Below are 115,488 nucleotides of genomic sequence, written 5' to 3' on the forward strand. Positions count from 1 at the left end.
TCTGGAAGCCACTTGTTAGCAACTCACGAACTTCCTAAAATTTTCCCGAGTGGCTCCTTCGGATTTTCTCTGGCCCTCATTATGCGACTGAAAGGCTGAGCAGGGTTAGGAAGCGAGCCCAGGATACCTGCAGAACCGTCCCCAGGAGTTTCTCGGAGTATCAACTCCGCTATTTACAGAACCCGAATTTAAAGAGCACTGTACAGAAACGGCCGCTTTTGGGGGGTACCACTTTAACGAGTAGGGTTTGCTCTCCTCATCAGGGGGCAATCAGATACTTATGAAGCGAACGTAAATTTCTCCCGTTTTAACACGACAGCGACATTTGGTGAAGCTCCTTGACAGTTCTTAAAGAAAAACACTGAGGGCTCTTTCAAGTAGCCGGGAAGGGGATGGCTCGAAATTTAGTGCTAGTAGTTAACATGTTTTAGAGTCCTTAGATTCCCCGTGCTGAAAGGTACCTAAGAAAATTATGTTACTCTCTTCGAGCGCTTTAATCATTCATCGATAAAGCAAATATCGAATGGCGCTCCGCAGTATATCGCAACCCGGTGAATTGTGCCTAGGCACTCTGTACCGAAGACCCTTGAACCTATGCAAGATCTACGCTTAAGTGGCGGGAATACCACTTTAAATGAAGTTTAGAGATCGAGCCAACAATAATAGCAACAACAACAATAATAATAACGGTATTTAAGTGCTTACTGTGTGCCAATTGCTGTTCTAAGCGCTGGGGTAGAGACAAGGTAATCAGGTTGTCCCAGGTGTGGCTCACACTGGAAATGATGATGATTGATGGCATTTGTTAAGCGCTTACTATGTGCCAAGCGCTAAGCACTGTTCTAAGTACTGTGTACAGAGCGCTGCACCAAGCGCTTGGAAGGTACAATTCAGCAACAAACAGAGACAATCCCTACCCAACAACGGGCTCACATGTAGTCAGTCCCCTTATTGAGCACTGTTCTAACTGTTGAGCACTAAAGCAAATTAATTCCTCGTTAGCAGGGGAAACACGTCTCTTTCCATTTTTAGGGTTTCCTCCTTCTCCACAACCAGGAAGAGGGTGAAGGTGGAGCCTTCGAGTTTCCCGAGCGACTCTCCCTCGTTCTCTCACCAACCCGGCACACTTTCTGCTTTGATGAAGGACGGCTCTCCTGCCCTCGTTCTCTTTCTCCCTCCCTCCCTGTCTCCCTCCCCTTTTCTCTGAGTAGTGATGCTGTCCTAAACAAGTGATGCTGAAAGAGAGGGGAAGGGGACAGAGGAGCTGCTGCTGCTGCTCCAGCGCTTGCAGGGCAGCAGCTCCTCACTTCATCTTTGGTGCCCAGCTCGGCCGGAGCTGCCTGGAGCAGCTGCAGGGGTTGCAGCAACTGCTGATGCAGCGGTTGCAGCAGCAACTGGAGCAGTTGCAGCGGTTGCAGCAGCAACTGGAGCAGTTGCAGGGGTTGCAGCAGCTGGAGCAGGGGTTGTAAAGCAGCAGTTGTAAGGGTTGCAGCAGCTGGAGCAGGTGCAGCAGCATCAGCAGGGGTTGCAGCAGCAGCGTGGAGGCGAGGCCGGAGCGGGGGCGTGTTGCATGGTGCGGTGGGAGCGGTGCAGGCGGCGGCTCAGTCAATCAATCGTATTTATTGAGCGCTTACTGTGTGCAGAGCACTGTACTAAGCGCTTCAAGGCCCGGCTTTGGATCTGCTCCCCCTTCGGACGTTGGCGTCCCTGGCTCCCCGCCCCTCCTCCCCGGCCGCCCGGGAGGGACCCAGGAGTCCGGCCCAGCCCGCGGCCATGTCCACCAAGGTCACCAAGTCAAAGGAGCAGGGCAGGGTGACCTTCCCCACGCAGGAGGAAGAGGAGGAAGAAGAAGAGGAGGAGGACGAGGAGGAGCAGCAGCAACGTCCGCGGCGGGGATGGAGGGGCGTGAACGGGGGGCTGGAGCCGGCGGGGCACCGGGGCCGAGCTGTGAAGACCCACCGCCCGCACCCGTACGACTACTATCCGCCCCCTTTCCCTCCGGCCACCAGCATGTGAGTACCGAGGTGGGCCTCCCCTCCTCCACGCCGCCCTCCGGGGCCACGCCTGCAAGCGGACCCGAGGGCAGAGAGGTTGCGAGGGGCCCCTGCTGCCACCCAGGTTGGGGGGGATGTTCTCCTCTGCCCTCGCCCAGCCCCTCCTGTGCCCGCAGGACCGGACGGCCAATCAGTCCATCGATCGTATTTATTGAGCGCTTACTGTGTGCAGAGCACTGGACTAAGCGCTTGGGAAGTACAAGTCGGCAACACATAGAGACAGTCCCTACCCAACAGCGGGCTCACAGTCTAGGGCCCTGTCCACCGGGGAGCCTTGCTGGGGTCACCGAGGGCCCTCCGGAGCGAAAGCCCCCATGCCAGACCAACCCACCCACCCAGATACTCCGTCCCCACCCCGCTCTTCCCTCTGCAATCAATCAGTGGTGTTTATTGAGCGCCAACGCGGTGTAGAGCACTGTAGGATTTTTTTAAATTAATTATAATGGCATTTATTAAGCGCTTACTATGTGCATAGCACTGTACTAAGCCATGAATCTCTGGATCTCTGGAGTTACGCGAGGTCCGGACAAGAGGGATAGCCAGGCGTCAGGGCAGGACTCCTGGCTCAGACACAGGCCCCCAGAAACCCACTCTGCCCCTCCCCGAGACCCCCACCCATCCATCCTGGATCAGGGGAAAGCCAAGCCCACATCCTCATCCCCGGAGAACAACCCACAACTCCACAAGCGCACACCCACAACAGTCCCGTCCGGGCACCCCCAGAAGCACCCAAAAACCTGCCCCCCGTACCCCTCCGCCTCCCATTGGGAACGCATCCCTTGCTCTGCACACAGTGAGCGCTCAATAAATACGATTGGATGTGTGAATGGCACTTCCCCGGGGGAAAGGGGCAGAGGGCCTTGGCGTCTATTTTGAGACCAGCTTCTTTATCTACTTTCGGGGGCAATCAGTCAATCGTATTTATTGAGCGCTTACTGTGTGCAGAGCACTGTACTAAGCGCTTGGGAAGTCCAAGTTGGCAACATATAGAGACAGTCCCTACCCAACAGTGGGCTCACAGGCTAAAAGGGGGAGACGGAGAACCAAACCAAACATACTAACAAAATAAAATAAATAGAATAGATATGTACAAGTAAAATAAATAAATAGAGTAATAAATATGTACAAACATATATACAGGTGCTGAATATATATACAGGGCAAGGTGCTGTCTACCTCCTAGAAGCAGCCGGAGATGCTTGAGGGGGAGGAGGGGCTGGAAAAACAACTTTTCGTCATTTTTCGGGTCATTTCTTGCATTTGCCCCGGTTCCAGGAGGAGAAAGGGGCCCGGGAAGGCCCTCCCTTTCCCTCTGGGATTTTGGGGCGTGCGAACTGAGATTGCCTTGGAGCGGAGAGGCCGGGGCCGCAGCGCCCCCTGGTGGCCCCAATCCTCCCCTACAGCCTCCCGCCCGCCCAGCGCCCAGGTCAACCAGCCTTAGGCGGCGGCGAAGCCGCCCGGATTTCCATTCATTCAGTCGTATTTATTGAGCGCTTACTGTGTGCAGAGCACTGTACGAAGTGCTTTGGAAGTACAAATAGGCAACATATAGAGACGGTCCCTACCCAACAACTGGCTGAGAGCTCACCTCCTCCAGGAGGCCTTCCCAGACTGAGCCCCTTCCTTCCTCTCCCCCTCGTCCCCCTCTCCATCCCCCATCTTACCTCCTTCCCTTCCCCACAGCACCTGTATATATGTATATATGTTTGTACATATTTATTACTCTTTATTTATTTATTTATTTATACATATCTATTCTATTTATTTTATTTTGTTAGTATGTTTGGTGTTGTTCTCTGTCTCCCCCTTTTAGACTGTGAGCCCACTGTTGGGTAGGGACTGTCTCTATATGTTGCCAATTTGTACTTCCCAAGCGCTTAGTACAGTGCTCTGCACATAGTAAGCGCTCAGTAAATACGATTGATGATGATGATGGCTTACAGTCTAGAAGGGGGAGACAGACAACAAAACAGGTACACAGGTGTCAATACCATCAGAATAAGTAGAATTATAGCTATATACACATCATTAATAGGGTAATAAATATCTACAAATAAAATAGAGTAATAAATATGTACAAATATATACAAGTGCTGTGGGGAGGGGAAGGGGGAGGAGACCCCTAAAACCGTCAGGCTTGTAGGGACATACCGAATCAATCAATCGTATTTATTGAGCGCTTACAGTGTGCAGAGCACTGTACTAAGCGCTTGGGAAGTACAAGTTGGCAACGTACCGAAACCCATTGCAAGTAGGGCAGGTTGGTTTACAGTTTCTTACAGAGAAGCAGCGTGGCTCAGTGGAAAGAGCACGGGCTTTGGAGTCAGAGGTCATGGGTTCTAATCCCGGCTCCACCAACTGTCAGCTGTGTGATTTCGGGCAAGTCACTTCACTTCTCTGGGCCTCAGTTCCCTCATCTGTAAAATGGGGATTAAAACTGTGAGCCCCCCGGGGGACAACCTGATCACCTCATCACCTCCCCAGCACTTAGAACAGTGCTTTGCACATAGTAAGCACTTAATAAATACCATCATTATTATTATAGGTAATGCGTGTAATCCCTAAAATGAACTGCCAGCATCTAGTCCTGCATTGATCGATGGCAAGTCAACCTCCACTAAGGGTTAGGCTGATCATGGGAAATTAAAGGGGGCATCAGTTTTGCTTAACTCTGATCCCTTCAGAGTATCGTCAGCCTCGGTTCCTTTTCGTCTTTGCTCAGTTTTCTGTTTATACCAATGAATTCACTTTCTATGGATTTGGATTTGATTCTTTAAACACTAAATCCTTCTTATATATGGCTGACCACCCTTAAAATTCTACTCCTAGAAACTAGGTTGTGGCAATTGCAGAACTCTGGGGCAGTTTCTATCACTGCACTAGCATTGCCTGCAAACCGGTATACCCAGTATATAGACGATCATTTTAATTTGTACTGTTTGCTTAAATGTACAATTTCATTTGTGAACTCTTGGACTACAAAATTGGGGAGCAAATCCAATTTTGCCATCTTAATGTAGAAAAGAAAGAGAAAGCAGTAGGGAACATACATTTGGATAGCATCTCTCATGCTATCCCGCTTTGCTAATGGCAGGGGCTTCGCCATTCCTTCCTTCATCCCTGGTGTTTGGATTCTTATGGAGCAGAGTATGACAGCTGTTAAATAGCACAGGCAAATGGAGTGGCTTCAGGGTTGAACTGGAGAAGGCTAATCTAATCCACTGAATTTGGGAGAGATTGTAATTGAACGAATAATGTGATTATTCATGTGGAATTTGGCTAGGATTTGGGGACTAGCATCCTGCTCTTATGAGAAATGTTTTAGCCTTTTAAGTGACCACTCATGGACAACATCGCCTTAGGCACAATTCTGACATTTTGGCACAGTGTAGTGCAGGACTGGTGCAGGACTGACTCAGAGGACAGGGTGCCACAACCCCTTGTCCTTTGAAGGTCTACAGTTCTACTGCTGAATCAACCCAGGCCCTTTTTTTGCCCAGTGTTGACCGATTCAGACCAGTGGGCTTCGATTCATCCGGAAGTTTCATTTACATTTTATTTATAAAAATTATTTAGAAGTGATTCCCAGAAGTGGAGGGAATAAACCCAGTAACGGATTGGAGGCAATTGCCCACAGGAGAGTTTGATGACTTCCTCTCCGAGGGCCAATCTGAACTGGTTATGTGGTAGAACCTAGAGCTGGAACCTAGAAGGATCTCAAAAGCTTTATCCTGCTGAGACCCCGTAACAGGCCCCATTACTTTCAAAGGGGTTTTATCTCAAGATTTGATTCTAGGGGCTCTACAAGGGGCATTTCACTGCCACTGCAAGAGGACAGTTGGAGGCAAAGTTACACCTGGCCCCCCCAGTACCCACAGGTGACCAATTGGGGTCTGTTGAGGGATGGTGTTTTCACCCCCAAACCCTTCCCAAAATCTACCTGTGAGACTAGCCAGTCTGTAGTGTTGCTCTCCCAACAGTTCACTGTTATGTCACAGTGCTTGAGACTGTACTTCATCATGTGAAAATGATGAGAAGCAGTGTGGTCTAGTGGATAGAGGACCTGGGTTCTAATCCCAGCTCTGCCACTTGTCTCCTGTGTGACCCTGGGCAAGTCACTTTACTTCTCTGTGCCTCCAGTACTTCACCTGTAAAACAGGGATGAAGACTGAGCCCCATATGGGAGAGGGGCTATGTCCAACCTGATTAGCTTGGATCTACCCCAGTGCTTAGAACAGTGCCTGGCACAAAGTAAGTGCTTAACAAATACCATAAATCTTTTTTTTCCACCTGGGCTTGCGCCAACCAGCCCCTTTAAGTTCCCAATAGAGTCAGGTATCTCGGTGTCATCTATTTTCCTCATATGTCTGGCGCAGTGTAGCTGTGCAGCCGTGAGCATTGCTTCATTGCTGGTGAACTGTATGCACTTCAAGAACTCGTTGTGGGCAGGGAATGTGTCTGTTTATTGTTGTAGTGTACTCCCAAGTGCTTAATACAGTGCTCTGTTCACAGTAAATGCTCAGTAAATAGGACTGACTCCTGATTCAGGCCAGGTTTGCAGACCCGCAGTTGCCTAGGAAAAGTAAACCCAGAAACAAAAATCTTCTTTTGCTTGAACTGTTACTAATAGATTAGGTCCGAGGAGTTGTTTTTGTTTGGATTTTAAAAGAATGAGCAGCTAATTAAAGAGATGAACATGTGACTTTTCTATACTGATTTTCTCAATACATTTAGCATGTCAAGAGCTAGAACATTTCTATATTGTTTGGATGAGTAGGACACAAGTAGAAGGGGTGAAAGCAAAAGCCAGAGGATTTAGGAATATCCTTGCCACAGTGATTCCACTCAGGATGGGTGACTCAATTATTTATGATTTATGGTATATTTTGTGATCAATCATATAATTGACCCCTGAACTCAATATCATTAATTAGACTGAGGCACCAATACAGCTATTAGACCTGTTTAAAATCATTTTTTTGTTTGCTCTGCACAAAGTAAACGCTCACTAATCATTACAGATTGACTTAATTAAACTCGATGATCGCAACTGGGAACTTCTGAAATGTTACCTATTTCCCCAGGAGGAACGCTTTTCTTCTATCAGTTTGCATCCGGGGCTGATGGTGCAGGGTCCGGGAGGTTGTTTAACAGTGTAAATTCCACATTTAAATCTCCCTTTCAACACTGTGCAGGCACTGCCAACATTTTCCCGCCCCCACCGATGGGGAGTGGGACTCCAAAGAGCTGTCACTCTGCCGGACAGTAGGGAGCAAGGAGATGCCCATGATTTAAACTGAATCATGTCAATCCCACCCTCCCCTTCCTGCCTACCTAGGGCAAGTGTCTATCAAATTCCTTCAATATGAGGCCGTGAGCTATTATTCCAAATCTCCCCAACCCAGACTTGGCTCTTTCTGCCTGCTGAGTCTCCCAAAAAATTTGATACTAAATCAGAGCCATGTGATTGTGATAGGTGGTCCATCTAAACTGAACAGTTGTGTGGGATAAAAACGGAATTCCACTTGGAGAAGCATCGTGGTGCAGTGGAAGGAGTGTGGGCTTGGGAGTCTGAAGGTCATGGGTTCTAATCCCAGTTTTGCCACTTGTCAGCTATGTGACCTTGGGCCAGTCACCTCATTTCTCCATGTCTCAGTTTCCTCATCTCTTACACAGGGATTGAGACTTTGAGCCCCATGTGGGACAGGGACTGTGTCCAACCCGATTTGCTTGTAAGTGCTTGACACATACCACAATTATTATCATTGTTATTACATGAAAAATGTTTAAACTTTTTATTTCTGATTGCTAATTTTCACACAAACTACACTATTTTTTTTTCAGAAAATCAGAATTTTCTTTGCAATCTAACTGGAAAGCTGACATTTTTGCTGAACTCGTATACAGATAGTGAATAAAATAGACAAAAGTTAAATAAAAACTGCTAGTAATGCCACAATCCATGAGTTAGTCATGGGACTTAAGAGTACTTCAGGACTTCAATTTACTGTGTCTTTTTGTTATCTAAATATATTCAGATTGAGAGTTTTAACAGGCATTTCTTAAAAGTACCATCTTGGCCAAGAAAATCAACAGTATTTATTTAATTACTACTACTACTACTACTACTACTACTACTACTACTACTACTACTACTACTAAATAAATTATTTATTTAATTTGTACTATGTAAAAATGACTTTTGCAAAAAGTAAATTGTTTAAACATTTATAGTGGTTTTATGGCGCTTTAATACAATTTTGTAGTAATAAAAAACCCCACAATAGCACTTTTTTCTTACAATCCCAAAATATGCCTAATTATCTCAAAGTGCTATCCAAGCAAAACACTTTTGTTCTCACTAAAAATTTAGTACATACTCAGTTTTATAGAGAAGCCTGATATTGGGGAGGTTGAATGTATTTTCTTGGTAACACAATTCACTGCTGAAGGAGTCAAGACTTGATTCCAGAATTTTGGACCCTTAAACCACTGTTCGCACATATAGGGCATAAAAATTTTACAAATCTACATTTCAGTCTGGCAAATTCACAGGGCTCAGGAAAATCTAGAAATAATGCTATTATTCACAAGTCTGAAGTTTCACAGGTAACAGCTGGACACCCTCATTTACTGAGCCCCCCCATTTTTTCCCCTCCTCCTCCTCCTCCTCCCCTCCCCATCGCCCCCCCACCTCCCTCTGCCCTACCCCCTTCCCCTCCCCACAGCACTTGTATGTACTTGCACATAGTTATTACTATATTTTATTTGTACATATTTACCATATTTTATTAATGATATGTATATAGCTATAATTCTATTTATTCTGATGGTATTGACACCCATCCACTTGTTTTGGGTTTTTTTGGTCTGTTTCCCCCCTTCTAGACTGTGAGCCCGTTGTTGGGTAGGGGCCGTCTCTATATGTTGCAGATATGTACTTCCCAAGCACTTAGTACAGTGCTTTGCACACAAGCGCTCAATAAACACGATTGAATGAATAAATGAATGAATTTACATGTAAGTAGCATACCTCCAATAGGCCAGGTCTGCACAAGCAAAGTAATGGGTTGAGCATACGCCAGTGAATCTGAGCCAGATAACTAGTTAGTCCAAATTTGGGTTCCAAGAGACATTTTATGGGAGTTACCAACTTTTGCTTTGCTTTTAGCCCATCTGTGAGTCCACCCAGTGTCAACAGGTCTCATGGCCAGTGAAACTGCAGACTTACTACTTGTAATATTATTTCCACATGAGCCTAGATACATCTAAATTGACCTAACATGGCGCACTGTTAGCTCTACGAAGTGTAGGCGCCAAAATTTCATTGACTAATACATTATTTGAGTAAATACGGCCATAGTGGGTGCTTAAGAGAAGCAGCAGGGCTCTGTGGAGAGAGCACAGGCTTAGGAGTCAGAGGTCATGGGTTCTAATCCCGGTTCCACCACTTGTCAGCTGTGTGACTTTGGGCAAGTCACTTAACTTCTCTGAGCCTCAGGTACCTCATCTGTAAAATAGGGATTAAGACTGTGAGCCCCACATGGGATGACCTGATCACCTTGTATCCCCCCAGCGCTTAGAACAGTGCTTCGCACATAGTAAGCGCTTAACTAATGCCATTATTATTATTATTCTGTATTTGCCTTCATTATCTTGGAGCATACGCCTTTCAGTTTCAGTATTCAATGTGTACTAGCCCAGGTCTTAACAGAAAAGTTAAATAAGGTTTTTGTTCAAAGCTTTATGTTTTATAGATTCTTTCCTGATTATCAAAGATGGTATATGTCGAAAGAAGCCAAGATTAAGACTTGAAGCACAGTTTGAATTTTTTTTAAGCCAAACAAGAGAACTGGCCTGTTTATTGCTTCTATCCACGATTAGCAACCCTAAGACTCACAGAGGTTTGAAGAACAGCAAGAAAAAAAAGCGGAAATACTAAAAGAGAGAGAAGTTAACCATTGATGCACAGTCAAAATAGTCTCAAATCCTTCTTCATTGTTTTGCTGTGCTCGGGGGTGATTTACTCTACAGATGACAAGCTAAGATAGGTACACAAAACCCACTCCTTTTCATTGAAAGTGTCTTTTTAATAAAGAAGTTATTTCACGGAAATACATTCTTGCGTATATGTACTGGAAAGCTGCAAAGACTTTATGATTAATAGTAAGAAAATTCCCGTTTCTAAATAAACAGATTGTAAGTTTGTTGTGGGCAGGGAACATCATCATCATCATCATCAATCGTATTTATTGAGCGCTTACTATGTGCAGAGCACTGTACTAAGCGCTTGGGAAGTACAAATTGGCAACATATAGAGACAGTCCCTACCCAACAGTGGGCTCACAGTCTAAAAGGGGGAGACAGAGAAAAAAACCAAACATAATAACAAAATAAAATAGAATAGATATGTACAAGTAAAATAAATAAATAAATAAATAGAGTAATAAATACGTACAAACATATATACATATATACAGGTGCTGTGGGGAAGAGAAGGAGGTAAGATGGGGGGATGGAGGGGGGACGAGGGGGAGAGGAAGGAACGGGCTCAGTCTGGGAAGGCCTCCTGGAGGAGGTGAGCTCTCAGTAGGGCCTTGAAGGGAGGAAGAGAGCTAGCTTGGCGGATCCCTATGCAGCAGACAAATGGCAGCAAACCTTGTGACTCCCAGGCCCGTGCCCTATCAATCAATCAATCAATCAATCGTATTTATTGAGCGCTTACTGTGTGCAGAGCACTGTACTAAGCGCTTGGGAAGTACAAGTTGGCAACATATAGAGACGGTCCCTACCCAACAGTGGGCTCACAGTCTAAAAGGGGGAGACAGAGAACAAAACCAAACATACTAACAAAATAAAATAAATAGAATAGATATGTACAAGTAACATAAATAAATAAATAAATAAGTAGAGTAATAAATATGTCCAAACATATATACATATATACAGGTGCTGTGGGGAAGAGAAGGAGGTAAGATGGGGGGATGGAGAGGGGGACGAGGCAGAGAGCAAGGAAGGGGCTCAGTCTGGGAAGGCCTCCTGGAGGAGGCGAGCTCTCAGTAGGGCCTTGAAGGGAGGAAGAGAGCTAGCTTGGCGGGTCCCTATGCAGCAGACAAATGGCAGCAAACCTTCTGACTCCCAGGCCCGTACCCTAACCCTATGCAGCAGACAAATGGCAGCAAACCTTGTGACTACTAGGCCCGTGCCCTATCAATCAATCAATCGTATTTATTGAGCGCTTACTATGTGCAGAGCACTGTACTAAGCGCTTGGGAACTACAAGTCGGCAGCATATAGAGACAGTCCCTACCCAACAGTGGGCTCACAGTCTAAAAGGGAGAGGCAGAGAACAAAACCAAACATACTAACAAAATTAAATAAATAGAAAAGATATGTACAAGTAAAATAAATAAATAAATAAATAGAGTAATAAATATGTACAAACATATATACATATATACAGGTGCTGTGGGGAAGAGAAGAAGGTAAGATGGGGGGATGGAGATGGGGATGAGGGGGAGTAGAAGGAAGGGGCTCAGTCTGGGAAAGCCTCCTGGAGGAGGTAGGCTCTCAGTAGGGCCTTGAAGGGAGGAAGAGAGCTAGCTTGGCGGATCCCTATGCAGCAGACAAATGGCAGCAAAGCTCGTGACTCCCAGGCCCGTGCCCTAACCCTATGCAGCAGACAAATGGCAGCAAACCTTCTGACTCCCAGGCCAGTACCCTATCAATCAATCAATCAATCGTATTTATTAAGCGCTTACTGTGTGCAGAGCACTGTACTAAGCGCTTGGGAAGTAAAAGTTGGCAGCATATACAGACAGTCCCTACCCAACAGTGGGCTCACAGTCTAAAAGGGAGAGGCAGAGAACAAAACCAAACATACTAACAAAATAAAATAAATAGAATAGATATGTACAAGTAAAATAAATAAATAAATAAATAAATAAATAAATAAATAAATAAATAAATAAATAAATGGAGTAATATGTACAAAAATATATACATATATACAGGTGCTGTGGGGAAGAGAAGGAGGTAAGATGGGGGGATAGAGATGGGGACGAGGGGGAGAGGAAGGAAGGGGCTCAGTCTGGGAAGGCCTCCTAGAAGAGGTGAGCTCTCAGTAGGGCCTTGAAGGGAGGAAGGGAGCTACGCCTTGGCGGATCCCTATGCAGCAGACAAATGGCAGCAAAGCTTGTGACTCCCAGGCCCGTGCCCTAACCCTATGCAGCAGACAAATGGCAGCAAAGCTCGTGACTCCCAGGCCCGTGCCCTATCAATCAATCAATCAATCAATCATATTTCTTAAATGCTTACTGTGTGCAGAGTACTGTACTAAGTGCTTGGGAAGTCCATGTTGGCAGCATATAGAGAGAGTCCCTACCCAACAGTGGGCTCACAGTCTAAAAGGGGGAAACAGAGAACAAAACCAAACTTACTAACAAAATAAAATAAATAGAATAGATATGTACAAGTTAAATAAATAAATAAATAGAGTAATAAATATGTACAAACATATATACATATATACAGGTGCTGTGGGGAAGAGAAGGAGGTAAGATGGGGGGATGGAGAGGGGGACGAGAGGGAGAGGAATGAAGGGGCTCAGTCTGGGAAGGCCACCTGGAGGAAGTGAGCTCTCAGCAGGGCCTTGAAGGGAGAAAGAGAGCTAGCTTGGCGGATCCCTATGCAGCAGACAAATGGCAGCAAAGCTTGTGACTCCCAGGCCCGTGCCCTAACCCTATGCAGCAGACAAATGGCAGCAAAACTTGTGACTCCCAGGCCCGTGCCCTATCAATCAATCGTATTTATTGAGCGCTTACTGTGTGCAGAGCACTGTACTAAGCGCTTGGGAAGTCCAAGTTGGCAACATATAGAGACAGTCCCTACCCAACAGTGGGCTCACAGTCTAAGAGGGGGAGACAGAGAACAAAACCAAACACACTAACAAAATAAAATAAATAGAATAGATATGTACAAGTAAAATAAATAAATAAATAAATAGAGTAATAAATATGTAAAAACTTATATACATATATACAGGTGCTGTGGGGAAGAGAAGGAGGTAAGATGGGGGGATGGAGAGGGGGACGAGGGGGAGAGGAAGGAAGGGGTTCAGTCTGGGAAGGCCTCCTGGAGGAGGTGAGCTCTCAGTAGGGCCTTGAGGGTGGAAGAGAGCTAGCTTGGCGGATCCCTATGCAGCAGACAAATGGCAACAAACCTTCTGACTCCCAGGCCCGTACCCTATCAATCAATCAATCAATCGTATTTATTGAGCGCTTACTGTATGCAGAGCACTGTACTAAGCCCTTGGGAAGTACAAGTTGGCAACATATAGAGACAGTCCTTACCCAACAGTGGGCTCACAGTCTAAAAGGGGGAGACAGAGAACAAAACCAAACATACTAACAAAATAAAATAAATAGAATAGATATGTACAAGTAAAATAAATCAATAGAGTAATAAATATGTACAAACATATATACATATATACAGGTGCTGTGGGGAAGAGAAGGAGGTAAGATGGGGGGATGGAGAGGAGGACGAGGGGGAGAGGAAGGAAGGGACTCAGTCTGGGAAGGCCTCCTGGAGGAGGTGAGCTCTCAGTAGGGCCTTGAAGGGAGGAAGAGAGCTAGTTTGGCGGATCCCTATGCAGCAGACAAATGGCAGCAAAGCTTGTGACTCCCAGGCCCGTGCCCTAACCCTATGCAGCAGACAAATGGCAGAAACCTTGTGACTCCCAGGCCCGTGCCCTATCAATCAATCAATCAATCAATCGTATTTATTGAACGCTTCCTGTGTGCAGAGCACTGTACTAAGCGCTTGGAAAGTACAAGTCGGCAACATATAGAGACAGTCCCTACCCAACAGTGGGCTCACAGTCTAAAAGGGGGAGGCAGAGAACAAAAGCAAACACACTAACAAAAATAAAATAATAGAATAGATATGTACAAGGAAAATAAATAAATAAATAAAGAGTAATAAATATGTACAAACATACATACATATATACAGGTGCTGTGGGGAAGAGAAGGAGGTAAGATGGGGGGATGGAGAGGGGAATTAGGGGGAGAGGAAGGAAGGGGCTCAGTCTTGGAAGGCCTCCTGGAGGAGGTGAGCTCTCAGTAGGGCCTTGAAGGGAGGAAGAGAGCTAGCTTGGCGGATCTCTATGCAGCAGACAAATGGCAGCAAACCTTGTGACTCCCAGGCCCATACCCTAACCCTATGCGCAGACAAATGGCAGCAAAGCTTGTGACTCCCAGGCCCGTGCCCTATCAATCAATCAATCAATCAATCATATTTATTGAGCGCTTACTGTGTGCAGAGCACTGTACTAAGCCCTTGGGAAGTACAAGTTGGCAACATATAGAGACAGTCCCTACCCAACAGTGGGCTCACAGTCTAAAAGGGAGAGACAGAGAACAAAACCAAATATACTAACCAAATAAAATAAATAGAATAGATATGTACAAGGAAAATAAATAAATAAATAAATGGAGTAATAAATATGTACAAACATATATACATATCTACAGGTGCTGTGGGGAAGAGAAGGAGGTAAGATGGGGGATGGAGACGGCGAGGGAGAGAGGAAGGAAGGGGCTCAGTCTGGGAAGGCCTCCTGGAGGAGGTGAGCTCTCAGTAGGGCCTTGAAAGGAGGAAGAGAGCTAGCTTGGCGGATCCCTATGCAGCAGACAAATGGCAGCAAACCTTGTGACTCCCAGGCCCGTGCCCTATCAATCAATCAATCGTATTTATTGAGCGCTTACTGTGTGCAGAGCACTGTACTAAGCGCTTGGGAAGTACAAGGTGGCAACATATAGAGACAGTCCCTACCCAACAGTGGGCTCACAGTCTAAAAGGGGGAGACAGAGAACAAAACCAAACATACTAACAAAATAAAATAAATAGAACAGATATGTACAAGTAAAATAAATAAATAAATAGAGTAATAAATATGTACAAACATATATACATATATACAGGTGCTGTGGGGAAGGGAAGGAGGTAAGATGGGGGGATGGAGAGGGGGACGAGGGGGAGAGGAAGGAAGGGCCTCAGTCTGGGAAGGCCTCCTGGAGGAGGTGAGCTCTCAGTAGGGCCTTGAAGGGAGGAAGAGAGCTAGCTTGGCGGATCCCTATGCAGCAGACAAATAGCAGCAAAACTTGTGACTCCTAGGCCCGTGCCCTAATCCTATGCAGCAGACAAATGGCAGCAAAGCCTGTGACTCCCAGGCCCGTGCCCTATCAATCAATCAATCATATTTATTGAGCGCTTACTGTGTGCAGAGCACTGTACTAAGCACTTGGGAAGTACAAGTTGGCAACATATAGAGACAGTCCCTACCCAACAGTGGGCTCACAGTCTAAAAGGGGGAGACAGAGAAGAAAACCAAACATACTAACAAAATAAAATAAATAGAATAGATATGTACAAGTAAAATAAATAAATAAATAAATAAATACAGTAATAAGTATGTACAAACATATATACATATCTACAGGTGCTGTGGGGAAGAAGAGGCGGTAAGATGGGGGGATGGAGAGGGGGATGAGGCGGAGAGCAATGAAGGGGCCCAGTCCGGGAAGGCCTCCTGGAGGAGGCGAGCTCTCAGTAGGGCCTTGAAGGGAGGAAGAGTGCTAGCTTGGCGGATCCTTATGCAGCAGACAAATGGCGGCAAACCTTGTGACTCCCAGGCCTGTGCCCTAACCCTATGCAGCAGACAAATGGCAGCAAAGCTTGTGACTCCCAGGCCCTTGCCCTAACAATCATTCAATCAATCAATCGTATTTATTGAGCGCTTACTGTATGCAGAGCACTGTACTAAGCGCTTGGGAAGTACAAGTTGGCAACATATAGATACAGTCCCTACCCAACAGTGGGCTCACAGTCTAAAAGGGGGAGACAAAGAACAAAACCAAACATACTAACAAAATAAAATAAATAGAATAGATATGTACAAGTAATAAATAAATAAGTAAATAGAGTAATATATATGTACAAACATATATACATATATACAGGTGCTGTGGGAAAGAGAAGGAGGTAAGATGGGTGGATGGAGACGGGGATGAGGCGGAGAGGAAGGAACGGGCTCAGTCTGGGAAGGCCTCCTGGAGGAGGTGAGCTCTCAGTAGGGCCTTGAGGGAGGAAGAGAGCTAGCTTGGCGGATCCCTATGCAGCAGACAAATGGCGGCAAACCTTGTGACTCCCAGGCCCGTACCCTAACCCTATGCAGCGGTCAAATGGCAGCAAAGCTTGTGACTCCCAGGCCCGTGCCCTATCAATCAATCAATCAATCAATCATATTTATTGAGCGCTTACTGTGTGCAGAGCACTGTACTAAGCGCTTGGGAAGTACAAGTCGGCAACATATAGAGACAGTCCCTACCCAACAGTGGGCTCACAGTCTAAAAGGGGGAGGCAGAGAACAAAACCAAATATACTAACAAAATAAAATAAATAGAATAGATATGTACAAGTAAAATAAATAAATGAATGGAGTAATAAATATGTACAAATATATACATATATACAGGTGCTGCGGGGAAGAGAAGGAGGTAGATGGGGGGATGGAGAGGAGGACGAGGGGGAGAGGAAGGCAGGGGCTCAGTCTGGGAAGGCCTCCAGGAGGAGGTGAGCTATCCGTAGGGCCTTGAAGGGAGGAAGAGAGCTAGCTTGGCGGATCCCTATGCAGCAGACAAATGGCAGCAAAGATTGTGACTCCCAGGCCCGTGCCCTATCAATCAATCAATCAATCGTATTTATTGAGCGCTTACTGTGTGCACAGCACTGTACTAAGCACTTGGGACGTACAAGTTGGCAACATATACAGACAGTCCCTACCCAACAGCGGGCTCACAGTCTAAAAGGGGGAGACAGAGAACAAAACCAAGCATACTAACAAAATAAAATAAATAGAATAGATATGTACGAGTAAAATAAATGAATAAATAAATAGAGTAATAAATATGTACAAACATATGTACATATATACAGGTGCTGCGGGGAAGAGAAGGAGGTAAGATCGGGGGATGGAGAGGGGGTTGAGGGGGAGAGGAAGGAAGGGGCTTAGTCTGGGAAGGCCTCCTGGAGGAGGTGAGCTCTCAGTAAGGCCTTGAGGGAGGAAGAGAGCTAGCTTGGCAGATCCCTATGCAGCAGACAAATGGCAGCAAAGCTTGTGACTCCCAGGCCTGTGCCCTAACCCTATGCAGCAGATAAATGGCAGCAAAGCTTGTGACTCCCAGGCCCGTGCCCTAACCCCATGCAGCAGACAAATGGCAGCAAACCTTCTGACTCCCAGGCCCGAACCCTATCAATCAATCAATCAATCGTATTTATTGAGCACTTACTGTGTGCACAGCACTGTACTAAGCGCTTGGGAAGTACAAGTTGGCAACATATAGAGACAGTCCCTACCCAACAGTGGGCTCACAGTCTAAAAGGGGGAGACAAAGAACAAAACCAAACATACTAACAAAATAAAATAAATAGAATAGATATGTATAAGGAATAAATAAATAAGTAAATAGAGTAATATATATGTACAAACATATATACATATATACAGGTGCTGTGGGGAAGAGAAGGAGGTAAGATGGGTGGATGGTGACGGGGATGAGGCGGAGAGGAAGGAACGGGCTCAGTCTGGGAAGGCCTCCTGGAGGAGGTGAGCTCTCAGTAGGGCCTTGAGGGAGGAAGAGAGCTAGCTTGGCGGATCCCTATGCAGCAAAGAAATGGCAGCAAAGCTTGTGACTCCCAGGCCCGTGCCCTAACCCTATGCAGCAGACAAATGGCAGAAACCTTGTGAATCCCAGGCCCGTGCCCTATCAATCAGTCAATCAATCAATCGTATTAATTGAGCGCTTACCGTGTACAGAGCACTGTACTAAGCGCTTGGGAAGTACAAGTCGGCAACATACAGAGACAGTCCCTACCCAACAGTGGGCTCACTGTCTAAAAGGGGGAGGCAGAGAACAAAACCAAACATACTAACAAAATAAAATGAATTGAATAGATATGTACAAGTAAAATAAATAAATAAATAAATAGAGTAATAAATATGTACAAAGATATATACATATATACAGGTGCTTTTGGGAAGAGGAGGAGGTAAGATGGGGGATGGAGAGGGGGATGAGGGTGAGAAGAAAGAAGGGGCTCAGTCTGGGAAGGCCTCCTGAAGGAAGTGAGCTCTCAGTAGGGCCTTGAAGGGAGGAAGAGAGCTAGCTTGGCGGATCCCCATGCAGCAGACAAATGGCAGCAAACCTTGTGACTCCCAGGCCCGTGCCCTAACCCCATGCAACAGACAAATGGCAGCAAAGCTTGTGACTCCCAGGCCCGTGCCCTATCAATCAATCAATCGTATTTATTGAGCGCTTACTGTGTGCGGAGCACTGTACTAAGCGCTTGGGAAGTACGTCGGCAACGTATAGAGACAGTCCCTACCCAACAGTGGGCTCACAATCTAAAAGGGGGAGACAGAGAACAAAACCAAACATACTAACAAAATAAAATAAATAGAATAGATATGTACAAGTAATAGATAAATAAATAAATAGAGTAATAAATATGTACAAACATATATACATATATACAGGTGCTGTGGGGAAGGGAAGGAGGTAAGATGGGTGGATGGAGAGGGGTACAAGGGGGAGAGGAAGGAAGGGGTTCAGTCTGGGAAGGCCTCCTGGAGGAGGTGAGCTCTCAGTAGGGCCTTTAAGGGAGGAAGAGAGCTAGCTTGGTGGATCCCTATGCAGCAGGCAAATGGCAGCAAAGCTTGTGACTCCCAGGCCCGTGCCCTAACCCCATGCAGCAGACAAATGGCAGCAAAGCTTGTGACTCCCAGGCCCATGCCCTATCAATCAATCAATCAATCAATCGTATTTATTGAGCGCTTACTCTGTGCAGAGCACTGTACTAAGCGCTTGGGAAGTACAGAGTACTGTACTAAGTGCTTGGGAGGGCACAACAATAGAACAGACACATTCCCTGCCCACAACAAGCTTATAGTCTAGAGGGAGAGACAGGCATTAATATAAATATATAAATTACAGATATGTACATAAGTGCTGTGGGGTTGGGGGGGATGAATAAAGGGAGCAAGTCAGGGTGACACAGAAGGGCGAGGGAGAAAAGGAGAGGAGGGCTTAGGGAAGGCCTCTTGGAGGAGATGTGAAGATTTTGAAGGTGGTGAGAGCAAGTGTCTGTCCGAGATGAAGAGGGAGGGCGTTCCAGGCCAGAGCCAGGATGAGGGCAAGAGGTTGGTGGTGAGGTAGATGAGACTGAATTACAGCAAGTAGGTTGGCATTAGATGTGCGAAGTGCGCGGGCTGGGTTGTAGTAGGAAAGGTCCTTTCTTGTTTTAATCCTGGGCCTTCTCTTATAAGGCTGTAAGAATTATTTTTCCTATTATTACCTATTATTATTACCTATTATTCATAGGTTGCTGAACCATCAATGCTGGCACGCTGGCTTATTCCTCACAAAAAGGTTAACAGAATTAAATCTGGGATGATTAGATTCTTGTCGTCATTAAGAATATCGGCTTCCTTTTGACCAGGCTAGATAGACACTTAAGCAATGAATGTTCGTACTGGGCCGGTACTTTGAAGAATTTAAAGGTTAGGGGTAAGATTACCTTCTCATTTGCTGTGAATTCTGCTTTCACCACAATTGCAGAAGAGAAACAAGTGGGTGAAATGGTTCTTTAATCTAAAGCTATTCAGTCACTGCTAACAGAAACTTGTATTCTAAGGACAAAAGAGTTCCCCAGCTCTGATTTTAAGTAATCTGATTTACGTTCAGGTTTAACTGGAAGAGCCAAAGCCGGGCCAAACAGAGACGGAGAGGAGATAATTGACAGTGAGTCGTGAGGTACTGCAGGTTTCTGTGATGTGTGCACCATATGTGCGCGCGCGTGTGTGTGTGTGTGTGTGTGTGTGTGTGTGTGTGTAAGGAGTGCAGAAAAGGGCAGAGAGAAGAAGGGGTTCAAGGAACAGGGGAGGGAGGAAAGTATTTGTTGAGGAAATGATAACCGTAATGTTCTACAGCTGCTTTTTTGATTTTGCTCTTCAGGTCTGGCGAGGGAAGCCCAACTTTGAGGCGTATGACAGTGATGAGGGAGAAGGGAAGGCGGCAAGCTGTCCGGGGCCCGGCTTTCATGTTCAATGACCGGGGCACAAGCCTCACCGCTGAGGAAGAGCGCTTTCTGGATGCCGCCGAGTACGGGAACATCCCCGTGGTGCGCAAAATGCTAGAGGAGTCGACCACGCTAAACGTCAACTGTGTCGATTACATGGGCCAGAATGCCCTGCAGCTCGCTGTGGGGAATGAGCACTTGGAGGTGACAGAGCTTCTGCTAAAGAAAGAGAACTTGGCCCGGATTGGTGATGCCCTGCTGTTGGCCATCAGCAAAGGGTATGTCAGGATAGTGGAAGCGATCTTGAACCATCCTGGCTTTGCGGCAAGCAAGCGCCTCACGCTGAGCCCCAGTGAGCAAGAGCTTCAGGACGACGATTTTTATTCTTACGATGAGGACGGCACCCGTTTTTCCCCGGACATCACGCCCATCATCTTAGCTGCCCACTGTCAGAAGTACGAAGTGGTGCATATGTTATTAATGAAAGGGGCAAGGATAGAGAGACCTCATGACTATTTCTGCAAATGCAATGACTGCACTGAAAAACAAAAGCACGATTCCTTTAGTCACTCTCGGTCGAGGATAAATGCCTACAAAGGATTGGCCAGTCCTGCCTACTTGTCTTTGTCCAGCGAAGACCCTGTTCTCACAGCCCTGGAGCTCAGTAATGAACTCGCAAAACTGGCTAACATAGAAAAAGAATTCAAGGTAAGATTTCCATTCTCTTGCCTTTGATTGGAGCTCCACTTGGGGCTCAGAATAATCTCTGGGGCTTTGCTCCTTGGCTGGCAACTGCCTTGATCATTCTATTTCTTTGACCCTCGAGGCTTTGAATTTTCAGGGGATATGCCATGGTTTTGTTCCCTGTTGGAGGGGAGAAGGAAGTCTCTACATTCTGTAGTGTAGACCGAAGGAGCACTGCCCTAGCCTTTCATTTCTGGAAGACCAGGTGTTTATACGTATGCAGGTCTGCCCAGGACCCTTAAGAGCTCCGTGTTTTGCTTTGAGCTAGGTAATTATCTTTTGGAAGAAAGAATAAACATTTAGGTGATGTCTACTCTCATTGTGCATTAAACATCTTGTGACCTTTTGGTTTCCTTGTGCCCTTATTCTGCCTCTGTATAATTCTGGAAACTAATTATTCATTCAATCATATTTATTGAGCGCTTACTGTGTGCAGAGCACTGTACTAAGCGCTTGATTAGTTGATGCCACCCACCCCAAAGTGGCAGCTTTACCCCTCACATACCACTATGTTCAGGCTTTTCTGAATCACTTCAGGATGCTTTGGAGATAAAAATGCAGGGTCAGAGAGTATTCATTACAGTAGTTAATAATGCAAAAGAGTGCCTATTATTCAAATTCATCAGCAGAAAATTGAAACAGCGCCATTGAGGGCTAGAGTCACTCAGAAATGAAAGAACGGCAGACTGGTTTGTTCGCCCAGATTTTTTCATTCTAATTAAGGTTACTGTCTATGGGCAAAATGTCAGGATCGAGCAGGAAAATTATTCATTGTTCTTAGAATTAGACGTTAATAACTTCATTTTCATTTCTAGGCACTTGTTTTGATCCTACTGTGCTTTGGGTGGCCCTTGTCACAAAATTAAATGGAAATTTGGTGGTAATGTGGAAAACCAGCTTGTTTGCATTCAGAATGGATGGGACCCCTCTCCTTTTGGCCCCCATGAAGATTCTTATGGTTGTACAGCTAATCGATTCCCTTTTTAATGTGAACTTGCTTTGGTATCACACCACACATTAATTATGTTTGATCGCCAAATTCTACATTAGACTACAGTCAAGTCTACACATTTACCACAGACACGCAGATACCACAGACACGAAAACCCCTTTAAATGGTAAGAAAACTGAGAGAAGAAGAACGCACAGCTCAAAGTCACCAAATATTTCTCTTCTAAGGTATCTTGTGCAGAATGCACATGACCTTAAATCGGATATTTCGCATGCCACATTTTATGAGCATATGCCAAAGCACTTGAAGACAGTTGCTTTATTAACTGACCTTAGATTAAGATTCTGTCACTTAAAAATAGATTAGGACTAAAGTAATTATAGAACTAGGAATCATTCTGTAGTGGTACATAATTATTCTGTGGAATCCTAGAATCTCGCAGGGTCAATGCTTGGTCCATTTTTTTGTTATCTTTTTTAAAAAAGATGTATTAGAGGTAGATAAAAGTGTATGTCAATTGGCAAAGTCCAACTAGGGTTCCTCCTACACAAATGAAGACAAAATGGGACTATATACTGTGATTAGGGAGACTGAGAAAAAGACAGAAATAGATAAAATCAAACATCTGGAGAATAACTTCAGTTCTCATCCTTACGGGGAGACAGGGTAGAATAAAACCGTGGAGGTTGCCTTCTGTGGACTGGTGGTGGGGATGGAATGGGGAGAGAGTTTGCTCCTCCACTCTGTCCACTCTATTTGTACACTGAATATTGTTTGGGAACAGGAAGGCCCTAGCAGCATGCTGGGCTATTTGGGCACAGGCTGGGGGATGATGGGGTAGGGCAACTCCTTCATACTGGTAGCAGTTCAGCTACCTCCAGAGGGGAAAATGAAAAACATTTCTACCCTGTTGCTGCCCAAAGGGTTACCCATTATGCCAGACAGGCAGGCTAAGGTGATGATGTCTTTGGCTGGTCCAGTGCTGGGCACCCCAGCTCCTCCTTGAGCTGTACCTGTCAGGCTGTGGACCAAACCCCGGGGGCGCAGAACGCTACGGGAGACTTGCAGGGTGCTAGCACTGCTGGGGGACGTGGGCTGGAGGTAGTGCTGCCGGATTGCACTCCGTGGTATTCCTCGAGCAGTCCAGTTCAAGGTCAAGTTGCCCTTCAGCCAACACCTTGCCATCTACCCAGGTATCCAAGGCCATTGCCAACCCTCCGCCCTGAGCCCAGTTTGGGGGTGAAGGAGGCGGTGGTGGCCTGCCCTCTCACTTCCTTCTCCCTTTTATGTGCTGCAGGAACGGAGGCCGCTGCAGTAAACCTGCACTCCCTACAACCACCACTCCGGACCTGAGCCAAACATTTCCCTGTCTGGTCTGTGAAGTCTGGTGCAGCCATGACAGGCAAAGCTGACATGGTCATTCTGGCTCTCGTTTTCTTGCCAGGACTCTGGTTCCGGTGAATTCCAGTTTATTTCCACCCCTGCCTACCTTCTTGACTGTGTTCTGTGCATTGTGACCCACAGAACTGAATTTCTAGGGTATATGGCAACATAAGTCCCTAATCCCCTTGACATTTTGGGAACCTGCCGGAGTGCTTATAACCTGGAGCAGAACTCTACCCAAACTTGTCTGCACCTCTGGTGGACTGCAAATCCAAGGGCCTCAGGGTACAGAGGTCCCCTTTCAGTGAGCTCTTGAACCCCAAGCCTTCTCTGACTGGAGAATCAAGAAGGATGCAGCAGAAGGCTGATCCCCACTCACCAGCTTCCAAGCCTACGTTGCAGTGCTCCCAGGAGCCACACAGGACAGGATCAGTTTAGCGGCCGTGTTTAATGAGTGTAAATGAAACCTCAAATCTAAATTTCCTCACTTGTATTCTCTTCGAAGGCCAACCCTAACTTGCTGTATTTTGCTTTGATAGCAGGGTACTTATAAAAACTGTAAAAGAAAAGTGATTTTAAAATTGAGAACAGATTGCTCTCAGAACCTGATATATTAATTTAATAGGATGATCATGATATGTAAATTGGCCAGGGCTGGAGAAAGGCAGGGGAAAGAAACGGGGACCCGCACTAATCAGAGAAACTGCAGAAATGTAGAGTCACTCTGGCTCCTCAGGAGATGAGTTGCTGTTTCACTACCTAGCCCAAGCCTGGAGATTCCTGCCAGAGAGTGATGCTACATTAGGCCTTGGAGAAGAAGCATTTCTCTGCCTTTGCCCCCCCGCAGTCTGCCCTGGTTTCTGTCAGGACTGCCCAGCTCACTCAACTCCCAGCGGCTCTGCCTCTTTACGAGAAGCTTATCCCCTAGACTGTAAACTCGGTTTTGGGCAGGGATTGTGACTGGTTATTGTTGCACTGTACTCTCTGAAGCACTTAGCTCAGTGCTCTGCACCCATTAAGTGCTCAGTAAATACGATTGAATTGAATGAACCCCAGGTCCCTTTCTTGGTTGGATGGCATGGAGCTGGATGCCAGATTCACCTAGCGCAAACCTGAATTTGTGACACTGGGAATTTAAGACATCATGACATCATGATATCAACACCCTGGGGCTGGTGTTAAGCTCCAGCTTACTGTGGTGGCATCAGAATTAGTAATTGCCACCTGTCTTTGGAGCTAAAACTGATGCAGGAGTGAAAACACTTTTCGAATCACCTTTCACCTGAGAAATCTCCAACTGCTTATCGAATATTAACCATTATGGCACCCTGTTTTGGGGGGCTAGTGTTAATATTCTTTCACAGATGGAGAAGCCTCAGGAAGAGGAGCAAGCCAAAATACAGAGAAGTGGCTTGTACAGGAAAAGACTGGAGGGAGAAGGGCTACATAGAAAACTAAAGACTCCATTTTTTTCCAACCTAACCAAATCACATTCCTTCAAAGCAAAAACAAGATCATTTACTTCATAAATTATTGTCTCTAGCTGCCTGCCTGCCTTTGATTGCCAGCTGAATTATCTTTCCTCTCCCATTTCCCCTCTATTTCACTTTTTTCCCTTCTCTTTTTATTAATTGTATTCGTTAAGCCCTTACTTTGTGCCAGGTACTGTACTGTCACCAGTGACCTCCTGCTTGCCAAATCCAATGGCTCCTACTCTATCCAAATCCTCCTCGACCTCTCAGCTGCCTTCGACACTGTGGACCACCCCCTTCTCCTCAGCACGCTATCCAACCGTGGCTTCAAAGACTCTGTCCTCTCCTGGTTCTCCTCTTATCTCTCCAGCCATTCATTCTCAGTCTCTTTTGCGGGCTCCTCCTCCCCCTCCCATCCCCTTACTGTAGGGGTTCCTAAAGGGTCAGTTATTGGTCCCCTTCTGTTCTCGATCTACACTCACTCCCTTGGTGAACTCATTTGCTCCCATGGCTTCAACTATCATCTCTACACTGATGACACCCAAATCTACATCTCTGCCCCTGCTCTCTCTCCCTTCCTTCAGGCTCCGTCTCCTCCTGCCTTTGAGACATCTCCATCTGGACGTCTTCCCACCATCTAAAACTCAATATGTCCAAGACTGAACTCCTTATCTTCCCTCCCAAACCCTGCCCCCTCCCTGACTTTCCCATCACTGATGACGGCACTACCATCCTTCCCGTCTCACAAGCCCACAACCTTGGTGTCATCCTCGACTCCGCTCTCTCGTTCACCCCACACATCCAATCCGTCACCAAAACCTGCCGGTCTCACCTCCGCAACATCGCCAAGATCCGCCTTTTCCTCTCCATCCAAACTGCTACCCTGCTGGTTCAATCTCTCATCCTATCCCGACTGGATTATTGCATTAGCCTCCTGTCTGATCTCCCATCCTCCTGTCTCTCCCCACTTCAATCTGTACTTCACGCTGCTGCCCAGATCATCTTTGTGCAGAAATGCTCTGGGCATGTTACTCTGCTCCTCAGAAATCCCCAGTGGCTACTAAGCAACCTACGCATCAGGCAAAAACTCCTCACTCTCGGCTTCAAGGCTGTCCATCACCTTGCCCCCTCCTACCTCACCTCCCTTCTTTCCTTCTACAGCCCAGCCTGCACCCTCCGCTCCTCTGCCGCTAACCTCACTGTGCCTTGTTCTTGGCCTTCTCGCCATTGACCCCCGGCCCACGTCCTCCCCCTGGCCTGGAATGCCCTCTCTCCGCACATCTGCCAAGCTAGCTCTCTTCCTCCCTTCAAAGCCCTACTGAGAGCTCACCTCCTCCAGGAGGCCTTCCCAGAGTGAGCCCCCTCCTTCCTCTCCCCCTCCTCCCCCCCCCATCCCCTCTGCCTTACCTCCTTCCCCTCCCCAAAGCACCTGTATATATGTTTGTACATATTTACTATTCTATTTATTTTATTTTGTTAATATGTTTTGTTTTGTTATCTGTCTCCCCCTTCTTGACTATAAGCCCGCTGTTGGGTAGGGACTGTCTCTATATGTTGCCAACTTGTACTTCCCAAGCGCTTAGTACAGTGCTCTGCACACAGTAAGCGCTCAATAAATACGATTGAATGAATGAATGAACAGAGAAGCAACATGGCTTAGTGGAAAGAGCATAGGCTTGGGAGTCAGAGGTTGTGGGTTTGAATCCTGGCTCCAACCACTTGCCAGCTGTGTGACTTTGGGCAAGTCACTTAACTTCTCTTTGCCTCAGTTACCTCATCTGTAAAATGGGGATTAAGACTGTGAGCCCCATGTGGGACAACCTGATTACCTTGTATCCCCTCCAGCGCTTAGAACAGTGCTTGGCACATAGTAAATGCTTAACAAATACCATTATTATTATTATTATATCTCACAATCTGCTAGGGCCATTGTGTCTTGCTCTACACGCTGGGTGGGAGATCACCTGACTCAGAGTGCTAAAAGCAGCAGATTGGAAATCTGTGATTTGACCCTGGGCAAATCACTTAATTTCTCTGTGCCGCAGTTACCCTATCTGTAAAATGGGGAAGAAATGCTTGTTCTCCCTTCCTCTTAGACTGTGAATGCCATGTAAATGGACACAGAGACTGTGTCCAATCTGATTATCTTGTATCCACCTCAGTACCTATACAGTGCTTGGAACATAGTAAGTGCTTTAAAAATATCACAATTATTATTAGTAATGTTAGCTAAAACTTGTAATTAAAGTTAATAAACAGAGAGCCAGGGGATCTGAGTTGTATTGAATTACTTTTTTAGTGTTGGGATTGGTTCTTCATTACACTCCTTTTTGTTTTGTTTTATCCATCACCTATTGACCTCAAACAGGGCTGTGGAGTTGGGGAGGTAATCCTCAGAATCAATAGATACTTACAATCAAGGGTCAGTAAAGGTATATATAAAGTAAGAGAGTGTGTGTGTGTGTTGTGTATTAAGACATTAAATCGAATGATAACACTATAGGAAAGAAGAAAGAGAGCTGAACAAATAAGTGACCCTGTTTATGCAGTGTAAAATTCAAATGATCATCCTTTGCCACTGAGATATAGTTGAAGCTTTGGCACTTTCTCATGTATCTCTATAGTTTTTTGAATTTTTAAGCCCTTCAATAAATGAAGCTGTAGTTGTCTCTTTTTTGAATTTCTAAACCAAGCAATAAATGAAAGTGTAGTTACCCCCACTCTGGCTGTCTCCTGCACTTGAGCTCCTCATCTTTCTTCCCAGTCTACTTTCAAATAGTTAATCCCTAGGCTCAAGACCCAAAGGCCTTAGTAGTAGTAACATTTCTTTATATTTCCACCTTTCCTTCCTTGTTTAGAAAAACACACATCACTTGTTGGGGGCTGAGCATTTCCCAAATGCATAATTTTAAAACTGTGCACTGAGTTTGGAGCTGAACTGATATCACACCGATCTCATCTCTCTCGTCGATGACCCCGTCCCCCAAGTCCTGCCTTTGGCCTGGAACTTCCTTCCCCGTCATATCTGATACACAATCACTCTCCCCATCTTCAAAGCCTTATTAAAGGCACATCTCCTCCAAGATGCCTTCCCTGATTAAGCTCTCATTTCCTCTTCTCCCATTCCCTTCTGTGTCCCCCTTGCATGTGAATTTGCACCCTTTATTCGTCCCCATTCTTAGCATTTACGTACATATCCGTAATTCATTTATTTATATTACTGTCTGTCTCCTCTTCCAGACTGTGGGCAGGGAATGTGTCTACCAAGTCTGTTATACTCTCCCAAGAACTTAGTAGTAAATGTTTTGCACATAGTTAACTGCTTAATAAACACCACTGATAAATTGATTGGACAACTGTAGAATTTTCCTTTACATATGTTCTATAAATATTGGAATGAATTTGAAATGGCTGAACCACATTTTACTGAATTTTCCCCAAATAATAACTGTATTAAGAAAGATCATGAGAAAATGTCAAACTGGAAGATTGATTTTTTTCCAGAAAATCTAAGGGCCTGAAGAGAGAACTTGAATTTGAAAGGGAAATATCTTCTTAATCATAAAATAAGTCTGCTACTAGGTATTGTTGTAATATAATATTTCATTAGTATTTGAGTAGAAAGTGAAAGATTAACTCTCTAACATTCTGCATAGAAACCCAGAGGCTCAACTTTTAACAACTTTGTTGGCTTCCCAGTATTATAGGGAAAAGGATAATATTCATCTTCTCTTTGTACAAATCTATGATATCTGATTCTCAATTCACTAATGCATGGGCTTCCTTCTTATAATTTTCTTCCCTCTTAGTCTATTACAGTGAATTCCGTATTTTATAGCACACGACAAAGGAGATTTCTTATATAACTGCAGCAATGCATGGTTCTGATTTTCGGGAGCCAGAAAATGCTGATCTCTTTTCCCTGAATTTATAGAACATGGCTAATGCACTGAACTAGGGGCTCATCACACTGTCATTCTCCTGTCTTACCACGTTACATTCTCATCTGGTTAGCTCTCAGAATTGACTTGACCTTTAGGGAAGGACTGGAGGTTTGCCACCCACACTTTGACAGTAAGGGCTCAAGTTGCAGGGAGCTAAACTCAGTGTGGGGAGCCCAGCAGGAAGAAGGGTAAAAAAGGACTGGATCACTTATCCTAACCCATGGTCGCAGGCACTAATTAAATATGCAGATGAAATCAAAGATTCACAGAATATTTTTAGCCAGACCTCAGGGTGTTATTTCCAGTGTCCTAGAAAAAAGTGCTCTCAGGTATTGATTTCCTCAGCCCTTGTAGATTCAGTAATTCATGCATTCATTTGCACTTCTTATCATAAACTGTTGTACAACCTCTTAGTCTTCCACCCTAGAAGTGGTTTCCTTTTATCTACAAGATAACTGCTACTGGTTTCTACAAAGTTCCTAAGGGATCCTAGTGAAAGATACATGCCATCATTTATTACACTTTTATTAGCATGTGTGGCCAACAACTCTAATATAATTTATGCTTCCTGTGGTAATACTGTAAACTAGCTGGTTGGGCAAAGCTAAAAGCTGAGGTTAATATTCATCTTCCCCGACTAAATTGAAGGCAGGGATCATGTCTACTAACACTACTGTACTCTCCCAAACACTTAGCTCAGTGCTCTGCACATAGGAAGTGCTCAGTAAATACCATGGACTGATTGACTGATGTTTGAAAACATCTCCCTTTTAGAATGACTACCGAAAGCTCTCTATGCAATGCAAGGACTTTGTGGTTGGGGTGCTGGATCTCTGTCGGGACTCAGAAGAGGTTGAGGCCATCTTGAATGGAGATGTGGACGCTGTTGAGCCCATGGATATTCAGAGACATAGAGCTTCACTAAGTCGTGTTAAGCTAGCCATCAAGTATGAAGTCAAAAAGGTAAGTGGGCAAGCTACTCTTTCGGCCTGTCCCACATGTGATTGTAGCTTAGGTTCCATGCTGCGAGCATCAGTGAATAAAAAAAATGTTAAATGCTATTGATAAGTAATTTTTTTCCCTTTATCTACAGGATATAGCTGCTGTGGAGGTATTTTTGTAGTCATGTATTACCATCTTCTAATCCAAGGGTGGGCTAACTATGGCCCGTGGGCCATCAGAACTTTTGAGCAGGCTCTCAAGCTCCATTGCAGGAGGGGAAGGTGGGTGAAGGAGGAGTATAGCCTGAGGCTGGTCTACATGGGGGGGTCCCGAGGACTCGGGTCTCCCCTTCTCTGCCCCACAACCACTGTGCCACTGACCACCTTGGTAAGGGGGGTTTGAAAAGCAGGAGTATGACTCCTTTTCTTTTGAGAACACCTGATGTGCCATCCAATGACTATACACAGATTTTCCCACCCCTCTTCCAATCTCGGGGAAAGATAGCAATTCCACGGAATCATATTTTCATATTGCCTCAAAAAAACTTACAGTGTAACTAGATATAGTTATACTTTATTACTTAGTGCTTTATGATGTTTAGTGCTAATCTAGGGGCAAGAAGACAAAGCCATTTTAATGGAATATAGAAACAGGTTGGAAGTCCCTCTATGATTTCATCCATTTAAGCTAGCAAGCCACACACATATTTTCCCTTCAGCACTAGGAGTCGGGGCGAACTGATTTTATTTGTCGCTGGTTCTTTATCATTTGTTTTGAAGGTGTCACCTCAGCACCGATAGCTCATCTGCAAATATGTTCCTGTTAACTTAATGGCCCTGCAAAGAGAATGTCTTCCTGCATGGCTGATTCTGTGTCTTGTTTAAATAAATCAATGTAAGTCCTTTGGTTGAAGTGCAGTTCATAATGATTTTCCTGTCAGTCAGCCAGCTTTGTTCAAGCATATGCTTTGGTAGCTGACGAAGCCTTAGTGACATTAGAAGAATTTCTTATTTTTGTTTCATTTCATCGTATGGAAGTATTATGTGTTAAATATGAGTGCTCTTTATTTGGAATTCTGTCTTTCTGTAGAAAGAAATTAAACTGGACAGTCTATTGAATTCTTTAAAAAAATAGTTTTGAAATGAACCAAACAGGCAACTTTTTGGCAGGTAATGCTGGTTTTTTTTTTTTTCAAAAAGTGCAATTCAAGGAGAAATAATAGTAATGCTTGTTTACATACAGTCACTGGAAAGTACTAAGCAAAAATCAGGTCCAAAGTGCAATCTCATTAATTCCTACAGCATCTTTGCAAGAGTCAAGTGTCTCAAACTTGACCCTGCAGTTATAGTTGAATATACATTTCCTAGAGTGCAAGAACCATGAAATGTGGATAAATTCTGTAGAATATCTAGTTGGTATATTCTAGACTCTCTCAAAATATAACAACAAAATAGATAGTAGGCATATGGAATTTGTTATCGGAGGAAGTTGTGCAGGCCAAAAATAGCAGTAGGTTCACTAAGGGCTTGGATAAATTCATGAAAGAGCAGCCGGTACTGAGTTGGGGGAATGAAAAATCGGTATATTATAAAGTTAGGCATATTACATGGCACATAGGTATAGTTAGGTTTCCATACCCCCACTTCCTTTTCCAGATTCTACATCATAATCCATGTCAAGGAGGGTAACTTTTGCAAGTTCATTCCAAACACATTCTTGCTACTTTTGGGGAACAGAACCCTGGGTTGAATGGTACACTATTGAATTGTAAATTCCATGAGAACAGGAATTGTGTTTTTTGGCTTCCTATTACACACTCCCAAGTACTGAGTACAGCATGCTTCACACAGTAGGCACTCAGTAGTTACTATTCATTTACTGGGTTGATCCAGGAGTCACATTTCTCGTGCTCTTAAACAATAGCCATTTCTTTTTTTCCAAATGAGGTGGTCCATGGGAAATTTAGAAAGCTGTAAAGTGTTTTCTTTGAGTGAATGCAATTCAACTAAGTTTTCCTTGTTGGCCCAGGTGATTGTTCATCTGCTAATAGGACTCCTTTGCCTCTGGGTCAGTGCATGAATCCAGGGAACCCTAAAATTAATAGACAGGTAGGGGTCCTATTTTACCTCTGCCTATATATGAACTAAGATAAGGTTTCAGCCTGGCTTCTGAGAATCAGATAGCCTACTTATGTACATATCTGTCATTTAGCGTTTGTCTCCTCCTCTAAACACTAACCTATTTGGGGGCAGGGAATGTGTCTCCCAACTCTGTTGTATTGTACTCTCCCAAGCACTTAGTACAGTGCTCTGCCCACAGAAAGTGCTAAATAAATACCATTCATTGATTGATTGACTTTCAGAAGTCAACATTAATATTATTTTTCAAAAATCAAGGGTAAGAATTAGAGCTTAGTAGGGTTAAACTTCCTCTTCACTCCAAATAGAGTTGAGTGTTGTTTCTTGTATTGTTATTTTTAGCTAAGGAGAATATTTAAATCCCTAACAATATTTTACTACACTTCAAGTAGACAGGAGGAAAAATGTGCACATAGGGTGTAAACTGGCTTGTAAACTGGGAATACCTTCTTTTGGAGATGGGACTACTGAGGGACCAAACTGGATGGGGAATCCAAAGGTATAGTTAGGTTTCCATGCCCCCACTTCCTTTCCCAGATTCTGCTTTTCAGAAGATCTGAGATTTCATTCCTCAGTTTTAATAGTAGTTGTACTCTGAAATGCTACTTATATGTTCATCTCCTTCTGAGGCTCGTGGTCCAAAGCATCACCTATTTGTCTTCTGGCAGAAGGAACCATTCACTCTTAGTGCCGCAGCAGTCAGTACCATATAAGTAGATAGATCCTTCAAGGTTTAGATTTGCTTTGCTTTCATCACAAGCATTCATTTGTAAAACGGGGAAAATCAGAAAACAAGGTTATTCATTACTTTTAGTGCTTTCCATTTGTTTCCCAATGTAGTCAAGAAATTCCATCAAAATCTTATCTAACTGGCTGTGCCGTGTATAGCAGCAGGAGTACCAATTTTTCATTTTTTTTTAATGGCATTTATTAAGCGCTTACTATGTGCAAAGCACTGTTCTAAGTGCTGGAAAGGTTACAAGGTGATCAGGTTGTCCCACGTGGGGCTCACAGTCTTAATCCCCATTTTACAGATGAGGGAACTGAGGCCCAGAGAAGTTAAGTAACTTGCCCAAAGTCACACAGTTGACAACTGGCGGAGCCGGGATTTGAACCCATGACCTCTAACTCCAAAGCCCGGACTCTTTCCACTGTGCCACGCTGCTTCCCATTTTGAGCCTGTGAGTGAATTTGGGTTGGGATTTTAGGGGTAGAGGGGGTAAAGAAAGGGAGAAACAGGGGGAGAGGGAAAAGTCAGGAGGAGGAAAAGAGAATGAGGAGAAGAAGGAGAAGGAAGAGGAGGAATAGAGGGAAAGGAGAGGATGAAAGGAAAACGAGAGCAGGGAGAGGAAGGTAAGAGGACATTTTTACTCTAATCGATTCCTTTGCACAGGTTCTCAAGCAGACTGCCGCCATCAGCAGGCATTGCATGGCTCCCAATCCCGAAGCTGCTCTTTCTTCTTGTCCCAGTCCCTGAGGGCAAGCGTGTTCTGTCCATCTGTTGCCACCATCAGCAAGCACTGCGTAGCACCCGGTCCTGGGACCTGAGAGGACTCAATCATCCTCTTTGGGTTGAGGGGTCAGGATGGAGGTCGCTCTTGCCCACAGTGTCTGTAGGGGCGAGTTGCTCACTTCTCTGTCTGATGCGCTGACCACCCACAATGGTTCCAGCTCAGTAGACCTTCCCTCACGGCTGCTGCTGCTGCTGCTGATAATGGCTGAAGGGGACGATGCACTGGGAAGGTAAGGGGATGGCTCACCTCCAAGGGTGCTGGGGCAAGGGTGAGATCAGCCTCTACCCTGGTCCTGCAGCCCGTGAGGACAATGGGAACCCCATAGGTCCCCGGCCCAGGGATCAAGTCCTGCCAATATAGGGCAAAGAGTAGAGTGCAGGGCAAGGAGAGAAGCAGCCTGGCTTAGTGGATAGAGCACGGATCTAGGAGTCAGTAGGACCTGGGTTCTGATTATGGCTTTGCCACCTGTCTGCTCTGTGACCTTAGGCAAGTCATTTAACTTCTCTGGGACTCAGTTACCTCATTTGTAAAATGGGGATTAAGACTGTGAGCCCCATGTGGGACAGGGACTATGTCCAGCCTGATTAACTTGTATCTACCCCAGCGCTTAGAACAGTGCCTGGCATAGAGTAAGTTCTTAACCAGTTACATAATTATTATTATTATTAGTAGTAGTCATAATAATAATAATAACTGCCAACAGGGCTCCAAATCCATTCCCTTTTTGGCACCATGGGGCAGGGAAGGCTAGCTACTGCTACTTATCCTGCCCCAAAAGCTGTGGGGGTAATACTAATGTGTCACTCTGGGGTACTAAGCTCATAGGGGTACTTAATAATAATAATAATGATGGCATTTATTAAGCGCTTACTATGTGCAAAGCACTGTTCTAAGCGCTGGGGAGGTTACAAGGGGATCAGGTTGTCCCACGGGGGGCTCACAGTCTTAATCCTCATTTTACAGATGAGAGAACTGAGGCCCAGAGAAGTGAAGTGACTTGCCCAAAGTCACACAGCTGACAATTGGCGGAGCTAGGATTTGAACCCATGACCTCTGACTCCAAAGCCCGGGCTCTTTCCACTGAGCCACGCTGCTTCTCCAGCGTACTTGCATACAGCGTACTTAGGGTACTTGCCCTAAGTAGAGCAGTACAGTGGATTTGGGGAGTGAAATCTAATGCCCTGAGAGTGAACCTCTTGTTAGAAGTCAACTATGAACAACTGAAAAATCTACCTGAGAGATTATTGTTTGTCTCTCTGAAAATTCCACAACTTCACGTGAATTTTGTTATTACATGAGTTGTTTTTTGAAAATGTTTGAAATCTGAATAACGTTTTGTGGGGAGAAAGTAGGATAGTGATATGAGGTAACTGGTGCCATCTGGTGGGGGCATTCCAATCTCATTACTTTATGGTTAAAAAAAAATTAAGATATAAATGAAGAAGGAAATTGCCCCAATTATATCGCATCTGAGAGATGAAATTTATGTATATTGAAAGACATAAACTAATGTTTTAAGGGTCTACAGTCTTCTGTATAACATATAAGAGCCCGGGCTTTGGAGTCAGAGGTCATGGGTTCAAATCCCGGCTCCGCCACATGTCTGCTGTGTGACCTTGGGCAAGTCACTTCACTTCTCTGAGCTTCAGTTACCTCACCTGTAAAATGGGGATTAAGACCATGAGCCCCCCGTGGGACAACCTGATCACTTTGTAGCCCCCCCAGCACTTAGAACAGTGCTTTGCACATAGTAAGCTCTTAACAAATGCCAACATTATTATTATTATTATTATTATCATTATTATTATTATTATTATTATTATTATACACACGGTTGTGGACATACACACAAAGGTATGATCACAAGAAAGAAGTTTTGGCCCAGCTAGATAAAAACTGACATTTTCCCACCATTTAATTTTGGTGAAACATCCCGAGAATAAAAGTCTGATGTTTCTGTCTCCATCTCCTAAGCACTTAGTATAGTGCTTTGCACACAGTAAGCGCTCAATAAATAGAATTGAATGAATCTCCTCTCACTCTTTCGAAGCCAGCAGGAAAGTTCTCGATAGATAACCTGGGTACTTGGTGAATTCTCTACTGTTGCAGGCTCTATATGCTCATCTGCAGTATCACTTTTGAGCCACTAATAACAGCAACACCAGAGTTGAAAAGCCTTCCCTAATTTAAATGACGATAACTCTCCAACATTCCCTGAAGCATCGGTTCCTGAAGGTGCCAGGAAATTTGGTATTTGATAGTCCCAGTCCCAGCTACCTATGTAAAGGGAAATACTGAAGCTAAGGTTCGTGATTATGGTTCTTCATGAAATAGGAACTGCAGGGAAAGGTTACAAAGGAGGAGTCGGATTTGGGGGACAAAGCCAACAGTAGGTACAGGTTTGATGACCGCATGCTAAATAAACTGACATCAGGGTAAGGAAATTGCATAAGGAGCTATGTAGACACGAACCTTGATATCTAGATAGATTTTGGTAAAGCTAATCCAATTTTTTGATCACTCTGTTTGAGTAATCAATACATATCCGTATCTGTCCTAAGATCACTCACTGGCTACTCAGTTCACATGCTTTGGAAAGAGAGAGAAAATCACCATTTGGGAGAATAAAATAAATTGGGACACAGCATTGCCTAGTGGATAGAGCTTAGCCCTGGGAGTCAAAAGGACCTAAGTTCTCATTCCACCTCTGCCACTTGTCTGCTGTGTGATCTTGGACAAATCACTTAATTTCTCTGTGTCTCAATTACCTCACCTGTAAAATGGGGATTAAGATTCTGAGCTTTATGTGGGACATGGATTGTGTCCAACCTGATTAGCTTGTGTCTACCCCGTCCACTGCCTTGCACATAGTAAGTGCTTCATAAATGCCATAAAAAACAACCCAGAAAACAAACAAAAACCAAATCTCTTGCCAGTATGACAGGTTAACCTGACAGCAATATCTCTGTCAGTGAATAATGGTAGTTGACTGAGGAGCTCTAACAGAGTGTGAAATATTTATTTAGTATGCTATTTTCTTTTGGTTAAATGGGAGAATAATTTCTGTCACATTTTGACCACAAATACTCTTCTAGTCAGTCTAAATTGTGATGATTATATTGTATGCGTCAGATATTCCTGAAACTATTCCTTGGAGACAAAGCTCGTTCTCCTATTTTAATACTAATAGTGGGCTTTAATATATCAGTAGTAACCAAATACGTTTTGTGTGTATTCTCACATCACATATCAGCCTTGCAAATATCTGAAAAAAAAAAAACCAGTTACCAACCCACCAAAACTATTTTCCAGTACTCCCGCTCTTCTCCGAATGGTCACCAAAAGAAAAATGAATGAAATTTACATTTTCTCTATTACAATGTATCACAATATTGTATACAGCACATAAGATTTTAAATTGCAAGAAGATTTTTGAGAAAAGTGATGGAGGCTTTGGAGAGGGGAAGGAGGTAGCATTAATAAGTGTGGGTAGGGGAAGAGGATATTTTACAGGTCGCTTGTAATTTCTGTACAGTGAATGATATTGACAACCATTTTCAAGGCTGAAAGTTAGGAGTTGGGAAGCATAGTAGTAGAGGAACAGGGAGGAGGAATTATGGAAGCCGAAGATCAGGAGTCATTTTGTGGTCATTATAGTTTATGCCTCCACTCTCATCTTATCTAACCCTAAAACACTAGACATCAAGTGAAAAGGTACAAAAGGGAAGACAACAAGTATTAACTAGAAATTTCCCAAGCCTGGATTCATTAAGGAAATTATTTGTAAATAAAGATTCCTAGGGTACATAGGCACACAAAGTGCTTGTGATCTGAGACAATAGAGCTCTAGCTTGCCTTTCCTTCTATTGCCTGCAGTTTGTGGCTCACCCCAACTGTCAACAGCAGTTGTTGACCATCTGGTACGAGAATCTCTCAGGATTACGGGAACAGACTATAGCCATCAAGTGTCTGGTTGTGCTGGTTGTGGCCTTGGGGCTCCCACTTCTTGCCATTGGCTATTGGATTGCACCATGTAGCAGGGTAAGGACTTTAATTTGCTACTTTCACACTGTGCTGTGTGTGCTCATTTCAGATTGTCGCCTTGGGGTCGGAAGAGCTGCCTGCTCTAAATTGACATTCTTCCCCAATTTCCATGCCACATTTCAGTTGACTCACGGACCGAGATTCTGTTTTGATTTGTGGATAGATACTGGGAGACACAATACTACTGAGTTGGGTGAACCTTTGGTCTGAGTCAGTAATAGCATTCTTCCAACTGAAGATACTCTTCCCTGAATAGTGAGAAAATTTTACTGTTTTGAATCCTCTAGGCAGCAGTAACCTACATTTTCCAGAATAATATCTTTGAAAGGGAAACTGTAATGTTCTACTGAGAAGCGGCATGGCTCAGTGGAAAGAGCACGGGCTTGGGAGTCAGAGGTCATGGGTTCAAATCCCAGCTCCGCCACTTGTCTGCTGTGTGACCTTGGGCAAGCCACTTAACTTCCCTGGGCCTCAGTGACCTCATCTATCAAATGGGGATTAAGACTGTGAGCCCCAAGTGGGACAACCTGATTACCTTGTATCCCCCCCAGCGCTTAGAACAGTGCCTGGCACATAGTAAGCACTTAACGAATGCTATTATAGAGAAGCAGTGTGGCTCAGTGGAAAGAGCGCAAGCTTGGGAGTCAGAGGTCATGGGTTCGAATCCCGCCTCCCCCACATGTCTGCTATGTGATGTTGGGCAAGTCACTTCACTTCTCTGTGCCTCAGTTCCCTCATCTGTAAAATGGGGATTAAGACTGTGAGCCCCATATGGGACAACCTCATCTCCTTGTGTTCCCCCCAGCGCTTAGAACAGTGCTTTGCACATAGTAAGCGCTTAACAAATACCAACATTATTATTATTATTATTAATACAATCACTGAAATTTGGGACCATTTTACATCCTACCACAGAGTGTTACTTCCAAATGATGGTGTTTCTAAAAGTGGCAATTGGAAGGTTCAGCAGGTATTTTGAAGAATGTGATGCAACTATCCTATTCAGCTGCATACTTTTTATTCCAAGCTCTCTAAAGCTATGCATTTCTATTTCTATTTTTCCCTCTTACAGCTAGGAAAAATTCTCCGAAGCCCATTTATGAAATTTGTGGCCCACGCTGCCTCATTCATTATTTTCCTGTGCCTGCTTGTGTTCAATGCCTCTGACAGGTTTGAAGGCATCACAACGCTCCCTAACATCACTGTTATTGATTACCCTAAGCAAATATTCAGGGTGAAAACAACCCAGTTCACTTGGACTGAAATGCTGATCATGGTGTGGGTTCTTGGTAAGTAAGATATCCCTTCCCTCCACTTTAACTCCTCATTCTGCCTTACACAATCTGAGAGTATATTTTATTTCATATAGATTTCTATTTATAAAGTATTATGACTTTCTTTTCAATAAATACCTGGTTTATTAAATTACCTTATAAGGTAAAGATTTTTCCCTACTTTGCATGATCCAAAATGAAAAATTATTGGGATTTTTCTCAGTGTTCTGTATTAGATCATTGTCATTTTCAGTAATTTTTAAAAAAGTTAACAGCAGTATTTACTGAGTGGCTGCTCTGTGCAGAGGACTGTTCTAGGCCTGTGGAGACTTACAGGGAAGAATTACATGTGGTCTTGCTAACCAGGGGCTTATAACCTTTGAGTGGAGAATACAGGACCTGCAAATTAGTAGATAAATAATAAGTAATAAAGCATAAAAGGCAAATGACAAGGATAGAGGGCATAAAAGAAATGTAAGTATATAAATAACAAAAATAAATATGAATACCTAAATGACAAGAGGGCTTAGAATACATTTAGGGTCCATTCAGTTAATTTGGGAATTATTAATAGAGGAGAGGGATTAAAGTAGAAAGTTGGAAAGGCTGTCTATGCACTTGGATCTATGACTTTGGATATTTGATATCCACCCCACCCCCAACCCCACAGCACTTATGTACATATCTTTAAATTATATATTATAAATTATGTATTTATATTAATGTATGTCTCCTCCTCTAGACTGTAAACTCATTATGAGTAGGGAATGTGCCTGCCATCTCGGTTGTCCTGTACTCTCCCAAACCTGTAGTCCAGTGCTGTGCATATAGTAAGAACTTAACAAATACTGATGATTATGATGATGATGATGCTCACCATGTGCCAGGCACTGTACTAAGTATTAAATACTATCTGACCATTAGCTGGACTTAATGGAGTCTCTTTGAGCTTCCCCATTTCTCCTCTTCACAACACCCAAGAACTCAGATCAAGCCTACTGCTTTTTCGTGCTCCTGCCACTAACCAAAAAACATCTGTAGATGTCCAGATAATCAAGAGCTTTGGAAGAGCTCCGGAAGAGCTGGAGAGCTCCTGCTGCTTTCTGGGCATTGGCAATTTCTCGGCTAGTTCCATGGTGCTGACAGATACTCGATAACCTGAAATGAACCAAAAGGCCTCTCTTCAGTCCACAAACTTGTTGGCAAGGCAGAGGAAATAAAGGAGACCCTAGAATTTCAGAAGGCATGGTAGGGGGGCCCCCAAGAGTCCTGAACCGAGAAGCAACAGGACAGAAAGAAAAGAAGTGGGAGCTGTGATGTAGGGGAAAAAAAGCGGAGAGAGAAGAAAACAAAATAAGCAACAGAGAAGGAGGTGAGGAACTGCAGCCATGAGGAGAGGTGAGAAAGGAGGGGAGAAGCAGGTTCAGATACAGGAAAAAGTAGTGAGATGTGGTGACAGACAATCAGTGTGGCCAGGCAGAAAGGATCAGTGGGAGGTTGGGGATGGACAGCAAAGGGTAGAGAGTTAAGGACAGGCTTAGGTTAGTGAGAGGTGGGAAGAGATAGAGAAAGCTCATTTGTCCCCATCCACCATAACAACAGCTAGCCGAGGTAGAGAAGCAGCATGGCCTAGTGGAAAGAGCCCAGGCCTGAGAGTCAGAGGACTTGGATTTTAATCCCAGCTCTACCATGTACCTGCCGTGTGACCTGGGGCAAGTCATTTAACTTCTCTGTGCCTCAGTTCTCTCATCTGCATACCTGTTCTCCTTCCTACTTAGACTGTAAGCCCCATGTGGGACCTGATTTTCTTGAACCTACCCCAGAGCTTCGTACAGAGATTGGCACATAGTAAGCACTTTATTATTATTATTATTATTACTAGTAATTATTATATAATAATAATGACATGAGAACAGGTAGCTGAGGGAGTGAGGAGAATTGCCTTGGAGTGGGAAGAGGTTGGACAGAAAGTGGGAGATGTAAAAGATATAAAGTGGGGAAAGACACTGGCAATGTGAAAAGGGGCAGACACAGCAGTTAGTACAATGCCTGGCACATAGTAAGTGCTTAACAAATATCATAATTACTACTCTTATGACTAGGCTCTCGCTGTTTGCTGAATAGTCAGTATCTGATCTTTGAGATTCGATGATTCAGATCCTTTAGATAACCATTTGATAGATTATCAGTGCTTAGAACAGTGCTTTGCACATAGTAAGCGCTTAATAAATGCTATTATTATTATTATTATTTATACTATAAATGCTAATGATTTATTAGTATTAGTGATTTAAACATCCCCATTTAAAAAAAAATTCCCTTGAAAAAGATGGGGACACTTTAAAGTTTTAGTTTTGACCCCAAATTGCAAATAGTCAACTTCTCAGTAAAATTCTCTGTTTTGGATCTTCCCATAGCATCATATGATTTCTAATCCAAGGGTGTCATTCCAGGAATAATCAGTGATTTTTCTTGATTTAAAAGAAGAGTCACATGGTTCTCCAAGGCCTAGATAGGAATTCTGTTTGATTACTGAATTTCTCCATTCAGTCATGTGTCCAAACTATTGGATTGGAACAACAAGGCAGTTGTGAATAGCGTAACACCTCGTGGAGAAGCAGCAGCAGGGGATCATGTAGAGAAGGGAATGTGAAGCTGGAATGACAGCCCTGCTCCCGCCTCTCCACATCCTTACACGAGGACTTTTCTGCCAGTGGGTATAACCCTTTGCCCTTCCATTGACATTAAGCTAGAAACAAGGTAGTTTGGCTGAAGAAGAAATTGATTAATATTAATGCCTATCTCCCCCTCTAGACTGTAAACTCAGTGTGGGCAGGGTATGTGCCTATCAACTCTGTTGCACTGAACTCTCCCAAGTGTTCAATACAGTGCTCTGCACACAATAAGCACTCAATGAATACTATTGATTGATTAGTACAGTGCTAAGTGCTTAGTACAGTGCTAAGCGCTTAGTACAGTGCTCTGCACATAGTAAGCACTCAATAAATACGATTGATGATGATTAGAGAAGCAGCGTGGCTCAGTGGAAAGAGCACGGGCTTTGGAGTCAGAGGTCATGGGTTCAAATCGCAGCTCCGTCACTTGTCAGCTGTGTGACTTTGGGCAAATCTCTGGGCTTAACTTCTTAACTTCTCTGGGCCTCAGTTACCTCATCTGTAAAATGGGGATGAAGACCGTGAGCCCCCCGTGGGACAACCCGATCACCCTGTAACCTTCCCAGTGCTTAGAACAGTGCTTTGCACATAGTAACTGCTTAATAAATGCCATTATTATTATTACTATTATTAAATACCATTGATTGAAGAAGAAATTTCTTGGGTATTTAGAGATGGTCATAAACTAGGGATGTTCTCAAGCACAGTCACTTCAACTGGGGTGAATCCCTACCAGATCATCCACTTGGGGTCATTCATCACAGTCCTGGCTGCCTCCACATACCCTAAGAGCCCTCTAACACGCAGAGTGCACTGGTTCTTCTAACCATTTGACCTGCAGAACATAAGACTCAGATCTGGACCGTCCCTGAAAGGAATCCGCCTCCCCCTGTGGAAGTGGGAATGCCAAGATCTTCCAAAGGAAGAAGGAGGGCAGCAGGGCTGAAACAAGTGCATAGTTCAGCTCTACGAGTCTGCAGGATTTAGCTACATCCCCACCTGGGCTTGCTGCCACTACATATAGTGCAGGACAATCACATATTACTGTCTCCGAAGAGGTGAAAGAGAGGCAAACACAAATTCCAAAGACTCCAATTATTGGAACTCGAAAAAGAGTCTGAACTATATACTGTAATCCTTAGAGGTCTATGTAAAACTTGCTAAAGAATAACATAAATGGATTTATAATTTTGGGTTGATAGGGCATAAGCTTAAATAAAATAAAATATATCATTTCTTTATCCTTTTCACCTTAATATCACTATGTATTAAAATTTAAGAGTGATGCTTCCTTATGTAGAGAAATAATAACTTCTGAAAAATGCTTGCAATTATCATTGCTCTGTACAAAGATCAATAAGAATAGGGAGGATCAACCTAAGAAATCAAGCTTCAACCAAGTACTCCAGCACCAGAAGGATCTTGTTTTAACTTCTACATCATTCCTTTTTTCTTCCTAAAGGGAAAATCTGTCTTCCCTGCAGTCAGATCATTAAGTTTGTGCTGTGTTAATCAAGGGAGAGAAATATCTTAGAAAACTGTATTCCAACCCAAAGATGTTTGACATGTAAACAAAGAGCTCTTCCAGGAATTACACACTTTCCTTAAATGTAGCATTATAAAATTGTCTGCACCTTTATTTCTGTTATAGTGAAGTTCCTATTTGGACCTTATTAATTTTATCATTATTATTTTCACCTAATTAATTAGCCTGTTAAGTGTTCAGAATGTTTAAATGTCCGACCAGCCCCATTGGTAATCCTGCAAAAATCAGAATTAGTGACAATTCTAAACTCTCCCCATCCAAGTTATGACTGTTGTGGGCAGGGAATGTGCCTACCAAGTCTGTTGTATTGAACTCTCCCAAGCGCTTAGTACAGTAAGGGCTTAGTAAATACCACTGATTGATTGATCTTGTTTTCTCCAAATCCCACCATTTAAGAGCAACTCATTTTCCAGTCAATTTTCCTCCTGTATATAATTAAAACTGCAGCTCCATGAGGACATGTGTATACTTCACAGTTCCTAGTACAGTATCTTTCACGTGTCAGCTCTCGATGCTGTAAGTAAAAATTGATGATGGGCAAGATGAGGTCTCGTTTATGGAAGTCCTAAATTGTAATGTGTGGTTTTCCCTGATTGCTGTGGCAGGAATGATGTGGTCCGAATGTAAAGAGCTCTGGCTAGAAGGACCCAGAGAATATATAGTGCAGTTATGGAATGTCTTGGATTTTGGGATGTTATCCATCTTCATCGCTGCTTTCACAGCCAGACTTCTAGCATTTCTTCAGGCTACAAAAGCCCAGCAGTATGTGGATAGTTACATCGAAGAGAGTGACCTCAATGAGGTCACACTTCCACCAGAGATACAGTATTTTACATATGGTAAGTCACTAATCCAGCTGAACTTTTTCATGTTTGGAGATAGCTGGGAACATCTATTCAAAATGAACATGAAGGCTGCTAGACCCTAAATGCACACTTTTTTGGCAGTAAGTGTGTGGATTTAAACAGACGAGTAGAGTATAGATCAAAAAATAACACTCGAGTTGGGGGCGGGGGGTGGGAGCAAAGGAACTAGCCATAGCACCATTTGTATTTATCGTTTGCTGAGGTTTCCTGTATCTGGAGTATGTTGCTTCAATCAATCCCTGCCTTTTGGTGGTGATTTCTCATTCTGGTTTTTGGACCAGAAGAAGGGAGGCCATGGACTCTTATTCAGAGTTTCTTCTGTTCTCCAGAATCCCCATGAGCTAATACTTGAGCTGGAGAATCAATACAGAGCCCGATACGTGAATGTGAGCCAAGCTTCCAGATTAGGGCTTCCAGAGATTGGTCTCTAAGGAATGGGGCATGGAATGGCCGTGGGTGAGAAGGGCACAGCGTCTCCCAAAAACTCCTAGCTTTCCCTTGTAATACCTAAGTTCTCTATGCTAATTCTACCCTATCGTCCCCAACATTCTGGAGGAAGCAAGGTTCCCACTATCTTTGATCTTTTTTTTCTTCCAAAGATCTTGGGATAAAAGGGTCTCTACATACATACTTGCATACAATGTTCAGAAATTTGATTTCTATTAAATATGCACATATGCATCTATAATCTATTATACAAAATTGTCAACCATGGTAGAGCTAAGTTGTAGTGTGACATTCAAAGAACTGAGAATTGAGGTTGCTAAAACTTAGTAGTGTTATACCTGGCAGGGGTCAAGGTGGTCAGGGGAAGTGGACTGAGCAGGCCATTGACGGTTCCTTCTTCTGCCTTCTCTTCCTCTCCCATTCTCTTCTTTCTTTTTTCTCTCCCTCCTTCTTAGACTGTAAACATCATGTGGGACAGAGACTGTGTCCAATCTAATTATGGTGTGGCTAGCCTAGTGCTTTGCTTGGCACACAGTAAGAGCAAGAGCTTAGTAAAGGCCATCGTTAACATTATTATGATCACTGCTCATTTTCCCCTGTCACTTTCTCCCTCCTCCTCTTTCTCCTTCCCTGCATGGCTGCCCCTAAAACCCCATTTTATTTTTGGCTACTACTGCTAACTCTTCCTTCTCCAATTCTTTGCCCCCCTCTACTCCCTCCTTCCTCCCCTTTCCCCACACCCTCGTCTGCTAAGGTACCCGCCCCTCCATTTCTTGTTTGCTACTAACCTCTTCAGAGTCACAGATGTCATTTTCTTATATTTTGCTTCCTCGTTTCCTACTCCAGGGATTTGACTCTCGGCTCTGCTGGAGAAATCTCTCAGTGGCTTCTGCCTCTTCCATTCTGTCTCTAGACTGTAGGCTCATTGTGGGCAGGGAACGTGCCTACGAACCCCCGTACTCTCCCGACCACTTAATACTGTGCTCTGCACACAGTAAATGCTCAGTAAATAACACTGATTGATTGATTGATTGATCGATAGTGCTGCTCTCAAGCAAAATTCAGCAACTACTGCTACCACTCCCTTTCACAATCCCTCTTCCCACACCGTTATTTCTTTCACTACTACTGCCCTATCTGTCTCAGAAGCGTAAGCTAAACCTTTTGGATCAGTAACCACAGGGGCAGGCACATGAGTGGTAGCCAGCCCTGGTTATAGGGATTTCATTTGGACCAAGTTATGGGTGATACTATAATCAATCAATCATATTCATTGAGTGCTTACTGTGTGCAGAGCACTGTACTAAGCACTTGGAAGAGTACAATATAACAGAGTTGGTAGACACATTCCCTGCCCACAATGAGTTTACAGTCTAGAGGTGGCTACATAATATATATATATACATATAAGGTATATATATATAAGGTATTTATTTCTCTATAAAACTATATATTTATATTTATATATATATAACCGAGTTGGTATCCTTAGTAAGGCTGTTCTAACAAGTTATACTGTGCTTACATAAAAAGGAATTATATTTTAACCAAGTGCATGAGATAAATCACTCCTAAATTTCATTGCAATTGATCGATGATGCTACATACAAGAAGACTGTGCTGTTTCATCAAGTGCTGTACAAGGTAATAATGTAATAAAAAGCTGAATAAGATTACCCAGTCTCTAAATTACATCCATTTATCAAGTAATGCCGCTTTCCTTCCATGAAGTTATCTTATATTACTTTTGCTATCCTTTCTATGACAACTCCCGGGCACCATGCAAAATTATGCAACTTTCACAAAATCCATTGTTTTAAAAAGAAATCTACATTGCACTCCTATATGATGTCCCATATTTGGCTATTTCCTTTGCCTTCTCAGTCATTTTATAAATTATCTGACACACAATCATCTGAAAGCAATATGGCTGAGTCAGGTTACAAAATATATGCTACAAGAATATTAACAAAAAGTGAAAAAGATGCAACAAGATAAAGAACCCTCAAGCCCCTTATAGTAGAATGAATCAAATACCTGTGGCCATAGAAGGATATTTAAAATGGGTAAAATAGGAATTAGATAACCTTCTTCTATGTGTTAATAGATACATAAATATTTGTCTTTTCTTGTCTTAATTTGCCAGAATATAGAATTGGGCCAAACATCAAGAAACAATTGAGCAAGTGTTCCATGATCCTTCTTACTGATGCTTTTGTTTGCATAAGGAAGTTTATTTGCTCTCTAATATGTTATCAGTAACCCTGTGTTCCGGTAACACCTCCACTCTACAAAATATTTTTAGAGGTGAAAGTATTCAAAAACCTTGGCCCTACAGAAAGTACTTTATAATAGGGTTTTACCGTAATAACACAGGAAACCTCATACACTAGCTAATGGAATGTTCAGTTTTCTTTCTTTCCCCAATTAAATGGTTGAGCCAAGCTCTTCCCAATATGAAAAGACAACTTAGCATTTTATGTGATGGATTCTCTCATGCTGAAAACGATAGGAAACTCAAATATTTCTTACTAAAACATGAATACCAAAGTATTTAAGGGGATCTACAATATTCATTTCCTATTGAGATAAATATTGTGTATTTACATGATGAATCCTGCTTGCAGTTACTTACTTATGTACTAAGTGATAAATGGAAAACTCTGTTTTCTACCTCTTTTTTCTTCCAGCCAGAGATAAATGGCTCCCATCAGATCCTCAGATCATATCTGAAGGGCTTTATGCAATAGCTGTCGTTCTTAGCTTCTCACGGATTGCATATATCTTGCCTGCAAATGAAAGCTTTGGGCCCTTACAGATTTCTCTGGGAAGGACTGTCAAGGATATATTCAAGTTTATGGTCCTCTTTATTATGGTGTTTCTTGCATTTATGATTGGAATGTTTATACTATACTCCTACTACCTTGGGGCCAAAGTAAACCCTGCTTTTACCACGTAAGTAAGACTTTATATTTAAGAAGTAAAAAGAAAAAAAAATCAGAGAGCTGTATGAGTCAGTGGACATATTCTGGTAGTTATTTACTAATATTGAAGGCTAACTTTTTTTAACTTTCTTGAGTAATGCACTTACCTGAAACCAGGTCTCTGAGCTTTGCTTCCATCAAGAAATATAAATGAATAGGGATTGTCAGGAGATGGCCTGAAGGTATTTGGAAAAACTCAAGGTATTTCAAGAAGTGTCCATAGTCCTGATTTTCACCCTTGAAGAAGAAAGCAAGAACACACAAACAAAAATGCATTGGCATATTGAACAGGCAAGGAGACTTTCGTCATTAGTAACAATATTTATTATGCATCATTGGGTACAGAGCTCTATATTAGGCATCTGCATACAGATAAGGAGCAATCTTTATCTTTCGAAGAGCCTACGATCTAAAAGGGAAGATAACTATATAAATTATTGAAAACATGAGTGGATAAAAGTAATAAACACAGCTGGACCAATAAATCGGTTGCAGATAAACAGATGCATTATTAAACTCTGAGCTCTTTAAAGTATTTGGGATCCTGCTTCTACAACACAGGATGCAATTTCAACTATGTGGCACTTTGTGACTTGAACTGCCTGGGCTATGGTGGGGAAACCAGGGATAAGATAAGTACCTAGTTTATCCTGCCATTACCAAAACTACAAAAATCTTAGACTGAGGAATTGAATTTTAATGCAGAAGGTGAAAAGCATGGGGAAACCTTAGATCCAAATGCCTGCACTTCATTAATGAGTCAACAAATACCTAACTTGATAAAAAAAAAAAGCATAGCAAACTTCTAGCTACACAAAGTTCCATAAAATCACAAGCTTTTTTGGGTCTGAGCAAATCACTCAGACGGGAAGCAGTGTGGCCTAGTGGAAGAAGCATGAGCATGGGAGTCAGGAAACCTGGTTTTTGACTTGGTTTAGTCACTTGCTTGCTGTGTGACCTCACTTTCCTCAAAAATAAAATGCAGATAAAATACCTGTTCTCTCAGCCTGCAAATGCTGTATAGGACAGGGACTTTGTCCGATTTGGTTATCATGTATCTGTTCCCAGTGCTTAACAGAGTGCTTAGCACAGAGTAAGCATGCAATAAATACCATTATTATTATTATTATTATTATTCAGCATTTGGAGAGAACTAGGCACGGCCCTTCAGAGCAGCTGGATTAGTAAATCGGGAGAGTCAGAGGGAAGATAGCTGAAGTCCTCGACCCTACTTACCCTTTTGGGATTAAAACTTCTGCTTGTCTTGCTGATTGAGTCTCATTCTCTGCTTAGAGGATCCCACTTTCCCAGTGGATTTGAGGAAATATAGTTTTTCTGAACCCTGGAAATGGACTTCTTAGAAAGACAGGGCAGTTTGAATAATTTTTTTTTACTGTTCAGTTCCTTTTGAACTCAGTTCTGCATTTATTAGGGATCTGAACATTTCCAACATAAGAACTTAAGAGTGCTGAAGTGGCTGAAGGGATGGCATGAAGGGTAGGAGGCAGAGAGCTGACTGAGTGCTTTAAAGACAATGAAAGGGAGCTTCTGCTTGATGCAGAGTTGGAGGGGCAACCATTGGAGATTTTTGAGGAGTGGGGAGATGTGGGTTGAACAAGGATTGGAGAGGGGAGAGACAGGAGGCAAGGAGGTCAACGAGGAGGTTGATGCAATAATCAAGGCTAAATATGATAAGTGCTTGGCTTCCTGTGGTAGCAATTTGGATGGAGAGAAAAGGGCAGATCCTAGAGAAGTTGAAAAGATGGAACAGTCAGGATTTTGTGACACATGTGCGGGTTGAGTGAGAGAGATGAGTCGAGGCTAATACCTAGGTTATGGGTTTGTGAGATAGGGTGGATGGTGGTGTTATCTACAGTGATAGGAAAGTCAGGGGGAGGACGGGTTTTAGTTCCGTTTTCAGTCACCTGCCAAGTTTTTGAGGGGGTGCAGTAATATCCCAGTTCCCTGGGACCATAATGTGAAATTCCCCAAATAGGAATCTGATGTGGTCCAGAGCAGCTAAAACCAGACCAAACTATTTAACAGACTTCATCCCTAGGCTGAGAAGCAATGTTGCTTAGTGGATCGAGCATAAGGCCTAGGAGTCAGAAGGACTTGGGTTCTAATCCCAGCTCCACCACTTGTCTGCTGTATGACCTTGGGTAAGTCACTTAACTTCTCTGTGGTTCAGCTGCCTCATCTGTAAAATGGGGATTGAGACTGAGAGCCCAATTCGGGCCAGGGACTGTGTCGAACCTGACAAACTTGAATTTACCCCAGCGCTTAGTACAGCGTCTGGCTTAACAAATACCATAGAAAATAAGCAGTTGCCACCATGGATAAACCTATGTATGGGGACTCTTTTCCCCTACTATTAGTGCAGTCCAGAAATCCACCTAATACTGGAGGAATAGCTAATAGATGCTGAGCTGGAAAGCAATGGATTTCCCCTGGCCAAAAAGGAGTGCACTGCCTTAGCCAACTCCTAAGTGATTTTCCGTAACTTTGATTTTTTTCATTACTATAAAACATTCGAATTTAGTGAGAGCTATTTGAATTTAGATGATTCAGTGATGCCACTGAATGAAAAAAAATCAGAAAATAAACTTGCCCTTAGCAACTACCTTTCCGTCTCATAAATTAAAGGATGAGAATTCTCTTGTTTCTAAAGTTGAACTTCTCTGAATAGCATATTGTATAATGCATAGTACATGAAATGTAATCTTGCCATTTTTTAGCTAGACCTACTACTTTAAAGTGTTGAGTCATCTCCTATTTTATGCATGTGTTCATTAATCAGTGCAAATAGGGAAAATAAATGCTGGTCAAATGATTCATTGCTATACATTATATTTGACAATACAATAGCTCTCATCTCCACCAAAATGAATTACATCACTGACAATTTTGATATTAAAGACATACCTAACATTCATTTTAAATATCTGAGTATATTTATCATGCAGGATTATTATTTCAGAAGATTGGCACTGGAACAGTACAATCTTCCTGTTACTATAAAATATATTTTTGACTTTGGAATAATCTTCCAAGACATGTGGAAGTAGCTGCTTTTTGTCATTCACAAGTAGATTGGACAAAGCACTAGATATTTTGGTGAATAAGTAGGCCTGCTGTGGACTACTAGGAAATGGTCCTGATTTACTATTACTATATTTTTTCATCTAGTTCTACCTTCAGAATACAGTAATGAATCCAATGTTTTGCATTGTTTCCAGTTATTCAGTTTTGAACACGATGCTAATGCTATGTGAAAACAGGGATGTGATGAATGAATGCATCTTCCTTGTGTCTGTATTTTTGCTGCTCAGATTACAGAACAAACTCCAAACTGCTTCAACATCCAAGTCCTATTCATTTGTATAAATGAAACCTCAAATTAGTCATGCTTTTAACTTAATACACAAGAAATTGTATTTGTTCCTTCAGTTGTTTTCCTTAATATTTCAATAGAGTGGAAGAAAGTTTCAAGACTTTGTTTTGGTCAATATTTGGATTGTCTGAAGTGACTTCAGTAGTACTCAAATATGATCATAAATTTATAGAGAACATTGGCTACGTCTTGTATGGGATATACAATGTAACAATGGTGGTTGTTCTCTTGAACATGCTGATTGCTATGATTAACAGCTCATATCAAGAAATTGAGGTATGGCCTTTTACTCTTTTCCATTCCATTCTGATGCATTAGTCATTTAAACTTGGACAGTCTGGTGGGAAGGGGGACAAAAATATGAATATACCTAGTCTCTCATCATCCAATCCTATTTTTCCTCCCAACTACATCACTTGCGCCCTTGAGTGCATAGGCCCAAAGCACTTGGGTACTTGCCAACTCCCCAACCCCAAGGCATTTACATACACATCTTTATACCATCTGTACTATATTTTAATGTCTGTCTCCCCTCCTAGATTATAAACTCCTTGCAGGTAGAAGTGTGTCTATAAACTCTAATGTCCTCTTCCAAAACTTATACAGTGCTCTGCACACAGTGAGTTCTCAGTAAACATCACTAGTTGATTAATTAATTGAAGCCCTTTTAGATAGATTTTATGAACATCCCCCAGTTTTACTCCGAGAACAGTGTTTTCTAACCTAAAGTTGTGGGGAGGGGGTAGTGGTGAGCAGGGTGAGAAAAGACAGACATTAGTGGCTTCTCAAAAGATTTTTTGGGTCCTTACTGCTCTTTCCTGGGATCTTTGCTTCCTTTTGCAGTATACTTCTGATGTAGGGGGAATTGAGCAATTATACAATAAATGGATGAGAAGAAATGGAGATTAGAAAGATAAAGAAATATCCATTTTAAGCTTATTAGTAATAGCCCATTCATTTTAAATGGTTTGAGCCCAGACTTCACAGTATAGAAAAGATTTGCAAATCGCTGTCGATATCAATACATTTGTCCCTCTTATTTTGTACTTCTGAACACGATCCTCAGGAAAGCCCTAGTGCAGATCTATATCTTAGAGCAATGCCGTTCATAGTGCAGGTCATGAACCAGAGAGAACATCTGAGAAGTTATAGAGATTGAGCTATGGAATGATGGACAGTGGTGGCAGAAGCAGCTTTTAATTTAATTCTTTCCACACAATATCAAGTCAATCCTACCCCCTTGACAGCATTTGGGCACCAGCATATATGAGAAGCAGCATGGCCTAGTGGAGAGAGCACAGGCCTGAGAGTCAGAAAGACATGGGTTCTAATCCCAACTCTACCACTTGTCTGCTGTGTGACCTTGGGCAAGACACTTAACCTATCTGTGCCTCAGTTTCCTCAACTGTAAAATGGGAATACCTGGTCTCCACGAGGGACAGGGACTATGTCCGACCTAATTAAGTTGTACCTTCCCCAGCGCTTAGAATGGTGCTTGACATATAGTAGTAAATGCTAAACAAATATCAGGAAAAAAAAGTATTGATTTCCATTGTGGACAGTGAGCTCTACTAAGCCTGAATTCTTTCACACAGCATCATAGGTGTTACTAAAGAAATACTTTTGCACTTGTTTCATGTATTATTGATGGAGAGTTTGAGAGGCTCTCAGAATGAAAACGTTAGGGGATCACTGTTCTACAGTAGGGTCACCTTTACGTCCACCAAACAGCTGAGCAAATTCCTGTAATAAGGAGGCCTTCATGCTTCCCAGAAGCAAGAATTCCGGGCCAAGGAACTTCTAAGTTTTAGCCATGAAGTGTCACTAGGGTCATTGTGGAAGTGTATCTCTAGAGCCAGCCTCTCCCCTACTTGAAAAGAGTAGGCCAGTGGAAAGGCCAATGGATATAGGCCAGAACGTTTTCTTTTGAAATATAACCCTTCTCTACAGTAAGTTCATTCATTCATTCATTCAGTCGTATTTATTGAGTACTTACTGTGTGCAGAGCACTGTACTAAGATCTTGGGAAGTACAAGTCGGCAACATATAGAGACGGTCCCTACCCAACAACAGGCTCACAGTCTAGAAGGGGGAGACAGAAAACAAAACATGTAGATGGGTCAAAATCATCGGAACAAATAGAATTAAAGCTATATGCACATCATTAACAAAATAAAATAGTAAATATGTACAAGTAAAATAAATATAGTAATAAATCTGTACAAATATATACAAGTGCTGGGGGGAGGGGAAGGAGGTAGGAGGGGGGATAGGGAGGAAGAGAGGAAAAAGAGGGCTTAGTCTGGGAAGGCCTCATGGAGGAGGTGAGCTCTCAGTAGGGCTTTGAAGGGAGGAAGAGAGCTAGCTTGGCGGGTGTGTGGAGGGAGGGCATTCCAGGCCCGGGGAAGGTCATCTTATGTTTTTCTCCTTTCTAATGCAGGACGACAGTGATGTAGAATGGAAGTTTGCTCGCTCCAAACTTTGGTTATCTTACTTTGATGATGGGAAAACATTACCTCCACCCTTCAGTCTTGTTCCTAGTCCCAAATCATTTTTCTATTTAATCATGAGGATCGTTAACTTTTCCAGATGTAGGAGGAGAAGGCTACAAAAGGATATAGAAATGGGAATGGGTAACTCAAAGTCTAGGGTAGGTACAGAAGACTTATTGATGGCTAAAAGAAATGTGTTTGTCTCTCAACAATGTCCTTTTAAATTTCAGTTAAATATTTCCTCCTTTTAAGGGTCCAAGGAATTGAAATTCTTTTAGAGACACAAAGGGCTAAAATGGAGCCCAAAAGGTGATCTATTATTCAAGGTTAAGAAATTCTAAACTAAATTACTCCTGCTGGAATTCAATCCCTACTACTCTGAGGAAAAGATAACTTCTCTCTGTAGAGGTACTGGAACTAACGGAAAGTTTCTTGAGTATAAGCCACTCAGAACGCCATTTACATTGGCTTACTGTCCATTTTGAAATCCAATTCAAAATTAGCATTTGAATTTCAAAATGAAGCAGTTATTTAATCTATCTTTTTAATTTCATTCTTATTTCCCAACCTTCTCCTCTTCTTCCTTCCAAAATGGAAAAATAAAATGGTACGTGCAAAAGTTTAAAAGAAATAGGAAACTTCAGTTTTAATCTAGTTAACATTCCTTATCCAGATACCTGTTGCTAACCTCCTCAGGACAGGAGGGTGGGTAGAGGGAAACGATTTCTGTCTCACATCCTGCAGAAAGATAATTATTATTGCCTGAAATTTTTATACCCTTTTCAATATTGATGCTATGAGATAGAACCACTCACCTGTCACCCTGCCCTCGATGTGCTACAAAATATATTCGCTAACAGTACTAAGGGTCACTAAGAAGAATTAATATAAGAATTTAATATAAAAAAAGGATTTTTTACATGCTTTCAGTTGAGTAGCTTTACTATAGCACATCAAGAAAATATTTGAATAAAGCGTGGCATGTTTTCTCATTCATTTCCAACGCCCACAAAAATATTTTAAATTATTTCTGAAAAGTATTTCCCTTTACCATACCCAGGAATGTTAATCGCAGAGGAGAAATCAAGGAGAAATAAGTAGGTTACAGTTTTGATTGCCAGTGAATATATTCTAATTAACTAGGGTAACTGTATTCTTTTCTAGTTAAATCTCTTCACTCAGTCTAACTCAAGAGTTTTTGAATCACACAGTTTTAACAGCATTCTCAATCAGCCAACACGCTATCAGGTAAGCATTCATTGGGCAAAGGGTAACTGTGTATTTTAGGAAGTATGTGTTCTGAAGTTTGCAAATGTCATATTTCAAATGTGTTGTCAGGGCTCTGTCTAAGAGTTCCTTTAGTAACACTGTAAATAAGGTGCTACTATGTATGATGAACTGAATTTGAGGTGGTAGTAAATCATATATTTATGATTGTCTGTCTTCCCCCTTCTAGACTGTGAGCCCGTTGTTGGGTAGGGACCCTCTCTATATGTTGCCAATTTGTACTTCCCAAGCACTTAGTACAGTGCTCTGCACACAGTAAGCGCTCAATAAATACGACTGAATGAATGAATGAATGAATATATTGTAATGTATGTAGCAATCCTGTTATAATGGATAGGCATAAGTCACCCAAAAGAAGCTTCCCCAATACTATCATGTAGAGTCTTTTATGGATTTTCCTCTGGCTAGATCCCACTTTTCTTAATCCTTTACCATATTTTCACATATATTTTCATTAGCTGTCCACAAAATTAATTTGTAGAGTCAACTGGAGGATTCTACAATAAGGGGATGGTTCAGTCTCCCATCTGAAAGCTAAGGTTGGAAGACTCAAGCATGCTTAGCTCATTGTGGGCAAGGGAACAGATCTACCAACTCTATTATACTGTACTCTCCCAAGCGCTTAGTACAGTGATCTGCACACAGTAAATGTACAATAAGCTTGACTGCTTACAAATAAATCAGGAAGGACCTGAGAAGGTACCTCAATCCCCACAGTCATTCAACACACCATAATATCTATAAATTATATATTGTACATTATTTATTTATATTAATGTCTGTCACCCCTTTTAGATTGTGAGCTTATTGTGAGGAGAAAATATGTCTACTAACTCTGCTGTACTGAACTCTCCCAAGCATTTATTTCTGTTCTTTGCACACAGTAAGCACTCATTAATACCACTGATGATGAGCATCATCACCGTAAAAAGAGTCACAGACTTTATAAATCAAATCAAAACTTGGTCCCCTTTGGAGTAAATAGTTTACTCTTCGGAGTAAATAGCCTTGGTGCTTGGCTTGAGGCCATTTAATTGATTGTTAGTATCTTCACCAAAAGGTGAAAGCCGATCATGACAATTTGAATTTCGTTAGTATCTTTGGTAAAAAGGTAGATGCAGAGATGTCTAGACTGAAATTGTAGGAATACCTTTTGACTACTTATTGGTGATACAGCACAAATACAAGGTTTATAGTGCCATTCAGAAAGAACAGTTGGATTGGAATGGCTTTTGGTATATTTTATGATAGTGGAAGTCATAAATAATGCTTTCAGTCATTTAAATGATCAGTAGCTAAAATATTTATTGAATAAAACCTGGTCCTTTGCACTGAATTAAAGTGATTGGAGAAAAGACAAAAGAAGTAAAAGACACTATCCCTGCCCTTAAGGACCTCATTTGTGGTCCAGTGGCTACAGCATGGACCTGGGGGTAGGAAGGACCTGGGTTCTAATCCTGGTATCTCCACTTGTCTGCCATGTGACCTTGGGCGAGTCACTTGACTTCTCTGTGCCTCAGTGACTGTATCTGTAAAATTCATTCATTCAAATCATATTTATTGAGCGCTTACTGTGTGCAGAACGCTGTACTAAGCGCTTGGGAAGTACAAGTTGGCAACATACAGAGACGGTCCCTACCCAGCAATGGGCTCACAGTCTAGAAGGGGGAGACAGACAACACAACAAAACATATTAACAAAATAAAACAAATAGAATAGTAAATATGTACAAGTAAAATAGAGTAATAAATCTGTACAAACATATATACAGGTGCTGTGGGGAGGGGAAGGAGGTAGGGTGGGGGGGGTGGGAAGGGGGAGAGGAAGGAGTTGGCTCAGTCTGGGAAGGCCATCTGGAGGAGGTGAGCTCTCTGTAGGGCTTTGAAGGGAGGAAGAGAGCTAGCTTGGCGGAGGTGTGGAGGGAGGGCGTTCCAGGCCAGGGGGTGGACATGGGCCAGGAGTCGATGGTGGGACAGGCGAGAACGAGGCACAGTGAGGAGGTTAGTGGCAGAGGAGCGGAGGGTGCAGGCTGGGCTGTAGAAGGAAAGAAGGGAGGTGAGGTAGGAGGGGACAAGGTGATGGAAAGCCTGAAGCCGAGGGTGAGGAGTTTTTGCCTGATGCGTAGGTTGATTGGTAGCCACTGGAGATTTTTGAGGAGGGGAGTAACATGCCCAGAGCGTTTCTGCACAAAGATGATCCGGGCAGCGGCGTGAAGTATGGATTGAAGTGGGGAGAGACAGGAGGATGGGAGATCAGAGAGGAGGCTGATGCAGTAATCCAGTCGGGAGAGGATGAGAGATTGAACCAGCAGGGTAGCGGTTTGGATGGAGAGGAAAGTCGGATCTTGGCGAGGTTGCGGAGGTGAGAGCGGCAGGTTTTGGTGACGGATTGGATGTGAGGGGTGAACGAGAGAGCAGAGTCGAGGATGACACCAAGGTTGCGGGCTTGTGAAACGGGAAGGATGGTAGTGCCGTCAACAGTAAAATGGGGATAAGAATATGACGCTTATGTGGGATAGGGCCTGTGTCCAACCTGATTACCCCAGCACTTAGTATAGTGCCTAGCACATAGGAAATGCTTAACAAATACCACAATTATTATTATTACCTTCCACCCCCATCTCATGGCCATTCCTAGGCTGTTCTTAAAGTACAGATTAACTTTCTTCCTAAATAAAAACTGGAGAACTGGGAGTTCTTTCATAACTTCTGCAGTGCAGTGGCATCTGGGGAAAACTTGAGTTTAAAACTGATTTCTAAATTTTTTTAACCACATACTGTATAGGCGACTGATTCTGCAAAGCATATTTTACAATGTGAATTTACAAGGAGCTGTGTTAGCATTCTTTAAGCATTCTTCCCTTGGAAAAAAAAATTACACCAGCGATGAATTATAGAGATGAATGGAGTGGTTATATTGTACTCTTCCAAATGTTTACTACTGTGCTTTTTAAGAATTTTTAAGATATTTCAAAACTAAGTTTTTAAATATTTGCACTCACTTATTTGCAAAAAAATTAGAAAAAAAAAAGCACTACATAACACACCATCCTCCTCAGCAAGTGGTTTGGAAACACAACAAGTGTTGAATAAATGAGATTGAGTGATTTTTAATGGGAAGTACATGTTGATTGCACCTGGAGAGTTTCCAGTACTCCACGAGTCATGTCTGTGGGAGGGAGCCTTCAAGCAGAGCATACCCATTCCATTCCTAGCTTGGGCAGTGGCTAGTGAGTGAAAGGCGAGCTGCTACAAGTCAAAACTCACTTGTGCTGGGCGGCAGCGGCATAGGAGAGAGTCGAGGGTGGAGACTCAAGTTTACTGCACGGAAGGAGGCAATGGTGAACCACTTTTGTATTTTTACCAAGAAAACTCTATGGCTACACCTATCAGATTGATTGCAGATGGAGGTGGGTGTTCTGGGAGAGATGTGTCCATGGAGTTGCTATGGGTCGGAGACGACTTGACAGCATAAGACAAGACATTTTGAGTACAATTAATTGGGCTTTTCTAAAGAAACTGTTTCCTAGACAAATTGATAAAATATACTATATTCTGGTGCCCCAATCATATTCCATTCTGATCAGTAAAGAATAATAATGGGGATGAAAACTGTGAGCCCCCTGTGGGACAACCTGATCACCTTGTAACCTCCCCAGCGCTTAGAACAGTGCTTTGCACATAGTAAGTGCTAAACAAATACCATAATCATTATTATTATATCCTATTTTTCATTAATATTAAATAATTCACTAAACCTCTGTTTATGTGAGGAGTTGTTGCTACTGAAACGAGTCCTGAGGGTGAAAATTTTCAACTAGCCTATAATTGAGATCTTGCCTCAAAATAATAATTCTGGCATTCATTAAGCACAAACCAGAGTAAGCACTGGGCTAGATACAGCATTATCAGATCAGACACAGTCACTAAAGTTAAAATCCAACCTTATGCAGTACATATGAGTGAGGAACAGCACATGTTCTGAATGCTAACTTGTTCCACTTCAAACAAAAAATACTATAGATGGTATTGAACTTTTATTCTTTGTTATGAGTTGTTTTACTTACTTTAAAACTCTCTGAAGAATAGGATTGACTGTCCAATGTTTAACCAGTGATGTAATCATTTCTGTTTCCACCTCAGCAAATCATGAAAAGACTGATAAAGCGTTATGTTCTGAAGGCACAGGTAGACAAAGAAAATGATGAAGTCAATGAAGGTGAGCATCCCAAATTCTAGAAAATTGTTTTACTATATTGCAGAACTCTTAAAAATCTAGGATACTCCTGAATATCCATTTGTTATTGTGATGGTTATTTTAATGAAGATTACTGAGGAGGTGAGAAGCAGCTTAATTCCATCTAGCATCTTTTGAGTCCCATTAATCAGGGGGTTGCAGTGTAAATTGTTCATCAATGAATCGTAGTTTACCGAGCGCTTACTGTGTGCACAGCACTGTACTAAATGCTCCATGGATTTCTTTCTGAGCTACTGATTATATTCAATGCCTTAGAGATGTTTTTAGACAATATTGAATTCATTCTCATAATGTAAGATAGGCAAGTGACAAGCAATTCTTTGGACTCAAGATATTTTTCTGCCCTCCTGCCTTGCCAGCAACTTCATCTCTGTGGGGAAATTTTCATCTCATCACTCAGGTTTCTCTGTATACATTTCATTTAAAACACATTAAACATTTATGCTTTTAAAAAGCATTGGTTACTGAACTGAGCCCTTTTTATGAGGAAAACTGAATATGTGCTACAGGAATTTGGGGAATGAGGTTTGCGGAATTTAGGAATTATAACAGTGACATGTGATTCCTTTCTAAATAAGGGAACAAACGGCTAAATATGTTTTTGGCATTTTTTATACAAACAATACAGGTGAACTGAAGGAAATCAAACAAGATATCTCCAGTCTTCGTTATGAACTTTTGGAGGACAAATCCCAAGCCACAGAAGAGTTAGCAATTCTAATTCATAAACTCAGTGAGACACTTAACCCCAGTAGGTTGCGATGTGACTAACTCGATAACCTGGAATTCCGGCTTTGACTATAGCACAAATGTTGGCAATAATATTTCTAATTATCAGATACTTGAAAATGATATGGTAGATTTTTAGTATATCTTTATTATGTAAATCTTTCTTTGAAAATTAAGTCTCAAAGATTTTACTAGTTTGTCACATGAGAAAATGGTATTCATTTTGTCTGAGTTGAAGGTAAGAGCTGTTGCAGTATTTTTGTAGTTATTTAAGAAGATACCATGGCATTTAAAATATTGCATTGTTGATATTTTGTCCATTTTTAGAATACACTTTAAGTATTTGCACTAACTGGTTTGCAAAAAAAAAAAAAAGCACTACACAGCACACCATCCTCTTCAGCAAGTGGTTTGGAAACATTTTTTCAGAGAGTTCCTGAAGAAATTGCAACCAGCTGAGAATTGGTGAAATTTGTCTGGAAATCTTTTTTTTTTTTTTAATTTTGATTATCAGTGATGTCACTGAGACCCAAGGAAGAACTAAGTGACTCAGTGGGTTAAAGGAGAATTGTAATTAAAGAATAGAAATTTATGTTGGAGAACATTGTTTCAGGCCTCAAAATATTTATTTTCTATATAATGTTTGATTTTAGTTTTAGGCTTTCTTTTAAACTTTTAACGTAATGTGAATGCAATTTAAAGTACATTTTCATAGTGGAGTCCCTTTTCAAATGCTCGGACTATGCAGGGCTAATTTTATTATGATTTCCTAATGGCTATCCCTGATGCTTAACAGCTAAGTAGAATATTCACTGGCTCCACAATTTGCCTCAGTAGCTCTGTACTAAGTGTTGAAGGGTGTTGAGCACAGGAACAATGCACTAAGATCGCCATGGGCAGGGAACATGTCCACTAATTCTGTTGAATTGTACTCTCCCAAGCACTTAGTAGAGTGCTCTGCACATAGTAAGCACTCAATAAATACCATTGATTGATTGATTAAATGATGGATAGATATATATGTGGATGTACATTCAAAATTATCAGAAGTAGATCTAGCCCAAATGATGTCTTTTTTCTTCATCATCAGCGCTCGTTGAAATACTTTATCCTTCCAAAATATCTCAACCCAACAATGAAAGAGTTAAATTTGGTAGGATTATGTGCATGTGTGTGTGTGTGTGTTTATGTGTGTGTGTGAGAAACAGACACTGTTAATGCAGTAGGTGAATCAATCAGTTTAACCTTATTTTTGGTCAGGAAAATGAAGACCAGGAACTAAGGATACTGGAGGCTGTCTTATCTCACACTCATAATGGAAAAAGACTAGGTTCAACCCTTCATAGATTTACAAACATAGTATCCTGTAGTGCTTTAAATCTGCTCTTGAAAGTCACATTTAGAAGAACAATTTCTCATTGTAGATTAAAAAAACCTAAATAGTTCTTACGTGCAGATTGAACACACGATGGTACTGAAATGATTTCTCTAGTTACATCACAAAGTTTTTATTTTTTCAGACCTAATGAAACCATCTAACATGGACTAGGACATGGCTTTTTAAAGTTATTTATTTTTCAATTTTTACTTTTAGTGTGGGTTGGAATGATCAATTAAGCAAAAACTTTATACATTTTTGCTACAGTTATAGAAATTTAAATTCCCTTTGTGCTACGCTAATAGTATTTTGTCTTTTACATTTTTCAAACTTTAACATGTATTTTGATTAAATATTTGATGTTGTCCAAACCTAATAAAATATTGAATATTTTTCTAGTGTTGCATGTTAATGAGCACTTCTGTCAATAAAAACAAAAAAGATGACTTCCCTCTATGACTACATTACAATGTTGAATGGAGTTCCAATTTCCCATAAATAAGAATATAAACAATGACATTATTGGGCTAGACCAATAATCCACCAAGCCCGGTTAGTCCTATTCTGATAGTGGCAGTCAAAGACTAACATCTTCACCCCATACAAAGGGATTTGATGAACAACAGTTCTATTTTTGGCCCTCATGGTTTTGTAAATTAGACACACTTTGTGAAGTCTAGGCTGCAAGCTCCTTGTGGGCAGGGAACGTGTCTACCAACTCAGTTGTACTGTACTCTCCTAAGCGCTTAGTACAGTGCTCTACATACAGTAACACTAAATAAATACCATTGACTGATTGTTTTTCCCGATTGAAGAAGCCTAATCTATTTACTTGATTCTCATTCAGAGACTGCTCCTGATCATTTTAGTTATCCTTTACTACTTTTCCCCATCTCTGTTATGTCTCTAAGTGTATTAACCAGAACAGTATGCTAAGTGCAGGCAGAGCATGTTTTCTTTTGTTGTTTTTTTTAACAATGGCATAATTATTGTCTTTCGTTTTAGGTCTTGGATTATGCCTAGGATTTTGCTATCTTTTTCAGTTGCCATTCAACATCAAGTTGACATCCAGTCAACAATACCCTAAGATTTCTTTCTGAGTCACGATTTATAACTCTATTTATTACTCTATTTATTGTATTAATGATGTGTATATAGTTGTAATTCTATTTATTCTGATAGTATTGACACCTGTCTGCTTGTTTTGTGTTGGTGTATGTCTCCCCCCTCTAGACTGTGAGCCCGTTGTTGGGTAGGGACCGTCTCTATATGTTGCCGATTTGTACTTCCCAAGTAGTTAGTACAGTGCTGTGCACACAGTAAGTGCTCAATAAATACGACTGAATGAATGAATGAACTCGGAGCCTAAATATAGTGATGGTTTCGATAGTTTTTCTCCAAATTGATTATGTTGCAATTACTCACACTGAAGCTCATCATCATCCATGGTATTTATTGAGCACTTACTGTATGCAGAGCACTGTACTAAGCATTTGGGAGAATACAGTACAGCAGAGTTGGTAAACCCGTTCCTTGCCCACAGTGAGTATCTTCAACTTTTTTGGCCACTCATTCACCTGAAGAAATATGTTGTTTGGTTTATCTCCATCAGATGGGTGTGCTTCATCACTCAGAAATGCTTAGTGTCATCTGCAAACTTGAAATTTCACTGTGCACCTCCTCTTCTTGATCATTTTTGAAGTAATTAAAATGGATTTATTTAGGGAGGCAGTGTGGTCTGGTGGAAAGAGCATGTGCCTAAGAGTCAGGAGACCCAAGTTCTAGCTCTGGCTCCACCATTTGTCTGTTGGGTTACCTTCAATTGTTTCATATATCTGTGCCTCAGTTTCCTATGTAAAATGGGGACAAAATACCGAAGCAGCGTGGCTCAGTGGAAAGAGCCTGGGCTTGGGAGTCAGAGGTCATGGGTTCTAATTCCAAGTGTACCACTTATCAGCTGTGTGACTTTGAGCAAGTCACTTAACTTCTCTGTGCCTCAGTTCCCTCATCTGTAAAATGGGGATTAAGATTGTGAGCCCCAAATGGGACAACCTTGATTACCTTTTATCCTCCCAGCGCTTAGAACAGTGCTTGGCACGTAGTAAGCGCTTAACAAATACCAACATTATTATTATTATTATTATCGTTCTTCTTCAATTTAGACTTTGAGCCCTATGTAGGGCAGGGGCTGTACCGGATCTAATTGTCTTGGATCTGTTTCCTCAGTGCTTAGTAAATGCTTAATAAGTGCCATCATTACTTTTATTTTATTGGCCCCATTTCTGATCCCTTGAAGGAGTTAGTTAATCTTCCCCGCCATGAAAGGCTATGATTTACCCTCTCTATCCTTTATTTCCTATTTTCAATAAGTTTTTTACCCATAATATAATGTTCCCTCCAATAATAATAATAATTGTATTTGTTAAGCACTTACTAAATGCTAAGCACTGAAGTAGATTTAAGTTAACCAGGTCGAACACAGCCACCGTCTCACATGAGGCTCACAACCTAAGTAGGAGGGAGAACAGGTATAGAATCCCTATTTTACAGATGAGGAAATTGAGCCACAAAGAAGTTAAGTGACTTTACCAAGGTCACACAGCAGGCAAGTGGCAGCAGGATTCGAACCTAGTTCCTCTGACTCCCACGACCATGCTCTTTCCATTAGGCCACACTACTCCAGTTTCATGAACAGTTTAATGTAAAAGTCTCTGGTGTGAATTGCTAAAGCCTTTTTGAAAATATAAATATAGCATATAATATAAAATGGGTAAGCAACTTGGCCTAGCAGAAAGAGCCCAGGTTTAGGAGTCAGAGGACCTGAGCTGTAATCCCAGCAATACCACTTGTCTGCTATATGACCTTGCACTAGTCACTTAACTTCTCAGTGCCTCAGATTCCTCATCTGTAAAATGGGGAATGAAACTCCCTCTTTCATGGATTGCGAGCCCCTTGGGGAACACGAACTGAGTCCAAACTGATTATCTTGTATCTACCCCAGTGCTTAATACAGTGCACAGCACATAATAAGTGCTCAACAAATACCAAAATAATTACTTATTGTTATATCTAGTCTTTCCCCTTTACTCATAATACTTTTTTTCTCATCAGTAGAGTAATGTGGAATGGTTTCCCTCCTCAGAATTCATGTCTTTCTCCTAATAGATGGTGCTTTCTTACATTTTCATTGTTTTCTCAATTTAAATATTCTTCCAGTTTGCCTGGTATAAAAGTGAGATGACCAATATAAAACCTACCTCTGGAAAGCTTCTTAGTGAAAGTTACACTGATGATCCAGCCAATTGGTTACATGCTCTTGTCAAGTGTTCCACAACTTTCACTCCAAGTTCCTTCAGAACCTTTGGATGGATTCCATCGGGCCCAAAAGATTTGTTTACATTGAATTTATCATTCTGATCTACAGTTGCCAATATATTTATTAAAATTGTGTCCGATTCCTCTGTCCAGAGTCAAACTCCTTGAAAAACTAGTATCTTTTTCAGCTAAGAATGAGCTAAATGAGTGTCCCGGCTATCTCCTTCCCATCCCGGAATGAGCCTTTTACAGGATGATTATCAGATGTCCTGTTGAGACTTGGTGCTATAGCACTGTGCTAGGGTCACTTCAGTCACAAATGGATTCAGTCCACAAAAAGCCTTTGTGGACACTTCACAATATGCCGAACCTCTGGCAGCCCACTGGCTTGTTGCTTTTAGACTGTGAGCCCACTGTTGGGTAGGGACTGTCTCTATATGTTGCCAACTTGTACTTCCCAAGCGCTTAGTACAGTGCTCTGCACACAGTAAGCGCTCAATAAATACGATTGACTGATTGATTGGCCGGGAAGAGTGCAAGTGCCACGATGCAAGCCACTATCACTATAGTCATTTTCTTTGACCCCGATCCTGAAGTCTCAGGAGTGAGATTCACCCGTCGTTCCTGAAGGGAAGCTCCATCTTCAAATACGGCTGTTTAACGCAGCTATAAAGCCAGCCTTTCCAAGCTCTCTCTCCTTCCAGGCAGGCTCCACCCTCTTAGCCTGAACAGCAATTTCATAGCTTGCGGAACAGTTCTAACCAGGCTCTGGAGGGTCTCGGGGATGTGTGTTCTTCTCTGCCTCGTCCTGGATGCTTCACAGGCACCGATCCTTACTACCTCAGCCCGGTTGCCAGTCCCTGTTGAAATATGAGGCCAAGTCTCCCTTCCTTCAACTTCCTGGTCCAGCTTCATCTAGGAAAGATAAATTGGGGAATCGGTGCGAGAGGCAAAGGAACCAAGGAAAGAGCTATTTGTGACTGAAAGAGGTTAATGACTCTCAAAAGGGGGCAAAAGTTAATGTCCCTAGGAGAGAAACTGAACGTGGCAGTGTATTTAGGAGATGTGGACTGAGAAAGATAGAGAGCATGATTACTTGGAGACATTGCTCCTCACTGACCCTCCTTAAAACTCCAATCTGGCCTGGCATTTTCTTGAAAAGGTATATCCCGTTTGCTCTAAAGAGATTCCCTGATGCACCAGGAGAGCTGGAGAGGAAAAGTGTATTTGTGCTGACAGCACCAGGGACCTCACTTCCCCCTTCCCTCCCTAAATATGACTTTGAGCTCCAGATACTTCATCCCCCCACACACCCTAGTCAGGGCAGCTGAGTTTGGTTCAAAAACCTGTTTGGCCAATAGATTCAACTTCCTTTTCTACAAATATTTTTTACCAAGAAGGTGCACGGGTAGCATAAAGCGTTATCGAGTTTTACCCTCCTTCTTTTCCCCCCAGCTACTCCTCCATAAAGGCGTTTACCAAGCACTGAATTAGCCAAAGGGGAGAAGGGGAAGTGAAGGAACTGAGTTGAAAGGAAGTTGTGATGCAGGGGCTGGGGGAAGGAGGGCTTGGAAAAGGAGGTTCCGAGGTTTGTCATTCAAGGGGAAAGTGGTAATATGAGAAGCAACATGGCCTAGTAGCAAGAGCCCGGGCTTGGGAGTCAGAGGACTTGGGTTCTAATTCCAATCCGCCACTCGTCTGCTGTGTGGCCTGGGGCAAGTCATTTCACTTCTCTGTGCCTTCGTTACCTCATCTGTAAAACGGGGATGAAGCCTGTGAGCCCCACGTGGGACATTCTGATTACCTTGTAACCACCCCAGCGCTTAGAACAATGCTTGGCACATAGAAAGCGCTTAAACACCATCACTAGTATGAGGGCAGCCATTCGTTTTGGAAAAACTGTTCGTCAAGATCTCCAGAGAAGCAGTGTGGCTTAGTGGAAAGAGCCTGGGCTTGGCAGTTGGAGGTGGAGGGTTATAATCCCGGCCCTGCCACTTGTCAGCTGTGTGAATTTGGGCAAGTCACTTTGCTTCTCTGGGCCTCAGTTCCCTCATCTGTAAAATGGGGATTAAGACTGTGAGCCCCACGTGGGACAACTTGATCACCTTGTATTCCCCCCCAGCGCTCAGAACAGTGCTTTGCACATAGTAAGCGCTTAATAAATGCCCTCATTATTATTAATCAATCAATCGTATATATTGAGCGCTTACTGTGTACAGAACACTGTACTAAACGCTTGGGAAGTATAACTTGGCAACATATAGAGACAGTCCCTACCCAACAGTGGGCTCACAGTCTAAAAGGGGGAGACAGAGAACAAAACCAGACATACTAACAAAATAAAATAAATAGATGAGATATGTACAAGTAAAATAGAGTAATAAATATGTACAAACATATATATATATATATATACAGGTGCTGTGGGGAAGGGAAGGAGGTAAGATGAGGGGAATGGAGAGGGGGACGAGGGGGAGAGGAAGGAAGGGGCTCAGTCTGGGAAGGCCTCCTGGAGGAGGTGAGCTCTCAGTAGGGCCTTGAAGGGAGGAAGAGAGCTAGCTTGGCGGATGGGCAGAGGGAGGGCATTCCAAGTAGACAGGCCTCAGCAGCACCTTGAATCTATCCCAGCACTTAGGACAGTGTTTGGGCACCTAGTAAGCGCTTAACAAATCCCAACATGGTTATTATCATTATGTCTGGAGGGGTGAGGAGAAGGCCGCTCTTCTTCCCTTCCCCACAGCACCTGTATATATGTATATATGTTTGTACATATTTATTACTCTATTTATTTATTTACTTATCTTACTTGTACATATCTATTCTATTTATTTTATTTTGTTAGTATGTTTGGTTTTCTTCTGTGTCTCCACCTTCTAGACTGTGAGCCCGCTGTTGGGTAGGGACTGTCTCTATGTTTTGCCGACTTGTACTTCCCAAGCACTTAGTACAAGTGCTCTGCACACAGTAAGCGCTCAATAAATATGATTGATTGATTGATTGATTGATTGAAGAGAGCCGAGGGGCAGTATTATGGAATCTTGAATCTACCCCAGCGCTTAGAACAGTGTTTGGGCCCCTAGTAAGCGCTTAACAAATCCCAACATGGTTATGATCATTAGGTCTGGAGGGGTGAGGGGAAGGCCGCTCGCTGAAGAGAGCCGAGGGGGAGTATTATGGGATCTTGAATCTACCCCAGCGCTTAGGACAGTGTTTGGGCACCTAGTAAGCGCTTAACTTCTCTGGGCCTCAGTTACCTCATCTGTAAAATGGGGATGAAGACTGTGAGCCCCCCCGGGACAACCTGATCACCTTGTAACCTCCCCAGCGCTTAGAACAGTGCTTTGCACATAGTAAGCGCTTAATAAATGCCATAATAATAATTATTATTATTAACAAATCCCAACATGGTTATGAACATTAGGTCTGGAGGGGTGAGGAGAAGGCCGCTCGCTGAAGAGAGCCGAGGGGGAGTATAATGGGATCTTGAATCTACCCCAGCGCTTAGAACAGTGTTTGGGCCCCTAGTAAGGGCTTAACAAATCCCAACAGGGTTATGATCATTAGGTCTGGAGGGGTGAGGAGAAGGCCGCTCGCTGAAGAGAGCCGAGGGGGAGTATTATGGGATCTTGACTCTACCCCAGTGCTTAGGACAGTGTTTGGGCCCCTAGTAAGCGCTTAACTTCTCTGGGCCTCAGTTACCTCATCTGTAAAATGGGGATGAAGACTGTGAGCCCACCCGGGACAACCTGATCACCTTGTAGCCTCCCCAGCGCTCAGAACAGTGCTTTGCACATAGTAAGTGCTTAATAAATGCCACTATTATTATTATTATTATTAACAAAACCCAACATGGTTATGATCAGTATGTCTGGAGGGGTGAGGAGAAGGCCGCTCGCTGAAGAGAGCCTAGGGTGAGTATTATGGGATCTTGAATCTACCCCAGCGCTTAGAACAGTGTTTGGGCACCTAGTAAGCGCTTAACAAATCCCAACATTGTTATGATCATTAGGTCTGGAGGGGTGAGGAGAAGGCCGCTCGCTGAAGAGAGCTGAGGGGGAGTATTATGGGATCTTGAATCTACCCCAGCGCTTAGGACAGTGTTTGGGCACCTAGTAAGCGCTTAACAAATCCCAACATGGTTATGATCATTATGTCTGGAGGGGTGAGGAGATGGCCGCTCGCTGAAGAGAGCCAAGGGGGAGTATTATGGGATCTTGAATCTACCCCAGCGCTTAGAACAGTGTTTGGGCACCTAGTAAGCGCTTAACAAATCCCAACAGGGTTATGATCATTATGTCTGGAGGGGTGAGGAGAAGGCCGCTCGCTGAAGAGAGCCGAGGGGGAGTATTATGGGATCTTGAATCTACCCCAGCGCTTAGAACAGTGTTTGGGCACCTAGTAAGCGCTTAACTTCTCTGGGCCTCAGATACCTCATCTGTAAAATGGGGATGAAGACTGCGAGCCTCCCCCGGGACAACCTGATCACCTTGTAACCTCCCCAGCGCTTAGAACAGTGCTTTGCACATAGTAAGTGCTTAATAAATGCCACTATTATTATTAACAGATCCCAACATGATTATGATCGTTAGGTCTGGAGGGGTGAGGGGAAGGCCGCTCGCTGAAGAGAGCCGAGGGGGAGTATTATGGGATCTTGAATCTACCCCAGCGCTTAGGACAGTGTTTGGGCCCCTAGTAAACGCTTAACAAATCCCAACAGGGTTATGATCATTAGGTCTGGAGGGGTGAGGAGAAGGCCGCTCGCTGAAGAGAGCCGAGGGGGAGTATTATGGGATCTTGAATCTACCCCAGCGCTTAGAACAGTGTTTGGGCCCCTAGTAAGCGCTTAACAAATCCCAACATGGTTATGATCATTATGTCTGGAGGGGTGAGGAGATGGCCGCTCGCTGAAGAGAGCCAAGGGGGAGTATTATGGGATCTTGAATCTACCCCAGCGCTTAGAACAGTGTTTGGGCACCTAGTAAGCGCTTAACTTCTCTGGGCCTCAGATACCTCATCTGTAAAATGGGGATGAAGACTGCGAGCCTCCCCCGGGACAACCTGATCACCTTGTAACCTCCCCAGCGCTCAGAACAGTGCTTTGCACATAGTAAGTGCTTAATAAATGCCACTATTATTATTATTATTATTATTATTAACAAATCCCAACATGGTTATGATCATTAGGTCTGGAGGGGTGAGGGGAAGGCCGCTCGCTGAAGAGAGCCGAGGGGGAGTATTATGGGATCTTGAATCTACCCCAGCGCTTAGGAAAGTGTTTGGGCACCTAGTAAGCACTTAACAAATCCCAACATGGTTATTATCATTAGGTCTGGAGGGGTGAGGAGAAGGCCGCTCGCTGAAGAGAGCCTGAGGGGGAGTATTATGGTAATAAATGCCATAGTTATTATTATTATTATTATTAACAAATCCCAACATGGTTATTATCAGTATGCCTGGAGGGGTGAGGAGAAGGCCGCTCGCTGAAGAGAGCCGAGGGGGAGTATTATGGGACCTTGAATCTACCCCAGCGCTTAGAACAGTGTTTGGGCCCCTAGTAAGCGCTTAACAAATCCCAACAGGGTTATGATCAGTATGTCTGGAGGGGTGAAGAGAAGGCCGCTCGCTGAAGAGAGCCTGAGGGGGGAGTATTATGGGATCTTGAATCTACCCCAGCGCTTAGAACAGTGTTTGGGCACCTAGTAAGCGCTTAACTTCTCTGGGCCTCAGCTACCTCATCTGTAAAATGGGGATGAAGACTGTGAGCCCCCCCGGGACAACCTGATCACCCTGTAACCTCCCCAGCACTTAGAATCAATCAATCAATCAATCAATCGTATTTATTGAGCGCTTACTATGTGCAGAGCACTGTACTAAGCGCTTGGGAAGTACAAATTGGCATCACATAGAGACAGTCCCTACCCTACAGTGGGCTCACAGTCTAAAAGGGGGAGACAGAGAACAGAACCAAACATACCAACAAAATAAAATAAAATAAAATAAGTAGGATAGTGTTTGGGCACCTAGTAAGCGCTTAACTTCTCTGGGCCTCAGTTCCCTCATCTGTAAAATGGGGATGAAGACTGTGAGCCTCCCCCGGGACAACCTGATCACCTTGTAACCTCCCCAGCGCTCAGAACAGTGCTTTGCACATAGTAAGCGCTTAACAAATGCCATTATTATTATTAACAGATCCCAACATGATTATGATCGTTAGGTCTGGAGGGGTGAGGGGAAGGCCGCTCGCTGAGGAGAGCCTGAGGGGGGAGTATTATGGGATGTGGTTGGCACCTGAGGGAGAGCGGGACGGGGGCGACGTGCGGCGGCGTGACGCTTACGTGATGACGTAGGAGGTGACGTCCTGACCCGGCCTTCGGCTCCCCCCGTTTGGCCTGAGGAGCGGCCCAGCCCGGCCCAGCGCCATGGAGCTCACCTTAAACCGCTCCGACTACTTACAGGTAAACCCCTCCCGACGGGGTTCATTCAGTCAACCCTATTTATTGAGCGCCTACTGTAGTACAGAGCACTGTACTAAGCGCATGGGAAGTACAGGAGAGAGACGGCCCCTACCCAACAACGGGCCCACGGTCTAGAAGGGGGAGACGGACAACAAAACCCGTAGACAGGTGTCAGAACCGTCAGAACAAAAAAGAATTAAAGCTATATGCGCATCATTAACAAAATAAAATAGAATAGTGTCTATACAAGTAAAATAAAGTAATAATAAATCTGTACAAATATATATCATCATCAGCAAAGCACTGTACTAAGCGCTTGGGAAGTACAAATTGGCAACACATAGAGACAGTCCCTACCCAACAGTGGGCTCACAGTCTAAAAGGGGGAGATATATATAATAATAATGGCATTTATTAAGCGCTTACTATGTGCAAAGCACTGTTCTAAGCGCTGGGGAGGTTACAAGGGGATAAAGTTGTCCCACAGGGGGCTCACGGTCTTAATCCCCATTTTACAGATGAGGAAACTGAGGCCCAGACAAGTTAAGTGACGTGCCCAAAGTCACACAGCTGACAATTGGCAGAGCTGGGATTCGAACCCACGACCTCTGACTCCAAAGCCCGGGCTCTTTCAACTGAGCCACGCTGCTTCTCGGTACAAGTGCTGTGGGGAGGAGAAGGGAAGGGCAGGGAGTTGGGCCTGGAAAGCCCTCCTCCCTTTCTGCTGGGAACCTTGCACAGTGCTTTGCACATAGTAAGCGCTTAATAAATGCCATCATTATTATTATTGCACAGTCCCCCTCTTAGACTGTGAGCCCACTGTTGGGTAGGGACTGTCCCTGTATGTTGCCAACTTGTACTTCCCAAGCGCTTAGTACAGTGCTCTGCACACAGTAAGTGCTCAATAAATACGATTGATTGGAGAAGTCACACTGTACGATGGCAGTGGGCGGGGAACGTGTTTGTTATTCATTCATTCAGTCAGTCGTATTTATTGAGCGCCTACAGGGTGCAGAGCACTGTACTAAGCGCATGGGAAGTACAAGAGAGAGACGGCCCCTACCCAACAACGGGCCCACGGTCTAGAAGGGGGAGACGGACAACAAAACCCGTAGACAGGTGTCAGAACCGTCGGAACAAAAAAGAATTAAAGCTATATGCGCATCATTAACAAAATAAAATAGAATAGTGTCTATACAAGTAAAATAAAGTAATAAGAAATCTGTACAAATATATATCATCATCATCAATCGTATTTATTGAGCGCTTACTATGTGCAAAGCACTGTACTAAGCGCTTGGGAAGTACAAATTGGCAACACATAGAGACAGTCCCTACCCAACAGTGGGCTCCCAGTCTAAAAGGGGGAGACAAGTCTAAAAGGGGGAGTTATATATAATAATAATAATGGCATTTATTAAGCGCTTACTATGTGCAAAGCACTGTTCTAAGCGCTGGGGAGGGTACAAGGTGATAAAGTTGTCCCACAGGGGGCTCACGGTCTTAATCCCCGTTTTACAGATGAGGAAACTGAGGCCCAGACAAGTTAAGTGACGTGCCCAAAGTCACACAGCTGACAATTGGCAGAGCTGGGATTCGAACCCACGACCTCTGACTCCAAAGCCCGGGCTCTTTCAACTGAGCCACGCTGCTTCTCGGTACAAGTGCTGTGGGGAGGAGAAGGGAAGGGCAGGGAGCTGGGCCTGGAAAGCCCTCCTCCCTTTCTGCTGGGAACCTTGCACAGTGATTTGTGCATAGTAAGCACCCAATAAATGCCATTATTATTATTGCACAGGCTTGGAGAAGTCACACTGTGAGATGGCAGTGGGCGGGGAACGTGTTTGTTATTCATTCATTCAGTCAGTCGTATTTATTGAGCGCCTACAGGGTGCAGAGCACTGTACTAAGCGCATGGGAAGTACAAGAGAGAGACGACCCCTACCCAGCAACGGGCCCACAGTCTAGAAGGGGGAGACAGACAACAAAACACGTAGACAGGTGTCAGAACCGTCAGAACAAAAAAGAATTAAAGCTATATGCACATCATTAACAAAATAAAATAGAATAGTATCTATACAAGTAAAATAAAGTAATAATAAATCTGTTCAAATATATATATAATAATAATGGCATTTATTAAGCGCTTACTATGTGCAAAGCACTGTTCTAAGCGCTGGGGAGGTTACAAGGTGATAAAGTTGTCCCACAGGGGGCTCACGGTCTTAATCCCCATTTTACAGATGAGGAAACTGAGGCCCAGAGAAGTTAAGTGACATGCCCAAAGCCCAAATTCACACAGCTGACAATTGGCAGAGCTGGGATTCGAACCCACGACCTCTGACTCCAAAGCCCTGGTTCTTTCAACTGAGCCACGCTGCTTCTCAGTACAAGTGCTGTGGGGAGGAGAAGGGAAGGGCAGGGAGCTGGGCCTGGAAAGCCCTCCTCCCTTTCTGCTGGGAACCTTGCACAGTGCTTTGCACATAGTAAGCGCTTAATAAATGCCATTATTATTATTGCACAGGCTTGGAGAAGTCACACTGTAAGATGGCAGTGGGCGGGGAACGTGCTTGTTATTCATTCATTCAGTCGTATTTATTGAGCACTTACTGGGTGCTGAGCACTGTACTAAGCGCATGGGAAGTGCAAGTTGGCAACAGAGAGAGATGGTCTCTACCCGACAACGTGCTCACAGTCTAGAAGGGGGAGACAGAAAACAAAACATGTAGACAGCTGTCAAAATCGTCAGGACAAAAAGAAGTAAAGCTATATGCACATCATTAACAAAATAAATAGAACAGTATATATGTACACGTAAAATAAAGTAATAAATCTGTACAAATATATATATATTTGTATTTATATAAATACATATATAAATGTATTTATATATTTGTATTTATATAAATATATATATATATACACACAAGTGCTGTGGGGAGGGGAAGCCGGGGAAGAGAAGGGCAGGGAGCTGGGCCTGGAAAACCCTCCTCCCTTTCTGCTGGGAACCTTGCACAGTGCTTTGCACATAGTAAGTGCTTAGTAAATGCCACTATTATTATTATTATTATTATTGCACAGGCTCGGAGAAGTCACAATGTAAGATGGCAGTGGGCAGGGAACGTGTTTGTTACTCATTCATTTAGTCGTATTTATTGAGCGCTTACTGGGTGCTGAACACTGTACTGAGCACTTGGGAAGTTCAAGTCGGCAACATATAGAGACGGTTCCTACCCAGTAATGGGCTCACAGTCTAGAAGGGGGAGACAGACAACAAAACAAAACAAGTAGACAGGTGTCAATACCATCAGAATAAATAGAATTATAGCTATATAAACATCATTAATTAAAATGATGTTAGGTTGTTATGGTGTACTCTCTCAAGCGCTTAGTGCAGGGCACAGCACCTAGTAGGCGCTCAGTAAATACAATCGACTGACTGACTTCCAAGGGTGGGACACCTGTCTACTTGTTTTTTTGTCTGTCTCCCCCTTCTAGACTGTGAGCCCATTGTTGGGTAGGGACTATCCCTATCTGTGGCCGAATTGTACTTCCCACGCGCTTAGTACAGTGCTCTGCACACAGTAAGTGCTCAAGAAATACGATTGAATGAATTGCACTTTCCAAGCGCTTAGTACAGTACTCTGCACACAGTGCTCAGTAAATACGAATGAATGAACAAAAGAGAGCGGTGATATGTGTGCTTCTGTGAGCTTGCACTTGTACAATTCTGTAATTTACTTATATTAATATCTCCCTCACACTGTATACCGTACACTCCTCATGGGCAGGGAATCTATCTACCAACTCTATAATTTTATTATATTTTACTCATTCATTCAACTGCATTTATTGAGCGCTTACTGTGTGCAGAGCACTGTACTAAGCGCTTGGGAAGTAAAGGTGGCAACATATAGAGACGGTCCCTACCCAACAGCGGGCTCACAGTCTAGAAGGGGGAGACAGACAACAAAACAAAATATATTAACAAAATAAAATAAATAGAATAGTAAATATGTACAAGTAAAATAAATAAATAGAGTAATAAATACATACAAACATATATACAGGTGCTGTGGGGAGGGGAAGGAGGTAAGGCCGGGGGGAGGGGGAAAGGAAAGAGGGCTCAGTCTGGGAAGTCCTCCTGGAGGAGGTGAGCTTTACTCTCCCAAGCGCTTAGTACAGTGCTGTGCACACAGTAGACCCTCAGTAAATACCCATTGATTGATTTGGTGACTGTGTGTTGCCCGCATGTGCATTTTGTGGCACCTGACTCGGGTGGTGAGATGTCAAAGTGGTAAATGGCAACAAAATTAAGAACTTCTACCCGTAATTTAAAAAGTTCAATTTTTTAAAATGGTATTTCTTAAACGCTTACTACATGTCAGGCACCGTACTAAGCTCTGGGGTAGATGTAAGGTAATTGGGTGGTCCCAATCTTAATCCTCACTTTACAGATGAGGTAACTGAAGCCCAGAGAAGTGAAGTGTCTTGCCCTGGATCACCAAGCAGACAAGTGGCAGAGCTGGGATCAAAACCCAGGCCCTCAGACTCCCACTTAGGCCCTGTATATGCCATCCCAGCACCTTGAAGAGTAAAGGAGGTGTCAGCGTCATCCCTATTGCTTTAGTACAATGCTCTGCACACAGTAAGTGCTCAATAAATACCACTGACTGATCACAGACAAGGAGGAAGTCCTGAACAGTGGGCAACATTTCAGAATTCTGAACACCTTCTGTTATAGAGGATGAGATTCTCCAAGAAAACAAACAACGTACGGAGACGTGACACCAGTCCCCAAAATTGGGAAAGTTAACTGGAGCAGTCAGAGCCAGGAAAAATGGCAAATTACGGGGACCACCGAGATCTTTGAGCATAGAGGGAACACCCTGCCTAAACAAAAAAGCACTTCCTCAACATATAAAACACATAGGAAATACCGGAACATCTCAAAGATGCCTTCACCATCTTCTAGGAGAAATGTGAAAAACAAGATTGCAGCCATTATCACAGCATCTCATTTATCTCCCTGGTGAGCACAATCTTAGCCAGAGTAGCCTGACTTGGTCTTTGAAGACTATCTTTATCCAAATGCAGCAAGAAGCAGGTTGGTGTAGTGGATAGAGCATGGGCCTGGTAATCAGAAGGACCTGGGTTCTAATGCTGCCTCCACCGTTTATCTGTTGTGTGACCTTGGGCAACTCACATCACTTCTCTGGGCCTGGTTGCTTTATCTGTAAAATGGGGATTAAGGTCATGAGCCCCATGTGGGACATGGGCTGTATCCAACCCGATTAACTTGTATCTACCCCAGCGCGTAGTACAATGTCTGGCACACAGTAAGCACTTAATAAATACCATAAAAAAGTGCTCAGAATCAGTGTGACTTCAGTCAGTCAGTAGCATTTATTGATCACTTACTGCGTTCAGAACACTGTACTAAAGGCTTGAAAAGTTCCCTGCAGTAGAGTTGGTAAGCGCAATCTCTGCCTACAAGTACTTTCTGTCTAGAGAGGAAGACAGTAAAATAAATTAGGAAATTTCAAGCCACATCAGACATAATCAGACACATCAGCCACCTCAGTCCAGGAAAAGTGCATGGCATTATAGTCAGATAATTTCTATGTACCCTGCAAGGTGTAAATGAAAACATCTTCAAAGCTAATTTCAGGAAATCTTTAAATAGCAGATGCTTATGTGACAAACCAAAAGAGTACTTCTATCTGCAAGGCTCCAAGTTGTTTACATTGGGTGAGGCCATTTATGTTTACTTTCATGTTGTCCTGGAGGCAGCATGCACTAGAGACTCTCCAGAAATCATGTGATTTTTCAAGCAGACCTACTAGTCTTTTTAATTCATTGTTTAGATCTGCCCAGGGCAAACGTATGTCAATCATCTCTTTCCTAAATCCTTAAACAGATTTGCTCTTGTCAACAAATATGCCATAACTAGCTTTTGTCTACAAAAATGATTTCCGGTGAATTATCATCCATGTGAACAGTCACATTTCATTAATTTCTGTAGTGCCTTTCTGTTAATTCTGAGTTGAAAACAGCTACCCAGTTTTCTTTTATTCTTGTTCACACAATCTAAGATTTACAAATGGGATAACTGAAATAAATTTACATGCTGAGGGAAGGTAGACCTAACTGTAAAGTAATCATCACCTCAGAGGGGTAGAAAATCATTTGATTGAGCAAATAATTTTAATTTTTACTCTTAAAAGATTATCTTAAAAGTAATTTGCATTATTTATTCAGTATCATATGAAGAGACATTTATCATCAGTATTTTTGTCTTTTGGTAAAAAAATTATAATCATACTATATAATTTTTAAAAAGAAATTAGCAGTATCCACTTGAGGTGTGTAAGAAGTACGAGTCTTAATATTAGTCTGATTTCTATAGGAAATAAGATTTAAAATAATTGTTGCTAGATGTCCCTGTTGATTTAGTCACAATCCTTTAGACTGTGAGCTCTTTGTGGGAAGGGAGTGTTTCTGTTTGTTGTTATATTGTACTTTCCCAAGCGCTTGGTACAGTGCTTTGCACACAGTAAGTGCTCAATAAATATGTTCGAATGAATGAATGGATGGTAGCATTTTGGCTACCGAAAATCTTAAAATTTTAGATTCCTAGATTGTTTTAATGCAAGCAGACTGATTACTAGCCTGCGTATCAATCAGTCAATCAGTTGTATTTATTCATGAGCATTGTACTAAGCGCTTGGGAGAGTACAGTATAGCAGTATAACAGTTGATAGACTCACTCCCTGTCCCCAACAAGCTTGCAGAGTATCCAATAAGAAAACATTCAATTATGAAATTAACCAGTGTTAACAATACTCCTGTTCATCTTTCTTGATCATGATATCTGTCTAATGATCAGGAATTCTTAATCTATTGTATTCTCCTAAATGCTCTGCACAGGTTAAGTGTTCAGTGAAGTACTACTCATTGATCATTACACTGTCCATCTGTTTTCACATTTGGAGCTCATGTAGTATTACCAAAACCTGCAAAAGTTTTGGGCCTAGTCTTATCTAACTTCTTCAAAATAAATAGTTATATTTGAGTACTGACTTTGAAAATTACTGCTAGGCAATACTGTGGCTGAGAGAGGTTATAACTGACAGCTATGTTCCTAGGTGGGCGTGACTTCTCAGAAGACCATGAAGCTGCTCCCTGCGTCAGGACGAAGGGCAACCCAAAAGGTATGGTTTTTTCCTTTCACTAGATACATCTTTACCTCACTATCCTTATCTTAAAGCATGATTTCACCCTGAGTATCCCAAACAAAGAGTTGCCTAATATTTTTAAAGATTACTAGGAAAGGAGACCTTCCTTGGTACCCAAAACCAGGGTTCAAGAATTCTTATGAAGCGAAGTTCTCCCTTTCTGTTTTCATATTTTTTTCCTTTCTTTCATTCAGTCCTTCAGTTTTATTTATTGAGTGCTTACTGTGTGCAGGGAGGAAAAATTGTTCACTGAGATGAGCTTTACTTTTTTACTCTAGGTTCAATGATAAAAATTGTGGTATTTGTCAAGTACTATTTTCCAAGCACCGGGGAAGATAGTCTGAGCAGATCAGCCCCAGGCCTGATCTCACAGGGGCTCAACAGTCTAATCCTAACTAAGTACCTCCAACTCTTAACCTCTCTTCAAACACTTTGCAACTTTCTGACTTTTGTTTATTTTTCTGCATATATTCCTTTTTTTAAACTATGGAGCGTTTGCCACATCCTTTTCCCTTTCATCTCTCTCCTCCCAGGACAATAATGATGGCATTTATTAAGTGTTTACTATGTGCAAGGCACTGTTCTAAGCACTGGGTGAATGTTAAATATGGGGTGGAGGTAGTGAAGCTGACTGATGGCCACAATAATGCTTTTTTCCTTACGAGACTATCTCCAGTATAAACTCAGTAATAACTGTGGCTATGTTCCATCCGTTGAAGGTTGTTGTTGGAGATCATGATGGAGTTCTTACATGTTTTGGCATCAAGAAAGGAGATGTTTTGGTGAGTGGAATTTTTATTTGAAAGTTGTTAGCATAGAATTCTACCTGAATTAGTGCTCCCCTAAATGAATATAGTTCAGTTTTGTGTTTTTAGCCCTCTACTAACCCAGATTTCTGATTTATCCTGAACATTTTGCAATCTTTGTCTCTCTTAGCCACTCTTACCTTCCTCCTCTAGACCTCCCTACTACTGCATTGTGACTTGGTGGCTTTGGTGAAGCTGAACTCTGCAGTCTCAAGGCCTTCCACCTGCCTCATCTGGGCTATCGTTCTACATGCCCTTCTGGCATCCAGAGGCCTCCTGCCAGCCTTTCTGTAGCTGCTATGATTTGTGGTGTTTCTCACAGGCTGCTCTCTTGCCTCTCGCTTGCTTCTGCTGGGCTACAACACTGCTTGTCCACTTGCCTTCCTGCCATTCTGGGCCATCTGGTGATTGATGCCCATCCAACCAGTCCTGCTTGTGTCCCTAGGCTTTCCAGGTTTTTATTCATCAATTTGAATATAAGAGGATGCATCTCAATGTTTAAAGCTTTCTAAAATACGGGTCCTTTTAGTGTAGTGTTAAAAGTTGCAAGTCAAAAAGCTACTCATCAAGTGTGAAAGTCACAGATGAAAGAAAATGAATTAGAAGGAAATGGTCACAGGAGTGGAGGAGCAGCCAGAACGAGTATAACAAAATCCTGGACAGTTGGAGATTAATTTCAGGCTGTCTTTGTTGCCAACACGTTATGTTTCTAGTCTAAATGCCTAAAGGAAGTCATTGAGCAGTGTTGAGGATATGAATAAGAAGAGGACTCCTGAACCGTAATGCAGGACTGAGAAGAGGGAAGGAGGATTTTATTTTGGGCTTCTGGGTTTGAAGAAAACCTCTGCTAGGAGTTGAGGAACAGGAAAAGTTTTCTCATTGCGGGTGCTGGCACCGGAGACTGGACTAGACTGTAAGCTCGTTGAAGGCAGGGAATGTGTCTATTTATTGTTGTATTGTACTCTCCCAAGCGCTTAGTATAATGCTCTGCACACAGTAAGCACTCAACAAATACGACTGACTGACTAACTGACAGAGAGGATCTAGAGATTAACCATGGTTAAGATCTGGATTTCTGGAGAGAAGGCAAATTATAGGCTTGAATTTTCCCACACCATTACTTTTTATTCCGGAATGTAAACTGAGTTAGGATTTATAGTTGTTCACTAACAGTGTTCGAATCGACGGGGTTGGTTGGGTGAAGCTGACTGCCCTGAAACTGGACCTTTGCTAATCCCTAAAAAGAAGTACAGATGCTCGTCTTTTTGTAGCAAGTGGTGGAACTCATGATGAGATGTAGCAGGAGTAACATAGTCCCCCGCAAAGTCTGATCCAACCTCTCCCGGTGGAAGGTTCCAGGGGTAATGAACGTGACACAGTCAGAAGTAGGGGAGGGCCTGCTGGGGTGATGCCATCAGTGGTGAAGGTTTCTTTGAAAAGAAACCCCCAGGTGGGCAGGCTCAACAGGAATCCTGAAAGTAGCTGGATAGCATGAGTAGCAAAGATGGCAGTGGCTACCAAAGTGACTGCCCTGGCAACCACCTGAGGCTCTAGACCACAGTTTTGACACGTCTGCCATTTTTGCCAAAAATTCGTTTGATACATAAGATTATTGCAAGCATTTTGCACAGTGCTTAACCGCTTCCCCCTACTCGCTTGGCTGTACTGACTGTACCGACTCAGCAGGGACGAGAGAGTGAGAGTCAGTGATGTTGTGCAAACCCTGAGCAACTGTAATTAGATCCCGAGCTCTATAATGAGTTCAGTGATACAAGGCTCATCTGCCGTTTGTAACACGACTCCATCTTCAGAATACGAAGAAGGAACGTATATATAATTCATAGTTCTTCTCTGTACTCCTTAATTTTCTAGAGCTATTATTTTCTCATGTTTCACTTTTTTCATCCCTGAACAGACTTTTTTTCAAGAAGGTTCTGATGATTGAAGAAAAAAAATCAGTCGAATACTTGAAAAGTTTCAGAAGTGTTTTGCACTTTGTATTATAAAAGAAAATGAGGAATTGGTACTTGTGCCCAAGAAACATTTTTCTCAATGATTTTCACAGCCAGTGTTCAAAACTTTACCGGGGCAGAAGATTGCAAGGTTGGAACTGGGAGGAGCTCTTAATACACCACAGGAGAAAATATTTATGGCTATAGGATCCGAGATTAGAGGATTTACGAAGAGAGGAAAGCAGTTCCTGTCATTCGAAACTAACCTCACTGAAAGTATCAAGGCTATGTATGTATAAGTTTTTTATTTATATTTTTTCCTTACATACCCGATTTGGGTGGATTTGGAGCATTTAGAAGATTTTAGGGATCTCTAACCAGATATCCTGAGTTAACAAATCAGACAGATTGACCCTTTTAGCTTTCAATGAGGGCTTGCCTTACCCTGAAGAAATTAAATTGGAACATTATCAGGGCATAATTCAAAAAGGATCTGGCTAATCTTCGACTTCTTGTTGCTGGGCTCCTTAGCATTCCTCATTTATTCACTGGAGATATTAAACGGTCTTGATACTGTGTTTCCCAAAACCTGAGATTTCTGTAGAAGGGATGGAGATGAGTACGAGAAAAATCTAGGCAGTTGGGATCCTGTTCCTGTGCAGTTCTGGCATTTTTTTCGATTCTCTTGGGACTACTTAGAGTTCTAGAAAAAAATGTACTTGATGAGATTATTGAAAGTAATGTAGTCCTAAATAAGAGCCCCTTGGAATAAAACAATTAAAGTTGTTTCTGTGGTTCAGTGAAGTGTGCTACTACCTAAATGCAATTGGTAACACAGTATGAGAAGCATTGTGCTGTGCCCTAGTGGGTAGGGCATGGGCTTGGGAGTCAGGGGATCTGGATTCTAACTCGTACTCCGCCACTCATCTGCTGTGGTACCTTGGACAAGTCACTTAACTTCTCTGTGCCTCACTTCTGACAAATTAAAACTGTCAGCCCCGTGGACACAGGGACTGTGTCCAGCCTGATTAGCTTGTATCTATCCCAGCACTTAGTGCAGTGCCTAGCATAGTAAGTGCCTAACAAATACTATAAAACTATAAATACTATAAAATACTACTATATATGACAAAGTACAAATCATTTTTAACTGATATTTGTGTCCAAATCACTTTACCAGTTGCTCTTTATCTAAAGATTTTCTGGGAAATTACTCAACATGTGATAATCAACATAACTTCAAATTTTCCAATTGTGTAAACCCGTACAAAACACATACATACCTAAAATAAAATACTGAAGGAGTGACCTGGCTTTTTGAAATGTCTCCAACTTGAAATTCTAGGCATGACCCTATAATTTCCAACTTGAGAAATTCTCATATTCAGCTTTGAAGAGGAAGCCAGAGTTATCCTTTTTTCAGTATAATGAATTCTGTGGCAATGCAAGGGGAGAAAGAGAGATATGACAGAATTGTCTTAAAACCAACCCCCAAAAGTCCATTTTAGCCATTTCTAAAATATATCATCAGTCATCAACCTCTGTAGTCCCAGATGGGCTGAAGTAGGGCTAGGCTGTTCAGGATGGATGTTTAGAATTGTTTTTTTAAATAACAGAACTGTTGACAACTGAATATTAGATAATATATTTTTGTCTTTGACCTTTAGCATTTGGTTTTGGGTTTTGTTTAAGGCTACTAGAACAACGAGAGTTAGTAGGAAGATCACACCAATTTGTTAAATTGTTATATTTTGACCTCTAAAAATGCATGATGAGGTAGGTAAATATGAACAAATACTGATGTTAAAATAGACATGTTTTTCTTTTCCTCTTCAGGCACATATCGGGTTCAGATCTCTTCCTTTGTGCAAATTATATCTATAACCATTACTGTGACTGCAAAGATCAGCATTACTACCTGTCAGGTGACAAAATCAATGATGTTATCTGTCTTCCAGTAGAAAAACTGAATCGTATTACACCAATTCTGGCCTGTCAAGATAGAGTCCTTAGAGTCTTACAGGTTAATGTTTTTGCTTACTTGGCATATTGTATGTTTTAGCCAAACTCTGTGTAATGGGCAGTGTGTAAGTGGGATAAGCTTTTATCTGCTAACTAAACAAAATGGTGAGGTTACATCAAAAGAAAGTGTATCACAATTGATATTTTAGCCTGTTGCACTGGATTTTGATCTTAAAGTAATTTTTGCTCCTGAAGAAAAGTAGTATTATTACATTATTTGTTAAGTGCCTACTATGAGTCAAGCACTGTTCGAAGGGCTGGAGTAGATACAAGTTAATCAGGTTGGACACAATCCCTGTCCCAAGTGGGTCTCACAGTCTAAATAGGAGGAGGGACAGGCATTGAATCCTCATTTTTAGAACAGTGCTTTGCACATAGTAAGTGCTTAATAAATGCCATCATCATCATTGTCATTATTATTATTTTGCAAATGAGGAAACTAAGGCACAGAGAAGTTAAGTGATTTGCCCAAGGTCACACAGCAGTCAACTGGCAGATCGGGTTTAGAACCCAGATTCTCTGACTTCCAGACAGAGAAGCAGCCGAAGCAGTGTGGCTCAGTGGAAAGAGCATGGGCTTTGGAGTCAGAGGTCATGGGTTTGAATCCTGGCTCCGCCACATGTCTGCTGTGTGACCTTGGGCACGTCACTTAAATTCTTTGAGCCTCAGTTACCTAATCTGTAAAATGGGGGTTAAGACTGTGAGCCCCACGTGGGACAACCTGATCACCTTGTATTTCCCCAGCGCTTAGAACAGTGCTTTGCACATAGTAAGCGCTTAACAAATGCCATTATTATCATTATTATTATTATTATTATTCCAGACCTGTACTCTTTCTATTAGGCCTTGCTGCTCCTGTGCATAATATCGTGACCTCATTTCTCAAATGATTAATGCCAGTAACAAATTTCAGTTGGTAAGTTCACAAAGAATAGAGCACTGAAAGAGAAAATTAAAGGATTTTTCTCCTCAACCAATTTTAAATTATGTAATAGTAATTTTGATTTTTGGCACTATGTGCCAAGAGAGTGGGTAAATATAAGCTCTTCAGATTCAACACAATCCCTGCCCCAAGGTGAGCCTTACAATCTAAGCGATAGGTAAAGCCGGCCTCTGATTTCCATTTTAAGGATAAGTACACCAAACCCCAGCGAGATTCAGTGACTTGCCCCAGATCAATCAGCAGGCTGGTGGCAGAGATGGAATTAGAGCCCGTCTCCCCCTACTCCCTCCCCACCAGTCTCTTGTTCTTTCCACTAGGTCTAATAAGTTGCTCTATTTTTATTGGCTCAGTTGATTGTAATTTTGATAGATCTTGTCCAGAGTATTTAGGTTCATCTGTATACTCACCGTATGTAGGTATAATACTGTACTAATGAAGAGTAGTGAAATATATATTTGATATAAATGCTAAGACTGTTTTAGCCAAGTTTTGTTTTTCCTCAGGGGTCTGATATACTGTTTGAAGTTGAAGTTCCTGGCCCACCTACAGTCCTAGCACTACATAATGGAAATGGTGGTAACTATCAATCTATCAGTGGCATTTTTTGAACACTTACTCTGTGCAGAACACTGTACTAAGTGCTTGGGAGAGTATAGTACCACAGAGTTATAAACAGTGGAGGAGGGCTTCATGTTCTTCATATTCAACTTCCCGAGTTACATTTTTAGAGTGTTATTTTCCTTTGAATTCCTCTTTAAGAATGTTTTTATAATACTTGATTTTATTTGTAGTCACTTGACTTACAAGCCTCACCCAGTAAACCCATGACAGCCCATCAATCAATCAATCAATCGTATTTATTGAACACTCTTACTGTGTGCAGGGCACTGTACTAAGCGCTTGGGAAGTACAAGTTGGCAACATATAGAGACAGTCCCTACCCAACAGTGGGCTCACAGTCTAAAAGGGGGGAGACAGAGAACCAAACCAAACATACTAACAAAATAAAATAAATAGAATAGATATGTACAAGTAAAATAAATAAATAGAGTAATAAATATGTACAAACATATATACATATATACAGGTATATACATATATACATTGGATATTGACCACTTCCACTGGCTTTCTTAAGTTTAAGAGCCAACATTAACAAATTGAATTGTATTCCTTTTGCTGCTTGTAAGGACTATTAACATTTACTAATATATCAGAGGAGACTTTCACCTTCATCTTCAAGGGATGTTAAGGAGAGACCATAAATTAATGCCAAACAATTTATTGGTGATGAGGTGTTAGAAAGGGAGGAGTAGAGTTGCCATATTATATGACTGGCATAAAACTTCATTCAGTCGTGTTTATAGAGCACTTACGGTGTTCAGAGCACTGTACTAAGCACTTGGAAAGTACAATTTGGCAATAAATAGAAACAATCCCTACCCAACAATGGGCTCACAGTCTAGAAGACAATCTGCTTCTGCCTGAATTATACTGATAGAAGTTTCAGACTTTCCTAAATCCACTTTAATTTGTGCACCCTCCCCATTGTTTTGTCTCTGAAGATTGTAGTTTATTAAAAGTGGAAATTTCAGTATTCTGAACCATAGGGAGTATTAAAAAAACTTTTTTCTGTGCTTTATTGAAATGGAATACTGTGGATTATCTAATTATATGAATGAACAAAGTATTTGGGCACCTTTTGTAAATACTATTTGGTATAGTGAATAATAATAATTGTGGTATTTGTAAAGCACTTACTATGTGCCAAGAACTGTACTAAGTGCTGGGGTAGTTAAAAGATTATCAGGTCAAACACAATCCTTGTCCCTTGTGGAGCTTGCAGTATAAATAGGAGGAAGCACCATATTTATAACCAGTTCAGTATTCCTGTGGACATCAATCAATCAGTCACATTTATTGAGCACTTGCTGTGTACAGAGCACTGTACTAAGCGCTTGAAAGTGTACAATACAACAGAGTTGGTACACATGTTCCCTGCCCACAAGCTTACAGTCTAGATTGGGAGAACATATGACACTTCATTCACTTAAGGCTCCAAAAATAATGAATTAACTTACCTTCATTTGAAGTTGAATGAGGCTTTTCATTTTAAAATTGTATACACAAATATTTCCCCTTAAAGAATTTTTAGTGACTTGTGAACCAAATTTAAAAAACTTGTAATACTAATTTTAACTTTCTATTCCAGGAGACTCTGGTGAAGAAGTTGTGTTTGGAACATCAGATGGAAAACTTGGAGTTATTCAAATCACAGCCACCACTCCAGTGCACAAATGGGAAATACAAAATGAGAAAAAGAGAGGAGGTATTGTTTGGGAATCACTTTTAAATCTAGCTTTCCATTGGCACCACAAAATTGCATTAATTAATCATTTCTAGTGATAATCAATGGTATTTATTATACACTTGCTGTGTGCAGAGCACTGTACTAAGCCCTTGGGAGAGTACAATACAACAGAGTTGATAGACATGTTCCGTGCTAGTGCTATTATTAATAAGATCAATCGTATTTGTTGAGCATTTAATATGGGCAGAACACTGTACTAAGTGCTTGGGAGAGTACAATATAACAGAGTTGGTGGACACACTAGCTGCCCATAATAATCTTACAATCCGGAGATCTTGGATTTATATTACTCATTTCCTTCAATCATACTTTTCTGGATATTCTGTTTAAAGCAGCTCCTCTGTTCATTGTAACTTTGAAAGGGGTTTCTTTCAGTGGGCATAGTAAATTTTAGGGACTGATATTTTTCTTCCTTTCTACTTGTTATGGACTATGCAAGCCTGTACTTTAGAAGGAAAGGGGTTTCTATAAAATGTAGTTAAAGATGACCCTTTTCTTTTGTGTCATGCTTCCAATATTTCCACTTGAAGCCTCATTTCATTACTTCAGGTGGATATTTAGGAGGTCTAGGGAAATTCAGAAAAATAAAAAAAAATTAATTTTTGTTTGAGACAGTAATCTTTTTTTTCCACTAAGGAATGAGAAGTATGCCATGCATCTTACCTAGTACAAGAAAGATAAACTGATATGTCAATTCAGTAATTCAGTAGTATTTTATTGAGCACCCGCTCTTTACAGAGTACTGTACTAAGTACTTGGGTGAGTACTGTAGAATTCATAGGATGATTTTTATTGTCAAAGAGTTTATAATCTAGCTGGGGAGACAAATACCAAAATAAATTGTATACGAGGAAGTAATAAAGACCTAGACATAAGTCCTTTAAGTGCTACAGGAGGTTGTGAGTATTTAAGTGCTCAGTTGGCACAAATGTGCTGAAATGGCAGTTACGGATATAAAGTATTATACTGTAAAGATTAGATATCAATCAGGAAAGGTTTCATGGAGGAGATCTGTAGATTATATAAATCAGAAACCTGAACTGTGCTGTTTTGGGTTTTAAAGAGACCTAATCAAGACTAATATGATACTCTATTCTAAAGCTGAAAACATTTGGAAGTATTAAGAATTGTTAAATGAATGAATTCCGATTCAATTTGCAGGCCCTCGCTATGGCAGGGTTATATTAATAATAATAATGATGGTAATTGTTAAGCGCATACTATGTGCAAAGCACTGCTCTAAGTGCTGCTGAATTATATTGAAATCAAAGGGACTTTGATACAGAGTAAGTTTTTAAAGTCTTGATTTACTCTCCTTCAGACTGTTATATTTGAATTTCACTATGGGCTTCTTTGGCAATTCATGATATGCATCCTTTTTCCAGGTATTTTGTGTGTTGACAGCTTTGATATTCTTGGAGATGGAGTTAAAGAATTACTTGTTGGTCGAGATGATGGAATGGTTGAAATCTATAGGTTTGATAATGCAAATGAACCTATACTGCAGTTTGATCAGGTATGCTCATCAAAGTCATCTACTTTGCTGATGATCATCATCATGCCTGCTCAAAATAAATGAAAGATGTGTGCGTCGTAAACAATTGATTCATTATTTCATACAGTGTAAATGTACTCTTTTAGTTAGGTTTATACCAGATGTCTTGCCTTTAGCTGCAACAATAAAATATTAATCTCCTCAGAAATTATTCTGCACAAACAGATCCATGTTAAGTGACTATGTCGTAATGACATAGAAATATCTTAAATGTTATTTTAAGTATGGTTCTTAATCTTTTAAAAGAAGGCTTTTTTTTGTTTTTTTTTCAAACATAACCAAAGTAAAATTATGGTAATTTTTTTATAGTAGCATATTTCTTTTGATTTAGGGCCCGAGGATCAAGAGTTTACTCCACAACAGTAAATTAGGGACACTGGGGAAAGCACTAAATATTGCAGACCATGAGGGGACCATTTGCATATGGCTGCACCCAAAACTTCGTGCATTCACTGCAGACACTAAGGAAATTGGGCTTACTTGATGTAAAATGCTTTAATCTACCCAGGTTTAGTTGTAGGAGGAGAAGAAAACTGAACAAAATACAATTGTAAAAATTAGCTTAACTTTAAAGTCTTAGCCCTATTAATCAGGGGTGGAATTAGTCACAGAGGCAAAGAATTTAGGTCCCCCCAACTGATCATATCCATCTTATCAGTACCAAACAGCCCTAATTATCATCTGAATCTGAGCGATTGACTTCCGTACTTGCTAGATATTCATTACTGATCTCAGGAAAATCTTGACCAAGGGATTAGAATATGTGCAAACCTGAAATTTGCCCAGTTCCGCCTTCATTCAATTCTGTAGCTACTAGTCTCTCCCAACCTGGGAACTGCCTCAGGTTGAATTATTTTCTTATTTAAGAATTGGAGTACTGCACTCTTAGCAGCAGCAGGAGAGTTCTCAGGAGCTTTATGGAGACCATTAAATGGGGCTTTAAGTGATTGCCTCCCCAGGGTTTTAAAGTTACTCTGGAATTTTCTTTTTGCCTTGCACTCCAGGGAATATATCCATGTTGGACTTTTTGATTTTGCCTTTTTTCTAAAGCAGCACTCCTCAAAATGTATTAATTAAATCTTGCATCTTAAATTCATTGTAGGCCTTATCGGAAAGTGTCACATCTATCCAGGGTGGCTGTGTAGGGAAAGATGGCTATGATGAAATTTTGCTTTCTACATATTCAGGTAAGGAGTTCAGAAATTACCCTCAAGTACATTATGCAGTCAGTTCTACAGTATAGGAGTTATGTTGATGAAGAACCTAGTGTTCGTACAGTTCCTATTACTTATGTCAACGTTATCCTTATCTATCATTTATTTTCATGTCTATTTCCCTTTCTGGACCATAAGCTCCTTGTGGGTAGGGATCATGTCTCCCAGCTTTATTATATAGTGATTTCCCAGGTGCTTAGTACAGTGCTCTGCACACAACACTCAATATATTTGATTGATTGATTGACTGACAAATGTTATGCACATGGAAGGACTGTTTCTTCCAACACCATACAGCAGTGAATCCAGACAGACACACTTTATGGGAAGAGCATTTCCTAATTTTGCCATAATATATCTAAAATGGATAATGAAAACATGTAGAAGAACTGGCTGTGTATAACATAACTTTATTTTGTCCAAACCTAGATGGAGTAAATTAGAATTAATGAATGAGAGCTACTTTCTTAAGCATCTCTCTGAACCGCAACACTAAAAGCATTTTTTTCTGCTTAAAAATACTTATTAATTCAAATACAGAGAGCATGTTCATACCGTGAGTAGTGCTCTCCCGCTATGTTTCTCTGAGTCGAAATTAGATAAAATATTACTGTTTAAAGAATGATAGTGCATTAGTTTGGTTAATTTTATAGCACAGTACAGTTACAATATGTTCTATAGACATAAACTTACTCTCATATGAATTTGGAGAGCTTTAGAATATGCAAGCATCCACATTCCAGGCACATGAAGTGTGTGGCATGATTGTCCAAGAAAAAAATGGTTTAGCTAGATTTCTCTTAGGAATGATGCCCAGATAAATAGCTTTAAACATAATAGATGGTCTTGACCCAAATCAGGAGAAAAACTGTTAAAACTAAGGACATGCTTCAGAGGTGTATTCATATCTGACAGTCTCTACTGTCCCCAATTTCAAAACCTTTCTAAAATCACATTTTCCTCCAACAGGCTTTCCCAAAGTCGTCATCTCCCCATCTGCCCTCCCCTGTGTCAACTAGGCACTTGGCTGTGTACCCCTTAAGCATTTTGATACTAACCCCAGCCCCAAAGCACTTACATAAATATGCTAATACTCTACTATTTCCCCTATCTGTAATTTATTTTATTGTCTGGCTCCCCATTAGACTGTAAGCTCCGTGTGGGCAGAGAATGTGCCTACCAACTCTGTTGCATTGTACTCTCCCAAACTCTTAGTAAAGTGCTCTGCACACAGTAAGCACTTAATAAATGCCACTGATTGATTGATATCAGACAAGTATATTAAAATTTCTAAATAACACACAATAAATGTGAGTGTTGACAGTAAGAGCCCGGTGTGGGCAGGGATTGTCTCTCTTTATTGCTGAATTGTACTTTCCAAGTGCTCAGTACAGTGCTCTGCACACAGTAAGCGCTCAATAAATACGATGGTATGAATGAATGAATGACAGTGTTGAGCCCATATCTTTTTAGAGTACGTGCAGAGTGTTTCACTTGCAGCATTTCGAACTTGTCACTATAACTAAGTTAACATCAGTATGGTTATTTAACGGGCACAATCCTGATTCTCTCTTTCAGGCTGGGTGACAGGCCTGACCACCGAGCCTGTTCACAAGGAAGGCGGACCTGGTGAAGAACTAAAGATAAACCAAGAGATGCAGAACAAGATTTCCTCCTTAAGGTCAATTTGCGTTTCACTTCACAACACTTCATGATCAGAATATAAGGGAGGCTTATGGAAACTTGATGTGACGTGAAAAGAGCCAACCTCACAACTAGTTGTGGAAAGCCAGAGCTGAAGAGATCCAGAAATTCTGTGGCCCAACACAATGAGCCTTGCATCAGTGATGAGTGCAGCCTCATCAAAGACAAAGAGAGGCCCGTCAACGATGATCTTCAGTGATCTTATGTGCCGTTACTGGGTCAGACCAATGGTCCAGTCTGCCCAGTATTCTTTCTCAACAGCGGCGTTAGGATGCTTGATGGGAGAGGGAAGGGGTAGGCAGAAATGGGAAGGAATCTAGAGAGAAGAGCGGGTCTGTTTTCTCTCTCCCCAGTCCCAAGGCTAGGCTAATTCTGTTTTGCCTCTCTGCCTCCGCGGCGCTCCTTGGTTTTTTGTTTGTTTGTTTGTTGTCTTTTTGGTGGAGGCAATTGGGTGTCAGTAGGCTAGGTCCTTACATACCTCTTCAAAAATTATGTGCATTCTTGGGAATTGAGCAGTGGCCACCACACTTGGGAGCAGAGAAACTTCTTTTTATATATTCAGGCCAGTGAGAGGAAAATTAATGATGTGCATATAGCTTTCATTCTATTTGTTCTGACGATTTTGACACCTGTCTGCATGTTTTGTTTTGTTGTCTGTCTCCCCCTTCTAGACTGTGAGCCCGTTGTTGGGTAGGGACCGTATCTATATGTTGCCGACTTGTGCTTCTCAAGCACTTAGTATAGGTCAGGGGTTCGAATCCCGGCTCCGCCACATGTCTGCTGTGTGACCTTGGGCAAGTCACTTAACTTCTCTGAGCCTCAGTTACCTCATCTGTAAAATGGGGATTGACTGTGAGCCCCATGTGGGACAACTTAATCACCTTGTATCCTCCCCAGCGCTTAGAACAGTGGTTTGCACATAGTAAACGCTTAACAAATGCCATCATCATTATCATTATTATTATTATTATTATTATTATCTGCACACAGTAAGCACTCAGTAAATACGATTGAATGAATGAATCATCTGCCCCTTTCCCTGCCCCTGAGGCTAGTAGGCCTGGGAATGCTTTTATCCCACCAAAGTGACCTACCTGGGGAAAGACTGCTTTTATTCCCTCCACTGCAGGGTTACAGGGCAATGGATTTTTATGTCAGAATGAGTGATTCGATCCAGTAACAGTATTTGTTGAGCACTTCCTAGGTGCAGAGCACGGTACTAAGCACTTAGGAAAGTAAAATAGAATTAGTAGACATAATCCCCACCCTCAAGGATCTTACCTTGAGAAGCAGCATGGCTCAGTGGAAGGAGCATGGGCTTTGGAGTCAGAGGTCATGGGTTCAAATCCCTGCTCTGCCAATTGTCATCTGTGTGACTTTGGGCAAGTCACTTCTCTGGGCCTCAGTTACCTCATCTGTAAAATGGGGATTAAGACTGTGAGCCCCCCGTGGGACAACCTGATCACCTTGTAACCTCCCCAGTGCTTAGAACAGTGCTTTGCACATAGTAAGTGCTTAATAAATGTCATCATTATTATTATTATTACCATCTACCAAGGGAAACGGATACTAAAGTAAATTACAGATAGGTGAAAGGAAGTATGTAAAGATATGTACATAAATCCTATTGGGGAGCTGCTGTAGGCCATTGTTATTATCCATGTTTTAGGTGAATGTTAGAGGGTTACTGGAGTTTATATTTAGAGATGAAATAAAGTCTATAGGTTTTATAAATAAAAATCATCCACAATCCTGGAAGCAAAGATTTTCTTCTCAGTATGCAGCAGGTTACCCATCCGAATAGAAAAGAAACCATTTTGCAGAACAAATGGCTCAATTTGTAAGCTGTATATGATTCTGTTTATTTTTCCAACAGAGACGAGTTGGATAATCTGCAGTTCAAGGTACAGCAAGAACGAGAAAAATATCAACAGTCTGCTCAGTCCAGTACAGCAATTTCAACAGTACCTACGTTTAGTGTGAATGACAAATTCACATTAAATAAAGATGATGCAAGCTACAGCCTAATCTTGGAAGTGCAAACAGCTATAGATAATGTTTTGGTGCAGGTTCGTATCTCTGTTTACCTTTGCTTTCTCAGATGTGGATTGTAAACTAAAATCATCTATTGGATAATTTATTAGGCTTGAAAGGTGATTAAGGTCACCTATGTAATTTTTAAATAATCATTCGTAAAGGTTTTTTTTTTTGTAAGCAGATAGGTAGCCTCATCCCTAGTGAGGGATGAGCTGTATGCATCAACCCCTTAAATCGGGGCTAAAATTTTGCTAGCGAATAATATAAGCAATACAGTTGAAACTTATGCTGCACACGTTGCCAGTTTAAACATTTAGTCTAAATGAAGAGATTACATATAAAAAAGGAAAGATTGAAGGAGAAGTTAATGATCTCAGGGCAGGGGGAAGCCAGGAATCAATCAATCAGTGGTATTTATTGAGCGCTTTCTGTGTACCAAGCGTTTGGGAGAGTACAATACAAAGTTCCTTGATTGCCTTCAGGGGAAATATTGGGGTAGCCTCCGGGAAGTAGAGGAAAAAGATGAACAGAAGTACTAAGTGGAGAGAGAGAGGCGGCAAGTATATTTTAAAATGCTGTGACACTTTCATGGATTGCTGCTAGATATTATATGGCAGTCGTTGTCCTTAGCGGACCAAAGACGAAAAGTGTTTTTAAGATAAAGTTTAGCTCTGGGAAGGAATTTTATGTTAACTGGCTAAAGGGAGATGACCTGCATAAAAATAAAGAGTTTACTTTTTCATTTTGATTCATTCAATCGTATTTATTGAGCGCTTACTGTGTGCAGAGCACTGTACTAAGCGCTTTTGATATGACTGATATCAGCCTACTGATGTTTGCAGGATGTGGAAAAAGGCCAACCAATTTTGATTCCCCAACTACCTCTCGGTGGTTAACCAGTCGACCGCTCTATGCAGCTACTGATTAATATCCCTTTGAAAAAAATTAGGGGTCCCAGGGGGTGGAAGAGAGTGAGACTGATGGAAGAGAATGGAGGTAGAAACAAAGAGCTGGAAAAGCAGGGGGAGTTAAAGCAAGTAGAGGGGAAAATGAGAAAGGAAAAGGTGGCGGAGATGACATTCCTTTTTCTTTAAAGTTGATTTAGGACCAAGAGTCAGTAATGCGTGCCCAAGGAACCATAAATGAAATCCTTCGAGGCCATTGTGGCAGAGTAGAATAGAATTCATTAAGGTGGATAGAGTGTTGGCGGGATGGTGTCCCACTTGAGGGTAGTGTGTACTGATGCTTAGTGGGAGACAATTCTTAGCCCTTTTTTTGTTATAACCAGTGCTTTTTACCCCCCTTATAACAAAGGTTCCTAAACTGCCAACTTCCAGGTCTGAGCCTGGCTGTGAGAGCAGGAATTGGAAAGTTTTAAGATTTTCTTAGTAGTGTTGGCCCTGAAGATGAGGCTGGGAAGCTCTGAACAGCTGGCAGAGGGACTCTTTTATAACCTCCTTCCACTGATGTTCTCCTAGCCAACAAGTTAGTTCTACTTCTGTGGCTGTTGATATGTATTGAATCCCTGCTGGCAGGGTCTGCCGTGGGTGAGGAGTACATTTTTTTCAAACATACTTAATGGAAAATTCCTCTTTTGACCAGGATCGGATATGCAAATCTAACTCGTGGCACTAAGCCAATTTTAAAGGCAGAGAACTGTGCAGAAGGTTCCATTTGTGGTGTCACATAATGCTCTTGTCACCGTGGCAACCCCAACAGCACATCTGCCTGCTAGAAAGTGCATTCAGGGTTTTTCCCAGCTCCCCATCTATTCCACTCCAGTCAACTGTATTTATGGAGCACTTACTGTGTGCAGAACACCATACTAAACACTTGGGATAGTACAATACAACAATAAACAGACATTCCCTGCCCACAGTGAGCTTACGGGGAAGACAGACATTAAATTACAGATATGTACATAAGTGCCCTGGGACTGAGGGTGGGGTGAATTTCAAAGATTGCAGATCCAACAGAGAAGGGAGAGGGAGTAGGGAAAATGAGGGTTAAATGGGGGGAAGCCTTTTAGAGGAGGTGTAAGTTTTGTAAGGTTTTCGAAGGTGGGGAGAGTGGGATCTGTTATGGACAGGGAATATGTCTGCTAATTCTGGTGTATTATACTCTCCCTTTGTCCCCTGCACATAATAAATGCTCAGCAAATACCACTGGCTGATTGACCGATTGAGAGTGAGTTCTAGGCCAGAGAGAGGATGTGGACAAGGGATTGGTGACCACATAGGTGAGATTGGGGTACAAACAGCTACAACTTGAGGTCAATCCTGAAGTATTGCAACAGAATTCACCCAGTCGTTCAGTAGCATATTGAGGCCCTGCTATGTGGAGAACACTGTACTAGGCTCTTGGGAGAATGCAATAAAAATGAGAAATATGGTCCCTGCCCTCAAGCTACCATCATTTAATGGTAGTAGATTGGCAAGTAGTAATGCAAATTAGTTTCCCAGGCCCTCTGAATAAATTGAAAGTCAAGCTAGAAATTGCTGCATCATTAGGAGATATTTGACTTTAGGCTTTTAAAAATGGTTGGTTTTATCCCGTGTCACCTGGCCACTTTGTTTTTCACCGTTTCTGTTGACTGTTGCCTTCTGGCAGAAAAAGGATTCCTGGTTATAACAAAGATAATGGTGAGGTAGTTTCTCAGTTAAGTGGTGATGATGGCAAAGAGTTATATTATGACTTTTGCTCGTGGGCAAGTCTCCAAGATCTTGGAATGCTGAAAGGAAAGTTTTTAAGTATAACTTTTCCAAGGCTTTAGCTAATTGGGAAGTTGAGGAACGTATGCACTTTCACCTTAAGGTATGTCAAGATATCTCCCTGATGGCTTTCTAGAAGAAGATACCCTTAAACTTTAGTTAAAAGATAAAAGTGAAATATTATGAAAACCTCTCCTGAAGAGAATACAGTATATTATATAGGACTTTCAAGCATAAAAATAAAATCCTTTATTTTCTTTTCTCTAAATATATAGAGTGATGTTCCAATAGACCTTCTTGATGTGGATAAAAATTCTGCTGTGGTTAGTTTTAGCAGCTGTGATTCTGAGGTAAGTAAGCCAGAATCTGAAGAGTTCTGTTAACATTAAATTTTAATCACACTTGTGTGTATTTTAAACTAAGGATTTTCAAGGCTCAGCCTTTTCGAGCAATTGCAGAGGGTTCCTTGGATTGTAATTCCTGGTTTACAGATCTGGAGTTGGGAGATGGACTTTGGCCAGTTGGGCCTTGCTGTACCTCCCAACCCCATCGTGCTCTTGAGATCCTTAGGGCTACAATTCGCCCAGTGGCTAAAAATCCATGACCATTGGCCATCTAAAGACTCTAGGGCTAGAAGTAACCCCAATGGTAGGTAAAATCCATCTGGTGAATGGAAATCAATGGTTGAGAGTGATAAGGAGAGGACGTCAGCAAATGGTGATTGAAGAAGTGGTAAAGGAAGGAGATTAGGTTGGAATAGAGCCCTGAGAAGGTGAATGATAGGGAGAGCTGAATGGATACGTGTATTGCAGAGAAGAGGGTGGATGTGAATGGTATGATGCTATTGTACCTTTAGATTTTTAATTATAAAGCATTTGATTTTACTGCAATGTACTCTTTTTTAGTAAACAGGATTTGTGTGTAATTGGGAGGCAATTTTCCGAAATCTTCCGATGGCAACCCTTATAGATAGCGTTCTTTCGAAATTTGTGATTTCTGAGATTCTATTGGATGGCAAAATACTTTTTCCCTATTTCAGGTATGAACACTTGCAATTCCAGTTCATGCTGACTTGCATTTCAACAGGAGTCTTTAACATGGATTTAAATTATTTTATGAAATTTATTTTTTATGATTCAAAATTTAGTATGTCTGATTCTGGTTCTGTATGATTTTTCACTACACCACTTCGTATTGTGAGATAAAGAAATTGTAATAAAGTCTCGTACAGTGATAGCATAATGTGAGTTTTTCCAGTCAATGGTTCATCAAATTGTAGGGCATATAACTGGTGATAATTTTTATTGTAAAAAAAATGAAGAAAGGTTTTACTCCTCTAAGTGTTCGAAACACATTAGCCATTCAAAAGTTATTCTTTTTCTTTTTAAGATTTGATTTCAATTAGAAAATATTCATCTATTGTGAACAACCTTTTAATACTTGAACGACCTCCCCAGTAAATCAGGAGGATTCCAAGGTAATATGTTATGGGTGAACTAAGTTTTCATATATTTAGGATGTTCTGATTTTTTGTCTGAGTGTGTACAGACTCTATAAATATTGTCTATCATTGTTGCAACTATTGGGAAATCCTAATTACCTTCAAGACTCCTGACCCTGTATTTTGAAATTGTTTTATTCAATGTTAATTCTGCGTACTCTTTAACTTTGAATTTTTCATAGCCAAATGACAACTTCCTCCTTGCCACTTACCGCTGCCAGGCAAATACAACCAGGCTAGAACTCAAGGTAAAATGCTACAAGTAATCTTGCTTGAATTGGACCACCCAGTGGGGAAATCTCTCATTTAATGTTTCACCCTACAAAAACCGTTTTTGGAAACTTTTGGGTTTTGCGTGTTGTATGACATTTTGAAGCCACACAGGGAACCCAGTTGTCTTCTGAAGCTAGAGTTTAAGAAAAATCAAATGGCATCTGTAACGGTTTTAAAAAAACTTCCTTCTCCCTGCTTGCCTCTCTTTCCTGCCTCTAATCCACCTCTCACCCTTTCTTTCTCCCCTTTGTCTCCCCCCTACCCCGTCTTTTTTTATGGTATTTGTTAAGAGCTTATTAAGAGCTTATAAACTCTTATAAGAGCTTATTATGTGCCTGACAAGTTAGGCGGGACACAGTCCATATCCAACATGGGATTCACAGTCTTAATCCCCATTTTACAGATGAGGTAACTGAGGCAGAGAGCAGTGAAATGACTTGCCCGGGGTCATACAGCAGACAAGTGGTGGAGCTGGGGTTAGAACCCATATCCTTTTGACTTCCAAGCCCATGCTCTATCCTGTAGGACATGCTGCTTCTCCATGCTACCTTGTTCCCTTTTTGTGCCCGTATATGCACGTATCTTTTTTCATTTACCTCAGTTCCTTTCTGTTGCTTTTTTGTTGGATTTCACAGCTGCAGGCTCGGTTCAGCGGCAGTGGGAACTGTTTGTCAGGGAGCTTATTGGATGGGAGTTGCATTGGCAAGAAAGGGTGGAGCTGATTGCCATTTGGGGCAAAGTTGATTTATTTGTTATTTCTTTAGCAGTCTGAGCCTAAATAATTTGACCTAGTAAACCAGTTACATTAAATAATACAAATCAGTCAATATATGAAGAGTGATATTGTAATAAATAAGAAATTTTACTTGATAGACCCATGATTATTTTGAGGATTTTCAGATACTTTTTTGCTCCCAATATTCTAAATCCGAAAGAAACTGAAGTTCTTTCCTCTTTTTTTTTTTATCTTAAATCAGATTCGATCAATTGAAGGTCAGTATGGGAGCCTGCAAGCATATATAACTCCAAGAATTCAACCTAAAACGTGTCAAGTCCGCCAATATCAAATCAAGCCACTTTCACTTCATCAAAGAACACATTTTATCGACCATGACAGGTAAGACAAAGGAGAAAGCCCTTCTTCAGGACTCAGCACACGTAATAGAAATATTATGTGTCTAACATTATAATAGTGGATTGTGAAAATGTTAATTTGGTTTGTGGTTATTCACTACTTCTAATTATTAAATTTTCTTTTTCCTGGACTCAACAAACTCTACACTTTTCCCCATTTTTCTTCAGCCTCCAGCCATTAAAGTGTCTTTTTATAATTCTGAAACCCCACCAGCATTGAAATGTCAGCTTTTGCCCACTTTTCATATCTGAGGAGTAGCAGGAGGAGCCGTAATAATGACATATATTAAGTGCTTACAATGTGCGAAGTACAGTTCTAGAAACTAGGAAGAAATACAAGGATGTTGATTCAGTTAATCGTATATATTAAGCGCCTACCATGAACCATGTACTGGGTGCTTGGGAGAGTACATGGTTCCCAGTGATGGGCGTTTACAATCTAGTAAGGTGGGGGCCGGGAGAGGAGGATAAAAAGAATAACAGGGCAGTAGCAATGGAAACAACAAAAATGTCATAATAACAGCAAGTCTAGTGATGGATTAATGCCGGAAGGCATTGTCCCTTGGTTCCTCACCATTCCAAGCAGGGCCAACATCAGTCAAAACTATCGCCACTTGCCAACATTGAAAACGTTGAAAATGTTGGCATGGCGGCTCCTGCCCTCCCCCGACTTCTGTCAGACAGATTCCCACAGACCCAGAATGGTGGGGGAATTCTGGACCACTTGCTCCTACGAGCCCTCATTTCCTGAAGTGGATTAGACTACATTTGCTGCAACTCATCTACTTCCCCCCGCGAGCCTAACAGAACCGATGGTTTTATATTTACTAAAGCTACCTTAGTAGTAAAACCTATTGTTCACGCTAAACCTGAATTGTTCTCTTTTTGAACTGCAGACCTATGAATACGTTGACTCTTACGGGCCAGTTCAGCTTTGCCGAAATTCACTCCTGGGTTGTGTTTTGTTTACCTGAAGTTCCTGAAAAAGCCCCAGCAGAAGAGTGTGTGACCTTCCACTTTCAAAACACTTTTCTGGATACGCAGCTTGAAAGTACTTACAGGTAAAGTTTAAAAAACTCAGTTGTTTTCCAATCCTATTTTTACAGAGATCAAACCTGAGCTTTCATTCATCAGTTAATGACGCTTTAGTAAATGATGGGCAAATTTGGTTATTGCATTTAAAATATTTTGAATCTGGCAAGATGTGTGGAGTGTAGAATGTTTCCATTGAGCATCCGTGACCTTGAGCCAAAATGTACCACCTTGGACTGTGAGCCCTGTGTCTATGGGACAGGGACTGGGTCAGACCTGATTGTCTCCTACCTACCCCAGTGCTTAGTACAGTGCTTGGCACATAGTAAACAGGCAACTAACACCACAATTGTTATCATTATTACTCATTCCCATGCCTTTGGTACTCGAAGGAAAGCAGAAATGAGGGCTGAGAGCAGGGGAGAGGGCCAGGAGAGGCAGGATTAGAAATTTTCACCAGGCCAGGTCACCAAAAGGGCCTTTGAGAAGATAGGAATAGAAATGACCTTCCTGATCTGTACAATTAAAAGTCAGCTCTGAAGTGGGTTGCTGGTCTTTGGGCTCAAAGTACCCAGATATGCAGTGCTTAGCATATAGTAAGCGCTTAACAAATGCCATTATTCAACAACAACAACAACAATTGTATTTATTGAGCGCTTACTGTGTGCAGAGCACTGTACTAAGCGCTTGGGAAGTACAAGTTGGCAACATATAGAGACAGTCCCTACCCAACAGTGGGCTCACAGTCTAAAAGATATAAATGATATAAATGAAATAAAATTTCCATAGTATCTACATCTCTCTGTCTGTCTATGTACCTATCTTTAGATCTATCTATATCCGAGATTCCGATATATCTATACATATCCAATGTTCATAGCTATACCTATAAATAGAAGAGAAACTCAGATTCAGCATAAACAGGAAGCAGGTCCAAGCAGTGCGAACAAAGTTATTAATGAAGGAAAATTTCCATAGTGCCTATCTGTCTGACCGTCTACCTGTTTATGTATCTATAGATACATCTATATCCGAGATTCCAAAATATCTACATATTTCTATTACATTTGATTACATTAGATTACATTAGATTGATTACATTTGATTTGATTTGATAGATTTGATTACATTAGATTACATATATCTAATATTATTGTTTTTATTCTCCTGAATAAATTGCTTAGGGAGCTCCTGCTCTTTACAACTATTCAAGTTACCTCCCCTCTTCTCCCCAGCGTCCTCTGCCCTCTTCCTCTTACTTAGCTCCTGTTCAAGTAACTTTCTGTTTCTTGCTATTCAGATCCTTCCTTCACTGAATGCTTTCCATGCTCCCTCTAGCAAGTCCACTAGCGTGAATTCCCCTTCCTTTCTTTCATCAGCTCTACCTGGCTTTCCAGGCACCTCATTTTTATCCCCTTCCATTCTCCTTTCCGCACCCACAATCTAGCCCAGCCTTTGTCTCTGCCAGGTTTGTTTAGCTGGCAGGAAGGAAAGGCAGAGAGAGGAGAGTGGGTTTTGTTTTGGTGACGGATTGATTAGCTGATAGTGGTATTTATTGAGTACATACTAACTGCTGAGCACTGCACTAAGCACCATGTTAGATAAAAACCGTGCTAAGCTTCAGTGTTGATTAAAAAAATAAACAATTCAGACTTAGTCCCTGCCCTGTTCCCCCCCCCCCCCCACCCCAACCACCCCGGGGGCTGACACTTAGAAAAAAAGGATAATGTTGTGAACAGTGTAAACTATTAAAAACACAGCATTCAGAAAGTACTCACTCGTTCACTCATACTGATTGAGGGTTTACTGTGTGCAAAGCACTGTACTAAGCTCTTGGAAGGGTACAATATAACAATAAATAATAATAAATAACATTACATGTAAAAATAGTTCTTTGAAGTAAGGGATAGGGAGACTTCCCACTGAAAACCACAGTCCTTGGGTAAAAATCTCAGCCTTGCCAAGAGAAGCAGCATGGCCTAATGGAGAGAGCATGGATCTCACCTTTTAGACTGTGAGCCCACTGTTGGGTAGGGCCTGTCTCTATATGTTGCCAACTTGTACTTCCCAAGCGCTTAGTACAGTGCTCTGCACACAGTAAGCGCTCAATAAATACAATTGATTTATTGATTGATCTGGGAGTCAGAAGGACCTTGATTCTAATCCCTGTCCTGCCAATTGGCTTGCTGTATGACCTTGGGTAAGTCACTTAGTTTCTCCGTGCCTCAGTTTCCTCAGCTGTAAAATGGGGATACCTGTTCTCCCTCCAACAGACTGTGAGCCCAATGCAGGACAGGGACTGCGTCCAACCTAATTCATTTGTACGAACCCCAGTGCTTAGAACAGTGTTTGATGCATAGTAAGCACTGAGCAAATGCCATTTAAAAAAAAAACAAAAACGTTCTAACAGCTGGGGAGGCTGGAGAAGCAGCATGGCTTAGTGGAAAGAGCACGGGCTTGGAAGTCAGCAGTTGTGGGTTCTAATCCCAGCTCCACCACTTATCAGCTGTTTAACTTTGGGCCAGGCACTTCACTTCTCTGTGCCTCAGTTACCTCATCTGTAAAATGGGGATTAAGACTGTGAGCCTCAAGTGGAACAACCTGTTTACCTTGTATCTCCCCCAGCGCATAGAACTGTACTTCCCAAGCGCTTAGTACAGTGCTCTGCACACAGTAAGTGCTCAATAAATACGATTGATTGATTGGCACATAGTAAGCACTTAACAAATACCATTATTATTACCTGTGCACTTGAACTTTACTCCCGTGATATTCACCCCACTCTCAGCCCCACCACACTTATGCCCTTGTCCCTAATTTATTTTAACGTCTGTCTCCCCCTCTAGAGCGTAAGCTCTCTGTGGGCAGGGAGCTTGTCTATCAACTCTGTTGCATTGTGTTCTTTCAAACACATAATACAGTGTTCTGCACACAGTAAGTACTCAGTAAGTACTGTTGATTGATTGAGGCAGGCTTTTGATGGCTCCCCTTCTCCTGCAAGGGGCAGAACTGGTCTCCAGTGGTCCAATCAATCAATTGTATTTATTGAGCGCTTACTATGCGCAGGGCACTGTATTAAGTGTTTGAAGACTACAATATTACAGGCACATTCCATGCCCAAAATGAGCGTACAGTTCAGAGGGGAAGACAGATATTAAATACATTATGGATATAAATAAATATGGATTATGGATACAGATAAAGTACATTGGGACTGAGCGGAGATGACTGAAGGGAGCCAATCCGGCCAATGCAGAAGGGAGTGGGAGAAAAGGAAAGGAGGGATTAAAGAAGGCGTCTTGGAGGAGATGTGCTTTCAATAAGGCTTTGAAGATGGGGCGAGTCATTGTCGATTATGAAGAGGGAGGACGTTCCAGGCCAGAGGCAGGATAATAATAATAATGGAATTTATTAAGTGCTTACTATGTGCAAAGCACTGTTCTAAGCACTGGGGAAGTTACAAGGTGATCAGGTTGTCCCACAGGGGCTCACAGTCTTAATCCCCATTTTACAGATGAGGTAACAGAGGCACAGAGAAGTTAAGTGACTTGCCCAAAGTCACACAGCTGACAATTGGCGGAGCCGGGATTCGAACCCATGACCTCTGACTCCAAAGCCCAGGCTCTTTCCATTGAGCCACGCTGCTTCTCATCTGCTTCCCAGACTGAGCCCCCCCTTCTCCTCTCCTTCTCCTCCCCTCCCCATCGCCCCCACTCCCTCCTTCTGCCCTACCCCTCCCCAAAGCACTTGTGTATATTTGTACATATTTATTACTATATTTATTTTATTAATGATGTGTATATATAATTCCATTTATTTTGATGCTCAGGATGTGGGCGAGAGATCGGTGGCGAGATAGATGAGCTGGAGGTACAGTGAGTAGGTTGGCATTAGAGGAGCCCCTAGCAGGTCCTTTAATCCCTAGGAGAGCTCATGGGGCCTGAGATTTGTAGGTGGTCAGCACACAGGCAGCAACTGTCAGCACTCAGTGAGTCAAACAGAGCCAGTGGTCTTCACTCCTTGTGTTCAATCAACCGATCAGTTGTATTTATTGTTACTAGAAAGTAGTAATCTTTGGATTTACCAACTTATTTCCCAGGCACATTAGAGAAGCAGCATGGGGCAGTGGGTAGAGCCCAGGCCTGGGAGTCGGAAGGTCATGGGTTTTAATCCTGGCTTCACCACTTGTCTGCTCTGTGACCTTGGGCAAGTCACTTCACTTCCCTCTGAGTCAGTTCCCTCATCTGTAAAATGGGGATTGAGACTGTGAGCCCCACAGGGGGCAGGGGCTGTGTCCAACCTGATTTGCTTGTATCCGCCCCGGTGCTCGGTACAGTGCCTGGCACATAGTAAGTGCTTAAATGCCACAGTTATTAATTAGGCATTCTCCCCCAGCTATCCCTGTAGAGACAGCAGAAAAAAGTACATTTTCATGCTACCTGGAGTCACATTTTCAACAAAGCTTTTCCATCACCTTGCCCCTCCCTACCTCACCTCCCTTCTCTCCTTCTACAGCCCAGCCCACATACCCTGCTCCTCTGCCGCTAACCTTCTCACTGTACCTCGTTCTCGCCTGTCCCACCGTCAGCCCCCGGCCCCCGTCCTTCCTCTGGCCTGGAATGCCCTCCCTCCGCACATCCGCCAAACTAGCTCTGTTTCTCCCTTCAAAGCCCTACTGAGAGCTCACCTCCTCCAGGAGACCTTCCCAGACTGAGCCCCCCCCTTATCCTCTCCTCCTCCTCCCCTCCCCATCGCCCCCACTCCCTCCCTCTGCCCTACCCCCTTCCCCTTGCCAAAGCACTTGTGTATATTTGTACATATTTATTACTATATTTTATTAATGATGTGTATATATAATTCCATTTATTTTGATGGTATTGACACCTGTCTACTTGTTCTGTTTTGCTGTCTGTCTCCCCCTTCTAGACTGTGAGCCCGTTGTTGGGTAGGGACTTCTCTATATGTTGCCGAACTGTATTTTCCAAGTGCTTAGTACAGTGCTCTGCACACAGTAAGTGCTCATTAAATACGATTGATTGAATGAATGAATAAACCTGCCCTTTCCACAATTCTCCTACTTCACGATGAAATTTTCCGTGCTTCCAGGCTGGATGCCCATTTTCCCTGTTGGGGGTAAGCTGCCTGTATTAAAATAATAATAATAATTGTGGTATTTGTTAAGCACTATGTGTCAGGCATCGTACTAAGCGCTGGAGTAGATTCAAGGTAATCAGGTTGGACACAGTCCCGGTCCCACATGGGGCTCACCATCTTAATCCCCATTTTACAGATGAAATAACTGAGGCACAGAGAGGAGTGAAGTGACTTTCCCAAAGTCACACAGCAGACAAGAGGCAGAGCCCGGGATTAAAACCCAGTCCTTTTGACTCCGGGGCCTGGGCTCTATTCACTAGGCCACACTGCTTCTCCCAAAGAGGGACTGGCCTGTTCCAGCTATGTTTGGGTAAGCACACCCTTGGGGAAAGGTTTGCATCACGCAAAAGTGTGCTCTCTGCCTCAGATAGCCGCGTATATTGCAGGATATCCAGACTGCTGAGAACTGATTTGCCAGCCAGAGTGTGCTTAGTACAGTGCTCTGCACACAGTAAGCGCTCAATAAATACGATTGATTGATTGATTTAGGCCATTGGAATTTCTGGAGCAGCTAGAGCCTCTGGAGAGGTGCCTTGAGGGGAAACCAGAATTGAATGGTGTTCCCTACTGGTATGGAGGTCTTTGCTAGGGGCTTCCAATTTGCAAGCCAGTGTAGCCATTACTGAAGATAAACGGGAAAGAGGAAATCCGAGTTAATTGTAAAGTGGGCTAAGAAGGAGTAAAATTTCACATTACAGAGATTAAGCAACAGTGAATTGAGACCCAGAGTACCTCCTTTCCCACCTCACTTGCCCTCCCCACCCCTTACTTGAATTAGAAAACATAAGCCTGTGCCTCCAGCCAAAGAGATTCAAACATAAATTCCTCTGAAAATAAAGTCACAAAGTAATAGGAACAAGAGGCTGTGTTTATTAAATGACTTGGAGTCACTGCTTCATATAATTTTACGCAACAGACACAAGATCATGAAGTAAAGTAGTATAGCCGAACTAAATAGTCACATAATAATAATGATGGTATTTATTAAGCGCTTACTATGGGCTGAGCACTGTTCTGAGTGCTGGGGTAGATACAAGGTAATGAGGTTGTCCCAAGTGGGGCTCACAGTCTTAATCCCCATTTTACATACGAGGGAACTGAGGCACAGAGAAGCCAAGTGACTTGCCCAAGGTGACACAGCTGATCAGTGGCAGAGCCAGGATTAGAACACACAACCTCTGACTCCCAAACCCGGGCTCCTTCCACTACACCACACTACCTCTTCCTTTGGGAACCATTTGATATACAAAAAGCAAATGCCAAAGACATCGAAGTAATAAAGAATGGGAAAAACGACTTATGCAGTGGCACTTCTAGTTTTCAAACCACCATAATTTCAAAGTAAGGGGTTTACTGACTTCCAGCAGTCATATCACACTTAGAACCAGAGAAGCAGCGTGGCTCAGGGGAAAGAACACGAGCTTGGGAGTCAGAAATCATAGGTTCTAATCCCAGCTGTGTGACTTTGGGCAAGTCACTTCACTTCTCTGGGCCTCAGTTACCTCATCGGTAAAATGGGGACTAAGACTGTTAGCCCCATGTGGGACAACCTGATTACCTTGTATCCCCCCAGCGCTTAGAACTGTGCTTGGCACATAGTAAGCGCTTAACAAATGCCATCATTATTTATTTATTTAACAAGTATCATAATTATTGTTACTACTTATGGAGGTAGGACTGCCAGGCGCTATTGATTTGAAAGAGCCACTCACCAAATGGGACAAGAAATAGTCCATCAAATTCACCCTCACTTACACCATCTAGAATCTGTATTCTACCTGACAGAAGCAAAAGTTCCTCCTAAAGCTTCAATTTGAAAACTCTGTTTTACAGAAAGGGTGAAGGAACTTTCAAATCTGACAACATCTCTACCATATCCATTTTAAAGGATGTGCTCTCTAAGGAAGCCACCAAACGAAAAATTAATCTCAACATATCATATGGTAAAAGTTCTTTACTTCCTTGCAGTGGTCTTTTTTTTTTTTTTACTGCGAGGGATGGTTACAAATGATTAATCTAATGGCTCCTGTTTGTTCCTTCAAATCCTTTTAGAGATAAATGAAGTATCTATAAGCCACACACTAAAGCTGATCCACCCTAAGCTCGAGTACCAGCTACTTTTGGCAAAGAAAGTACAGTTAATTGACGCTTTGAAAGTAAGTGGCGTATCTGTTCAGCTGTGTGTTTTTACATCAGTGGTTCTTAATATGTTTTCTACGAGGGCTCTTGTGGGGGTCACAGTGTTTCACACAACCAGGGAATAGGAATTCAGAAACAGCCAAGCCCTCCTTTCTTCTTCTCCTCCCACCCCCTTCTGCATCTTCACCCTGACTTGCTCCCTTTATTCACCTCCGCCTGCCCAGCCCCACAGCACAGATCTATAATTGATTTATTTTTAATAATGTCCGTCTCTCCCTCTAGACTGTAAACTCGTTGTGGGCAGGGAATGTGTCTCTTCATTGTTGTACTCCCCCAAGCTCTTAGTACAGTGCTCAGCACACAGTAAGCACTTAGTATGCCAATTTGTTCTTCCCAAGCGCTTAGTACAGTGCTCTGCACATAGTAAGCGCTCAATAAATACAATTGATGATCATGATGATGATATGTTTGTACATAATCATTACTCTATTTATTTATTTTACTTGTACATACCTATTCTATTTATTTTGTTAGTATGTTTGGTTTTGTTCTCTGCCTCCCCCTTTTACCTCCTTCCCTTCCCCACAGCACCTTGGTTTTGTTCTCTGTCATCCGCTTTTAGACTGTGAGCCCACTGTTGGGTAGGGACTGTCCCTAGATGTTACCAATTTGTACTTCCCAAGCGCTTAGTACAGTGCTCTGCACGTAGTAAGCGCTCAATAAATACGATTGATGATGATGATGATGATGACTGAGTGACTTGTGGGCATTACACTGGTTTTTGACTGGAGGAATTAACACGGCTCTGTCTTTCACCCAAAAAAGGAGATGGAGGTTCATGAAGGAAACACAAACTTTCTGATACCAGAATACCGCTCTATTTTAGAAGAGGCTGACCACTTATTGGAGGAGTACAAGAAGCAACCCGCACATCTCGAAAGACTCTACGGTTAGTTACCTGGCATGGCTCCTTTCTCAGTCGGTTTTAGTTACGCCGGGGAGGAAGCCGACAAATACTGGTGATCACACTGCTAATGAACTGTCAGCGACTTTGTCGAAGTTCCCAGGAAGCCCACTATCCACCTGCCACTGTACCGTGTTAGCATGTCCACAAAGCCTCTTTCTACTTTCAAACCCGAGGACATGCTCCTCATTCAACTTCTATCGGGACGAAGTATAGATTGAAATGAAAATAGCAGGAGGAAAATTGCCACATGTACAGAATTTTCAAAAACGATAGTGGGCAACTGGACCAAGAAAAAGGATCTACAGATAGGCCAATATTAATATGGTACGACACATACAAATCATTCGAGAGAGATTATTCAAGAGAATAATATTTGCTGGTAAAACAAAAATTAGGAAGTGGAAGCCCTGAGAAGAAACAATGCAGCCCAAATCCTTTTTTAAAAAAATCAAAAAACGGGAAAGTCCAAATCTCTAGGATTTAAGAATGCTGAATACTATACTTGAGAATACAGGGCTGTCATGAAGCAGCAGAGCATATTATTTATAATAATCAATCAATCGTATTTATTGAGCGCTTACTGTATGCAGAGCACTGTACTAAGCGCTTGGGAAGTACAAGTTGGCAATATATAGAGACAGTCCCTACCCAACAGTGGGCTCACGTTCTAAAAGGGGGAGACGGAGAACAAAACCAAACTTACTAACAAAATAAAATAAATAGAATAGATATATACAAGTAAAATAAATAAATAGAGTAATAAATATGTACAAACATATATACATATATACAGGTGTTGTGGGGAAGGGAAGGAGGGAAGGAGAATAATTGTATAATTATACAATTATTGTATAATAATTTCGTATGCAAACATTCTGTGTTTTATGATAAATTTAGATAGCTTTATCGTGTTCACATAACTTTCACTGATAATCTGAAATTCACACATCAGCTCTGAAGATGATGCAGGCTTATTTTACGGAAAAAGTGTTTTTCTCATTGTGGTGATTAATGATAACAATAATAATGATGCTTATGATATAAGCGCTTATTACAATAAGGATTATTATGGTGTTTGTTGAGCTCTTACTATGTGCCAAGCACTGTAATAAGCAGTGGGATAGATAGAAGGTAATCAGGTCAGCTTGCGTCGCTGTCCCACATGGGGCTCACAAAACAACGATCCCATAAAATTTGAACTCTGAAAAAACAATTTAGAACAATCTTCAAGTTTTTATTCTTCAGCGTTAGAATTAGCTTGCAGTTAGCGTTTTTCATATATTCCAACCCTGTTAGGGGAAGGCTGTTTTTATTTTCACTAAATATAAGGAACACAAAGTGAGTAATCATAGTAATAGCAGCATTTATTTAATGCCACCTCGGTGCGATACACTGTATTAGGTGCTTGGGAGGTACAGAATAACAGACATGTTCTCTGCCCACAAGGAACTTACATTCTAAAATCACTGAAACTGGATGGGCTATTTCAGTCTTCTGGAACTGATTTATAAATATAAGTATCAATAATAGGTTAGTTACTCTTTTAGCTATGTACCCTAGATTGACAGAAAACAGTAATAATTTTTAGAGATGCATTTCCAAATATTCATTAACTGACATCTCTAGTAAAGAAATTGCCAAGATATTTCTCTTTCTTCATTAAGAAGCTGATGATTACTGAAAATCACTCTTGTTTTGCAGGCATGATCACAGATCTCTTCATAGACAAATTTAAGTTTAAAGGCACCAATGTAAAAACCAAAGTTCCCTTACTGCTGGAGATTTTGGACAGTTATGACCAAAATTCACTGATTGCCTTCTTTGATGCCGCCTAAAATGTACAGTAGGGAAAAACAACGAAACGATACAACTTGCTAAAGATCAATAAATCATCACAATAATTTAGCTGTGAAATGGTATGATTTTGATGTTCTCCTGATAATTTTCAAGATTAAATTCATGTTTGCATATCTTTAATAGGTTAAATTATCTTTTTGAACGTCAAGCATCATTTTCAACAAGTGGATACAGAGGGACTATTTCACATAAAATTTGCTTTATTTTAAAAATGACTTTTTGGAAAATGTAATGGGATTTAACACTACTTTGTATATAGTACTGCACATAAACTTCTTAGAAAATATGATACCCTATTTATTAGTTACATTCCATTTTATAGCCTGATGGGAGAAAGTATACTTTTCTAAGGACACTTTTTTAGTTCTCTTGATGTTGATATGTTTCACTTATTTTCTGAATAGTGCTGTTTGAAACTGTTGGCTATGAATCAGGAAATCCACAAAAATATAATACTATGGAAAAATTGGACTGTTAGTGTTCTCAATGATGTTTAGACTGTGAGCTCACTGTTGGGTAGGGACTGTCTCTATATGTTGCCAATTTGTACTTCCCAAGTGCTTAGTACAGTGCTCTGCACATAGTAAGCGCTCAATAAATACGATTGATGATGATGACGTTAATATCAGGCATTGTAAGGGAAAGATTTTCAATGTTCCTAAGAATATGTATTGTCTATTGAGTGATGTGAGCTTTTTTGAATGCGTTTACATTTTAGGTATGTTGGAGGAACATCTTAAAAATGGACTCTTGGAAATGATTTGCATCTTAAGATTGTGATTCCTATTTGCATATTTTATATACCCCCAGTTGTGTTCTTCCAAAACTTATGCTGTGCCGATGCTCAGCTGTTCTGGTGCCATGCACAACTGTTTCTTCTAACACCTCACACCTCTGCATACTAATACAATAATAATCGTGGCATTTGTTAAGCACTTACTATGTGCCAGGCACTGTATTAAGCAGTGGAGTGGACACGAGCAAATTGGGTTGAACACAGTCCCTGGCCCACATCCAAATAGGCTCAGGTTGTCAGATGAACATTTTTTAATTCTCTAGCATGGTGGTAGCCGCTGTCTGCTAGCCTGGGGCAAGTAAAGGAGCTTAAATTTTTGCTCTCGTTCCAGTTCCAAGAGCTGACCATCTTTCCAAAAGGTTTTAGGAATGAAGTTAATGCTTTCGTCCACTTGTGGTAATGGTCCTCCGTACTCCCTGACGTTAACACATATTGCATCTCATGTTTGATGGATTAAAAGATTAAGTATTCATAATCTTTTAATTATGATTAATAATTAATAATCATAATTCAAAAGAAAAGTGCTAAGCATTGACGGATTAAAAGTCCCCTCAAAAAGCAACTTTATGGTCAATCAATCTACGGTGCCCACTGAGTGCAAAGACTGTTCTAGACACTCGAGGGACTAGACCAGACACGTTCCTCCCCCTCAAAGAGCTTACAGTCTAATGGGGGAAGCAGAAAGACATAAAATGGTTACAATTAGTGGGAGCAGGAGAAAGAAGAGGGATCTAACAGGTAGTAGTGCAAAATGTGTCAGGATAGGACAGCTTGAATAAAGAACTGAACGCACCAGTGGTCGTAAGTGCTATGGATAGTATGGAGAAGCAGCGTGGCTCAGTGGAAAGAGCACGGGCTTTGGAGTCAGAGGTCATGGGTTCAAGCCCCGGCTCTGCCAATTGCCAGCTGTGTGACTTTGGGCAAGTCATTTACTTCCCAAGCGCTTAGTACAGTGCTCTGCACATAGTAAGCGCTCAATAAATACGATTGATGATTTTACTTCTCTGTGCCTCAGTACCTCATCTGTAAAATGGGGATTAAGACTGTGAGCCCCCTGTGGGACAACCTGATCACCTTGTAACCTCCCCAGTGCTTAGCACAGTGCTTTGTACATAGTAAGCGCTTAATAAATGCCATCATTATTATTATTATTAACTGCATTCATAAACAAGTGGCTGCTGGAGTATTGCGAATTAATTGGGGAAGGTTTCTTGGAAGAGGAGGAAGGTTTTAAAGATGGGGAGGAGTGTGGTCCGGTGGATCTTGGAGGGTGGGGTAATTCCAGGCCAAGGGAACAGTATGAACATGGGGGTTGGATGCTGGAGGAATTGAAAATTTGGTAGAGTTAGAAAGTTGGCTTGGAAGGAACAAAGGGGGAGGCAACAGAGTAGCTGTAGGTGAAGAGAGATGACTAAGTAACAGAGAAGCAGTCCCCTTTCTAGACTGTGAGCCCATTGTTGGGTAGGGACCGTCTCTATATGCTGCTGACTTGTACTTCCCAAGTGCTTAGTACAATGCTCTGCACACAGTAAGTGCTCAATAAATACGATTAAAGAAAAAAAAAAGCAGCAGCATGGCCTAATGGATAAAACATGGGCCTGGGAGTTGGAAGGACCTTGGTTCTAATCCTGGCTCCACCACCTGTCTGCCGTGTGGCCTTGGACAAGTCACTTCACTTCTCTGTTCCTCAGTTGTGTTCTGTAAAACGAGGATTAATACTGTGAGCTTTAAGTGGGACACAGATTATGTCCAACCTGACTAGGTTGACTCTACTCCAGCACATAGTACAGTGCCTGGCACATAGTTGGCGCTTAACAAATACCATTAAAAAAAAACACAGAGCTGGTGGGAAGAAAGCTTTGAAGTCAACATTATGGTCAAGGATCAAATCATCATCATCAATCGTATTTATTGAGCGCTTACTGTGTGCAGAGCACTGTACTAAGCGCTTGGGAAGTCCAAGTTGGCAACATATAGAGACAGTCCCTACCCAACAGTGGGCTCACAGTCTAAAAGGGGGAGACAGAGAACAAAACCAAACATACTAACAAAATAAAATAAATAGAAATGTACAAGTAAAATAAAATGGGTCCGATATATTAGTACTGACTGGGATGGCCGAGTTACTCTGGTTTGACCCTTCCCTTTTAGAGCTATATTCACTTAGGTCCCTAAGATACACACTACCCAAAGATACACACTACTCATTTACTACCCAAATTGGAACACTGTAATTTGCATTGTATCATGATTGAGACTGTTAGCCCCATGTGGGACAGAGACTGTGTCCAACCCGATTTGCTCATCTCCACCCCAGAGCTTACCATGCTAGACCCATACTAAGCGTTTAACACAATTATTATTCATTCATTCAATAATATTTAGCGCTTACTGTGTGCAGAGCACTGTACTAAGTGCTTGGGAAAGTACAATACAGTAATAAATATGGACAATCCCTGAGTGAGCTCACAGTCTGGAGGAAAAATGGTATTTGTTAAGTGCTTACTATGTGCCAAGCACTATGTTAAGCACTAGGGAGCTACAAGCTAATCATGCTGTACACAGTCCATGTCCCACATGAGGATAACAGTCTTAAGCCCCATTTTACAGATGAGGTAACAGGCCCATTCATTCATTCAATTGTATTTATTGAGCGCTTACTATGTGCAGAGTGCTGTACTACGTGCTTGGAAAGTACAATTCAGCAATAAAGAGAGAATGCTGTACTACGTGCTTGGAAAGTACAATTCAGCAATAAAGAGAGAATCCCAGCCCATAAAGGGCTTACAAGTGAAGTGACTTGCCCAAGACCACACGGCAGACAAGTGGCAGGGGCAGAATTAGAACCTAGGTCCTTCTGACTTCCAGGCCTGTGCTCCATCCGTTCATTCAGTCGTATTTATCGAGCGCTTACTGTGTGCAGAGCACTGTACTAAGCACATTGGAGATATCAGTAAAGTGCTAAGTGAGAAGCAACGTGACTCAGTGGAAGGAGCCCGGGCTTGGGAGTCAGAGGTCATGGGTTCTAATCCTGACTCCACATTTGTCAGCTGTGTGTCTTTGGGCAAATCACTTAACTCCTTTCCCCTCCTTCCTCTCCCCCTCCTCCCCCGCCTTACCTCCTTCCCCTCCCCACAGCGCCTATGTATATATATATATATATGTTTGTACATATTTATTACTCTATTTATTTTATTTGTACATATCTATTCTATCTATAAATCTATTCTATTTATTTTGTTAGTATGTTTGGTTTTGTTCTTTGTCTCCCCCTTTTAGACTGTGAGCCCACTGTTGGGTAGGGACTGTCTCTATATGTTGCCAATTTGTGCTTCCCAAGCGCTTAGTACAGTGCTCTGCACATAGTAAGCGCTCAATAAATACGATTGATGATGATATATGTACAAATATATATATATCTGTACGTATTTATTACTCTATTATACTATTACTCTATTTATAATATATAAATGTATATATATATTTACTATTATACTCTATTACTCTATTTAATTTGTACATATTTATTCTATTTATTTTATTTTGTTAATATGTTTTGTTTTGTTGTCTGTCTCCCCCTTCTAGACTGTGAGCCCGCTGTTGGGTAGGGACCGTCTCTAGATGTTGCCAACTTGTACTTCCCAAGCGCTTAGTACAGTGCTCTGCACACAGTAAGCACTCAATAAATATGACTGAATGAATGAATGACCTTCTCTATGCCTCAGTTCCCTCACCTGTAAAATGAGGATTAAGACTGTGAGCCCCATGTGGGACAACCTGATTACCTTGTATCCTCCCCCAGCGTTTAGAACAGCGCTTAACGAATAGTAAGTGCTTAACGAATACCATTATTATTATTATGTGCAGGGGCAGATACAAGATAGTTTCTACTGAAGCCATCATTATACTTACATAGCGATCATTTATTTATTTTAGTACCCACCTTTCTATCGTATCATTATTGCTGCTCTGAGTCCCCCCTCCACATCCCCCCGCCTTACCTCTTTCCCCTCCCCACAGCACCTGTATATATGTATATATGTTTGTACATATTTATTACTCTATTTATTTGTACATATTTACTCTATTTTATTTTGTTAATATGTTTTGTTGTCTGTCTCTCCCTTCCAGACTGTGAGCCCGCTGTTGGGTAGGGACCGTCTCTAGATGTGGCCAACTTGTACTTCCCAAGCGCTTAGTACAGTGCTCTGCACACAGTAAGCACTCAATAAATATGACAATGAATGAATGAACTTCTCTATGCCTCAGTTCCCTCACCTGTAAAATGAGGATTAAGACTGTGAGCCCCATGTGGGACAACCTGATTACCTTGTATCCTCCCCCAGCGTTTAGAACAGCGCTTAACGAATACCATTATTATTATTATTATTATTATTATGTGCAGGGGCAGATACAAGATAGTTTCTACTGAAGCCATCATTATACTTCTATAGCTATCATTTATTTATCTTAGTACCCACCTTTCTATGGTACCATTAGTGCCGCTCGGAGTCACCTCAGGGCTGCTGCAATAGATCGGGGCCGCGAGCTTCGGCCTTCTTCGGGCTTCTTCGGGTCTCGGGCCGCGAGCTTCGGGCTTCTTCGGCCTTCTTCGGCCCGCTTCGGGCTTCTTCGGGTCTCGGGCCGCGAGCTTCGGGCTTCTTCGGGTCTCGGGCCGCGAACTTCGGGCTTCTTCGACCTTCTTCGGGTCTCGGGCGGCGAGCTTCGGCCTTCTTCGGGTCTCGGGCGGCGAGCTTCGGTCTTCTTCGGGTCTCGGGCGGCGAGCTTCGGCCTTCTTCGGCCTTCTTCGGGTCTCGGGCCGCGAGCTTCGCAGCGTGGCTCCGTGGAAAGAGCCCGGGCTTTGGAGTCAGAGGTCATGGGTTCAAATCCCGGCTCCGCCAATTGTCAGCTGGGTGACTTTGGGCAAGTCACTTAACTTCTCTGGGCCTCAGTTACCTCAACTGTAAAATGGGGATGAAGACCGTGAGCCTCCTGTGGGACAACCTGATTGCCTTGTAACCTCCCCAGCGCTTAGAACGGTGCTTGGCACATAGTAAGCGCTTAATAAATGCCATTATTATTATTATTATTCGGGTCTCGGGCTTCTTCGGCCTTCTTCGGGTCTCGGGGCGCGAGCTTCGGGCTTCTTCGGCCTGCTTCGGGTCTCGGGCCGTGAGCTTCGGGCTTCTTCGGCCTTCTTCGGGTCTCGGGCGGCGAGCTTCGGCCTTCTTCGGGTCTCGGGCCGCAGGCTTCGGGTTTCTTCGGCCTTCTTCGGGTCTCGGGCCGCGAGCTTCGGCCTTCTTCGGGTCTCGGGCCGCAGGCTTCGGGTTTCTTCGGCCTTCTTCGGGTCTCGGGCCGCGAGCTTCGGGCTTCTTCGACCTTCTTCGGGTCTCGGGCTTCCTCGACCTTCTTCGGGTCTCGGGCCGCGAGCTTCGGCCTTCTTCGGGTCTCGGGCGGCGAGCTTCGGCCTTCTTCGGGTCTCGGGCCGCGAGCTTCGGGCTTCTTCGGGTCTCGGGTTTCTTCGGCCTTCTTCGGGTCTCGGGCCGCGAGCTTCGGGCTTCTTCGGGCTTCTTCGGGTCTCGGGCTTCATCGGGCTTCTTCGGGTCTCGGGCCGCGAGCTTCGGCCTTCTTCGGGTCTCGGGCTTCTTCGGCCTTCTT

At 42.2% G+C, this 115,488-nt stretch overlaps 2 protein-coding genes across 3 annotated transcripts; both read left to right on the top strand.

Annotated features, from left to right (window-relative positions):
* The first annotated feature begins 1,663 nt into the window (after nucleotides 1-1,663).
* On the top strand, nucleotides 1,664-60,215 carry TRPC3 (transient receptor potential cation channel subfamily C member 3). Its single transcript, XM_038769360.1, has 12 exons — nucleotides 1,664-2,012; nucleotides 20,132-20,903; nucleotides 29,465-29,653; nucleotides 37,161-37,325; nucleotides 38,401-38,617; nucleotides 43,429-43,662; nucleotides 46,827-47,091; nucleotides 50,595-50,790; nucleotides 52,955-53,164; nucleotides 54,171-54,254; nucleotides 58,436-58,511; nucleotides 59,179-60,215. The coding sequence occupies exons 1-12, from the start codon at nucleotides 1,774-1,776 to the stop codon at nucleotides 59,319-59,321; spliced, it is 2,790 nt and encodes a 929-aa protein (XP_038625288.1). The 5' UTR covers nucleotides 1,664-1,773; the 3' UTR covers nucleotides 59,322-60,215.
* Nucleotides 60,216-77,557: 17,342 nt separating this feature from the next.
* Nucleotides 77,558-109,583, top strand: BBS7 (Bardet-Biedl syndrome 7). Of its 2 annotated transcripts, XM_038769284.1 has the most exons (18): nucleotides 77,558-77,638; nucleotides 78,382-78,444; nucleotides 80,534-80,709; nucleotides 82,257-82,443; nucleotides 83,889-83,961; nucleotides 85,598-85,714; nucleotides 87,142-87,272; nucleotides 88,414-88,498; nucleotides 90,104-90,206; nucleotides 92,106-92,298; nucleotides 95,253-95,327; nucleotides 96,661-96,726; nucleotides 97,729-97,868; nucleotides 98,782-98,946; nucleotides 105,905-106,014; nucleotides 106,124-106,227; nucleotides 107,036-107,159; nucleotides 108,879-109,583. In XM_038769284.1, the coding sequence occupies exons 1-18, from the start codon at nucleotides 77,597-77,599 to the stop codon at nucleotides 109,010-109,012; spliced, it is 2,088 nt and encodes a 695-aa protein (XP_038625212.1). In that variant the 5' UTR covers nucleotides 77,558-77,596; the 3' UTR covers nucleotides 109,013-109,583. The 2 variants fall into 2 exon arrangements, with proteins under 2 accessions (XP_038625212.1, XP_038625213.1); XM_038769285.1 differs by lacking the exons at nucleotides 80,534-80,709; nucleotides 82,257-82,443.
* Nucleotides 109,584-115,488: the final 5,905 nt, after the last annotated feature.

This window comes from Tachyglossus aculeatus, chromosome X5, assembly GCF_015852505.1.
Source record: "Tachyglossus aculeatus isolate mTacAcu1 chromosome X5, mTacAcu1.pri, whole genome shotgun sequence".
NCBI classification, from domain to species: Eukaryota; Metazoa; Chordata; class Mammalia; order Monotremata; family Tachyglossidae; genus Tachyglossus; species Tachyglossus aculeatus.

Bases quoted from the DNA above. Each gene is read 5' to 3' on its own strand.
- TRPC3 (XM_038769360.1), top strand. From the start codon at position 1,774: ATGTCCACCAAGGTCACCAAGTCAAAGGAGCAGGGCAGGGTGACCTTC. The intron at 29,654-37,160 runs GTAAGTGGGCAA...TATTGCCTGCAG, and splicing joins TCAAGTATGAAGTCAAAAAG to TTTGTGGCTCACCCCAACTG. The intron at 43,663-46,826 runs GTAAGTCACTAA...TTTTTCTTCCAG, and splicing joins GATACAGTATTTTACATATG to CCAGAGATAAATGGCTCCCA.
- BBS7 (XM_038769284.1), top strand. From the start codon at position 77,597: ATGAAGCTGCTCCCTGCGTCAGGACGAAGGGCAACCCAAAAG. The intron at 77,639-78,381 runs GTATGGTTTTTT...CATCCGTTGAAG, and splicing joins GACGAAGGGCAACCCAAAAG to GTTGTTGTTGGAGATCATGA. The intron at 106,015-106,123 runs GTAAAAGTTCTT...AAATCCTTTTAG, and splicing joins TAATCTCAACATATCATATG to AGATAAATGAAGTATCTATA.